The sequence below is a fragment of the Xiphophorus maculatus genome, chromosome 11, assembly GCF_002775205.1.
Source record: "Xiphophorus maculatus strain JP 163 A chromosome 11, X_maculatus-5.0-male, whole genome shotgun sequence".
Taxonomy (NCBI): domain Eukaryota; kingdom Metazoa; phylum Chordata; class Actinopteri; order Cyprinodontiformes; family Poeciliidae; genus Xiphophorus; species Xiphophorus maculatus.
Window position 1 is genome coordinate 14,858,179 of NC_036453.1, and position 105,655 is coordinate 14,963,833.

Sequence of the window (105,655 nt, forward strand, 5' to 3'; positions counted from 1 at the left end):
TCTCATGCGTGTTTCCATACCAGCTGCTGGGCTTTATCATAGGTGTTTCTGTAGGGATCAAGTTTTTCATCATTGACTTGATCTTTGAAAGGTGCTCGAAGCTGCAGCAACGGTTTGACGCCCCCTACAACTTCTGGACTAATTTACCCACTGACCTGCAGCTGAGGGAGCTCAGAAACACCTTCCTGAGCCAGACGAGAAGAAAGTGGCGGCTGATACCACAGCACAAAAAGAGGAGCTTTTCACGAGGCTTTCAACCTTCCGGAGAGTGAGCGGGTATGGAGAAGATAATTGGACTATTACTTTCCTGGGAAGAAGTCGGACATAGTTGTCTCTCAATTCCCTCAGGATGATGAGAGCGACTGGTTTTGGAAAGGTGTTTCAACTGATGGAGTGGCCCTCCTGGGGACTCTCTTGTTCTGCTGGGGGACTTCAACGCTCACGTGGGCAATGACAGTGAGACCTGGAGGGGCGTGGTTGAGAGGAACGCTCACCCCCGCCTCCCGATCTGAACTCGAGTGGTGTTCTGTTGTTGGACTTCTGTGCTCGTCACGGATTGTCCATAACGAACACCATGTTCAGCCTTAAGGGTGTCCATATGTGCACTTGGCACCAGGACGCCCTAGGCCCCAGTTTGATGATCGACTTTGTTGTCGTTTCATTGGACCTGCGGCCGTATGTCTTGGACACTCGGGTGAAGAGAGGTGCAGAGCTGTCCACTGACCACTACCTGGTGATAAGTCAGCTCCGGTGGTGGGGGAGGAAGCCGGACATTGAGTCTGAGTGGGCCATGTTCCATGCCTCCATTGTCAAGGCGGCTTATCGGAGCTTTGGCCACAAGGTTGTCAGTGCCTGTCGCGGTGGCAACCCTCTAACCCGTTGGTGGACACCTTCGGTGAGGGATGCTGTCAGGCTGAAGAAGAAGTCCTATCAAGCCTTTGTGGCCTGTGGGACTCCGGAAGCAGCTGATGGGTACCAGTGGGTGAAGTGGCATGCGGCTCAGGTGGTTACTGAGGCAAAAATCTGGGTGTGAGAGGACTTTGGAGAGGCCATGGAGAAAGACTTCCGCACAGCTTCGAGGCGATTCTGGTGCACCATCTGGCATCTAAGGAGGGGCAAGCAGTACAGCACCATCACTGTTTATAGTGGGGATGGTGTGCTGCTGACCTCAACTTGGGACGTTGTGGGCCGGTGTGCAGAATACGTCGAAGACCTCCTCAATCCCACCAACATGAAAAAATAAAATAAAAGAAATAACCCATTCTTTTCTATGTGTCTGTCAAATGTTCTTTCAATGATTGTTTGGTCTTTTCTATGTGTCTGTCAAATGTTCATTCAATGTCTCACGGCTAGTGACCAGTCGGGTCACCATCTACCAGTTCACTCGGTCCTCTGGGCTGGGGCTCGCCATCCAAGTTCTGGAGAGGATGATCTTGACCTGGAACAAGGCCAAAGTAAAGCATCTTAAAATACAGGATGCTAATATCAATAAAGCTTAAGCTACAATTCAAAGATATATTTAATCATTTCTCAAGTTTTTTCCATGTTGTACAACAATATTCAAGTTATTAGAGTTCAATATTACCAACACATCAGTAAAACTAAAGAAATTAGCTTATATGTGGTAATACACAGACACACACAGATATATATATATATATATACACACACACACATATATATATATATATATATGGGCCAATGAAGTGCATCTATAACACTATATTTAACATCAGAATGTGGATTAGAAGCTCACATTAGCTCTGACCTACTCAGAACCGAAAGTTCCCAAGCAATGCTAACAGAAAAGCACATTACAGCACCATGAACCATGAATTAGCACCGTTGAAATATTAGAACATGTGCTAATAGAAAAATAAGTGCAACTACATAGATAAAATACAACATACACAATAATAATAATAAAAAATATTACAATACAATTTTATTTTTATTACATTTGATCAGTTACTCGGTATTTTATCCAAATTTCAGCGAATTTACTGAGCCAACTGCCAAGCGCGTGCTTGGCAGTTGGCTCACCGATGCTACACGACGCTACAAGGGGATTTTTCCGGGCTTCAGCCGCTCACAAGGGAAGCTTTCTGAGATTTAATAAAAACGGATTTACTATTTTGAATGATATATTTTGCGAATCTATTTTAACGTTGTTTTTTCTTACCGATTTCCAAGAGTCTGTCAAATTTGACAAGATCTCCAGGCTATTAGCGGAAACAACCGTTAGCGCTGAGTTCTCAAGCGTGTCTGACGCAGTCTGAGCAAAATCTCAGCACATCAGTTAAAGAGGCGGGACAATCAACCTTATTGGCTGATGTGAAATCACACTGTGCCAGCTATTGGTTGTTTAATCCGTCACTAAAAGCAACCACTAAAAGCATTATGTCAAAGTTTTTAAAGATTTTTAGAACTTTTTATCTATATTTATGAACATATTTATTAACTTATTTTTTTAACTTTATTACTTTTTAACTCTTACTGTATAATAAGACATGAAATCTATTTATACTTTTTAATCTTGTAGAAGAAGACATTAAATCAACATCTATTAATTATTTACTTGTGTTTTTAACACTGGGTTACAGTTGGGATTCCCCCCTGGAGGAGTTGGAACAAGTGGCTGGGGAGAGGGAAGTCTGGGCCACCCTTTTTAAACTGCTACCCCCACGACCCAACCCTGGATAAAGTGGAAGAAAATGGATGGATGGAGTAAAAATATTGTAGCTATAGTAAAAATAAGTAGTAAATTCAAGTCTAGGATTCCTGTATAAACCCTGTTTTATGGCACATTTCAGCAACAAGGTAGTTCTTGGTGCAGGCCAAGGTAGAGCAGCCTGCGCCGCTCCACATTCCTCCTCTTCCTCACTCACACATGGATCAGATTTTCTCATTTAATCTGGTGATAAAATCATTTAAACCTATAATTTAAACTGTTCAGCTACCTGACGGGCCGCCGCGTCAGCGAGGCGTGCCAACTCGCCCAGAGGGAAGGTGAGAGGAGCGGACAGAACCTCGGGTTCTGATGGAGACCAGCAGAACCTGATAGTGAATTTAAACTGGAGCTATAAACAGTGTTTGGCAAATGAGTGTGTGTAACCATGGTGATGTGTGTGTTTAGGCGACCACCGCCTGGCCCTGCTGCTGTCACAGGCCTCCGGCTTGCGGTTCTGCCGCCAGCTGTTGGACGTGCAGCTGGCCGACTGGAGCCGGACACTACACTACACTACAAGGTGTATTTGACTGGTTCAGGTATCAAGATAACGGTAATATTCCTGAGAATACTCTAGAAGTCTAAAAATCAACACTTGTATTACTGAGAAAGAACAAATACATATGGCACACAGTGAAAAAATACTAAATAAAAGTAACAAATTCTTTCTATTTCTGCCTAAATATGGATGATGAAAGTTTTCAGTCTGGAGTTTTGGTCTCAACCAGATCTTTTTTTGAAGGATAATTTAGTTTATAGAGACTTAATAATCCTTTTTATTTGTTGTTTCTGTTGTTTTATTTATTTTGGTTATTTTAAAGGTCTTCCAGTTCCAGTGTTGAATCTTCATTAGAATTTAAAGTTTATTGACAAATGAGAATCTGTTCTTGCATTGTTATACCATTGCCATTGTACAACAATATTACCGTTTATCACAATAACTTCTGGGACAATTTATTGTCCTGTAACATTTGTTGTTGTGACCAGGGGCACAACTACATACTTTCTGAGGTGTATGCGAACATGTCATCGCATGTCATAATTTAATATATATTTGAGCCAAAGAGCCACTTCTGTTAGCCTGTGTCTAGAACCGCCTGTGGGCTGCAGGTCTGAGGCTTTTTGTTAGCATGTTTTCTATCATTCTTATAGCTTGATAGGAAGCCTGATCCAAACTGGCAACCCACATTAATAAAATGGTGAAATAATATTAACCACAAAACACTGTATTTATAAAAGATATCAAAAAATGTTCCTACACAATCCTAACAAACGTTTTTAATGTTGAAAAAAATAAACGGTTTCTCTTCACAATATTTATTTATTTACTATTAATCTATTTGTATGATTTGTTCTTTAAATCGCCATTTATATTATTTTTAGGTCTCAGGAAATGACTGAGGGATGAAGAGACTGATGTCTGGTTCTTTAGGTTCTGACGGGTCTGCGGTTCCTCTCCTGACCCATTCTGTCTGATATCAAACAACCCACTGTGCGCCACTGAATATCGCCGACACATTTTTTAATGCCCCTATTAAACTTCACTCTGGTTGTTTAGCCTGGAATGTGTGTCTTCCTACTACCGTCTGTGTTTTTGTCAGAGGTTTTGCTTCTAAGGACGGTGTTTTATCGGGTGGACATTTTAAAATGACGCGGGTTGGTAGCAGCTCACCGCGCCTGCGTAGCAACCGTCTCTAGGTAACCATGACAACAGCGTCAGTTCGTGGGGAGGCGAGGAGGAGGTTCGTATTTAGGTCCCGAAACGACAATTTAGCTGACCCTAATATTTCCTCTGTTTTGTTTTGGTCATTATTATTACACTTATTGTCGAGATGTGTGTGATAGGTGTGTCTATCAGACATTTATAGCAATACGGAATAAATCGCGTCCCGTATTGGACAACAACAACCGCCTGTCATTTTAGCCTAGCTTAAGCTAACCTGAATATTTACAACTCTCTTGTTGATACAAGGACATTACTTACCTTCTGTCTTTCAACCACTTTGAAAAGCTTTTCTTCGTCTCTCTAACATCTTTATTCCTCCCCCTCTTCCGTTTTCTGTTTTGTGCCCTGGTGTTTTTTCTGCCGCCCCATCTTTAGCTCCCTGTAGTCGAGCGCATTACTACAATTCAAATTTAAAAGAAAAAAAAAAAAACGCGCCTCAGCTCATTCTCCAAGGGCCGCTGCTCGAGCTACATGGGAGGGGAGAGCGGCTGGCAGGAGGGGAGGGCCGCCTGATCAGTGCTGTTCCTCTGTTATTGATCATTTCATACACAAACAGCTGTTAAGTACATAAAATGCTGACTAGAAAAAAAAAAATTCCCCACATTTGTGCGCCCCGTCTAGTGCAGCGCCCCCTATGCGTTGCACACACTGCATACCCGCTTTTGAGCCACTGGTTGTGACAGACCTATGCAATAGTAAACATTGAGACTTTTCTTTAACAACCAAGGTTTTTCTTCAGTGTTAACAGGGTCTTGCAGTGGACTGTTGGGATATTTTTGTTTTTTCCGTTGTGGTTGTGTCCGTACTCCAGATTTCACCGTAGGTCTTTTATTTTGTTGTGAAATAATAACGTCCAGTCTTTTTCTAACGAATGCCAGACTGACCTCGACATCCGTTGTCAGGCATGTATAAAACCAGCCCGTCCCTGGTGTTGGTGGACAGTGTCCTCTTGCGTTTGTCTGCTTTAGGTGTTTTAATCATTGATGTTCCAATCAGAAATGTCCTCCAGTGTGTTTTTAAAAAATCAGTAAATCTATCTACTCTATGGACCCTTGAAACCTCTTCATCAGCTGAGATACTTTCTGTAGACACAAGGCTTTCACTCCACATCCTGTTCAGTCTGCTGAATTCATCACAAGTGGCAGCAAAACAACTGAAGGATCATCAGGGAAATATTGACTGCCACAATGAATACTTTTACATTTTTATAAACTTACAAATGTGTCTACAATCATTTTTAGTTTCATCATTGTGAGCTATATGTGTAGACTTAAAAAAAAAACAACAAAAGTAACGAAGAGCAACCAAAACTGATTGTGTAAAACTGTGGGACTGTGGAAACTTTCTGGTGTAGATATGAAGCCGAACAAACGCAGACTGAACCAACAAGGAAACCTTGATGTCAGGCGACTGATGAGAAACACAGAAACAGAACATTTCCTCCTTAAGGCCACAGGAACAGGTCCTACTGTATCAGGTGAATTCAGCAGAGAAACCAAAACATGAAAACCAGTCAGTGCAGATTGAACATTTCCCTGTTTCACAGTCACAGAAAATACAGACTTGATCCACATTTACACTAATGTATCCAAAACTGAAGATATGTTCACTGACTTTTGTAAATCCCAATCCAACAGCATTACCCGCACAATCATTCATGACTTTTCAAGTTGAAATTGTAACAGATTATAAATTATTGGGAAGTGTTATTAATAAGCTGAACTTTGAAAGAAACAGGGATGCAGTGTGTAAAATGCTACAGCAGTGATACTTATTTTAAGGAAACAATCGTTTTAAAGTTTGTAATTTATTAATTTTATTGGATCTGTTCTTATTGTTTTGGTTTGGTGGTGTTGTTCATAAGAGAAGACGACTCTTATGTCTCTGTATTGTAATAAATATTAGTGTCTTTATAAAATAAAAATCAGGAGGGTTAGGGTGAGAACTGTCCATATAGCACCGTGGAAGAAATGTTTGAAGGCTTGTGCATAAATCAAGATGTATTTGAATCAGAATTTAAACGATTTAGTAGGAGTGGTGTTGAAAAGGCAAATTAAAGAAATCTGGATTAATCCATATAGTAGACCGCTGTTAAAAGCTTGGAATGCAAAAATTGATATCCAATATCGTGTTGATATATATGCATGTTGTGTTTATATTGTATCTTACATGTCAAAAATTTAACGTGAAATTGGTTTTCTTCTAGGAAATGGACAAAAAGAGAAGCAGCCAAAGAAGGAAATGTTTGTGCTAAAGAAGCTTTAAAGAGATTTGATAGAGTCTATTTGCATAACCGTGATGTTTGTGTTCAGGAAGCAGTGTATAGACTCACCAACATGCATTTAAAGGAGTTTTCTCGGAGCGTTATTTTTATTCCAACTGGTGATAATATTGTGAAAATGAGTTTTCCCATTTCTGTTTTGAGACAAAAGCTACATCACAGGGTCTTACCCCAAAAGACATGTGGATGACTGGTATAGTTGACCGCTATAAGAATAGGCCGAATGATAATGTGTTTAATAATATGTGCCTGGTTAAGTTGGCTTCAGATTATAGCGTTTTGACAAAAAATGAGAAATGTAGAAATGCAATAAAGTTGAATAATGACTTTGGGTTTATTGCAAAAAGAATTTGGACAAAACCAGCAGCTGTTCGATATGCGCGTTTCTCTGAAACAAAAGAGCCAGAAAAGTTTTACCAAAGCATAATGCAGTTATTTCTACCTTATCGCTTTGATAGTGAACTTAAGCCTTCAAGTTGTGCAACCTTTGGTGAGTTTTACAGAACTGGTTTGTTTGGATTTGTTGATGGAACAAAACATTCAGTAAAGTCTGTTGTAGATTTAAGTAGGAGTGAGTTTGAGTTGGAATCTGTGGACAATGTTACTGGTGATGTAATGCTGGAAGACGATGGGCTGAATGGTGTTCTGAGGTTGAACTGGAACGCTTGGAGTGTGTGGTATTACAAAAAGGAAGACAAATAGAAAACAGTGATCAGGAACAAATCCCTGATTTAAGTCTGCAGTGTAAAGACGTTTCATTATTTGAGAAAAATAAATTAGAAGAACTGAAAGCCTTGCATTGATTAGATCTGTGAATGAAAAACAGTTCTCTGTTTTTGTTTTTAATTAAATCAGGCAGTATTGTTTAGCCAAGCTTAATGGAATAAATCCTTAACCACTGCACATTTTTGTTACAGGTGGTGCTGGCACAGGAAAAAATCATTTAATCAGGGCAATTGAATATGAATCAAAACGTTTATTGTTGACTGTGAGTCGATAGTTGCTTATCAGAAGTGTTGTTATTGGGTAAAGGAGCACATGTTGTGTAAAAATGTGATGGCTGATGTCTGACATCCAGGAGATGAGTTATTGTCACTTCCTGTTTAGTAGTGAAAGATTAGCAAGAACTTCCTGTAGGGTTTGATAGACATGATGTGTTGTTATGAAGAGTTAGATGATCCCATTTGATCATACACACAGTGAAGAAGTAGGGATCAAACAATAATTTCAGTATTTTCTGAGAGACTTCATCATCATGTCATTTATGTCACTTATATGTGAATCAAAGTGTAAAAGTAAGAAATCCAGCAGAAAAAACAGGTGACTTCCTGTCGGAAGTGGGAGGGGCGCAGGTTATGTCATCAGGTAACCATGTGAATGTGATGAGGGCTGGTCTATAATGAGACATAGAAAGTCTGATGCAGCTCTGACTTTGTATGTGGAAGTTATTGCACCTTGATGTTTTATGGCAAATAGTCAGACTTTGACACTAAGCCACGCCCACATGAAAAATCCTGTGATAACTGTTTGACCTTCAGTGCCTCAAGGTTATGCTGAGTGATTCTGAAGTCCGTATCTCAAAAGCTGTAGGACGAGTTCGATCAGATGAGACGTCTATAAAAAAGAGGAAATGGGGGCTTTGATCCAAAATGATCGTCTTCCTGTTGAGTTTGGACCATGGCTCCAAGAGACGTTTTTGTAGGTCCTGACCAGATACACATGTGTACCAAGTTTCATATGTCTGGGTTGAAGCATGGCTTGGAGCTGATGTTTTAAAAACTTCTAGGGGGCGCTGTAGATAAATTAGGCCACGCCCACCAAGGATTCTTATGGATTCCTGTCTGGGGCTGGATAAGGATCCATCCCAGTAAGTTTGGTGCAGCTCAGTCGAAACATGTGGAATCTAGAGCCAAATATATGGCAATGGTGTTACAGGTCACTTCGCCACGCCGCCACACCCACCTACTCCATCGAAACCAGTCAGGGTTGGAATACACAACCACTTATACCACCGCAGGTACGGAAAACCACAAACGCAAAAATTCCAATTTGTAGAAATCTACTGTTAATCTCTTCATGTTAAATAAAAAATATTACTTAATATTTAAGTATTTAGTCATTATTTCAGCTTGACTCATTCAGAACTGCTCTGATCGTTTCCATAGCAACGATCAGAAGCAAGACCTTGCCCCAGAAGTCCAGTGAGCTCACTGATGAGGTCATAGATGACATCATGTACATCACAATAGATCAAAGAAGTTCTAAAGATTTAATGTGTTGCCTCCAACATTGAGCCCACAGAGTTTTCAGAGAGACCAGGAACTACGGCAGCCAAAATGAAGATCCACGATCGCCTTAGAGCGTTTAGAGAAAAACTTAGTTTCCACCCAAAGGCGATCGTGGAGAGGGAGGACCCACTAAGCCCCATAAAGATCACGAAGAACATGAGACGCCTTGAACGAGACTTCAGACCTGTGGCACACCTTTCTAAAAACCTGTCTGCTTTGTCCAGCTGGCACTCTGTGTACATGACAGCCTGTTTTTTCTGTCTGTACATGTGCACAGTGTGGTTTAGCTGGACATTTTCCTCCATCGTGCTCCTCGGGATTCTCCAACTTTCCATAAATTATTTAATTACCAAAGGCTGGAGGATCCCGGGGAGCATCATACCCGACATGTGTGAGCCAGGGGAACATCTGAAAGGCACAAATGTCTTACAGATGGTTCACTTGGCTTTCAATTCTGCTCAGAAAACCCAGGAGCTTTTTGGAAACATGGCCGACACGCTTGAGAAGATCAAAAATCTGTGCATTTGGGTCCGGCCAGAGCTCACAGTAAAGATCTACGTGGGTCTCTGGCTGGTTTTGATCTTCTCATGCGTGTTGCCATGCCAGCTGCTGGGTTTTATCCTAGGTGTTTCTGTAGGGATCAAGATTTTCATCATTGACTTTATCTTTGAAAGGTTCCCGAAGCTGCGGCAGCGGTTTAACACCCCCTACAACTTCTGGGCTAGTTTACCCACCGACCTGCAGCTGAGGGAGCCCAGAAACACCTGGTGGAGCAGATGGATTGCCACGGCAAGGGCCCGATGGAGCACGGCCCGAAGGAGCATTTCTAATGCTCTTCTCGGTGCCAGAGAGAGGCGTTTTCTCCCTCAACGCTGGAGGAAACCCTCTCGATTCATTGGGACCTTCCAAAAGTGGCGATGTCGGGTTAGGAGAAGGTAGCGGACAAAAGTGTGTCCCAGGTCTGTCTGGACGACGGCAGCAGCTAGTTTTGGAAAGGCGTTTCAACGGCAAGGAACAACCGGCGGATGTCTTTGGGAAAAGGTAAGAAATGAAATCACACCTGACGTTACAGTTTCTCCAGCCCCTCCTCTTCAACATGATCAAGGATCTTTTGGAGAGGAGCTAAAAATAACAAATTCGGAAGATAAAAAAAATCCCAGAACAAATCATAATTGACCATTTGAGGCTGGAGAAATCTGACTGGGACTGAACACTTATCCTGATGTGTTCAGTTAAATTAAATTATTAGATTGAAAGGTAAAAAGATTTGACAGGTTTCCTGTTTGCAGGTTTCTCTCCGGGTGCTCCGGCTTCCTGCCACAGTCTGAAATTGAGACTGTTTACTTAATTGGTTTCTAAATTTTGCTTAGGTGTGATTTCTTTTCTTTTCTTTTCTTTGAATAAGACATTTGCCTGGGTCTGAGTTCCTGCCTGGGTTCTTTTGTCTTTATGGGGTTTGCATTTTCCCCAAGTGCATTAGTGGGTTCTCTCCGGCTTCATCCCAGAGTCCAACAAAATGACTGTTGGTTGATTTGGCTTGTCTAGTTGACCTTTGCCCCCTCTCTTCAAAAAGTAGATTCCGGTTTGCAGGTTTCTCTCCGGGTACTCCGGCTTCCTGCCACAGTCTAAAATCACGACTTTAGTTAATTGGTCTCTATATTCTGCTAAGGTGTGATTAAAACATTTCTTTTGTTTTCTAAAATGTGGATTACCACAGCAAGATGGCTGCCCCTTGCTGTGGTAATCCATCTGCTCAGGATGGTGTTTCTGGGCTCCCTAAGCTGCAGGTCGGTGGGTAAATTAGCCCAGAAGGTATAGGGGGTGTCAAACCGCTGCCGCAGCTTCGGGAACCCAGCCTTGGCTCTTCTGTCTTCATGGGGATTGAATGTTCTCCAAGTGGGGCCAAAACTATCCATCCATCCAGCAAGGGGGCAACGTTGGTGGTGCAGGAGACGAATCCCTGAAGGCCGGTCCGGCGGACAATGTCGGCGCAGGGGCCGGACCACCTGGAGGCGACGAGGGAGCTCTGGGACCACCTGGAGTCGTCGAGGGAGCACTGGGACCACCTGGAGTCGTCGAGGGAGCCCTGGGACCACCTGGAGGCGACGAGGGAGCTCTGGGACCACCTGGAGTCGTCGAGGGAGCACTGGGACCACCTGGAGTCGTCGAGGGAGCCCTGGGACCACCTGGAGGCGTCGAGGGAGCCCTGGGACCACCTGGAGGCGACGAGGGAGCTCTGGGACCACCTGGAGGCGACGAGGGAGCCCTGGGACCACCTGGAGTCATCGAGGGAGCCCTGGGACCACCTGGAGGCGACGAGGGAGCCCTGGGACCACCTGGAGGCGTCGAGGGAGAATCGGAGGGAGCACCAGGAGGCGGAAAATCGGAGGGCCTTCCATTGAGGAAGCTGAGCCTGGGGACTCTGGGTTGGGCTCTTCAATCTCTGGGGATGAGGTCGCCGAGGTGCTTAAAAAGCTCCTCGGTGGCAGGGCCCCGGGGGTGGATGAGATTCGTCCGGAGTTCCTTAAGGCTCTGAATGTTGTAGGTTTGTGTTGGCTGACGCGACTCTGCAATATTGCATGGACATTGGGGGCAGGTCCCCTGGATTGGCAGATTGGGTGGTGGTCCCCCTGTTCAAAAAGGGGGACCGGAGGGTGTGCTCCAATTACAGGAGTGTCACACTCTTAAACCTCCCTGGCAAGGTCTATTCAGGGGTCTTGGAGAGGAGGTTCTATCGGATAGTTGAACCTCGGATTCAGGAAGAGCAATGTGGTTTTCGTCCTGGTCGTGCAACACTGGACCAGCCAAGGTGTTGAGGGGATCCTTTTTGGTCCATCCATCCATCCTTTTTGGATGGATGGATGGATGGATGGATGGATGGATGGATGGATGGATGGATGGATGGATGGATGGATGGATGGATGGATGGATGGATGGATGGATGGATGGATGGATGGATGGATGGAGTAAAAATATTGCAGTGATAGTAAACATAGGTAGTAAATTCAAGTCTAGGATTCCTGTATAAAGCCTGTTTTACGGCACATTTCAGCAACAGCAGTTCTTGTTGCTTTACATCACAAGTCATAGAAATAAATAACAAAGATATTTATCATTTTTAATCTGTTCTTCAGGTTCAAAATGTTTTTCTATCCTTTTATCTTCACAATTTCATGGAACGTCTGTAGAAATGTGATTATAAATGCTAACATTTGCATTAGCTGCTACATGTTTAGCATTGAGGCTATTTTAGGCTAGCATAGCTTTCTGACAGGCTAACTGCTTTTAGCACAACTTGAACACACTGGTCTCTCCCAGCATCCAATCAGATCGTGGCGCCGCAGGCCCAGGTAGAGCAGCCTGCGCCTTCCTCACTCCTCCTCTTCCTCACTCACACATTGATCAGATTTTCTCATTTAATTTGGTGATAAAATAATTTAAACCGGAAGAATCAAATTCACATTTTTTATCATTGATTATTATTATTATTGTTATTATTATTATTACTAGTATTGTTTGTTTTGATCGGAGCTTTTCTCCACCAGGTGGCTTCAGAATAATTAAGATGTAATAATTTAGATTTTTTTGCATTTTTTTTATCTGACATATTAATAAAAATCTGGATGTTTTCAGGTTTATTCCAGTCAGGTGATTTACCTGCTGGGTAAACAGAAACAAAATCCTGACCTGCCTGCTGGGACGAGTTTAATGTTCACTGCAGTCCAATGATGTTAGAATAAATGTTGTTATTAACCATAAATTTGTTGATTTATTACTCAATTGATTGATTGATTGTAAATCAGGATTTTCTGTCTGACTGATGGATGTTTCATCATTTTGGTGTTTCAATGTTGGTGGTTCTGTTGCTCCGGGTCTCAGCTGAACGATCTGGTTCTGGTTCTCGTCAGAACCAGAAGCTTTTTACTTTTTCTGATGCTCCTGGTTCTGATTCTGGTTAGAGGCCGGATGTGTGAGTTATTTTCCTGTTGGTTCTCAGATGAAGCTTTTAAAGTGAAATTAATGCGACTTTTTAACATGAATGTAATTTCTATTTTCTGTTTAATAAAGTATTAAAGATTCTTTTAGTTTCTCTCTTCGGTTTTTTATTTTAAGTCTGAAGTGAATCCGATCCTCTAATCGGGTCGATGTGAGGAAATGTTGCAGGTTTGATCCGGTTCCTCTCCTGGACTCTTGACCTCTGACCTCACCTGGTCTGTCCAGAGTTTCTCCGTCTGTCCTCCTGCTCTCTCTCTGTCTCCGTCAAACACCTGCAGGCGTACTGCAGCGAGTCATCTGAACAGTTTCACTCCTGTCCCCTAAATCATTGTTCGCCCTGTCACAAACTAAAAGACAAACCTCAGAGTTATGATCTCCTGCTGCAGTCGCTGGTCTCTTCTGTGTTGCTGTCAACTTGGTTTTCTGTTTTTATGCACGTCTGTTAAATCGGAGGAATCCGGACGTTCCTCGCAGGGAGCCGTGATAAAAGTTGCTAACAGGCTTTAATTCCTCATTCTTTGTCTCGTACAGGAAACGCTGGAATGTGGTCTGATTCCTTGACTTTTTCCGATTTTTGTTGGTACATTTTCACTGATCAGGATTTGTGTGAATAATAGGTTTTCTGGTCTGAGAATAGAAGGTTTATAGGTTTCTTTTTTAACCTCCGACCCCTGCAGCGCAGAAGACATTCATCTTATATCTGACCATGATGTTCAGAACCTCCACAGAATCAGTTTTACAGCAGCTCCACCAGCTGTTTGCTAATTGCTGCTGGCTAGTCTGAAGGAGCTGAGTGGGGGAGTCGCAGGCGGAGTGCTGCTCTGTGAGGCAGAAACTGGGAAGCTGCAGCTCTGAGGAGGAGCTGCGCCCTGTAGGCAGGGCTGGGTCCACTCAGGTGTTTTAACAGCTGAGTGGTTGCCATGGAGATTAAAGGATTTCTCAAACATGAAGGAATCAAAGCGACACTGCAGATTTGTTGACGGCGTGTTTTGAGTGTAAAGTTGGGGTGTTTTTGTTAATAAATTCTCAGACTTAGTTGGTTCTGGTCATTCCTTGTTATGGACTTTCTGTCATCCACCTCCATTCTTCTTACTCTCTCTTCCAAAAACGCTCCAACACGCCACATTAGTTCTGCTGCAGCTGGTGTAACACTTTCCATGCCCCAGTTTTTGTTACTCCAACTACAGAAGCCACAGTCCTTCTGGCTGCCAGGCCACTGTCAGCTGCTTTGGGGGTCCGCGAGGACATCCCACCCCGAAAGCCGACCTTCAGGCCACAGCTTCTGCAGTGGAGGTCCTGAATATGGGACATTCTGATTCCATGTCTCAACTTTCCTCGCAGCATTACAGAGATCATCCTGGAGTCAAACAGTTTCCTCCACCACTCATCCCCAGCTCCCTTCCACAACCTGTTCAGGTTTACCAGGTCAGTCAGCGCCACCAGGTGGTGATCAGTTGTCATCTCTGCCAACATGTAGTGCCACAGACTTGATGATGCAATTAAAAGATTGATCCTTGACCTTTAGCCCAAGATACGTGGCGCCAAGAACACTTGTGAGCCACTTTGTGCTTGAACGTGGTATTTATTGAACTTTTGTGTCTCGCAAATATGAATAACACCTACAGAATCCTCTCTTCGACTTAAGGAGATCATTTTTTAAAATCACCACCTTCAAATTAGCGTTTGCCATGGCAGGCCCCACTGGAGCCCTCAAGATCTTTTGTTACCGTCTACCATGTCACGGTGCTGATTAATAACTGGTATCAGCTGCAGAGAGCCAAAGGTTGGGGAGCTTGTTCAGGATTCCCCCAGAGTTTTATAAGCAAGGCAAGCCGCCAGTCTCTACTTGTCCCCATGGCTAAGCTAAGTGTTGTTTGCTTATTTTAAATAGTTTTTCTTTTAGACATAATTAAAAGTGACAGCAGAGATGGTTAGATGCATAGTCAATGCACCGTTGGTGCAGATTGCATGTTCCACCTTTCACTCTATTTGGAAGGAGTACTTGCAGAGCAGGTTCACCTGTACCACCATAAATGTGATCCCTCTATGAAGTCTTTTTGATCATGTATGGGTCAAGAATAAAAGCCTCACCAGCTGCTCGGCTCGCCTGCGCTCAACGCAAACCTCTAAACGCGTAACTAAAGCTCAGCCTATTGACTTTTATTGGTTTGCGTTGAGCGCAATGAGACGGATCTGATCACGCAGCCAATCACAGACGGGCGTCGTTCATCCTGACGTCATGTGGATAAAAAGCAACCAATCACAAACCAGCAAACTGAAACATTACTAAAGAAAATGGGAGAACTTTCAAAAACTATTAATACAATCAATAGTTAACATTTGTAACCTAACAATACTTAGTTCAATAATAAAATAAAAATTTTATTATTGCCTATTTTAGGTCATATATTTTTTTATTGACTTAAATGTGACCAGCATCACATGCTAGTTTTAAGATCCACTGGATGATTTAATTAGGATTTAACTTTAGCGCAAAAGCATCTAAATTATTTTTATTTGCTTTTTTTTTGTGCTTGTCTTTTTTAAGACTCAGTATTTGGTGTTTAAGTATTACCAATGTTACAATTACACATGATAGTCATATTTCCCGTCAACTTTAAACATTTTTTAACATACAGTTGGCGGCCTGAGAACAAAATGAATCCAGAAAGACAAATTCCCAAACTGCAGCATCAGTTTATTTCAGATTTTACCAATAAATCACAGAAAAGGGTCAAAGGTCAATAAGATCAAAGACGACAGTGTTGACTTGCATAGAAAATTGTGAAAATGATCCAAATGTAAGACGATGCAGCAGGAGGAAGTAAAGTAGCTCCAGGATGTTTGTTCCAGCAGATTTTTAGTTTAAAACTGAAGCCAAAGACAAATTTTCATAATCAAGATCAAATAAAGCAAAATCCCAGCTGAAAGCGTTTCTGTCCTGCCTCTAGATGGCAGCAACAGAGTCCAACAGAAGACATGTGGCTGTGAAGCAGAACCTGAGGAGGTTCAGGCTGCAGCTTTAAGCTGCTTGATCTTGTTTCCTTGTATTTGTGCTTCGGCTGGAAACGGGACTTTCTCCAGTAGTTTGTCTCTGAAGTCGTCCTCCAGGCGGAGACCGAGCCCTTCTGCCAGGAGGGGACAGGAAACCTCCAACGTCTTCACCTGGTCGTTTATCTGAACCTCCAGCTCAGCACTGATCAGGTCAACCTTACTGATCCCCAGGATCGTGATGTTTACACTCTGGACCAGAGCACTTTGGACCTGAGCAGGAACAGGACGGCACACAGAGTATTACTGATTTTCATAAACTACGAGACTTATGATAACAGGTCGAAGGTCATTAGATGGTAGGACAATCATGTGAGAGGATTTGCTAGAAACGTGAACAAACAGTGAGGATGACAGATCTCTGGAAGAGGAACAGGCGAGTCGAATGAACTGAACACACTGCAGCTGTGAGGATTAAAGCGAGCAAACGCGGCAGAAAAGAGAATCAAAATATACAAGCCAACGGAACCAAAACAAAAACAACTAAATAAAGTCAAAGCCCAAAGAAACAGAAAGTATCAGGATGTCAGCAGCATTTCAGCAGCATTAACATTTATCTATCAGTTATTACAATAACTCAGTTTTTAAGTTCACTAACTTACAGCCAGTTTGAACAAATTAAATACAAACAGAAAATATGAAATGTTCATTTCATACTGACTTGGTGATTCTGGTGGAGTTGGTGGAGTTTAAAGAAACTCTGTTGTTAAAGAGGTTTGTCTTTAAGTTGTTGACCAGAACCACGTCTCCATTTGATATCCCACTCAGGTGTTTGGTGTCTTCACCCCACAGGTCCACTGTGATGGACCCGGTACCGTCCTCCAGCTCAAAGGCCTGCTTGTCTCTCTTCATCTGCTTTGCTTTCATCTTGATGGGTTTAATGACTCCGATCTGTTCAAACCCAAAACACAAGATTCATTCGACTCTGGAAGCAAATGAACACTTTGCAAGTTTAACATTTTTATAATCAGGTGTTTTATTGTCCATCACTGGTCAGATCTACAGATACGCTGTAAGATGCATTTAGGTTCCCTGTAAAACACAACTCTGATGCAATACCTCTACGCCCCAGCAGGGGGAGCTACCAGGAAGTCTGACTTCCTGGTGCTTTTAAATGCTTTTAAACTACCATCATGGTTATTAATGGTTATTAACAGGAAACCGCAGGAGAGCGTCCTGCTCCAAGTGCATGATGGGAGATGATCGTCCTGGTGGCAGATCCAGTTGGTTTAAATGTTATAATTGTTGCTCTAAATGAGGATAAAATGAGTTTAAATTTAACATTTCTTTCCTGTTTCCATTTCCTGAACTCGACTGGTCTGCATTAATGAAATGTTCTCTTCTCTTTCCCATTTAGACGAATGTTTAAAAATGTCTGTGTTATTTCATAAGTAGAGGAAGCCATTAGTTACAATTTAAAAGCCTGATCCATTTTACAGTGTAAATTTAAAAGATAAATGTGAAATATTTACCAGGACTGTAGAGGGCGCTATAAATCATGTCATTTTCTGAAGGTTTGACGATTTGATCAGATATAACAAAAGTCTGAAATTCTCATTTAAGCTGCAGCTAAAAACTGGATGCTGATCATGAGAAGCAGACAGAAGAGCTCAGTAAACGACTCTCACCTCCTTCACGGTGCCTTCAACACTCACTTCCTTCTTGTCTCCCAGGCTCTGGATGTCTCTGATGCTGTAAACTGGACTGAAAATAAGTTTTCCAGCTTCCAGCTCCACATTTCTGGGAACTTCGAATGGGCCGGTCTCTGACATCTTGGTTCTTTCTGCAATTTTCAAAACTTTCTCCTTATGATCCATGACGGCATATCTGATGGTGTAGAAGTGGTCCTTCTTAATGTCTGGAAACCGCTCGCTTCTAAACACCACAACTTTGATGGCGTCCGTCTCATCAGCGACTCCCAGATGGAAATAAAACTTGGTTCTGGTTTGATTTTTGTATAGGTCGGATTTGTGCACAACCTTCACAGTCAGAACCTTCTGACCCAGATCTCCACCGGCCTTCAGATCCCTGATGGTTTTTGTCTGGACCAAGATGCCGAGAGAAAAGATGAAAACAGATCCGATCACAAATAACCTCACATATAGTTTTAGTTTAGAAATAAACCAAAACTATTCTGAGCTGTTAGTTTACTGAACATTCACAAGAATTTTACTCACCAGGCCAGGAGTTGATGTCTTCTGAAAAGAAAGAAATCAGTGTGTTAAATAAATAACTTTTTTAATTTAAAGACTGTGGAGGTTCCTCCATCTTTTCCCCAGTGTTAGTATTTATTTAAATGTTTTCACACAATATATTTATAATTTCACTCTTTTATGTTTATTGCATTAGGTTGTTTACTATTATGGGTGCACACATTTAGTAAACACCTTTTGTTTATTTGAATTATTAACTACTTTGTTTTGCGGAGTTTGAAGGACTGGCTGGGGGAGAGGACTGGTTGAAAGACAAACCAGGAAGTGGAACAGTCCATCAGGCTGCTGGAAGCAGGGGACTTGATGTTAAAGAATCTGCCTCTGTCTACTAATAGCATAACTGCTAAAACATTTTTGTTGTTAGGTTGTTTTGTTTTTACAGTTGTGTTGTAATCAAAATGTGTTGGTTTGAATTAGTTATTTATGTTTATGCATAGTTTGTCTTTGTCTTCTCTCCCACCCCTCCTCGTTTGTGTAGGCTAGCCTTTGTGTATAAATTCCCCTTTGTGTTCATTGTGTGAGGTCAGTTTTTGGTTTGTTATCCTGAGTTAGGCATGCCTTAGTTGATTTCTTTTGGGCCCATTTTGTTATATTTTTGAGATTTGATGTTGGAAGTCTTTTTGTGAAGAATTTTTGGAAAAATAAATAGAAAATATTTTTTTATATATGCCTTTGTCCTTGTGCCTTACTGGTCGGACCGTAACAAAGACATAATCTGGTTCCTGGAACCAGATTCTTGGAACTTGCTGTTGAAATAAAATGTACATTTCCTGTAGCAGCAGGCTGGTTGGTTAATCTTCGCAGACATGTGAACCTGTCCATTTTACATCAGGAGTGCTGCCTGCTTCTGCCAAGAGGGCAGCACATGGTATAAACATATGGAAGTTCTATGAAGAAGCAGGTCTGTTTTCTTGTTCCTTTTGTTCAATGTTTCTTGGGGCTGATTTTGAATGTTATATATGTTTGCAAAGGTATCAATATACTGTTGACGGGACGTAAAATAACTTGTTTTTACAAAACCATGACAACTTTGAAAATTGTGAGTTACAACATTAATGGAGTAAATCATGCTATTACAGTAATTGGAAAAAATCTTAACTCAAAAAAATTGAGTTGTACAATGGGGCTTCAACAGAAAACTCATTTAAATGAGGTAGAACATGCTATATTAAAAAGAGTGTGGGTAGGACAGGTTTTCAGTGCATCCTATGAAAACTGTAAAAAAAAAAAAGGGGGGGGGGGGGGGGGGGTGTAGCTATACTGTGCCATAAATCTCTAAGCTTTGCAGCAGAAAATGTACTCAGGATAAAGACAGCCGCTGGATAACTGTCATTGGTTTACCTAATTATTTTTTAGCTTTCCTATAACAGATTTTATGTCTTCTTCGGTAATTGTCCCCACTAAAGTTTTAGTCTCATTATCATTAAGTTTGGTGCAGGGCTTCTGCATGGTAGTAAAATGTATTGAGAGCCATTTCAGCCAAAATTAAATAAATGAGTAATTGACATCTTTATTCCTATTTACATTTATTCCTGAATTTATTCTTGACTGTTCTTTTTTCACTTCCTTATTTTCCTTATTCATTTATCCTTCTCCCATTTTCAATTTTCCATTTTCATTTATCCTTTTTCATTTTCATTTATTATTTTTCACTTATCCTTTTTTCAAGTTTCCTTTTTCTTCCAGGCTGAACTTATTTCACTCTTATGCACAGTGTTTAATTATGCTATAAGAGCCAAAGATCTACCAAAAACATGGGCTGAAGCAATCATTTCGGTCAGCCACAAAGAAGGTAAAGACTCCGCACAATGTGCCTCTTATAGACCAATAAGTTTATTGTGTAATGATACTAAGATTTTAAGCGCCATTTTGGCTAGAAGACTACAAAAGATTATTAATAAACTCATTAACCCAAATCAGATGAGATTTATACTCAAAAGATTCAGAATAAATTATATCAGACGTACCCTAAATGTAATGTCAATTGGCCAACAAGACCGAGACCCATCGATGCTTCGTCGGCCAGGATGCTGAGAAAGCATCGATGGGTGGATTGGATGTTCCTGAAACAGACCTCATCAAAAATGGGTTTTGGTGAAAATTTTATTAATTGTGTTCTGAAGGCCAGGTTGTAGTTCCTAGCTTCGTCACCAGGTGGCGCGGCCGTTTGTGAGTAGCAGTTCTTTTTTCATACCAAAACATTGTTTGAGAAGCCGTGCAGGTCAGCGGATGTGGTGTTTGAAGGTGGTTTTGTTATTTTGTTCGAGTGTGCGTCCATATGAATGGTAGGTTGCAGTGTATTTATGTGCAAGTGGCATTATATGTACATTTTAGTACTTAGAACATTTCCTGTTGTTAGATTTTCTTTAGAAGAAGCGAAGGCTAGGCTAAGCTAATTTCTGTGCTAAAATGGTAAGCTATATTATGTTTAGTTGCTTTCTTTTGCTTTAATATTAATGAAACAGACAAATAATATGATTAAAATATGTTTGTTAATGAGTATCTGCATTCATAGTGGATTGTAATTTGTATTTATTAATTTCTTTGTAGAACCACACACACAAATGTCTACAAACTTCAATCCACGCACATCCTGCCTGTAAACCAGTTGTCACCGGCTGATTAAAGAGTCAAACCATCACCTGGCTTCATTATTGGCTCGGGGTCATCTGGGCATCTGATCGGTGCACATTCTGCGATCACAATTTTCATTCCGAACCCCAGACGTATAACAGCGTTATAACAAATTGGTTTGAAGTACTGTATTCCAATCCAACTTCTAGAATAAGTGTTAATAGTTATTTGTCAGAAAGTTTTCCCGTAAAAAGAGGGAAACGCCAAGGATGCTGCCTATCACCGATCTTATTTGCTATCATTATAGAACCTGATAGCAAATAAGGTTCCACACCAGGGGTGTCAAACTCCAGTCCTGGAGGGCCACTGTCCTGCAACTTTTAGATGTGGCTCTGCTGCACCACATCTGAACAGAATAATTAGGTCATTAGCAAGGCTCTGGAGAACTGATCTACACAAGGAGGACCTGTGGTCTTGACTAACTCTGCTAAGCAAGTAAGGTTCAGTGTAGAACAGGGGTGTCAAACTCCAGTCCTTAAGGGCCGCAGTCCTGCAGTTTTTAGATGTGCCACAGGTACAAAACACTGGAATGAAATGGCTTAATTACCTCCTCCTTGTGTAGATCAGTTCTCCAGAGCCTTGCTAATGACCTAATTATTCAGGTGTGGTGCAGCAGAGGCACATCTAAAAACTGCAGGACACCGGCCCTTGAGGACTGGAGTTTGAGACCCCTGGTCAAGACAGACTCATCAATTTTAAGTACAATTATCCGAAACTGTTACCGTATTTTCCGCACTATAAGGTGCACCGCATTATAAGGCGTATAGAATAGACGCTATAGTAGAGGCTGGGGTTATGTTATGCATCCATTAGATGGAACTGCGCTAAAGGGAATGTCAACAAAATAGTCAGATAGGTCAGTCAAACTTTATTAATAGATTACAAACCAGCGTTCTGAAAACTCCGTTCATTCCCAAAATGAACAGCTGTTGCTTCCTCCACTTCCGCACCATTGATTCGTTCATGTTAAATTCTCTCGCTGCTGCTCTATTCCCGTGTTCTACTGCTTGACTGATCGCCTTGAGCTTAAACTCTGCGTCGTAAGCGCGTCTCTTAATAGGAGCCATTTTGGGGTCTTTACACAAAACCCAGCATGCACCGCTGGCTTCTTCTTCTACGGGGGAAAATGAAGTTGGCGGCTGCTTACCGTAGTTGCGAGACCTGTTGTGGCTCAATATTGGTCCATATATAAGGCGCACCGGATTGTAAGGCGCACTGTCGGCTTTTGAGAAAATTGAAAGTTTTTAGGTGCGCCTTATAGTGCGGAAAATACGGTAATTTAACTGTTTAAATTTAACTGTTTTAAATATTGAAACACCTAATGGGTTTCAATACTTGGGAATCAATGTTACTACAGATGCTTCTCAATTGTACAAAGCAAATTATGGGAAGCTATTGGATCAAATTCAAAAAGATTTAGAAAGATGGGAAATTTTACCGCTATCCTTTTTTGGAAGGATTGAAACAGTCGAAATTAATATTCTCCCCATATTGCTGTATTTGTTTATGTCCCTTCCTATTTGGATTCTAACAGCAAGTTCTAATAAAATGCAAAAAAAGATTTCTACCTTTATTTGGCAGAAAAGAAAGGCCAGAATAAAATTTACACAGCTGGCCGGTGGTAAGCCTTATGGAGGTCTTAAATTACCACATTTAAAACTGTACTATTGGGCACACTATTGTGTGGATGGTTAATACAGAATAAAGAAACAACATGGTTGACACTGGCACAAAGCTTATGTCCTAAATTTTCATTGCAGGCCCTTGCACTTTGTTCAATTGAAATCTGGAACAAGTACAAAATCACAAACATGTGGATGAAAAGTACACAAAAGATTTTAAGCATGATTAGAAAAAGTATCAAAGCTCCTCAATCTATATCCAGAGCCTTGAAAATTTTGAATCTAATAGATTTTTTACCAGGGCAACATGATTCAGGGTTTCGAGTCTGGCAAAATAAGAATAAAATTTTTATTGATGACTTGTTTGAAGGGGAGATCTTGAAATTATTTGGTCAAATTTAAGAGAAGTATGGGTTGACTTCATATGACTTTTACAGATTTTTGCAGTTGAGAGGTTACTTGATGTCCCATATGGAATGGTCTCTTCTTAAATCACAACCTACTGATTTAGAAATGTTCTTCATAAAGGTCACTAAAGAAAAGATTCTGTGATAAAACTGTGTCAAATCTATATAAATGTTTACAGTCATGTATGCTAGGGGGAGGGCTCCTGGAATAAAGGAAAAGTGGGAACTATAAATGAATGTTGTGACTGATGATCAAGAATGGGAGCTAATGTGTGAAAATGGACATAAACTGACTAACAGCCCAACAAAGAAAGAAATTTGTTGGAAAGTAACATTAGATATTATGTTAATACATGGTATTATTTCAAAATTTGTTAAGGCTTAAACAAATTTGTGCTGGAGACAATGTGGACTAGTTGGAGATCACACTCTTTCGGGATTGCTCAATGATTAAAACACTCTGGGAAGGAAGTAGAGAGGAAATTTCAAGTTGCTATGCTGCTGAGTTCTGCCTGAAGTGGAAACTTTAGGATTTGTTAGTTTTTCTCACCCGCAGAGCTGCAGAGGAACCAATTAGAGATGACTCCTTCTGCTTGGTCTTCTTTCTCTTGGCCTTCATTGAAGTGCCTGAATCCATCTGAAAAAAAAAAACTCTGCTTACCTCTTAACTAAACTTCTCAGACTAAAGCAGACATTATGTCCTATAACATGGAGAAGTCGAGCCTAGTAAAGTTAATGAACCCTACCTCAGGCTGGGGGTTCGGCTGCCTCTTCCGCTTCAAAGGTCTGCCAGGACTCTGCACGTTTTTTCCACCTGCTGCTCCAGCGGATCTCCGCTCTGAAATATGGAGAAAAAGGTTTTTTCATTCTTGTTGCCTTTTCATTTATTGTGAGATCTGTTAAACAAAAACCAAAGAACTAAGTTTCACTGATCAGATCGGATGTTATCTATATAAAACTGTAAAGTTTAGGAAGCCACAAATGCTGTACAGCATAAATCAAATTTCAGTTATCCATAGTATAAAAATAAAAAGCACAATAAAATCTTGACATGAAGGTCTGGGAGAAAATAAAACTGTTTTGAGGTCCACCAGGATGTCCTTAGCACCAAGAGCTAATATCAAGGTCTCTGTCTCATTTGGGTTTAAAACCGGAAAGCTGCTGGAAATCCAGTAACTGATCTGATACGAGATCAGACAGCCTATCCAGCTGTTAGGAGGTCACCTGCCGTCAGATCTCATCTGCACAGATGTGATTAGACAGAGACATCAGGAAAAGTCTAAGTAATGGCAGCCAAAGAAAGAATGTACAAATGAATTAAAGATGGTGCCAGGACTGAGCCTTGTGCAGAGTCCAAGAAGAATTTGTTTGTCTTGATGCAGAATATCTTATTGGATTGATAACCATTCCAATGCAGAGCCAGAAATATATAAATCAAATCTCATCCAAAAAATATACATATTCCACCATACAAGTTCCTATATTAAAATTAGAATCTGCTCTGGGAACTTTCACTTCTTGAGTCTTTCTGAAAGAAATTAGACACACACACAAAAAAAGATCACTGAATCCAGAGTGGATTCAGAAAATTGAGTCCTGATAATGACACTGAAATTAAATTAATTTCCACATAGCATCAACATGTTTGATTCCCTTATTTACATCTGCATCCTTATTGTCATTTATTGTCATGTGATTTATTGTCATGGCTTCTCCATGTCGGCCATTTTACTGCATCACCTGTTTGATGTTAATGTGATATTCAGTTGTAACCTGTTCACAATGTCTGGCTGCTTGGATAAACTTCCTTAATCCGGAGAAACAATTAACATTAATGAGATAGAAAAACTAACCAGAGGAGCAGAGCCTGCTGCTGGCAGAGCTCTGACTCTCTGAGGATCAATAAAGCTCCTCCTCTCTACTCCTAAAATTTTCTCACATTAGGAGCACCTTTAGGCCTGAGATGCTTTATGAGTAACATTCATCTTACCAGGAGCTACGTTTAGACTCAGGATTCTTTAAAAATATGAATTATGAGAAAAGTATTGGTCATCTGAAGTTAACAAAGCATATTGTGATAAAACACTGACAATAGCACTAAATAATACTATGGAATTATTTTTGTTCTTATGTATAATATTGTTGAAATACGATGACCAAGTATCATTATCTGCTTTTTTATATGAAGCCTAAAGTTTTAAAAATATTCTCCTTAAACAACCGGACCTGAGCTCTTCCAGACGCTCTGCTAGATTTATTTCACCATGCATCATACTGCTATGCTATAACCGATACAGGGTATACGGTTCTTATTTTTTACTTAGTGAGGTAAAATCCATGTTTTTCTGATTCTGGGTTTCCAGTGTAACAACTGAACATAGAGTAACCTCTTTACCAGAAAGTCCAGAGCAGAATAAGCTTTTTTTGAACTCACTGTTTTTTGTATGTTGTTGGTTTAGAGCTTCTAGTTTCTCAAGTATGGGCTGAATGAGGTCCTGGATCTTACGGTCCTTTCTAGGGATATCATCCATTGCCTTGCTGATTACATTGATTGACATGTCCAGTCCGTAGCGCTGGATGATGAATTCAGGCATTTTCGTTCTGAATTTTATATCCTTCTTTTTCCCTGGGATCTTATCCAAATGCAGAAAGAGTCTCTCAAAATCGTCTTCGGTTAGTTCATCCAGAATTGAGCTCAGATTCAATCTCCATTGGTTTTCAAGATCCTTCTTGGTCATCTAAACACAGACATCAGAAAACGACGACCAGTGACCAAAGGAAAATTAAGTGATTCCCCAGTTTGTACTCATCTATCAAGTCAATTCTGTTCTTTTATATATTGGCAATTTAGACCACGTTGTTTCAAAGCACATTACAAAAAAATAATATTTTAATCATAAAGACAGATTCCAAGCCAGTTCTGTACATTTCAGTTGATTGTTATCAGTGCATAACGTTTAGTTTTTTATTCAAATTATCTAAGCAGTTTCTATCTAAGGAAACTCAGCAGACTTATAGCATTCACAACAGTAGAGAGGAAAAACTCCCCTTAGACAGGAAGAAATTTTACTGCCAAAATCCAAGAGCACACATTTTCAATTTATATGGAGGACTTCATCTCTTTACTCTCAAAACATCTACTTTCTTCCAAATATTCTCTATTTTCCTTTTTTTGGCCAAAATTGGAATTGGCAGATCAGGCTTTTTAAAGATTCATAATCTTTAAAAAGATTATCCAATCTTTTGTGATTGGTCAAAACATTGCTATTGCTGCACCCCTATAATTATTTGAAAATGAATCGTATTTGCATACTGTGGAGCCAGAGTAACTGACTGAGCTGTAATTTTTTATGTTCTACATAAGAAATTACTACTAGTATTCATTAGTAATCTAGTTTAAATACTAGTAACATTTTCCCTGTTGTTGTCGACTTTACATGAAGAAATCTTTATCTCCAACATCCGTTTTCACACTGGAAAATAAGTAAGTAGACTTTATCATTCACACTATAAAACATAACTGAACAAAACTTAATTTTTCTATGCTCAGCATAAAGGACATAAAAAATAATGTAACTAGATGTAAAGCAGTCCATGAATAAGGATATTAAAAGGTAATAAAAGGTATTTACATCCTCTCATATTTTAAAATAAAAACTTATCAATAACTAGCTATGTCTGTCAGGATCTGTTCCTTATCTGTGTTTATTTTGAGTTTCTGTGTCTCTGAGTCTCCGTGTTGTCCTGTCTCCCCTTGATTGTTCCCAGGTGTTTCTTGTCTCCTTGATTGCCCTCTGTGTATTTAACCCTACCTGTGTTCTTTGTTCCTCGTCGTGTTTGTCTAGTCTGTGTGTGTCACCAGTTGTGAGTATTTGCCCTGCGCTCCTTTGTGCTGCCTGGTCTTTTGGACTTTGATTTTCATTAAACTACCTAATTCATCTCGACCTGGGTCTGTTGCCTCTGCCTCACCACCAAATCATGACAATATCACCTGATATGAAATGCTGTGATACATTTTTCAGTCGCATTGCACAGTTAACTTTATTAGCTAACTAATAAAGTTATTAGTTAACTAATAATGTTATTATTAACTTTATCGTATTATTAAAACAGACCACAAATTTTCTCATTTGCAATTCTGTTTTTTTAAATGAGAAAAGATTTAGTTCAGAGCAAGACAAGCATTTGTCAGAAACTGTAGAGTACTCACTATTTAGACCAATATTATACTTCTTAGATAATTTTTTGATTATTATGCAGAGAGACTCCTATTATTGCAACACAGAAAATGAATTAGAACAAACTTAGAATCCAAAAAAAAATTCTTCCAGAACAGGAACACTTAGTTTTTACTACTTAGAAACTGTGGAGTGCTCATTACTTTAACAAATTTAGAGCACACTTAGAAAGTCCAGAGGATACTTATTTATACTTATCTAGCAACCCTGAATAACAGTATCTAGTTTATTTACTTTGGATCAACATTATTGGCTTTTTCTTCTTTTGCTCTTTCCTTTGTTTGTATTTCATTTTAATTCATTTAAAGCACTTTGAATTGCCTTGTTGCTGAAAATGTGATATATAAATAAAATTACCGTACCTATTGATGGTTCCTCAGTTGTTGGCTGAATGTTTTTATGACTTATTTTTGTGTTTTTATTATGTAAAGCACTTTGAGCTACCTTGTTGCTGAAATGTGCTATGCAAATAACTTTAATGATTAACTGATAAAAACGTGTTGCAGTATCTGAGATCATAAAGAAATTGTTGGATAATGAGTCTAAAACAGACTAAATTACGCCGGTGTGTAGGACTGTTGGTTACTGTGATGGTTACCTTCTCAGACTGAGAACTTCCTGGATCGTCTGTAGAAGAAGAAGAAGAGTCAGGGAGTTTCTGCTCTGAAGAGCTGATCTTCAATATAATGAAGATACACAATATAATGTTTGTGTAATCTTTCATGTTTTCATCTCGTCAAGCAGTTTGAATTTCCTTGTTGCTGAAATGTTCAGTATAAATAAACTTGCCTAATAAACATTAAATTGCTCAGTGTGAGTAAAAACTCACCAGTTTTAACATCATCGTCATCATCATCACTCTCAGTCTTCTTCTTCTTCTTCTTTAACTCTGTTAAACACAGACATCAACATGAGTTAATCTGGTTCTGATCCGTAAACAGACCCAGAACTGAGATCAATCTAGCTGCAGGTTTTTCACCAGCAGCAAAGCACATTTTGAGAAATGAATCAGTGATTCAACTTCACTTTCTACCCAGCAGGGGGAGCTCTAAGATCAGCAGGAAATGTTCATTGTTCTTAAAGGAGCAATTTTAAACCCATTTAAAGGGACAGTTCAGGTTTTTCACCAACCGGATGGAGACTCCTGCTGCTCCTTTGACTCTGGTCCAGGTTTCCTCTTCTTTCCTGTAAAACAGTTTAAACAGTCAAAGCTGTTGAATTATAGTTTCATTCATAAACATCTTCATCACTGCTCTATGAACTCATGCTGTCATTATTTCTGGATCTTTGTCTTTATTATCAGCTCTGAACTTTGGTCTGAAACCAAAGCAGGGTCTGAATGCAGAACATCCTGAACCCAGAAGTTAGGAGGAACCTTGGTTTTAACTTTGGACTGATAGATTCATTAGGACGGTTCAGTGACGGATTAAATGTGCATTACAAACACCCAACCAACAGCAGACCACCAGAACAATCCTGACCCGCCTCCTCAGGGTCTGTTCTGGACCCTGCATGTTGAGCAGAACCTGAAACCGATCCAGCAGCATAAACTCACTTGGTTTCTCCACAAATGGACGCAGCAGGTTCTGAATTGGAGAATCGTTTCTCGGTATCTTATTCATGATCCTCCTGATTTCAGCGATGGACTTCTTCTCTCCATAATGCTCAATGATGGTCTGAGCCGTATGTTTTCTGGGTTTCCTATTCTTCGCATTTTTAGGGATTTTCTTCAGATATCGCAGCATCTCTTGGTACTGTGATCTGCTGAGAAGCTCTATGATCCTGCTCAGGGCGCTCTTCCATTCTCGGCTTTCACACATTTCTGAGACAAAGAGAGATTTACACCACTGTTAACACCAACAAATTCATCTGAATGATATTTTCATAATAGGTTTATCCTAAAATTCAGAACACTGATAAAGATCAAATACATAATTATGATCCAAATCCAAAACAAAGAGCTGATGGTTACATGTTAGACAACAGGAGGAGATCCACTGGATAAAACTGACGTATGAAACCAACACATGGCGTTTACATGAGCAGTGTGCCAGTACATCGGGTCTGGTTTATGTTTGCCTATACAGTCATGAAGACATGGAAAATAGTTCCGAATAAAATAATTATACCGAACTATTTTTGGTATAAATAGTTTATAGACCTAGAACTGCAGGTCTACTTACAAAGTGATGTCATCAGGTGACTCAGAACCATCCAATCACTGAATAGATAAATGTGTGGATAAGCCAAAACTTTCTCCAGCTGAATAGAAACTGAAATTTTAATTTGTGGACCTAAAGAGGAACAATTAGGCCTGTCGCATAAATGATAAATCAATTAATCGTACAATAAATTAAAACTATCGACGTCATTTTAATTATCGGCATTATTGTCTCTTCCAGCCTTTTTCTCTTTCTGTTAATGACACTGAATTAAAAAAAGGCTCAACTCCGGTGCTCTCCACTGATCCTCCCTTTCTCATTTCCTTAGTGTAAAGCCCAGCGCACAGGACACGATCTTAGAGCTGTCGGCCGATTGTCGGCCCATTTTCAAAACCTGACAGACCACACATTAGCCGACAGAAATCCTAGGTATAACGGTTCGATCGGGTTCGGTCCTGCCCTGTGGTGTCCAACAATGGGCACAAAATAATGGCTACAAGTCCAGTAAACTAATTTTAAAACCAGGCATTAATCAATGCTTTACTACCATCTACCTGCAATGCATGTGGCTAGTGTCAGCGTAAAGTCCTGACTGAATGAAAATCATTAGAACCTATTTACGCCACGTTAACGAAGAACAGCTGAAAAGTTACCGGGTTTATCAACTGCGGTAGCAATTTCGCTCCAACTCCTCCCCTTGTCATTTCTATATTCTTTGCATGTTGAATAAACATTAATGTTGTTTCCACATATCATCTCCCAGGTTGCTGTATCAGCTGTTTGGGATTCCCCTCTGTAATTTCCCCTCAGAAAGCATAGAGGAGAATCCCCACTTTCTGATTGGCTACCTGTCACATTCAACAGGTGTAGTTAACTCTCCCAGTCGGAAAACCCCTGAGTTGGATCAGTAACACACCACACAATCTTAGAAAGACCAACGTTCTAAGATTGTCGTAAGGGGAAAAATAGGAGCAAAAAATCAGGTAGTCGATGTGCCCATTTTCTCTATTTAAATCTAATTATTACTGAAGGGCAACATAATATACAGACTTCATAATCTGCCCTCTTTTGGTTGAATGCAGTATTTATTTCCACTTTGGCTTTATGTTTAGTTTTTTTTCCAGTACATTTTTTGTTAATGGAGACTGAGAATCCATTTTATTTTTGTTTTTGGTTGTTTTGTTTATCAGTTCAAGTGTTAAATATTCTTTTGAAAATAAAGTGTATCTATCTTTAGCAGGAAATCGCATGGATTATTACGTCATTTCCATTAAATCAGTGTAAAAAGGTCTTCAAACAATATTATCGTTTATCGCAATAATTTTTGAGACAATTAATCGTTCAGCAAAATTTGTTATCGTGACAGGCCTACGAACAATCTAGAGTTATAGATCTAGAGTTTGCTTCTGTTTTTCCAGCTGGAAACTAGAGATCAGGCTGACCTCTGAACTCTGACCTGACCCTTCAGAGCCACATAAAGACGGTTTCAAGGTGGGCCTTCTATCAGCTGAAAAACATTTGCAGGATCAGATGATTAATGTCTCAGCATCAGAGAAATGCCAGGCGTTTCTCTGCAGTGGCATTGATTACTGCAGCAGCGTCTTCACATCTGACTAACTAATCAATGGTCCAGCTGCAGCTGAACCAGAACTCTGCTGCTGGAGTTCTGACTAAAACCAGGAAGATAGAGCACATCACCCGGTTCTGCAGTCCTTCACTGAGAGAAGAGACTTTAAATAGAATAGAATAGAATTCAACTTTATTGTCATTGCACTGTCACAAGTACAAGCAACAAGATGTAGTTTGCATCTATCCAGAAGTGCTCTACGAGATATAAATATTTATTTACAGATGTACAAGACTATGTATGTATGGACTATAGGGGGTTATAGCAAAGAGATATAGATACTGTGTATAAATATAAATATCCTGCTGGTAGTTTAGAAATCATTGAACTGATTAAAGATGGATTAAAAATGCTGGATCAACCTGCAGGTTCTGGTTCTGCTCTGCATCCAGAAACAAAATGGAGAAGCAGCATTCAGCTTCTATGCACCACAAATCTGGAACAAACTTACGGAAAACAGAAAATCGGTTTTTATTACTTTATTGCTATATTTAGCAACATTCAGACCAAAATAATCGGTGTTGGCCAAAATCAGAATCAGCAGGTCACGGTTTTTAAAGATTGGTTATCAGTGATTGGTCAGAAAATTGCAACAGTGCAGCATCATGATTATTTGAAAATTAATTGTATTTTCATATTGTGGAGTGAGAGTAACTGACTGAGCTGCATTTCTTATATATTATATAACAGTCAGTAATCTAGTTTAAATATTCTTAAAATTTTCCCTGTTGTTGTTGATTTCTCCATGTTGGAAACCAAACATGGAATAATCTTTATCTCCTACATCCAGTTTCACACACTAGAAAACACATAAGCATTATTATTCACACTATAAAACTTGGCTGAACAAAATTTAATTTCTCTATGCTCAGCATAAAAGAAAATAAAATCATGTAAACTAGATGCAAAACAGTCCATGAATAAGGATATTAAAAGGTAACGAAAGGTATTTACATCCTCTCATATTTAAAATAAAAACTAATCAATAATTATCTATATCACTTGATATGAAATGCTTAAAGTTGTCATACATTTTCCAGTCACATTGCACAGACCCAACTTATTACAAATTTGAGAAATTATTAAAATAGATCACAAATTTTCTCATTTGCAATTCTCTTTTTTTTTAATGAGAAAAGGTTTAGTTCAGAGCAAGACATCAATCAATTACTAAAAACCAATGAACTACATGTGTTCACTGTCAGTTGAAAAAATGAACGACTAGAATAAATATTCGTGATGACAGATAAAAACTGGACCGGATGGATCCAGGAATGGATCAAATTATTTACCTGAAAGGTAAATAGAACCGACAGGAACCATATCCTCCTTCAGTTTAGTAAAAACTGTCTGTTATCCACCATAAAGATAAGCTAAATATGATTTTACATGACCTTTAACCTTAACTTGTTAAACTTGACTGTAAATAACCAATGGACCTTTAGCCATTAGCTAGCCAGCTGCAGCTAATACAGTTAGCTTCAACACAAACCAGAGTACTTAGCGGATCTATAGTTCTAGGTCTGCTGCTATACAATCAATTTTACAGCATTAATGTATTAAAACATGTAATGTTTTCAGAAATTAGCACAGAACAGCAGCTGCTACTCACCGAACCACCTTGTTGACCTGGCAGGTCGTTTCCTCCGGGGAAAGTTTGATGAGTTCTCTGTTTAAAAAAGGAAAACTGTTCTTGTTTGTTGGAAAGAACCTGATTTAAGCTTCAATATTCGCCCTGTATGCTGAAACTGTACATTTAAAACACCGCTAAAACGTCAAAGTTGTTAAAAAGATTGCTTTCGATTTCTCCTGCTTTCCTTTTTCACCGTATTTCATTGAGAGAAGAGGCTCGTTTGGCGCCACAAGTCACAGCCATCGATGATTTATGGCAAGCCATTTTAACATAAACTTGGTTTTGCCGTCATTACATTCCAGATGTAAAAACTGAACAATTTGTGTCATAAAACACTAATTGTTTTATGACTAGACGTTTTAGCGATTTAAGATATCTCTAATTACATTCTGACTAGTCAAAAATGACGTCAGATTTACCATTGAGTTGTATGGAGACTTCAATTCAAGGTATCTACAATGAATTAGTGACTCATTAGTGATTAATTACAATTATCTTGAATTGTAATTTTGACTATACTAAAACAACAGAATTTATAAATACAATGTTTGGTTTAGGTTTCTATCCGTTAATCCTAAGACTTACACGAATAACTAAAGACGGTGTGTCACTGATTGATCATATTTTTTTTATAAATAAGTTCAATGTGTAAACAAAAAGTGGATTGTTGGTCACTGATATAGTAGCTGCTCATTTGCCAGTGTTCACTATGTTGGATATTAGTAATCAGTTAAATATGTCAGACGAAACTGAATTTATGTTAAAACGGCTTGCCACATGTGAACCAGCCTCTTCTCGGGGTTTGCGTAAACGTCACCTCCGCCATATTGGAGAGGGAAGAGTTCTCGTGGCGGAACTATTATTACAAGTAAAAGTTAGCATTTTCAGAATCATAAGCAGTGTTGTATAAAGTACTGAAATCTCAGAGTCAAGTAAAAGTACAAGTACCTCTCCAAAATATGACTTTGGTAAAAGTCGAAGTCACTGACTGAAATGTTACTTGAGTTAAAGTCTTAAAGTATCTGAAACTTCTTGTACTTAAGTATGGAAATTGCTGTAAAAATGGATGTACTCAAGTAATGTAATGAAAAGTATAAGTAAAAAGTAAAACAAAGCAAATGCAGGTTGAATGACTTTTTTTTATATTTTGGTAAACTTGTCAAATACACTTAAAATAATGTACACAACCAAGTGCAGGCAAAATTAAACCTGCTAATAGATATACCTGCAGGCATCATTTAGTTAAGAAAATTAGGTGCTTTACCTATAGCACAAGGTTAACTTGACCTGCTTTACAACTGAACCAGCTTCTTAGTAAACCCTCCAGGACAGAAAATACAAAGTTTTTGTAAGCCTTAAGTTTTCCCTTCAAGTAAGGTCAGTGCTGAAAATGAGAAAAATAAATAGTACAGAAAATGCGGCCAACATGAAGAAAAAGAGCTGTTACGATTACTCTACTTCACAAATCAGTGAATCAGTCAATAGGTGGTGCACACAACTGGTCATTATGCAAAAAAAAAAAAAAAAACCCAGAAAACTTTGGAGCGGGTGGGGGGGGGGTGCTGCCCACTGACGCGGCTCAGGGATTACGTGACACGCAGCGCCGTGCGCAGTGCCCTACAATGCACTGTAAGCTATGTAATGTGTTTTGAGGCAATTGACCAAAATCCCGGACAATTTTTAAATTGCCCCCGGACATCTTTTTAGGTCTGAAAAGTAGGACATGTCCGGGAAAAAGAGGACGTCTGGTCACCCTATCACCAGCTGGTGGTTCCCCTGGAGCCGTGTCCGACGTAGTTGCAGTCGTTGTGGTCTCCGTCTCCTCCTCCTTGCGGCTGTTCCTGATTGCGAGACTTGCTTTGTGTTTAATGGGAGAAGCGAAACAGGTGTATCCTATTGGAGGTGATGAACACGCCCAGGCAAGCAGGATACGGACTTTGTTCGGTAGCCTACTTGCTGCTTGCTAATCAGTAGGTGGGATCAAAACACTTTGTTTCTCTCTCTCTCGCTTTTTTGTAACGAGTAACTAAACCACACATTGAAAATGTATCGGAGTAAAAGTACGCAATTAAGTTCGGAAATATAGTGAAGTAAAAGTGAAAGTCATCAAAAATTTTCATACTCCAGGAAAGTATGAAGTACTCCAAAATATACTTAAGTAAAGTAGTGAAGTATTTTTACTTCGTTACTATACAACACTGATCATAAGACAGAATCCTCCTATTTAAATCGTATTTATAGAAACAAAAGTGAACATGACTTGATTTGTATTGTATTAGTATGATAAATTGTCACTGTTCTTTTCAAAAGAAAAGTTTACATGCTCAGTATTTACATTTTTATTGGCAGATGATTGTAATAACATATCGATACAAAAAAAATTGGGAGAAAATCCCTATTAAATATATAACTGGGTGTAATTTCATTCTTCATTTATTCCAGATGGATATAAATAGTTCTAAAGGATTTAATTCGATGTGAATCAAACATTGACATGTCAAAAGGTGATTTATTCCTGATTTTTTCCCCAGGAAACAAATGGATTTGCAAATTGGACTGAATTTGCCTTTTACTGAATTACACTATGTAACAATTTACATCACACAGTAGCATTATAGTCTTACAGTAAACTGACGTGTAATGTTTTGAGTGTTCTTATTTATTTCAGATTTGTTTCTAATTGCTAAACACTGTTGGTATTCTAGTGACTGGACCAGGGATCATTTAGCCAGGCAGGAAGTGGAGGACGGAGGAAATAAGAGGAAGTGTGACGTTTGGGGATTGTTGGATTTTACTAACATGGCTGTTGAACATGATGTTTAGTTTCAGCCTGAAGATATTTGATCAGCCAGCCTGATCTCCACTGGTCCATGAGTAAATGGTTGAACTCAATTATTTTCATTATTGCTGCTAATTTTTTAGCTGTAAATTTGAATATTCTTGGACTTTATGTTCCAGCAATAACTTTTTTTTTTTTTTTTTACCAGAGTTGTTGTTGGGTAATATCTGTTTCTATTTAGTCAAAGGAACTTTGAGATGCTGAGTTTTTATAAATGTTCCTTTACACCACAAACATTACCTAGTGGAAAACCCAAAAATGCTGCCAAACAAATGTTTTAAGAGAAGTTGGAGAATCTTCTATTACAGCTACATCAGGAGAAGCCATGATGATCACACCTGGCTAGTGATCGCAATCTATCGGTCAGCCCAGCGAGAAATATTGTGACGTTCAAACATCGCGAGATCTCATACGACAAAACTGTATTCAAGCTTAGTTATGTTTAGTAATATTAAATACAAGTAAAACATATGGTGCCATAAAACTACTCCTGTGACATTAAAAAAAACAAAACATTACTTTAGTAAAAGTAATTAGTAAATACTCCTCTTCACACAGGTGTTCTCTAATTGTTGCAGACCATCTCTGAGTCTGGACCTGATTATTAGCACGACCTCTTCTGTCTTTAGTTTCCCTGTTAAAGTGTCTGACTCCAGAGGAATCCTCCAGACTTGTAGAACATCAGCAGGTTCTCAGGACGACAGATTTCCACCCCGATAGCTTGAACAGACGACCAGCAGTGCAGGTAAAACACCCGGTTCTGCTGCTGGTTCCCAGTCGGCTGGAATGTAACCTGACTTGTGTTTGAGCCTTCAGAGAGCTGAGCAGGAAGTAGAGAGGAGCCAAAATAAAAAAGCGACTCCAGCAGGTTTTAATGTCTCATAATTTTTATTCCAACCTGAGCATTTTAGTTTTGGGAACCACTGAGACTTCATAGTTCTCAGGAACAAATGCCACAGATTTATCAAACATGAACGTCTTCATAAGGACTCAACAGATTTAGGCTAAAACAGAGCACAAAGCAGATTATAACAAATTACGCTGCATGATTCTGAAGCATTTCATTCTTTAATAAATAAAAGCTTGTAAGTTAAAAGCTGTTTCTGGTAAATTTACATTTCTTTTGCAGCTTTCAGATCTTGGATCTGGTTTCCTTTTATTTCTGCTTCAGCTGAAAACGGGGTTTTCTGCAGAAGTCTTCCTTCCATGTTGCCATCTAGTTTGACACCAAAAGCTTTAGCCAGAAGACGGGAAGAAGCAATGAAGGTGCTCAGCTGGTCGTTGATCATCACGTCCAGCTTAAACTGCAACCCGTCATCTTTTCTGATCCCTATAATCTGCATGGAGACATTCTGGACAGCGGCAGCTTGGACCTGGACAGAAACGGGTAAACAGGACAGTTGGATCTTAATGAGGCCCATCAAAGAAATGTGAAACCTGTAAACCGACATTCAGCCAAACATCTGAATTATTTGAATGAAAATGTGTGAAAACATTCAGATTCGTGATGTGACTCAATTGAGACAACTATTTTTGGATATGCTGCTACATTATCGAAACGGTTATGTCTGTTTGTTTGAATGGATGCACATAATCCGAAAATATATACAAATTCACAAGTTAACAATCAAACTATGATTCCCTTGATATAGGCAGTGCTTTAAGAGGAAAACAGTGCCACTATTCTCTTTAATGTCATACAAATACGGGACAAAAATGAGGGTAATATTTTTATATAGATCTATAAATCTATGGATATGTAGTTTTATTGGACAGAAATTACAAAAATAAAAATAAGAACAAAGTGAGTGCTATATCAAATTCACATGAGTCGAATCCAAAGTGTCATGGAGCCACTTTCATTAGCTTCAAACCTCGTGGCGTTCCGACAAAACAAAGACGGAAACTAGAAGCTCATTGAAAACATGAAGAAGTGATGACAGACTACAGGGTTCAGTGAACACAATCTGTAAAATATATTTCTTGTAAGTATTAGGCCAGACCTCGTTGTGTTTTTGGCTTTTGGCTGGATAGAAATTCATCTAATGGCTTTCACTCAGTTATATTTAAAAGTAACTTTTTGGAAAACATATACTTTTAAGAGTAGTTTTACTGCATTGTACTTTTTAATTTTGCTTGAAAAATATTACTATGAACTACTGCTGCTCTTATTTGAGTAAACTTTCTGGGTACTCTACCCACGGTGAGTAACTTCATTAAATGAAGGAAGGTTGTTGCTTGTGCATGCAGAGCTGCAGGGCAGCATTTTGACGGGAAAACGTCCCTGTACTCTGAGGGGTAAAAAAAAAGAGCTTGGTACTTTGTTCTGGAGCGTACCGGCCTACTTAAAGAATGAACGTAGAAATCCTATATATGAAAAATGGCTCATGTTACCTCAGTCTCTGTTTTGCATTCTGCTAGACATTTCCAGTGGTCTGAATAACGGCAGCAAAACGAGATAATAACCGGTACCTTATAAATTCTGGTGAAGTCGGTGGAGTTCAGAGACACCGTCTCATAGTAACGGTTGGTCGTTAGGTTGGTCACTCTGACCGAATCTCCGACGGACGTTCCTCTCAGCTGCTCGGTGTCTTTGCGCCACAGTGTGATCCAGATGGAACCGGTTTCATCTTCAAGTTGGAACTTGCGTATATTTACTTTGGTCCTTTTTCTCTCCTGTTTGACCTGAGCTACTGAGCTGATCTGAGGACCACAGAGTGATTAAACCAGCATTGGAAATAATCCAACATTTTCAGAATAGTATATATAAAAACACAGACAGCCACAAATCTCTTGTGCTGAACATGTTTCAGCAGAAATCACTTACCCCAGTCACAGTCCCTTCAACACTCACTGCTGTTCTCTCCTTAAAGGACTGGATCTCCTCGATGGAGCAAACTGGTCTCTGGTTGTAAATCAACATCTGAGCCTCCAGCTCCAGAGTGTTGGGCACTTTAATCCCATTAGTCTTTGAGAATTGGTCAATTGTGAAAACCTTCATCACCATTTCATCATTGACTCTTTCCACCTTAACATTTTTGAAAAGGTAAAGTTGCCCCTCTTCAAATTTCTGAAATAGCTCTGTTCCATAAACCATGACTTTGATGCAGTCGGTCTCATCAGCAACTCCAAGGTAGAAGAAGCAATTCTTCTTCTTCTTCTTGTTTTCATACGTACGCAGAGCAGATTTCTGAACAACCTTTCCAAATACAGGTTTTCCATTGGTGTCTCCACTTTCCTTCAGCAGCTTGATGCTCTGTCTCTGGAAACAAGTTCAGAGAAATGATAGAAATTCACAAAGCAAATGTTTCAAAACAGGAGAAAAAATGTATGTTTGTAGTAATAACTAGAAGTTTCCAACTTACCCATGGAGGGATCTCTACTTTCTGGAAAATGAACAGAGTTAATAATTAATTGGTCATATATTATATATATACAGACTAAATTACGCCGGTGTGTAGGACTGTTGGTTACTGTGATGGTTACCTTCTCAGACTGAGGACTTCCTGGATCGTCTGTAGAAGAAGAAGAAGAGTCAGGGAGTTTCTGCTCTGATCTTTAGTTTTATAAACAGACTTTGTTTGACCTGATTCTGTCTGTATTTACTCTGTGAAGTTGGTTCATTAAACTCACCAGCTTGAGTTTCATCATCTGAAGAATCTGAATCGGACACAATGTTGTTCTTCTCAAACCCTGTTAAACATGAAGGGCAGCGGATCATCAGCAGGTCAGATTATAATTATTATTATTTTAGTGGTAGATCAGGTGAGATCTGAGCTCAGGAGGTGTTCTCAGACAGCAGCTAACTCCAGACCACACCCACTTCACCTGAGGAACTAAATAAACATTGACCCAGGGAAAGACAGGCGTCGTCACAATGAACTCTGTCCTGAACCTTCAGAAACACATAGAGACAGTTACAACGTCGGCCTTCTATCACCTGAACAATATTTCCAGGATTAAAGAGCTAATGTCCCAACAAGATCTAGAGAAACTCATCTTTGACCTGAATGTAGCTTAGGCCCCGCCCCCTATCTTATTTCTGCCCTGGGTCTTTACTGCCCCCTCGACTGGCTCCTCTCAGTAGGACGCACGCTCTACCGAGTTCCTCCTGGATCAAAATACTAAAATATGACGGTAATGTCCAACACTGCTTTCCTTTATTTTGTCACTACAATATAATGTTTGTGTAATCTTTCATGTTTTCATCTCGTCAAGCAGTTTGAATTTCCTTGTTGCTGAATTGTTCAGTATAAATAAACTTGCCTAATAAACATTAAATTGCTCAGTGTGAGTAAAAACTTACCAGTTTTAACATCATCATCATCACTCTCAGTCTTCTTCTTCTTTAACTCTGTTAAACACAGAGATCAACATGAGTTAATCTGGTTCTGATCCGTAAACAGACCCAGAACTGAGATCAATCTAGCTGCAGGTTTTTCACCAGCAGCAAAGCACATTTTGAGAAATGAATCAGTGATTCAGCTTCACTTTCTACCCAGCAGGGGGAGCTCTAAGATCAGCAGGAAATGTTCATTGTTCTTAAAGGAGCAATTTTAAACCCATTTAAAGGGACAGTTCAGGTTTTTCACCAACCGGATGGAGACTCCTGCTGCTCCTTTGACTCTGGTCCAGGTTTCCTCTTCTTTCCTGTAAAACAGTTTAAACAGTCAAAGCTGTTGAATTATAGTTTCATTCATAAACATCTTCATTATTTCTGGATCTTTGTCTTTATTATCAGCTCTGAACTTTGGTCTGAAACCAAAGCAGGGTCTGAATGCAGAACATCCTGAACCCAGAAGTTAGGAGGAACCTTGGTTTTAACTTTGGACTGATAGATTCATTAGGACGGTTCAGTGACGGATTAAAGGTGCATTACAAACACCCAACCAACAGCAGACCACCAGCAGACCATCAGAACAATCCTGACCCGCCTCCTCAGGGTCTGTTCTGGACCCTGCATGTTGAGCAGAACCTGAAACCGATCCAGCAGCATAAACTCACCTGGTTTCTCCACAAACGGACGCAGCAGCTTCTGAACTTTCTCATCTTTTCTCGGTATCTTATCCATGATCCTCCTGATTTCAGCGATGGACTTCTCCTCTCCATAATGCTCAAGGATGGTCTGAGCCATATGTTCTCTGTGTGTGTCATGCTTCACACTTTTAGGAATTTTCTCCAGTTTGTCCAGCATCCTTTGGTACTGCTGTTCGCTGAGCTCCTCTATGATCCTGCTCAGGGCGCTCTTCCAGTCTGAGCTTTCACACATTTCTGAGACAAAGAGAGATTTACTCCACTGTTAACACCAACAAATTCATCTGAATCATTTATCAGGATTTTTTTTCACAATGTTATCACGCAGATATTGACAAAAAAATAACGGAGAATGAACTAGTTGGCTGTTATGTTTCTAATGTAGGTGGTGCCCAGCTTGGTAATTTTGATATAAAATACCAATTTTATTATTAATAATTCTCCTTAATTATAATTAATAGCCAAAACCAGCATGTTTATTTATACTGCACCAATTGGCAACATGTCACCTTAAAGCATTTTACAAATCAATTCAATGCAACATACATCCATTCCTGTTTGATCGTAACTATCAAACAATACAGTCAAGTTCAGCTTATTATCCAAATTGGCTAAAACATTTTCAGTCATTGTGTTCTTCACTTACAGCATTTCATTTTTCTAGAGTGGATGCTGCACTTAAATAAAGCAAAGAGGTCTTATCTGGGTGATTTGGAAGCTGTTCTTGCAGAGCAGGCCAGCCTGTACCGGCACTTGTACGATCTCTCTGTGTGGGCTGATTTTTGGACAACACTGGCCCAATGCATATGCCACATCTCACATTTGAGCCAAATAGCGTCTTTAATGCTTCAGGTCCCAAGACGATCTCTTATGTATCATTGAAAAATAGAAGTGCCTGCGTACATTGTCATCAAACCAAAATGTAGTTTTTAAATGGTTGTGTATTTACAAGGTTAGAGAAGACATTTTGGACAATACACAATGTCACTTTTTGTTGGACAATGCACATTGTCCAACTCACTTTTTGTTGGACAATGCACATTGTCCAACTCACTTTTTGTTGGACAATGCACATTGTCCAACTCACTTTTTGTTGGACAATGCCAATATAGCTCAGTAATGCCTGACTAAAGTTTTTCACAAACACTGTAACTGAAATAAATGTGGATGTTCAGAGGAGACCCCAGGCTGGTTGCCATGTTTAAGGCACGGTAGTGGTTCAGTCATGAACCAGTACAGAAATCCTTCAACTCAACGGCTGAATGATAAAATGTGGTCCAGGTTGAGTGTTCAAACAAAACAAAGAACAAAGAGACCCAATCTAGCAGACTACTCAAGCTGCACTTTATGTAAAAAACCCATCTAACAGTTTCTCTTCCAGCTTTTTATTAAGAATGTTTCATATTTTTAATGTTGTTCTCTACGGGTGCTATTCTCTTCTTCAGTGTTTTTCGTGTGCATTCTGAGCCGGTGTCTCAATAAAAATGTTATGTTTTCATGATGATAATGATTCTTGATTTGTGAACAAATATCAACTTTCACCATGACAATAATAACAATACATTTTATTTACGTAGAGGTTATAAAGAATTGCTATTTTTAAAATTCAGAGCAGTTTTATGTTGCAGCTTTCGTCCTGAAAAAATAACAACTGGAGTAAATGATCCAATTCATGAACAGAGATAGAATCTGAAACTGGATGGATCCCAGAAATGGACCTAATTATTCACCTGAGAGGTAAACAGAACCTGCAGAAAACTGAACTTCTGCTAAATATTACTGTCTGTTATTCACCTTAAAAACACAGATACACAGATAATCTCTTTAAGGTTTAATTTAAACTTCACTGTAAATCCCTAACCAAGGGGTTGTTAGCAATTAGCTAACCACCAGCAGCTAATAAATACGAGTTAAAGTTTGAACACAATTTGAATTAGCGATTCAAATCTCCTTTTGTTTCCTTTTGACTCTGCGCTTGTTCAGGTACAGTAAATTATATTAACTAAATGTTGCAAAACATGCAATGGTTTCAGAAATTAGCCCAAAACTGAAGCTACTCACCGAACACCGTTTTCTCCAGTAGAAGCTGCCCAGCAGTAAAACTGAGTTCTGCTGTTAAAGGAGGAAAAATGTTCCTTTCTGTTAGAAAGAAGCTGATTTAAGCTTCAATGTTGGCCCAATGTTCTCACATAAATCACTACTCACACGGTGATTTAAAGCCTCGGTGAAATGCGCAGTGAAAGGAATTCCCGACGGAATATCCTGCTTTCTTTTTGTCCGCCTTTGAACGGGAAAGTCTTGCCGCCAAAGCCGAGAATTTCCCATGAGCTGTTGCGCTAGTACGTCACCGCCGCCATATTGCTGAGGGAGGAGCCCTTCAGAATCATAACAAAGTCGTTTTATGTAAATCCTATTAAAAATGAATGGATTACTGCTTGAATCCTAAGGTAAAACAAAGAAAACGTAAAGAAACAAACTGAAAATGAACCAAATGTCGGTTCTCATTTAAAAAAACAACTTTTATCCACTGTTTAATAAAGAAATATATTCATTAATAAATGTTTATTGTTGCATATTTTAACACATTGGCCCATCGACACTGTAAAAACAGGCCTAGTTATGTTTTTCCATCTATTCCAAGTGGATACAAATAATTAATGATAATTTTATTTGATTAGAGCCAAACAATGAAAGGTTTATTTCAAAAGGTGGTTTACTCCCCAGAGTTTCATCTCATAGAACACATGTATTTGCAAATAGGACAGAATTTGCCTTTTACTGAGTTACACTGACTGCGTAATAATTTACATCACAGTAGCAATAAAGTTTTACAGTAATTAGATTAACTTTTTCTTGTGTGTGTTCTTAGTTATTCCAGATTTGTTTTTTTATTGTTGTGCTTTGTTTACCCACAGTAGCTTCAGGACTATAAAAGTCCAGGTTTGTCCTGAAGCTATAATCGATTCAGCTCTGTTATAATTGTGTAGCTGCTGCCGGTAGCTTCAGGACCACCAGCAGCAGCCTGGGCAGCACATGGCAGCAGGAAGTGCAGTGGGTAAGAAAGAGGAAGTGTGATGGTTGGGGACCGTTGGGTTTTACTAACATGGATGTTACTTAGACATTCAGTTTCAGCCTGAAGATGTTTGATCAGCCAACCTGAGCTCCATTTGCTCACCAACATGTTGGTTTATTTTAGCTGAAGAACGAGAACAAAAGCCCGGATTTAATCACATTCACACTTTATTGTAAAGGAGCATCCAGCAGAACGGGTTGAACACATTTTCATCACCACCAGCTACACAGATGAGGAAGAGGAGGAGGAGGAGGAGGAAGAGGAGCAGGCCTCCTCCTCCTGGTTGGTCAGTGGGACAAATATCTGGGAATGGTTTGGAGGAACGACGCAACATTTCATCCAACAACAACAAACATCAACAGTAAACACGATTCAGAATAAATTATCCAGACTCCGCCCCCTCGCTTGATCCAGGACCAAATCAGACTGCAGGTCGGGTGGTGAACCATCACCAGGGGTCAGAGGTCAAGCCCTGCCGTGGCTCCCTTTATGTCACCATGTACTCCTGGCGCTTGTTGAGCCGCACCTGGCAGAGCGAGATGGCGCCCACCGCCACGTAGACGGCGGCGGCGATGAAGCAGTTGATGCCCACCTGGCGGTACAGAGCGTAGATCCTCTGAGGCGGCTGCGTACTGCGGGACAGAGCGCACAGCGGTTAGCCGGCGTTCTGGTTCTGGTCCCAGCCTGACTCGGCTGACCGACCCAAACCAGACACGACCTGAACCCAGGCCAGATGTTTGTAAAGTTACAGCCAAAAATGAACAGCCATAATTTGGGTTATTTAGCCTGTTTTCAGCCATATTTTCACCAAATTATTCATTAATTTAAGAATGCTACAGTTTCAAACTCAACATTTTTCTTCAAACTCAGTATTTAGTTTGATAATTACATGTTTAGTTTCAAACTAAAGGAATGAGATGAATGTTCTCTTATTTCAGAAAATATAAGAGAAAATTCATCTATTATACGAGTTATTATTGAGTTACATGCAATGATAACTCCGATTATTGCTGCTCATTGTTTAGATGCAACTTCAAACCTTCATGGTCTTTAGTTTAACTTTTTTTTCCAGCAGAACCAACAGAACTTTTTTTACCAGAGTTGCTGTTGGATCATATCTGTTTTCATTTAGTCAAAGGAACTTGGAGATGTTCACTTTTCATAAATATGATCCTTTGCACCACAAAGATTATTAAAATGATATATTTTTCTTATGGTTTTTAATTGTGGATAAAGCAGAAAACTTCATGCTGTTCTAGTTCTGATCCGATTTGATGTTCAGTCCAAGAACCAAAGAGCAGAAAAACTAATCCAGACGTTTAGTCACAACGAGCTTTGAGAGAGTTAAGTTTGAGATCCAGATCCATGTTTACCTTCCACTAAACCTTCTGCTTTACTCCAGAGTCTGTTTTAAACTGAACCTGAGGGGATTTCAGACGTTGGTTTTAACCCTCAGATCAGACCTGGCTTTATCTGGACAAGGCCTGTCACAATTAATCAATCAATTAATCAATAATCAATTCATGGCATGATAAACTTAAATGACCCCCATGATTTCCATCCTGATTAATATTCATTTGTTTACAGAGACTGTCATCTGTTTTCTTCATGGTTTCTGTTGTGAGTGGTTTTTATTTCAGTTTCATTTACCGTTTTTGGCGTCATTTTTGGTTTTGGATATTTAAAACGTCTCACAGTTCCAGTGACAAGAATTTGTTACAAAATTAAAGTTTATTGGTATCTAAGAGAGCAAACCTGAATTATTATACCATTATCATTAGATGACCTGAAAATGGTCTCCAAACAACAACATTATCGTTTATTGCAATAATTACTGGGATGGGTTGCCATGGTGACAGGCTGATTCAGGACTAAACATCCAAAACCGTCTTGCGTTTCATGGACTCACTCAGCCCGGATGTCGTCTTCGGTGAACGGGACGTCCTCGATCAGAACCGCCGAGTTGGCGCTGAAGAAAATCCCCAACATGGCCTGGAAGACGAGAGCAGAGGCTCAACATGAGGCGCGGGGGCGCAGCGGGGACGCTCAGACCAACACAGTGGGGCATAAAATCAGGTGGAAGGAGATGGGTTTACAGTTTACAGTTAAAACTGTTTTTATGACGTATTCATCCCTTTTAATACGAAACCCCCAAATAAAATCCAGAAAAATCTATGGCATTTAATGCTAGTAATAAGAACTTATCTGTGAAGATCTACATGGAAAATGTTGTGAGCAAATTCAATCTAACACTGACACATGGCAGTGGCAGCATCATGCCGTTGGAAGGTTCCGTTTCCAGGACGACCACCTGAATATCCAGCCACAGATATTACGGCATGATTTATATCAAAACAGATTTATGGGTCAGAAAGAATGGCCTGGTCAAATTCCAGAGTGGAGAAAAACCCCAGACCACCTGCAGCCAGTAGGAGCTTAGGCTCTGTGGAGGGGCTGAGTGCAGAGGCACACCGCACTATTCAGATTTCATTAGCAAAAAAACCACATTAAATATTTATCCTTCTTCAGAGTTAAACACCATTTTGTGTTGACTTGTGAGGTGTGAAATTGTGGCTAAAATCGGACTTCCTGCTATGGAGAATCACATGAGGGTCACGTGACTCTGCCATGGAGGAACCAGTCAGAACAGACCGGAGATCAGTGAACCAGTCCCGGTTAAAGACCATCATCCACCCCGGCCTAAACATCACCAGCACCGGGTGACCCCTCCGGTTAACCTCCCATCCCGTTAATTAGACGCAGACAGATCCGCAGCCACAGTACATTCAGTTCAACTGCCTGGGATCCGACTATCTGCTGACTCTCACACAGGAATTATCCTGAGCCATTATTTGATCTGTATATGGTTCCATAGCGTCTCAGAAATAAATCAAATCATAAAATATCAACCTTTCACATTTTGTGTCAAATGTAAATCAGAATGATCCATTTAACAGCATTCTATCCAGGAAGTAGTCGGCTCCCATTTGGCTTCTTACCAGCATGATGACCCCCCAGATGCTGATCACCATCCCGCAGGCGGCCATCTTCGGCCCGCAGAACAGAAGCGACGGCATGTCGGCGTTCACCAACCAATCAATCAATTAATCAAATCTTATTTTTCCGTTTGATTATCTGAACAGATCAGAAACGATCCATTGAAGGACAGAGCGCCGCAGTCAGCTGATCCTTAGCGCTCGGCTTTACTCGGAAGCACTCGGAGCTCCGCCTCTTCCTCTGAAACGGACCAATAGTATTGAAGTGGTAAAATCGCGCAGTGTTCGCCACATCCTGTCTGGTTGCCATTGTTGTTCTGGATCTTTATGTTTTTCCTAAATATGTATTTTTTGATGTAAATGCAGCAGCATCGATTCCTCCTATTGGCTGCGAGGCTGCGAAGCTCCGGGACTCCGCCGCCGTTTGAAATTAAACACAGTGAGGCTTAAATGGAGCCGACGGGCCGCTAGCAGCAGGCTAACTGAAGCTAACTGCGGCTAACTATTGTGTTAGCTTTGTTTTTGTTGTGATTTCGTTCAAACAAACACATACTTCCTAAAATGACGTCAGCCTCTGCTAAGGTAAGCTGTCTCCTGTTTTCACCTGTCCGAACCTTTAATATTCTCAGTGTCCGAACCTTTTAAAGAGCTAATCTCTCAGCTGCGCACCGAATCTCATTCAGATACTTGGCAATTATATATTTTTGGCTTTAACACTAAAAAAGATTGGAGAGGATAAATAGTTATTTTACGAAACAAATCATCAGAGTCTGTAGATGAAATCGGCTCACATTAACATTATGTATGAGTTAAATATTAAAGAAATAAATCCCCAGTGTTGTTGCTGCTTTTGCTCCATTCAATTCAGTTTTTATACCAAAGTAAACAAATAAGTCATGTTTCAGTGTTTTTTGTTTTTTTAATAACTAACATAAACTCCATTCCTAACCACACTTTCACTACCTAATAGTATAGGTAACACTATCAGTGTTAGTGGATTGTTTAGTTACTAGCAGTCATCAGGGAACTTCTGAAAGGGGCTGAATACTTCTACGAATACTTCAGTTTTTCAGTTTTTTTAGTTGTAAATTGTTTCGAATGGTGACTATATTTTCTTCTGCTTCACAGCAGTATAGCACTTTGTGTTCACATTAAACTCCAGTGAAACATATTTATGTTTGTGGTTGTAATGTGACCTTAATATAGAAAAGTTCAAGTGGTATACATACTTTTGCAAGCCACTGCACACGTGACAAATGTAACAACTGGATTGAGTGATTTAAAAAATGATGATGTTGATGACCGAGTATGATGATGAAGAGTTGGATGTTTTCTCTGCAGGTTGGGGAAATCTTTTCTGCAGCTGGAGCAGCTTTCACCAAGCTGGGCGAGCTGACCATGCAGCTCCACCCGGTGTCCGACTCCAGCCCTGCAGGGTGAGCCTCACCCTCACACCTTCACATCGTCACAGCTTAACCGACATGACGGCTCACGCTCAGCTCTGTCTGACATGAATCCGTCCTGCTGGCCTTTAAAACGAGTCAGATCTCTGAAATAATCAGGAAACTGTCCGTTCCTCTGTCTCTGTACACAATCACAGCAAACAGCAGCGATTTAAAGTAGTTATGGAAAGTAAATCTGTAGTTCTGCATCCTGCCATGTATCAGACCTGTTTCCATCAGCTTGTTTCAGTTCAGGCTTCATGGTGGTTTTTAAATCAGTTTGAAGTGGAGCTGAAGTGTAACGAGGAGCGATCCCTGTGGAACTCCAGAGAGGCCTCTAACTTCCGGTCTGAGTCCAACAGCTGACGTAGTCTGATCCGGTTCTGGAGGCAGCTCCTCCACAGCGCCGCGGGTCGGTTCTGTACCGGCAGGACAAACTGAAGTGACGCTGTGTTCGTCCTCAGAGCCAAATGGACGGAGACGGAGATCGAGATGCTGCGCCTGGCCGTGCGTCGCTTCGGAGACGACCTCAACAACATCAGCACCGTGATCAAAGAGCGCACTGTGTAAGTGTTAAAGGAGCCACAGCAGGTTCCCCTGGGCGTCCAGCAGGGGGCGCATGCACCGTCGTCATGGTGACCTCTCAACCGTGACAGCAGCAGCTTTATAAATGCTACACCAACATGATATTTAGCTAAAGCTAGCGCTACACCAGCAAAGTATTTAGTTGAAGCTAATGCTATATGAAGATGACATTAAGCAGGAGCTAATTGTAAAGCACTAACATGGCAACTTTAGCCATGTCGGTGCCCACCACGTGTCAGTGATGCGTTACATCAAAGCTCTACAGTTGTTGAGTTTTGCTAATTCTGTTGTTGATTTTGTCTTATTAACCAAAACCATCAAGAACATCAGTAGGTTTTAAACTGTTTACTGTGCAGCAATGCATTCTGGGTAAAGAGTAAACATTGGCTGCACCACATCACATGTGAAGATGGTGAGGAGAGGAAATGGGAAAGCTGTGTCTTCAAAATAAGAGCATGAATATTAACGCCTGACTGTATTGAACTGAAAGTTTCCGAAACAGCCAATTAAATCAGCGCTTTAGAATTTGTCCAGACAACTTGATTTAGGGGAAGCTAACTGCGCTAAGCGTTTTCAAAGTTAGCAAAAATGCTAAGCGAAAGATTAGCTTTGCTATTAGCATTAGCTGCTTTCCCACTGCTGCTGAAGCCTCTTTGAGCTGCTGGTCAGGTCCCAGCTGACGTGTACAGAGACAGACCAGAACCAGAACCTGAACCGACAGGTCCAGAACAGATCCCTGCTGTATAGGACGATGTCATCATTAGGTTGATGTCGTCACGTGTCTGAAGGCCTTCAGTCTTCCTCTTTTCTTGATGTCATGTTTTTTTCTTCTTCGTGGAGTCCTGATGACCTCTTGACCTCTGTGTCCCATCTCCAGCTTGTCTCTGTGAGGTAGAAGCTGATTGGCTGATCTTCTTCTTCTTCTTCTGCAGCGCTCAGATAAAGAGCACAGTGAAGAGGAAGCTGTACGAGGACAGCAGAGTCCCCATCGCCACCGAATCACCCAAGAAAACCGTGAAGAAGGCTGCGGTTGCCATGGCGCCAGCCCCCGTCCCTGCGGCCCCCGCCATGATCACCGTGCCGACTTCGCAGGTTGTCGTGGCGACGGGGATGCAGAACAGCCCGTCGTTAGTCCCGCCCATTAAAAAGCAGAAGACAGCAGGTGAGAGAGGAGCGAGGCTGAACGTTCTTCATCATCCCCCTCCTCTTCCTCATCACCCTCCTCTTCCTCCTGCAGACGTCACGCTCAGCGCTCTGAATGACTCGGACGTGAACAGCGACCTGGTGGACATCGAAGGTCTCGGCGACGGCTCGTCCAACAAAAAGCTGAACTTTGACCAGGGTGGGTAGACATTGCTGTTTGGTTCTGACCCATTTAACCAGAACCAGGAGGGTCTGTAGCTGCAGCCGGTCTAACAGTTCTCTCCTGTTCCCCCCCAGAGAGCCTGAACCTGGACTCCAGCCTCATCATGAACTCCAGTGACCTTCCTCTGCTGTCACGCTGACCTCTGTGCTGAAGCTCCGCCCCCTCCTCTCCCTACAGGCCTTTATTTTGAAAGGACAGTGGATTCAGTTTTACTGTAGAGGAGGCTGCAGGTTATTTAATCCCTGACCAGAACCAGACTGACCCATTGGATTCTGGGTCTGATCATCTGATGTTAATAAACAGCTGTTGGTTCTGGGTCAAACATCTGTCGTCTTCTTCTCCTTCTCCTAACATGGAGGACCATCCAGAACATCTGGACATCTTCCAGATGTTTCACATTCTGGGGGCTTTGGTTGTTTTATTTGGAAATATGTAAATAATAAAAGCTTCATTAATGCAGGAGAAAATAATTTTATATGTACTGTTGAGACCAGAAGTTTACATATACCCAACCTTTTTTTCTAACCAAACTCAAATCAAAGTTCAAATCTCTCACATATTCTCTCTCCAGCTCATGAAAAACAATCTGAAAAGTTCTGTTGATTCTGACCCAAAACATAAGAAGTGTGGTTCTGGTTTAACTTCAGACAGGTATATGTAAACGTCTGGCCAGTGGTGACACTGCTAACTGAAAGTTAGCTGTGCTAACCCTAAAGCAGTAATCAGAAATGCTAGTTACGCTAGCGCTAATCCAACACGGTATTTAGCAGAAGCTACACACAGAGATTTTATTCAACGGATAGTTTACAAACAGCCAATAAATTAACGTTAAGAATTAATTTAGGGGAAGCTAACTGTGCTAAATGTTTTCAAAGTTAGCAATACCATTAAGCTAACAACTAGCTTCAGAAGAAATCATGAGTAGAGAGCGTTGTTCTGTTTGATGGAACAGACTTTATTTCACTGGCAGCTTTTATAAACAATATATATCATGATATTTATCGGGTCGGTTCTCCACGGCGGAACCGGGCCGGGAATGGATCAGAAAAATACGTCGTCTCCTTTGAGCTCAAAGAAAAGCAGAAATATTTACAGTGAAATCAGGACTGATGTGCTTTTAGTTCCCTTTATCTCCCCGCTTCAAACCCAGACCGAACCAGAACCAGAACTCACTTCTACAATTCAAACTGGTTCAAGAAAAGTCAGCCGGGATTCCTCCAGGTTCTCCACGGTTCTGATCCGGAACATCAGAACCAGCTGAATTAAACAGGATCTGATGAACCCGGTCTGGTTCTGATCGCGGAACATCTGAACATTTGGTCTCCCAGAGTCAAACTTAATACTGAATCGGGTTCTTCTGTCTTTGCTACAGCGGTTCTGATCCAACTGAAACCAGAACCTGAAATCGGGTCAGGACTTTCCAGAATCCCACTTCGATTATTTTTGGCTTAGAAAGCTTCTGCAAAGCAGAAGTTCTGGTCCGGTTCTCCTGCGTTACACTTGGAGCCAGTTAGAGAACCGGTTCTTCTTAATGGGTCCATCAGAACCAGTCCTTCATGGGTCTATCAGAACCAGGATGGAGGGGAAATGTGCAAATAAGAGAAAACCACAGAAAGTCCAGTTAAAGCTACGGGTCGGTTCTGTTTCACTCCAGAACCCGCCCAGCTAATCAGAACCATGTTCTCTGATTGGAGATTGGACTCTGAAACGGAAACAGAACCAGAAATAAATCAGAACCAGAATCAAGCAGCAAAAACAGAATCAAAACGGTTCTGCTGCTCCGGCTCGGTTCTGATCTTCACAGGAAAATAAAGACATGAGAGAAACGGAGGTCCAGTCCGCAGAACCGGACCGGGTCAGGCACAGCGATGGATGAAGTAGAAAACTGTACAACTGTCAAAGTGCAGAAGCTGGAAGCAGAAGAAGAACCGGACCTGGTTCTGGACAGACAGAACCTGGTCGGGTCAGGTAAGCAGCGGCGCCACCTGCTGGCCGCTGCGGCTCATAAATCATCAGGATGACGGTGATGACGATGATGATGATGATGTGCAAATATCGCATGGTGTCGGGTGTTCTGGGAGATCAGAACCGGTTCTGGTTCAGAGCGGCGAGGTTCCACCAGACGTCCCCGTTGTCATGGGAACAGGAAGTCCAGCTCCAGCAGCCTGGGTGGGGTCAAAGGTCACATGGAGTCCAGAGTGGCAGACGTCTGAGCAGGTCCAGTCCGATGTCAAAGGTCAGAGCGGACAGAACAGAACCCTGCGAAGTTCGGTGGTGTGATCATGGTTTGGCACCGGACCGGGTCACCAACAGAACCAGGACCCAGACAGAACGGCCTAGTCAATGTCTGGTTCGTCAGAGGACTGAGCAGAACTGTCTGGGTTGGACCAGAACTCCTGGAAACGGAACTGAGCAGAACGTCGTCATGGAAACGGGATTAATGCAGCAGAACCAGAACCACTTTTTAATACAAGATGTTTGATTAACACAGAGACCGGTTCTGTCCCGGTTGTGACCCAGAATGGCTCTGGAGCTGAGACGGAGTTGTGTCTATCAGAACCTGTGAGTTCTGGTCTGGTGCCTCCAGTGCCTGGGTCATTCTGGGTCAAAGGTCAGGAGCAGACCTGTTCCGGGTCGGTCCGGGCCCTGACAGCGCCGTGGGGACGTGTTTCCTCCTGGGGACACATCCAGCGTGACCCCTGACCCCATTCCTCCGTCCCCAGCCAGGAGGTGGAGTGGCCAGCAGGGGGAGCCGCTGAGCACGTCTGCAGGAAGTGGCTTACAGTGATGCTGGCAGCTGATTGGACAGAAACCAGGTGGTGGTGATGCGCTGGGGGTGGGGCTCTAGGGGTGCTGGTGAGGGGAGAAGGTAGGGGGTGGGGACAGGGTCAGTGGGCGGGGCTGGGGGCCGACACCCCCTACAGGCGGAGCGTCCACCGTTGCCTGGGAGACGCTGCGGAGGACGGAGAGGACGATGAGTTCAGGACTGATTGATCTCATCTGAGCGTCTGCGCTGAGCCTCACCTGACGGTGTAGCTGCTGCCACGGTGGGCAGGGTCTGTTACCCCGGCAACAAACAGCTTCTTCGGTGGCCCGTCCGAATCAACACCACCTGTAAAACAGAAGCCAGTTAGCGAGCCGGTCCAGATTCTGGTCCTGGAGGCATCTGGACTGGAACGGTGCTACCTTTCCTCTTCAGGGGCGTCAGCAGCGGCCATCTTACGGCACCGGCGGGTCTGATGGAGCCGGCGGGTCTGTGGGTCAAACACACACAAAAAAGAAATCAGAGTAGCGCCTCACACTGGAGATCCAGACAAAACCAGATCAGAACCTGAATCTCCGGGTCGGGCTGGGCGACGAGTTGGGTGTGACGCCGCTGTCCTGAGACGGAAACCACTGCAGGACACACAATGGATCAGAGTGTAATCTGGATTATCAGACTCTGTTTAAACACTTTAACCCCTCAATATTCATGAATCCTGATCATCTAAACCACATATGAATCCTAATCTAAATTAATCTGATATAGTCTAATCTAGATTAAATCCAGGTAGGTTCAATCATGTAATTTGATCCAGATTAACCTAGATCATAATCCCAGATTAAAACCTTGAATCGGTTTGAGTTTCTCTGAACAGAATCGATCTTCTCTAACCCGAAACCAGTTTACCTGATCAGTGAAACAGAGAGAGTAAATCTGGATCAAGATTGGGACTCAGTGTAAACCCTGGAGCTTCTTTGGGTAAAATGAGCAAACCACCTGACAGGAAACGGCTTCTTCCTTCAAAATAAGAGCGGAGGAACTCACCGTGGAGGCGTGGTCCTCCCACAGGCTGCCTGGAGGCGCTGGAACAAGACTGGAAGCACTGGGAGGCAGAAGCAGAGCAGCGGTGAGTCCCTGAAAGGTCAGAGATCACAGCTTGCAGGTCAAAGGTCACGGCCGGCAGGCTGAGCGATACCTGAGTCTGTGGACGTTCCCTCGGAGCATGGTCTCCATGTTCTCCTCCTGTTTCAAACACAAAGTCCACTCAGTCAGTCCCTCAGAGAGGATCATGGGAAACCCGGTGAACTTTGACCCCGACCCTGACTCACCGGCCTCTTGTGGTCCAGTCTGTCCCCACTCAGGGAGAACGGAGACAAGGGGACGACCTGAGGGCATGTGACACAGAGGACATTAGACTGGGAAATGTTCACTGCACCAAAGGGAAAATTGACTGGATTTAACCTCCTCTGGTTCAGCCTGCTGCCACCTAGTGGCCGCGTAACGTAGTTGTTCCAGACCAGAGGTGGGCCGGCGTCCTGCAACCTTTACATGAGTCTCTACTTCAACACACCCGAGTCAAATAATGAGGTCATCAGCAGGACTCTGGAGAACCTGACTGCTCTTAGGAGGTGATTCAACAATTTGATTGAAGCGTGTTGAACCTGAGACACATCTAGGAGTTGCAGGACACCAGCCCACGAGGACCTGGATTGCCCACCCCTACTCCAGACTCTCAGGTCCGGTTGAGGTCCAGGCTTTCTGGCCTGACTGTTCAGAGGTGTTACCGTCGTAACCCACCTGCGAGGGGTTGATGGACACGCTGCTGCGCCGGTACCGAGCCGAGGACACGGGGCTGAAGACGGTCATCCCGTCACTGAGAGACACAGGAAACAAAACTGGAGACTCACTGGTCAACTCCAAACATTGGATACATCCGACATGAATAATAAACTAATATTTATATTGATTTATATGTTGAAGGGTGGAAAGGGAAAAACGGATCCATTATCGAACGATCCCCCACAGCCAATAGTTTGACCAAATATGGTCCAGTTTGACCCAAATGAGTATAAATTTGTTCTTGAAGCTGGAAAACAACATTTGTTCCCACTGCTGCTAAAACAAAAGTCATAATAATATTTTTAACATTTATTTTAATATGCAGAAAGGAAAGAAAATCTGATTAATTTTAATTAATTGGACAGAATAATCTGAAGTTTTTGCCGTTCTGGTCTTTTGTTTAAATCTGTTTTTATAAAGGCTAAAGATACAATATGAGGACTGATGGAGCAAATATCTAGACAAAATGTTCTTCATGTTCTCAACTTTTTCATTTTTACTTATATAGTGCCAATTCACATCTTGAGCGACCTTACATTCAATCAGACAAACTGATACTAGTTATTAAACAGTACAGTAAAATCAGTTAATTATTATTTGAAGTAAAAGTTTCTAATAAAACCCAATAGATTGACTCAAGTTGTCGACTTGAAGCATTCACTCCTGAACGATAACGTAAAATGAAATTTCTTTTTTGTTTTCAGGAGCATGTTTTTAATTTTAATACATTTATGGAGTTAAAATAATCACAGATAATCTTATTTTATCCATCATAAAATATGACAACCAAAATCTGCTTTCCCAAAAGACAAACATAAAACAGTAACTTTAAAATTAAAACATTTTATACCAAATTAGAGATTGAAGATTTTAAAATTTTACGGGATTTGCTGCTTCCGGTGTGGCTGCAGTACCACTCACCTGACGTTGGTAATCATGGGGGCGCTGTTTGATCTACGTAGTGCCCCGCCTCCTGCGCCTGCGCATTGGTCCACTTCCATCCGTTCCATCCCTCGACGCGCAGGCCCAGAGGTGGCGGCGTGGTAAGCCGCCCTCCGACGCTCCTACGGCGGGTGAGGGCTATACTGTAGCCCGGTGGAAGCCCGACCTGCAGGCCTCGGAGGCAGCAGAGTCAGAGCCGCCGCGTCAGCGGACACAACGCCGGAGCTTCGCCCGCTTTACCGCATTTTCCACCGCAAAAACCGTCCGGATCTGAACGGGGATACGGACTGGAGCGACATTTATCCCCTCAAAACCGATCCAGCTGCTCCTCAGTAGAAACGGAAAAACACCGAACCGAAGTAAAATATTTAAACACGAAAGATTAGTTTCGGTCCCCGGATAAAGTTCACCTCCGACGGCCCGTTTGCTCCCCGCAGGGACTCTTTAAACCCGCCCGGGACTTTCAGGATTAGCTGTTCAGCTAACTTGTTTTTGCAGTAAAACCTCCAACCACAGACCCAAATTCTGTTAAACAGCTGTCCAAACCTGCCGAACCGGAACTGGTTCTCCAGAACACGGAGAGAAGGGTCTTCAGATTTGCCTCAGACACGGAGTGGACCCCCCCCGAAGAGCCCAAAAAACAGAAAAATAACAGTTTGGAAGATTTTTTACAACATATAGTCCTTCACCAAATACAGGTAGTTGTGGAAGTGGAGAAACAGCGCCGCTCTGTGGCTGCTGGCGGAACTGCAGCTGCGATAAGCATCAGGAGCTGCTGGTTTAGTTTTATGGCAAACAGTTTCTGTCCAAGTCCAGCTCTCTGTCAGGATAATGATAATTAAAAAACGAAATGATTAATAAAAATCTAGAGAAACTAAGTGACTCAAGAGTGAATTTATTCACAGGTTATATTTAAACTAAATCATTTTTATCACTTCTTCAGATCACATTTCCTGTAAATCTCCATAAATCAGGCAGAAGTTGTTAAAGAATAGAAAAGTGTGTATTGCTTTATCCAGCATCTGCTGGATCCGCGTCAGAACAATCTCCATGACAACGTGTATTTATATAATAAACCTGAAGTTGATTGTGGAGAGATTTTTATCAGAACCAAACGTCAACAAACAAGCAGTGAGCTGGTGACAGAAATGCTGCTGCAGCTGAGCCTGCATGAGGTTCGGAACCGGAGCCGGGAGTTTCAGGCTCGGCCCAGCAGTGAGATTCTGCTGAAGCAGGAACGTCTCCGGGTCCCTGAACGCATCACCGTCCATCTGCGCCCAGCCGTCAGTGAATCTGTGAAACTCGACACGGGGTCCGGTAACGCTTCGCCGCCTGGGCGGAACCAGAACCCGGATCCAGTAAACCCTCCCAGCGATCCTCCAGGTTCTGCTGCGTTCTGTTGGGCTCGGTACCGGGTCTAGTCCAGTCAGCCTCTGGACAGAAAATAAAACAGTTTATTTTCTGTTGAGTTCTGGAATAGTTCTGGACCTGTTCTGCGACCCGTTTCCTCCAAACCAGATGAATTTAATTTAATTAAGTTTAATTTAATTTAATTTAATTTAATTTAATTTAATTTAATCAGTAATATTCCTGTAAATGCGTCACAATCAGAAAACATTCTCAATTAGTGCCGCTAAAAACAAAGAGGGTTAAATTCATAAATTGTGTCAATAAATGCAAAAAGATGAATCAATACAAAACAATAATAAACATAAGATAAAGAAGCTACAACACAATTATCATAAGAAGTAACTAAAACTAAATTAATTCATTTAGATGGTGAAACAAGTAATTATTTCATTATTCAAAATGTTGACAGATCCGATTTGTTTTTTAAATAGATTAGAAAAAAAATAGAGGTGCTCCAGTTTAAAAAAAATAAATAAATTTGTTATTAAAAATCAAAGTTAATCTTATTAATTTTATGAAGTTGTCATGTTAAACAAACGTAAATAAATACAGTTTAATCCGGTTCTAGCGCTGTGCTGCTCAGCAGTCATTAACATGGAGGAACAGCCCTCATCACGATGCTGCCACTCCCCACCAGCTGCTGAGTGGGAATAATAACTGATTATTTCCTGTGTTTTCCTCTGAAGCTGCAGTCAGGTCTCTCTCTCTGCGCCTCTTCCTCCTCCTGCAGGATGTCTGTGGGCGGAGGCCTGAGGAAGAGGAGGAGGAAGAGGAGGCTCCAGCCTTCCTCCAGGCCCGCTCCCACAACTCTTCAAGCAAACTTTCCTCCAATGTTTCCGTGAGACAAAAACTGCGACGCTTCGCGTGGCGCGGGAGCAAAGACACGCAGCGGGTCCCCGCGGGGCTGCGGGGCCCGCGGAGGGACGGCGGCATGTGGAGGAGATCCGCAGCCGCCTGGATGTGACTCCGAGGTGGGTCAGAGCTCCGGAGCTTCCCCCGCTGCTGGTAAACAACATGCGGCCGAGGAGAGGCGACCGGAGGCGGGGGGAGAGGAGCGACACACCCCGCTGGATCTGGAGGGTTCAACCCGATAGATTACTACAGCTTAGATTAGATTAGATTAGATTAGATTTGAATAGATTTGAATAGATTAGATAGGTAGATATTTTAAAAGTTTAGTTCATAATAATGTAATTAAATCTGTTGGTTGAGCTTCTGATTGGTTGGTTTCCAGGAGGATGGAGGGAGGAACAGAGCCAGCAGAGGAGGAGAAGGAGAAGGATCCTAATCACATCCCAGTGGAACACCAGGAGTTTCCCATCATGCACTGGGAGGAGCTGAGCCAGCGGATCGCTGAGCTGGAGAAGCAGGAGCAGGAGAGGAGGGAGAAGGTAAGGAAGGTCACATCATCATCATCATCATCATCATCATCATCATCATCATCATCATCATCATCATCATCATCAGGAGTCTGTTTGCTGAGGACTACATTTCCCATGATGCCCAGCAGTTAGAGCAGGGACATGGTAATCTTATTTCGGTTCTGTTCGGTTCTTGTTGGTCCGGTTTCAGGAGGTTCTGCACCTCCTAGCAGAACTTTTCCTGGTCCATCATTTCAGAACCAGCCATCAGAACCGAAGAGTGTGTTTCTGGAGTTTGGGTCGGACTGAAGGTTCTGGTTCTGTGTCTCCAGAGGAGGACGGGTCTGAGGACGGAGAACGTCTGGGAGGAAGAGGAGGAAGACGGCAGGAGGGGACGAGTCGCCGTCTCCACGTCACGGTAAAAATAATAACAGAACTTTTCTCCTGAAAAGTTCTTTTAGATTCTGTTTAATCTTCATCTGAGTGATGAAGATTAAACAGAACCAGACAGAACCTCTGGTCCTTTTCCCTGTCCCTGAATCCATCGCTTTCTAGCCCCGTCCCTCACTGTCCCGGCCAATCAGATCCTCTGTATTCAGTGACTCTGCGGGTCGATGACCTCCTGACGGATCTAAGCAGCAGAAAGCTGGACTTCCTCTCTGTTGACCTCTGACCTCTGACCTGTGTTCCAGGCTGAACCACCGGAACCTGCAGCTCTGCTTCATTAACAACAGCGACAGCGAGGATGATGATGAGGAGGAAGGAGCTGAGAGGAAGGTTCATTATCATCATCATCATGATTAATCTGACCTTTGACCTGTGCCACATCTCCAGAATACCAAAGTTATGTTTGCTTTGCAGTTTGCTGACCTCTGACCTTCCGGGCCCCTCAGGTTCCCATGGGAGCAGGACACAATGGTTGCCATGGCAGCGGGTTGAAACAGGAAGTGGCAGCAGCTCTGAGAGCGCTGAGAGACGATCTGCTGGCTGAGCAGAGGCAGCAGGAGGTAACAACCGGTCCGGAACCAACCGGGTCAGAACCAGAGGCACAGCTGCTCACCGTGTGTGTGTGTGTGTGTGTGTGTATGTGTGTGTATGTGTGTGTGTGTCAGAGCCAGGCCAGCTGCAGTGGTGTCGCCCAGCGGAAACATCTGGAGCACAGAGAGCTGCAGGATCTGAGCGAGACGCAGCTGATCGGCCTGCGGGGGGCGCTGCAGCAGGAGGTCCACGGTGAGAACCCGGTCAGAGCTGGAGGAAAACCGGGTCAGGACCAGGTCAGAAAAAGTTCTGATCCGGTTCCCTCATCTGGTGTAAATCTCAAGATAACCTCTCAGTTCCAGCAGGAAGTTAAATTGATAAAAATATATTTTCTTACAGATTTATTGATCCGCCTCCATGTTTGTTTTGAGATAATCAGACATCCTCCTCCCTGACCTGCTGAAATGAACCAAAAACAACCAATCAGAGCTGGGAGGCGGGGCTTAGCGCTGTCCAGTACTGATGGTGGAGAACTTACTGTTTATGCACCATTAGCAATGGCTATGCTAGCTGCAGGTAGCAGAGAGAGATAGTGACTGAGAGCGCTAACAGATTTCAGCTCCAGTTGGTTACCATGACGACACCTGTTGTCTCTAAGCTAGGCATGTGGCATTCAATGAACCAGTAGAAAAACAGAAATCACAGCTCTGATGTTTCCCTTCCAGCGCTGAGCGCAGAGCTGGTGGCCCAACTGCTGGTCCGGGACCAGCTGAGGACCAAGCAGGACGCCATGCTGCTGGACGTCCAGGACCTGACCTGACTCCAGAACCAGAACCGGGCCGAGCTGCTGTCGGGTCAGGACGCTGCTCTCCGTCCCGGGGAAAACCAACGGACCAAGGTCCAAAAGAACCACCTGGAAGGGCTGGACGGAACCAGAACCTGGTCATAACGGATCTCCGGTTGTGCTCAGCGGGTTCTGGAGAACCGCTGATCGACCCAGACCGGAACTCAATCAGTTTGATTAGAAATGAATCAATAAGTTTATTTAACTCAGTGTTTATTTCTGATCAGATTCAGGTTAAAGTTTAATATTAAACTATATTCATGTTTCTATTTTATGTTCATGAAATCTGACAAACATGAAAAACTGAGGAAAGTTTCACTGTGACTTTATTAAATATAATGAATAAATAATAACAAACTGTTTAAAGCTGTATTAAATATATTTGGAGGAAAATGAGATTCTGACCCGGTTCTGCTCATTTCATCTGGAGGTTCTAACACCGACCCGCGTCTCAGGTTCTGTCTGGTTCTGATTGTCTCTGAACCAAGTACAATGGAAACCCGATCAGAACCAGCAGGACCGGGTTCACTTCAGATCGGATAACAGATGGACAGTCTGAACAGTTCTGGATTCAGTCAGAAGAAACGAGTAAAATGATGCTATTCCGGGCCAGAAGAACCAAGCAGAACCAGACAGAACCTATGATTCTGAACGGATCAGATCATTTTAATGGTATCTTGGTTCTGTTCGGTTCTTGTTGGTCCAGTTTCAGGAGGTTCTGGACCTCCTAGTAGAACTTTGTTGGTCCGTCGTTTCAGAACCAGCCATTGGAACCGAGGCCCGGTTTGTGCTGCAACTGCTGCTCTGATAACAATCACCAGGAGGCGTTCAGGGAGGCTGGGATCATTCAGCGCCGCCGGATCACAGCTGATGATGATGATGATGGAGGGGCGGGAGGAGGCGGGGCCTGAGGAAGAGGAGGAGCTGCTGCTGCTGTGGTGATGAAGGTGAGGAGAAGCAGAGAGGCGAAGGCAGCGAAGGTGAGCTGAGTTTCCTTCTTTCTAACGGAAAGTTCTGGTTCTGATTTACGGATCAGAACCAGAACCATAAATCATGTCTGTGTTGATCACAGTGATGAAGATTAAAGTTGTTCCAGAAGATCTTCATCAGGAACATCACAGAATAATCTGAGGAGGAGGATGATGATGATGGTGACCTGAAACTTCAAAGATAAAACATGATCAGGACTACAGCTACTCTTCCTCATCTTCCTTCTCCTCTTCCTCCTCCTCTTCGTCTTCTTCCTCCTCCTCTTCCTCTTCTTCCTCCTCCTCTTCCTCTGCAGTCTGTGGATTTGGTTTCGTTCTGGCTCATTAATAATTTAGACATGATGAAGGTGATGAAGGTCAGACCCAAATCTGAGGAGGAGGAGCGAGGCTGAGAAAATCTGAAGCTGAATTTAAACAAAGTTTGATCAGCAATAATATTAATAATCATCAGCCAAACGGAACGTGGGGCGTTCAGGAACCGTCGTTAGTCGTCACATGCAGTGAGCTGCTCTTTATATTGTCGCCAAGCAGAAATAAATTATTAAAACGTTAAATATTGAAAGAGCTGGTCGGTCGGGCGCTACATGAAATGACAAAGCAAGCCGCTAGAAGGAAAAACAGACACAAAAAGACAACCTTTACATTAACCAAATCATATGAAATTATACAAAAAAATCTGTTAAAAGATCAACTTGTTGATTCATCAGGGCCACACAAAATCACTCCAGGGGCCACAGAAGGCCCCCGGACCACTCTTCTGACACCCTGGTCTAGAGTAATGCGCCCCCTGGTGGAATTGTCCTGAACTGTGAGGATCATCATCAGAGCTGCTGAAGTTACAGGTTTCCTAAAACGTCATAAATCACCTGAAAAATCAGTTGCTCTCTCAAATTCCTTAATTCATCTCATTCATCTCTAAGTGAATATCTGTCAGAATGAGCTGCTCCCGTTCGCTGGGTTCAAACTGCTGAGCCATGCTGTCAGGGTAACAGAGACTCTGTAGGAATCTGAAGTATTTAAAAATAATAATTGTTTCAATGGAAAGATTCACATTTACACGTTTACTGTGATATGGTGACAGACTGGGTGATTGTGATAAAGAAAGAAAACTGCAAAAAAAGAGAAACTAAAGTAGAAACGGGAACAGAAGACAGGAGAACATGCAGCTCTACAGGAATTACAGTTTTCCTAAACGTCCTGACGTTCTCGCAGCTGGGAATCAAACTGTGATCCAGTTTGATTTGGATCACATCATCCACATCATTGCATATCCATCATCCAGCTGCTGTGATGTCATCACACACTATATCCATGGCAACCTGAAGGCTCACCATTTGTCGACTTAAAGCTTCACCTTTGGTTGGAGAAAGTCCGGACTCACCAGTTCAGGAAAATATATAAATATGGTTGTTATGGCAACTTGTTCAAGCAGTTTGGACGTTCAGTCTTCTGCTCAATTGATGTTCAGGATGAGTGAGCAGAAGCCCGTACAGTACACTGTGATGACATGAGCAGAGAATCAGTTCCACGGCGACTCAAAGGAATTTGAGATTTGTTCACAGAAATGAGAAACTGCCTGGTTGATACAATTATTGGCAGACTGAACAGGAAGTCTAGAGAATTTCAACCTGATCTGAGAAATGCACCAAAGCTGTGAGGGCTTTCTGCCCGTCAGCGTTTAACCTGATTCTGGACTGGTTCTGGATGTAACCCTGACCCAGACGCTCCAGCAGCTGGAACCGACCTGCTGAACGGGGAGGAGAAGCTTCCGGAAAACTGCGTTAATCATTCAGGAGCTAATGGAGCGAGACGCAGCCTTCATCAGCAGAACACGGCGGCAGGACGCACAACAAGCTGCAACCACTAATGAGGCTGTTTCTGTGTCCAACAGGTCTGGATCGGTCCGCCACCAGGTACCGACAGATAGACAGATAGATAGGCAGACAGACAGACAGACAGACAGACAGACAGACAGATAGATGTGTGCTACAATGCCAGTGGATTCAGATCTGGTTGACCTTTAACCCTCAGAGGTTCGTGATGGGTCTGGACCGGGTCTCCAGCACCACTCCACGCATCAACTACCTGGCTGCGGCGAGCCTCAACACTTCCACCCTCTCTGCCTCCTCCACCTCCTCCACCCTGCCTCCGTCTTCTTGCAGCATCGATGAATCCTACAAGTACGTCTTCCTGCCCGTTTGCTACTCCCTGACCTTCCTGTTCAGCCTGGTGCTGAACTCGGTGGTTCTGGTGCGGTCGTGCCGGCCCCATGGTGGCGGCGGCGGCGGCGGTGGGCGGCGTTGGAACACCTCCCTGATCTACATGGTGAACCTGGCCACCACAGACCTGATGTACGGCCTGTCGCTGCCCTTCCTGGTGGCGAGCTACGTGCTGAGGGACCACTGGGTGTTCGGGGACTTCATGTGCCGCCTCGTACGATTCCTTTTCTACTTCAACCTCTACTGCTCCATCTTCTTCCTCACCTGCATCTCTGTGCACAGGTAAGATGCTCTACCTCATGAAGCTGTGGGTTCCAGTCAGGGGCGAAACCGTTTTCTGATGTGAATGCAGACACATTTCAGCCCCCATGTGCCTCTGCTACTGATCTTATCATTAAACATGCACAAACAAATGTGAAGTACAGAAATGTCGACTAGAAGTAATTTTTCAACCACGACTGTGGCGCCCTTCTAGTGCAGCGCCCCTAAGCATAGCATATTTAGCATTCCCACTTTTTGCACCACTGGTTCCAGTCAATAAAACCAAAATTCAGGAGAACCTTTTAATTGGAAACATTGAAAATTTAATTGGAAACATTGAAAGTTCCTTTAATGCCTTGAAGTATTTCTGTTTCTCTCTGAATTATTCCTACTCATTCAGGTGATTTAACAAGCTCCGCCCCTTCCTCCCAGGAAGGTACACCTGCCCATGTTCTTGGACAGTTTGTGTAAATTCTTGGTATTGTTAATTTTTGATGATTTTTACCTTTGAACTGTAAGTCACTAGTGGACAGTAGCTGTGAAACGTCTGAGGGTGTATGGCCCTCTGAGCCAATCAGAGGCCTTGAAGACAAGGAACCTCTGAGCCAATCAGAAGCCTTGAAGACACGGGAACCTCTGAGCCAATCAGAGGCCTTGAAGACAAGGAACCTCTGAGCCAATCAGAGGCCTTGAAGACAAGGAACCTCTGAGCCAATCAGAAGCCTTGAAGACACGGGAACCTCTGAGCCAATCAGAAGCCTTGAAGACAGGGGAACCTTTGAGCCAATCAGAAGCCTTGAAGACAGGGGAACCTCTGAGCCAATCAGAAGCCTTGAAGACAGGGGAACCTTAGCCCATTTTACCAGCTGAGTTTAGTATTAAAGTGGAAAAACTGCTGAACAACCTGAACTCATTTCCTGAAGGATTCTAGAAAGCTGCGTGAAAAATACTCTGGATGTGTTTTCTTTTCTTTTTTGAAAATCTTCCGACTTGAGGAACCCTTTGTTATTTGTTGGGTTCTGGTCTTCTGGGTCAGTTCAGTCAACAGCGTGTTGCTGGTCAGCCACTGACTCCCTGTGGATTTCCTTTCACTGTGATTTTCCAAAGAGTTTTCCTCCGTTGGAAGCTTAATGACGGTTTAGTCACACGCCGTTAACTCTGACAGTGTGTGACCCCGTTGGACGGACCATTGGGTCAATGAGCCCAGGTCTGTCAGTAGAACTGCTGCCAGTCAGTTTTAATGAAAGAAGCTGGAAATCTTGCTGAAAATCTAGAAAATGTTTGTTCTGCAGTATTTGTTTGGTTTCCATCCATATTAATTATCATCCATCCATTACGAAGAAGTTAGACAACAGAAAACATAAAACTCTGCAGTAAACTGGAAGGTATTAAAAGTATAACCTTAGGTTGTATTGCCTGTTAGTTTATTTTTACAGTACTGATCACTTCCTGAAGTTCTGAAGAGTCCAACTGTCTCTGGTTGGACTCTTCAGAACGTCTGCCTCGTCCTCGTCCTGTTTATGAGGTTCGTGGACAGATTATAAGGCGTAGTTATGGAGTCGTTTGCTTTTATTCACATGATGAGGTCCTGCCTGTAGTTATGGTGGTTACAATGTTTAGATCTGGTCCCATAACTGGTAAGAGGTGGAATACTGTGGACCTTCACCTAGTCACAGATTGTTGAGGTACCAATTGGCTGCAGCCAAAGTGCTTCTGCAGCAGTACCAGACAGTTTTTGTTGTTTGGATTAATGCATATTAAGGTATACCTGGTGTTTAAACTGTTAAAATAGGCAGTTGCAAGCATTTTTAGAGACGGTTTGGAGCATTCATGGATTTCAGATGTTTACAGGAAGTTATGGTCCTTATTTCCCACAAACACCAGATTGCACTTCTTTCCCTACAGGCCATGTTGAGTCTCTGCAAACAGCTGAGGAGTTCCAGTATCCTGGTGTTTTTTACTTGTAGAGAAGCAGGACAGAGCGAGAGATGAATAAACACATCGACATTTAAGACCTTGATGATTTCTGATAGTGTGTGGTGTGGACAGATTATAAGGTGTAGTTATGGAGTGTCTGTTGGGCTTTACAGGCAGGTACTGGAGCACCTGAAGGTCAGCAGACATGAAAAATATCTCATAGAAACATCAGAAACCACTTATTGGAGTTTAATGGGGTCACATTGATGGGCCTAAGTAGAGTTGGGGGGTTCTGTCTTGGTTTGGTATAAACAGACGTTGCAGTGGTCCATTGCTGAAACTGTTCATTACTTGAGAGCAGATTAAAGAGTATTCGTCTGTCATCATCAGTAAGTCCCTGATGGAGTTAGAATGAGGTTATGTAAGCCAATATTGATGTGTCTACAGGTACCTGGGGATCTGCCATCCAATGAGGACCATCACTCTGGAAAGCAAGCGGGTGGTGAAGGCGACCTGCGCCTCGGTGTGGGTGGTGGTCTTCGTTCTCACCTGTCCTATCTTCAGGTTTGCCCAGACAGGAGACGTTACTAGAAGAGGTTCTGGAGCAGTTGGACCTGAGGGGACGAGGTTTGGAGACAACAGGACTGAGGAGAAGTATGTGAACTGTTGGGATGATGCAGTCGATAAGGACTTTCCTGAATATGTCCCATACGGCATTGTCCTTCACCTGCTGGGCTTCTTTGTCCCCTTCGTCATCATCGCTTGGTGCTACTCTCAGGTGGTCCGGACAATATTTCAGAGCCTGCGGTCTCCACCCAGTTCAATAGAGGGCGGCGATGACACAGCAGCTGGGGACGGAGCAGTTGAAGGAGGTCGAGATCGGGACAGAACTTCAGTCTCCATCTCTGGATCACAGTACTCCCACTACATCCGGAGGCGGCGCAAATCCATTAAAACCATCGTAACCATCACGCTGCTGTTTGCGCTCTGCTTCCTGCCCTTCCATGTGACCCGGACGTTGTTCCTGCTCCTGCGGCGGGGGCAGCTCGGCGGCTGCAATGCAATGAAGGCCGTCTCCATCTGCTACAAGGTCACCAGGCCTCTGGCCTCCTGCAACGCCTGGCTCAACGCCCTACTCTACTTCCTGACAGGAGACAAAGGAGCCCCCTGCTGCTGGCCAGCGGAACGAACAGTGCACCAGGACAGAAGAAATGGCTCCCTCTGGTGGCCATTAACAATACTTAGGAAGGAAGGAGGCGGAGAGGACGAGCAGGAGGCGGCCGAGAAGGTAGCAAGGGAGCTGCAGATGGAGAATGAATCCAAGTCTTCACGGATCATCTTCTAGGACCTTTTCATCTTCAAAGACGATCCGTGCTCATCTTCATCGTCGTTGAAGATGAGCAACTTTTTGCTCAACCCGTTGACACGTTGCCCTGAACCTCCTCAGTGACTCCTGAGTGTTGATCCGATACAACTTTATCAACAGACTAAGTTTCAGCCGTCTGGTGATGAAGATTTACAGCCATGTTTCTCTCCAGAGCCGTTTCTTCTGGTCCAAAAACACCAGAATCAAAGGGCTGGGTTTTACTGGCAGAGGAGTACTGCAGAGTCCTGTTGGTGACCCAGTTCTTTGGTTCTGGTGTGATGAAGCAGAGACAGGATCTGGAAACGGGTCCCGGGGTCTTCCTCTACAGAAATGAAGAGGAGCTGTTGTGTTTAACAGCTTCCATTGATCATAAGTTACCTGAACATGTCCCATGAAGCATTACTCCAGGCAGGAAGCTGGTGAGATCATGGATTGGACTTTCATTGCTCTAGAAGATGCATCTGATAGACCTGTCAACTTCCACAAGTTTGTCTTCACCAATGTCAGATTAGGATTGGGAGACTGGGATTAAAGGTGGATTACAAACATTTTAACCCAACCTTGCTTCAGAAGCTGTGAGTGAGCCACTCTCAGTCGGACAGTCTGTAGTTCTGGTCGGACCAGTGGTGGTTCTAGTGTTCCTGCTTTTAAAATGTTTTTTAATCTCAGGTCGTTTCTCCTTCCGGACCTCATTAGTTTGGATGTTTTGATGTTTTTGTGTCAGAATTAAAGTGTTTGTGACTCCAGCTGTTGTCCATCCTTCATGGTACCAAGAAGATCCGTTTTCTCACACGGCTCAACACCAAACCTCCTTTAAGAACTTTAGATGTGTTTTCACTGAAACCTGAACCACATGGTAACAAACAGCCAATCATGGACGTTCTCCAGGTTTCTGGAGAACATCTTGCTGGCAGGAAGAGTTTAGCTGTTATTAGTTTATTCATTTATTATCAATCTGCCATTAATCATTATTCAATATTAGTAAATGAACATTAATTCACTTTGAATTAATGTTCATTTATTGTGAGTTAAAAGTTGCAATTTGAAGCTGATAGTGAAATAAAAATAAAACAATCATTAGATAACATATAAAATAAACTCATCTGCACGACCAATTTTACAGAATAAACTTTATTTATGCCATCAATACAGATTAATGGAAATCATTTTATATAGTGATGATAATGATGTAAAACTGAGATAATTATGAAGATAATCAGTGTTCAAAGTGCAACATGAGTGAGAGTGTTTTTCACAGTGGAGGCTGCGGCCCCATGTTGGGCCACCGGGAGGCGCTAGTTGGCCTCAGAAATATAGATCCAAGATTGAATCTTAAACATAAGAAACTTTTAATTATAATTTTTTAGATGATAAAAAATTATGATCTAATCTGTTTTAAAATCATAATTCTAAAAGTTCTTAAAACATTATTAAAATTGTATTTGTCATGCTCATCTCACTGATTCGTTAAGGTGCTTTGCTGCTTAAGCTAGCATAGCAGCAAAATGGAAAAGTTTCTAACCAGAAACAAACTGAAGGAACGGTCCAGCAGCTGGTTCCTTCAGGAAACTCCTGCAGAGAAACCCTAATAACCTAATAATTTATGATACATTAATGTAGTAATTATTGAATAGTGAGTAAAAGTGAGAAAAACATTCTGCAGGTTGATGTTTCTCGACATGTTTTGGGTTTCTGTTTGGGGGGCCATGGTATGGTAAGGTCTGGGAACTCCAGAGCTAAAGAACCACAGGGGTAGTTCCAGGTCATGACCAGCAGATGACGCCAGAATTGCAGACAAGCTAGAGAGGTTCTCCGGGTCTCAGTAGAATCTGCTGGACCTCTTGATCAGCTGATCTGCTCCCACCGGGTGGCGCTCACCAGCCTGTAGTTGAACTCCCGGTAGTTTTCTGGGTGAACCTGTCTCTGCCTCCAGACCTCCTCATAGAGGCTGCGAACTGCCGGCTGGAGAGGCGGGAAGCCGGCGGAACCGGCCAGAGTGTCGCAGTATTCCCATTGGTCCTGGTCCAACTTCAGCAAGTGGTGGTGCTGGACCCCGGCCTCCAGTTTCCTCTGGTGCTCCCTCCGCACCACTTCCTCCATCTGCTCCTGAGGCGGCACGGTGACCGACCCATCCAGCACCGCCAGGGCAAACTGGACCTGAGGAGACCAGAACCATCTGAGACCGCTCCCCAAGGTTCTTCACCGGCGGATGCTGCAGCTCACCTGGCAGTCGAAGTTGGGGAAGGGGCAGATGATTTTACAGATGCCAATGAAGATCAGTGAAGGGAAGGCGGGAGGCATCATGTAGCGGTACAGAGGGGATACCACATGGTTCTGGATCTCTAGACCCAGCCGGGCCGGGTCCAGGAACGGGTAGCTGAAGTTGTACCCAGTGCAGAAAATCAGAACGTCGGCCTGACATACGGAGCCGTCCTGAGGGAAACATTTGAACCACTCAGAGGGAGGTTTCACCTCAACATGAAACATTCTGAGGTTCTGGAACCAGAACCGGAACCAAAGTGGTTGGTTCTGCAGGATGGGCTCACTTGGAGGCGGATGGTTCCGTCGTCCTGGACCGCCACCACGCAGCTCGCCTGCTGGATCCCGGGAGGAAGAGGAACGGTCAGCGGAGGGTTCCGGTGACTCAGAGTCACCTGCAGAGAAAACACTTTCTCATTCATTGATTTGGGCTCTGATGTCATCGGAGGACATGGTTAGTTCTGGAGAAGCCCCGAGTTAAAAATGGTTCATAGTTTTAATTAACTCTGATGGTACCTTGGCTCCAGCCTTGACCAGCTCAATGGAAATGTCCAGTCCGGAAGCTTTAGCTCCCAGAACCACCACCGTCTGACCCGAGAATGGCTCGGCGAAGCGGTACGAGTGACTGTGGAGAACCGTTCCTGAAGACACACAGCGTTTATCAAAAGTCTTTACTCTGTGTGACCTGCTGCCATCCCTGACTCAGAGAAACACGGTACCTTTAAAGTTCTGTATCCCCGGGATGTTTGGGATGTGAGGGTCCGAGTAATGCCTGAGGACACAGACATTAAACCTTTGAGGCATAAGATTGGAGCAACAGTGACCCCCGGTGGCAGGAGGCAGAATAACATTCTGTTTTTAAGCCGTACAAGGAATTACAGGAACCATCAGGTCTCCCTGAAATTTTGTGGTTAGAAAATGATAAGTTGAAGCTTTCCACCAACACAACATTTAGCGGAAGCTAATGCTAAATTATTAAACCAACACAGTATTTAGCAAAGGCTAATGCTAAGTGATAAATTCGATTGTGTTGATACCCACAATGTGTCATTAGGAGGAGAGTAGAAACCGAAGCGATCGTCAATGTCAGTGACCCTTATCAGGTGCAGAATCAAGGATCGTGTTAGAGACTCATGTCATGTTGATGGCCTCTATGGCGACCTCTATTGCCCAGCGCCTCCTTCGCATGATGGCTTGAGGCAAATTCACGACGACAGTCCAAAGAGCTCAACGTTACACTGGATCAGCCAGAGAGACCCAGCAGAAGCAACAGAGGTGAGCCAATACTCTGACTGGGTTTGTTGAAGCTAACAGAGTTTATAGCCAATATGAAAACATGCTTCATCTTTTTACTTCATTATCATGCCATATGATACCATGGTAGCAACCCGCTACGCACCCTGAACAGATGAACACTGCATCAAATGTCTCCGTTTTCTGATGACCCGTTGAGTCTAATGATGTCACTTCCCATGTGATCTTGCTCTCCCCGTTCTCTGCTGTCGTGGAAACAGGCGTAACGTTTTCCACGGCTGTGTCAAACTGGTGATGGAGGATAAATCGGTTATCTTGACTGGGACGGTTACTGGACTCCGGGATCAGTGGGAAGACTCACCCGGATGTGAGGCCGGATCCGGAAGTTCTCACAGTACCTCTCCAGGTACCGCTGGACCTCCTGGTGGGACAGGAAGCTGCTCAGCTCAGGATCAAAGGGGTAGTCAGGGAACATCATCACCTCTTTGGGCAGGTTGGTTCTGTTTGAAAACCAGAACTGGGTCACAACTCATGAGGAGTCAGCTGCTGGCAGACAGGTGACCTTACCTGAGGTCCCTGTACATACTGCTGAGCACTGGTCTCCCGTTGGGGTATGTCCCGATTCGCTCCTCGTAGCACCAGGTCCCGCCCACATTCCCACTGACCTCAAACACCACTGGGGGGGCAAAGCTGGCGGGGCGGGTCAGGATGTGGCGAGCCGCACAGAGTCCGGCTGCTCCCGCTCCAACCACCGCTACCCGCTGCAGCATCCTCTGGTTCCGGTCCAGAGGTCCTACCTGGACAGAAACATTCCCACATTAAAGATCCGGGACGGGTCCACAACACCTCCGTCGCCATGGAGACTTATTCTGGGATGTTATCCTGCTTCAGGATTGTCTTTGATCCTCACAGGTTCAAATATGTACATACAGCCCCGCTGATTATTGCTTATATCCAGTGGTGGGCACTGCTAACCAAAATGCTAGCTGTGCTAGCTCTAAAGCACTAATCACAAACATTAGTTCTGCTAATGCTAAATGGCTTAACCAGCATATTTAGCATAAGCTAATGCGCCAAATCAGCATATTTAGTATAAGCTAATACTAGAGCATTAAGTCAGCATGATGTTTTGTGTAAGCTAACGCTAACATGCTATACCAGCATGATAATTCGTCTAAGCTAATGCTAAGACACTACGACAACATAATGTTTAGTGTAAGCTAAGGCTAATACTAAACCGCTATACCAACATGATATTTAGCGGAAGCTAACACATCAGGGGTGGAGAGTGAAGTTTTTCTTTTGGATTGTTGTTGTACAAGAATGTTTATTTAAAAAATATAATAAATAAGGTTATTTTATTTGGAATGGAAAAATGTGACATTATTGATACAGAACTTTTATTTGTTAACTTTTTTATTACTCAACAGGACATCGGTTGGTTTCATAACCGCACTCAACTGACTGGACCCAGTTTGGACTTTGTCCTCGGGAAGACAAGACCGATGACACCACAGGGTCACTGATTCACAGAACCGATCAACTTTAATGCACAGAACACGAATCAGCAGAAAAACAGAACCAGAACATCTAAAAACAGAATCAAAGCTGCGCCAAAATCTGCCCAAAGACAACAGGAGGATAATGCCAACTTCGCACCCCATAAGCGAACCCTCCAAACTTTGTAACTAGCCTGTAGCCATCCTGTAGCTAGCCTGATAACAGTGATGCGCTAAGCGCTTTAAAGTATCTATAGTCGGTGATCAGAATCATGTTGATCAGTAATGATCGATAAAATCATCCGGTACCGAGTTTAATGTCTGGCTTGGTTCCGCTGCTGCTCTACTTACCTGAAGACGGAAGGCGCGTTTCTACAGGGACGCGATTCACTTCACAACACCGGAAGGTAGATAACGGAAGCTGGAGTGTTACAGAGAGAATGGTTCCCCGCGTTCAAGAAGTAACAGAGAAACTTCCGGTCTGAACCCTTCACAATAAAGGTCCAATAAAACACATTTACTGTTATTGATCATATTTCAAAAAGACATTTTACTTTATTGTTTTTCACATTTTAAATTATGTTTTGAATGTTAAGGGATATAATAAATTCTTTCCTTTTATGTGGGCCAAAATGAAGTCATAAACGTATGTTTGTTCCTTTTGTAATAACTCATTCAGCTTCACTCTGAAGATATTTGGATGATCTGAGTTATGAAAATACTTTATTTCTGTTCGGGATGATAAAGTCTTAAACTGAATCTCTGTTCTCATCAGACAGAGCTGAGCGTTGGTCTGACCGCGTTTCCAGCGCTGCAGCATCTCCAGGAAACAAACCGAACCCAAACATTTTATTAGAAAAGAAGAAGAAAGGCCACAGAAACATGAAGTAAACACAAACTGCTGCAGCAGGCCAGGAAACCTTCAGCTTGCTGCAGCTCTGTCCCAGTCAAGTCTCCAGCCGGTTCTGACCCGGTCAGCGTCCGTCCACAGACGATGTCCGTCATTTGGCGGAGGCGTTGCCGTGCTGCGGCGGCTGCTGCGGCGCCTGCTGCTGCTCGGCCAGCGCCTGCTGCAGCCGCGTGCGTTTCCTGGAGTAATGCTGCCAGTGCAGCAGCTGCTGCTCATCGATGAACTTGGCGCACTGAGCGTTGACCAGCTCCTTCCTGAAGTGTTCGTACTGCAGCAGCTCCAGCATGTGGAGGCAGTGAGGGTACCTGCAGGGGGAGGGGGAAGTGAACACCTGGACCATCCACTGAGAGAAGAAGAAAAACTACAGAAACTAGAAGAACTACACCAACTAAGTGAAGAACTAGAAGAATCACTAGATAAAGAACACAAATAGAACAATACCTAGATGTTGAAGATCTAGAGGAGGAAGAATTAAGTAAAGTAGAACTAGAGGAAGAAGACTTGTATGAATCCATCAGAGTCCATAAACCTCTATCAGGGTCGGACGGGGTTCAGGTTTAGGTTCTACCCTCTGACCCAAACCGGGTCATCCAGAACCTCTCTGGATGATTCCTTCACTAGAATCCGGATCCGGCCTAATTCTGGTTCTCCAGAACCAACATTTAAACTCAGAATCTGAACTGTTTCAGTAGAACTGCTGATTGAATTGGATCTAAAACCTGAACAGGTCTGAAGAACCTTCCTAGAGTTCTGACCCGGTTTGGATCGGAGGTCATGGTTCCACTGTGAAGCGAGTTCTGATGAATCAACCGGACCCAGGTCAGAGGTTCTGGTGGGGGGCTTACTTGAGGAACTTGGCATATTCGGGTTCCTTCCAGTACAGGAGATACTTGAGGTAGTTGATGAAGGGTCGGTCTCTCAGGAACCCTCTCTGGGCCAGAACTGCAACACAAACACAAGAACCCGGTCAGCCGCAGACGGACGGGTTCTAAAGCAGAACCGGCTCCACAAACCCCCACGCTCTCTGTGTTATGTGGCTCCAGTTAGTTCTGAACAGAACCCACCCGGTTCTGACTTAGAAAGGATCCAGCACTGACTAAAGGTTACTACAGGTCAGTCTGGTGAAACCCAAACGGTTCTGACTGGGATTCTGCAGGAACTGGAACTCATCCAGATCATATAAAAAGTTTTTGATTCTCTTCCAGATGAACCAGTTTGGGTTTGGTTCAGGTTCTGCTCAGAATAAACCAGTATTTTGGTTAAACAGGTGAAATGTTCCTTTATTGTTCCACTTGTGGACTGAAACCGGGTCACTTACAGTTCAGGTAGTTCGGGTTGGCCAGACACTGGACGAACTCCAGTTCGGACTGGAACCGGTTCTTAGCCTGGTCGTCTGGAGGACAGAACAGAACAGAACCTGACCCAGCAGCAACAACCAGTAAATTATCTATTTAACCGTCAGATCCAGCTCTCTCCACCAGACTCCGTTTAAAAAAAATCATTTTAAGGCTTTTTTATTTTTATTCCACATAAAACTCTTCTAGCTAACTAAAAACACTGAATAATAAAACTTTACAGGATTCCTTAACCACCGGCGCAACATATTTTACCCTTTCATTGTTTTTAATAATGATGAAATGATCTAAACAATTAGCTTCTTAGCCTGCTCTCACAACGGAAGATAACAACAACGTCCACTAACCAGTTTCCATGGCAACACGGATTCTCTGACCAGGTTACGGAAATAAAAAATGTAGTCTGACCAAAAAGCTGGCAAATAGAGACTTTGATACTCAGAGTTGATCTTTGTTGGGGTTAGCTGTCCGCCATCAAACATTCATCGATATAACCGTCGTGTCTCCACGACTTTTTATTTCAGTTTACGGCTGGTGTTGTTCGGTGTCTGGGCACCAGATGGAGACATTTAACAGCCACAGAGAGCCGAACTGGGATGAGGTCAAATTGACCCGTTTTAAAGTTTAAACAATTTTTAAAAATAGTTGGAAGTATTTTGTTTTCATGATTTTTTTTTCTAATTGTCTTAATAGGTGCAAAAATGTTTTGGAGGAAATTTTTGGTTTCCGACACTACTGCATGATTAAACACTCCCCGACCCACGAACATTATTGCTGTACCTCAGAAACGAACATGACAGGAGGGTTAAAGAACTTTCAGAACAATCATTTAATAACATAAATGCTATTACTGACTGTTGTCTCAGTCAGTAATTTTTTATGAAAAGTAATAAAATATTATGGCCACCTACCTAATGATGTGTTTGTCCCACTTTTCCTGCCCCGACCCATCGAGAAATTGATTCCTTCAGACCCCTGAAGGTGTTCTGTGGTATCAGGTATTAAGATGTTTGGAGCACATCCTTGAAAAGTTTAAAATCAACTTGTGAAAGTATAAGAATTATAGAAAACAACATGTCTAACTACCAAACTGAAATAGTTTTCAGCCAATGATACATGCTGTGTCATCGGCTGAATAACCTAGAAGACATTCAGTCTTAACCAATGCTGAGCAGAGATTAGCAGCTGTATGATTTTTTATATTCTTCAACTAGATTATTATAAAACGCGGTCTGTGGATGTTCTGAACGCTGTTTGGATGAAACAACAACATGACAAACAAAGAGTGAATTTTATCACGTTTATTTACAGATGAATTTTTTTCACATATAAAACTGTTGGCAACATGACGATAGAAAACTCTGCAAATTACATACATGTACAGTATGTACATAATAAAGTATCTATAAATATTTATATGTACTAACACAGAGCAGCTCCAGTGCAGAGTTCATCAACTGCATTAAATCTGAGTTTCTTCTGTTTACTGACTGAAAATTAAAAAATAGAAAACCCCCAAAACAAAGAAACACTTAAACCCAATTAAACCTCTTCCTCACACTTGTCATTGTTACCATGGTAACATCTGGTTTGGTTTGCTTCTGCAGTGAAAAACTTGCACTAACACCCACCAAGATGTTGGTGGGAAACATGATGCTTTGTGGGGCTTTTAGGAAATCTACCAGGAAGTGACAAAGGTTTGTGATTTAATGAAGGAGGAACTCATGTCCTGTTTGGACGTTAATCAGAACCATTTGAGCTAACAGAACCCGATTCTGTTAGCTCTGTTCTGCTAGTCCTTTTATTGGGTCTTTTCATGTTTTTTTCATCTTTCTTCAGTTAACAACTCCAAATGAAATTTAAATTCCTGGTTGAACTGGTTTGATTCTCTATTTCCGTATGTAAACTGGATCTGTGTGTACAAACATTCAGCCATGCTGATGAAAGTCTGTGTAATCCCTGTATAATCCAGTGTAATCTGGCACGTTTGGACCTTCCCATCAGGAAGAGACTAATTTCCCTGCTGACTGCAGTTCCACCTCACAACTGTTGACCAATGAGATCTGCTCCATTTGCTCCATGACCCTAAATGTCCAAACTACCTCAGACTGAGAGCCTTCATCAGATGGTGATGATGGTGAGAAAACAAATGATCTGAGCCTCCATGTAGCTTCATGAAACTCCATGCTGTAGAGACAAATCTGAAACCATTTTTCACCCAGCGGGGACTACTTCCTTATATCAGGAGGCTTTATCCATTCAGAAACTAGCTACTGATCTGATTAATGATAGGCTGGCAGCGGTATCTGAGCAACCAACACTGGTTAATGAAAAGGAGACTGCTAGCGTTAGCTTTTTAGAAGCTGGTGACTAGCATGTTTAGGCTGGTCATCTAGCCTACTACTTCCTCTGCTGTCTATTAGCACAGTTTGGCTAGAATTAGCTTTGGAGAAGCTAGCATTAGCCTTAAATAGGCAAACAGCTAGCATACAAAGACTGGTCAACCCTTTCTTACATTTTTATATATTTTATCTAGAAAACTGTTGGCATATAATATCCAACCTATTGAATGCTAATGCTAGGCTATTCAATTCTAACACCAGCCTATCCGTACCAATGGACAGCAAAGACAGAAATCAATCTAACTGGTGACCAATCCCTCCAAAGCTAACACTAGTGAGTAGCTTCCTTCTTATTTGCCAGTGCTGGTTGCTCAGTTGCTGGACCTGGTTGCTTGGTGCCAGCCTGTCATTATTCAGCAGTTGGATTCAGATCGGATGCAGCCTCCTGCGATAAGGAAGCTTTCACCGCACAGTATTCTGAACCCCTCCACTCTGCCGTACTTAAACAACCATTAGACAAGGAAAAGTCCTGAATTCCCTCTGAACCGTGTAGATGAAGTAAAGCTGGGAGCGGTTTTCAGAGAACTCTGTGTTTAGAGGCTCAGGACTGGAGGATCCCGGCTGGCAGGAGGTTGTGGGTTCTACACCGGGGAAGTGATGTTGGCCCACAAGGGGTAAGAGTCCAGGGAAAACAGGACGCGCCCCCAGCTGTTGATGGCCAGAGTGATGCAGCCGATCCCGATGATGTTCATCACCACGCCGGTTTTAGCCTGTGCAGCACAACAGCAGGTTATCATTGTGGATCTTCCTTTTCTTTCACAGACATGGGGTGGGGGGTGGGGGCGCACTCACCATGTCAGACACTTTGAGGAAGCCGGAGGAGAAGACGATGGCGTTGGGGGGCGTGGCCACGGGCAGCATGAAGGCGAAGGAGGCGCTGAGTGTGCAGGGTATCATGACGTACAGCGGGTTCAGGCTGATGGACTGGGACTGGACCAGAACACAAAACAAAACCTGCTTTTACTCTGCGCCGACCACAACCAGCTGTTGGCATCATGCTTAGACCTGCAACTGTTACCATGGAGGCAAGGATGGGCAGGAAGAGCGTTGCCGTGGCAACATTGCTAGCACACTCCGTGAAGGTGGCGATGAGGAGGCAGAGGATGATGGCGATGGCCCACGGCGGGATGGAGTGCAGCGGCGTCATCTGAGCACCGAGCCAGCGGGAAAGACCGGACACCTGTAAACACGGAAACAGACTTGATTCCTCCCAGAAGCCTCGCTGTTCTGGAAAGTGATTAGACTACAAAATGATGAGGTCATGACTCAGGAATTTAAACTGCAGTGTATCTCTGCCTGGTCACTGAATTTCCTCTGGAATGTAACTCCAAATCTTTTGTGGAAAAGTCAAGTTCACCTCGCTGCCTTTAGCCAGAGCGAAGCCGCCCCCCAGCAGGAGGACGATGTTCCAGGGCATCTTGTCATGGGTCACCTGCCAGGTGAGCAGCGGCGAGGCGGGGCCTCGGGACAGCTGGCTCTCTGATTGGAGGAGAAACAGCTCTAACTGCGTGTGAATCCCAGGAAGTGTATGCTGAGCGAGTTTTACCGGAGTTGGAGCGCCGCCAGAAGCAGAGGCAGCGCGGCGGCTCGGAGGGAAGGACGAACAACAAGATGGCGACGAACAACGAGACGGTGGCGTCGGTGACGAACCTGCGGAGACGCACAGAACCGGACTGAACTCACAGAACCCTACAGAACCAGACTGAACCAAGCAAACACACACAGCTTGTAGTCAATCTGCTGCAGATTTTGACACACACAGAACCCAGCAGAACCGGGCTTTTGTCAATGTGGGAAATGTCTCTGATCTCCTGATCAGCTGCAGTCTGAACTTCATGGACCCAACATGCTGGGTTTGTGAATGGCCCAACTGTTTGCACACACTCAGCGACCCGGTCCATACCGGGACATGTCCACACCGTCTCCACGTGGCAGCGTCTCTCCATTTGACCCCTGACCTCTACAAGGCTTCCATTCTTTCTTTTTTTTACCCCTCCAGGGGGTCTTTTGTGGGCTCTAGTGTCCCTTATATGACAGTGGGCTGACAGGAAATGGGGAAGAAGAGGGGGGAAGAGATGCGGCAAATATCGTCGGGTCCGGGAGTTGAACCCGCGACGGCCGTGTCGAGGACTCAAGGCCTCCAAATACGGGTCGCGCTAACCGCTACGCCACCAGGGCACGCCCAGGCTTCCATTCTTGAATAAAAGGTCTCAGTTCAGCTCATTGACATGACTGGAATCCGGAGCCGCCCTGGTTCTGGTCGGGTTTTACTAGATATAAAACACTAGATATCAGTGTTGGTGAGGTAGGAACAATATTAGCAGAACATCAGGATCCAGAACTTGTAAAATATATCACTGCATAGTTCTCATGTGATGTCACACTGCAAGGAACTTTGTGGCTGCCATCTTGGTTATGCTAATTACCAAGCTAGTTACGGTTTCCGTAACTAGCTGTCATGGTAGTTGCTGTGGAGTTGCTATGGAAACAATGAACGAGCCACAAGCTTAGAACTAGCTCTCGCCTTTTTCCTATCCTATTTATGAACAATGTAAGTAATTACAACTATTACTCAACGACAGTTTTTGAGTTCTCTACTTTCTCTTAGTCTCAAACCCATGGTCCATCTGCTCTTTGCGCTGCACTTGCCTACCTAGATGGCGGTTCAGTGGTTCGGATCACTTCCGGTTCAAACTTGTGTGACTTCTGCATTACTGCACTCCAAATGCTCCTTTCGCATGTGAATATTTTGCACACTAATGTTGAGATGATGATACAGTCATGAGAAATGGAAACTGGATCAGGGGTTGTTCAGATTCAGATTCTTTCCAGATTCAGATTTTCCTGTGACCTAATGTTTGACCTTTAACCCCAGAACCACTGAGCAGTTGGAATGAATTTGATGTTATTGTGGTTCCGCAGCAGGTTGGGGTGATACCAGACATCTGGACTCACGGCTGGCGGATAACCTGGTTAGTGATCTGAGCTCTGAACATCTGAACCAATCAGACGACTCCTTGTCTCTGAGCAGAACGATGTCAGGAGTGGACATGCAGGACCCTGCTGCTGTTTCCTCAGCTGAAGGTCACAGCAGGTCCAGCAGAGGGGGAATCTGACCCGTCTGTTTGTACGACCTGCAGCTGAACGGTTCTGATCCGACGGACCCTGCTGGGTCCCACTGCTGGGTCCCACCGCTGGGCATCGGCTCCGACTTACAGGAATTTCCCCAATATCTTCCAGTTCTGCTCAGAGTTGCTCAACAAACCTTCCCACCAGGTAGACCAATAAGATGCTGGCCCCTGAGCGTGTCATACAATCTGTGCAGTTAAATGAGACAAAAGTTGGAAAAGTTCCCGGGTGTGAAGACTTTTGTTCTACATCAAACAGTGAGATTTAAAGACTTCACACTGCAGGTTTTCAGAGTTCTGGAGTTTAGACCCTGGACCTGTCCGGGTTTAGCACTTTCTGTCCTCTGTAATGTTATTCTTCTCCAAAGCTTCTTTTAGATGTTTTTTAAAAATTTTTATCAGGGTCTTTGCTGTGTCCTCTGATGTTGTTGGACAATTTGGACAGTTTGTGGACTTTGTCCTCTGACAGTTTGTTTGCATCATGTCCTGCTGCCTCACGTTTGACCCTGACCTGGGGAGACATTGTGAGCTTTAAAGCTGTAGGATGTCCTCCTCTCATCGGCCTTCATTTTCTGGTATTTGGCCTTTTTGCTTCTGATATTTGGCTGAACTGAAGGAATCTTAGATCTGGCAGCTGAAACTAGAACAACTTATTTTTAAATTCAACAGTCCAAGTCCAGTGTCTCCTAGTTGTCTCCTGGTTGTCTCTAAGGTCCTGGTGGTCCATCCTTTCACTGAGGAATATTTCTTTTACAGTAATGCTCAGTTTAATGTTTCATGTCGGACTTTGTGTCCTACTGAAGTGCATAAAATTGGCCTTTGATCTGCAGTCAGCCGAGCCGTGCAGGTGATCTAAGCCAGTCCAGCGTCACGGGTCAAAGTCGGTGGTTGAAACCTCGGACACGTTTCCCGTGTTTGTTCTGCACCTCTGGTTCCTGTTTGTTCAGGACGCTTTTGGCCTGAGGCGAGATCAGTTTGGATTCATTCATTCCACTGACCTTTATTCATGTTTTACACTTTATGGACCCTAGAGAACACTAGTGGACCCTAGTGGGCACTAGCTTAGCCCAGTGAACACCGACCTGTAGAGCTTTGCCTCAATGGACTGTAGACTAGGAGGTGTGAAGAAGACCTTATGGAGACGGTTTACTAATCAGATGTAAGCTAAAGGATCATGCTAGGCTCGGTTCTGTTTGCAGGACTCATGCATCTAGAACTCCGTCCACGTTGCTTTAGAAATGAGCCATGCATTTCCACTTTGAACAGGATCCAGACTGAAAGATCTTTGGGATTTCAACCCAGGACCAGTTTGATACAAAGCCCTAAGTTTAGCTAATGCTCCACTATAAACCATCTTCACTTGACTCAACTCCACAACTACTCACTCTGCTTTGGCGTTGAAGACGTGGGTGGCCCAGCCGTCCATGAAGCGAGGGTCCCTTGTGAACCACAGCACCACCATGAGGACGAAGAGTGCCAGGACGCTGATCTCGCCGTAACTCATGGGTCCCAGCCGCCTGTGCTCCTCCCTGAGTGCGTCGTACGCGGCCTTCTCCTTGTGGGACTGGGCCGAGCCGCAGCCCCAGGTCTTCTTCAGGCTGCAGAGGAAACAACAGAACGAGTTCAGGGGTCTGCGGCCAAGACGAGCCTTCTGTCTCTGCTGTGGAGGAGAGACTAACTTCCAGCCGATGAAGAGGAACTGCAACCAGAACCAGGCGAGCGTCAGCATCATCAACATGGTGGGGAAGGCAAACACGAACCATGACGCAAAGTTGATCACATCGCCGTTCTGAGGAAACAGTCTGCAAAGAAGACAGAAATCAGACAATCAGCTGCTGGGAAAATTAAACTGCCTTAATGTGGAGATCCCAGTGGAGTCCGTTCCCTGAAAGAACTTTGACTGATCCTCCATCTGTGGCTTTTGGGTCAGCAGGTTCTGCTTCAGCTTATTAAAGCTACCGAATGACTAGTGATGGAAAACTGGAGCTAGTTGTGTATCTAACTAGCAGCTGGTCAATACAGCTGCAACACCTGGACTAAAACCTCTGGTTCTGGTCAGGTCTGAGGTTGGGTTTAGTGTCGGTTCTTACTGGCTCATCTGTCCGATCAGAACCAGGTTGGGCCCGGTTCCTGTCAGGGTGGCGATGCCTCCGATGCTGGCAGCGTAGCATACAGAAAGAAGAAGACCTTTGCTCATCCTCTTCTTCTCCTCATCTTCATCACTCAGCTCCTCCAGCTCCAGCTGATGTGCAGCGTGGCTGGTCTCCACCGTCAGAACCACTGAGCACAAAGAGTCCGACATTATAAACGTTTCTCATGGCTCCTTGTTTTACCTGCTACAGCAACATGATCACCAAAAGAATCGGCTCCTTTATGTGTAAGTCCTCTGATATAGAAAGTATTCACTGGTTGGTCTGTTTCAAAGGCTTTAAAACCGGCAGAGGTCACGACCTTCTGCTCTGGATAAACTCCCATTGATGACAAAGATTACTTTCTCCATTTAACTCATCTTGTGAGAATGTAAGGAGACTTTGTTTAAAACCTTATTGTTGGGATTCAGTCTATCTTTAGTGGTGGTGCTCCTCAAGCTTTGAGGTTTTTGGAAAAAATACGAGAAAACACCTGATATTTAAAAGTGGGACAATAGTTGCTACTCAAGGGTGTGATATTTTCAGGGTAATGACATGTATGAAGACGATGAACCTCTCTCACACAGCAGATAGTCATGGAGTGCCACAGGGCTCTGTATCTGCACCACGTCTATCCATACGCTGATGGTACTCTGTTTGATTTACCGTTAAATCCTGATGAATCCAGACAGTTAGGAGTTAATTTTCTCCTTTTAAAACAGACAAGGCAGAATTTGTTACTTTTGGGCAGAAGCATTTACAACCCAGCCGCAGGGAATTAACCTGACCTTCAGCATTAACGTGAAGAGCCTTGGTGTCACTTTGACCAGTTCAGTAATGATCTGTTTCAGTCTTTCCTCTTTATAAAGTACCTCAACTTTGAATCTGTGCTAAGAGATGAAATGACTTGATTTGAAATGAATTTGATCACTTTGTTTATAGAGAACCTTTCAGTGCAGCAGCCGGTGAAGGGAACCATCCTGGCCCTGGTACCCATGCACTCATAACTGTTCAAACTCACCTGGACTGCTGGTGTCTGATGGAGTCTTGTCCTGGGGTGTTGGTTTGATAACCTCCTGATTGGCTATCGGATGCCCAGATATCACCTCCTGCTTAGGTGCCTTGGTGTCTTCTGGGCTGATGACTTCCTCTGATGGACTATGATTAGTTGATAGGTTGAGATCTAGAAATGAATTGATCACATCAGTTGAAATATGAACTGACTGGAAAATCCAGGAGGCCGGGACAGGCTGCGATGCCAGAATCAGTCGGATGGACTGTGCTGTACCTTTGTTTGGGATGTTTGGGTCAGCCATTTCCTCGATGCTGATGGTCTTCTGCTGATACTCCTGCTGCACAGACACAGTCCTGCTCTGGATCTTCACCATCTCCACGGCAGCGCCAACATTTTTCCTATTGCCAAGGAGCTGATCGAGGACGGCCTGTACGATGGGGACCATCATGGCGGTTGTGGCTGTGTTGCTGATCCACATCGACAGGAAGGCCGTCACCCCCATGAACCCCAGCATCAATCTGAAGAAATGGAGGAAAATGGGTTTTACCCATACAGAAACATTAATTGCTAATGTTGCTAGCGTTAATATTAAACAGGTGATCTTTGACCCAAAAGCCCCCCTCAGACACCCTTGAACCTCGAGACTCACAGGGCAGGCCGGACTCCGACCAGCAGCAGAACTCTGAGTGCGATCCGTTTGTGGAGGTTCCAGTGCTCCACAGCCACGGCCACCATCAGCCCCCCCACAAACAGCATGTTGGTGTCCTTCAGGTACTGCATGCACACCTAAGTTCACATCGTACAGGTGAGACGACAACAACACGGACACTGCAGAGCTTCAGGGGTGTGGAGTGTGTCCACTCTTACGTCTCTGGACTCCATGATGCCAAGCGCTGGGAACAGGATGGTGGGCAGCAGTGCCGTCACTGCCAGCGGTAGAACCTCCGTGCACCAATACACCGCCATGAGGGCGATGACATACGCACAGGCTGCTTCCTGCACACAGAGACAGCTGGGACTTCAGTATTCCAGTGTTCATCAGAGGCTGGGACAAACAGAACCAGCTGATGTACAGAAATAGAAACTCCATTCAATCCAAACATACAGACAGATTCAACATCAATTGCATCCCAGATTCTGGTTATCAAAATGCTTCTCTACTAGAGAGCCTTTAACTGGTTCTGACCCAGTCTGCCCCGGCCCGATTCGTCTCCGTTAGCAGATCTTGCGCCGTTCTTTCCCGGTTTGTGGAATCACCTCAGGGAGGTACGAGCTGGACCTGGTGAGGTGTGGCGCACAGGTGATTAGACTGACAGAAGACGGCATTCATTGACTGGCCTGTGCATTTACGTCAACAACATCTGAATCACTGTTTACGCAATGAGGCCATAGCAGCTGGTGAAATGGAGAGCTGCAAACAAATGATTCCAACCTGGTCCAACCTTGAGGTCCAAATGTTTAATCAACTGTGGCAGAAGATCTCAGAAAGCGTCAACTAGACAGAGCAACTAGCAAGGAACAACTCTACCTGGAGATTTTGGAGAAACTGTTTCCTGGTGGTAGACAAACTAGATGACATCATTGATCGTTGACCACAGCTCCTACGTGGCCCGCAACGTTTTCACGCCCACATAGTGAGGAACACACTGCCAATGGACACGGATCCAACCTGGGAGAACCGGACCAGACGTCAACCAGCCAGTGGGAATCTATGGAGAACAGTTTGATGGTGATGGTGTTGTCAAGTCCAGCAGAGTGGATTGAGTTGTTGCCTTGCAGCAATCCCTCCTCCTGAGCCTCATTCAGTTCATTCATCTAGTTTTGTGTTTGCTTTAAACTTGACTTCAGTATTTTTTTAGTCTCTGTGGTGTTGATTTGTTCATCCTCAATGATTTCACATCAGTTCCCAAGTTTGTGCTCAGGTTAATTCCCAAACAAAATCCCTGAAGAGAGCAGTAAGGTTTTCTCTGTCGGGATGAATTTTGGATGAATTTTGTTTTGTGACATTAAGTCTGAATCATGTTGGGATTTTTTCCGTTTTGTGCGGAAATGCACGGCTGCAGTCGGAAACTTGAGGGAAAGACATGCATGACGATGAGGTGAAATGAGGTGTGAAGCTTTGGAGTTGCAGACTCAGTCCAAACACACCTTCACTGCTTTCATTAACCTTTACTCACACAGAGGACCAGCATGGAACCGTTCAGAACCAGCTGGCCTGGAGCTGCACAGACAAACAGGCAGCTGAAATAAAGCAGAGATGGATTCAAATGTTCCTTAAATTAATCTGAGTCATCACCCAGTAATCTGTAGGTTATGTTCCTGATAGAAAAACGTTTCTTGTCTCTATTCTGACCTAAACTCCGCTTTTTTCTCATCAGTGGTGCTCCACCTAAGACAGAGTGTGCCCCAGTTACTGCCACCTAGTGGCTATGCTGGGTATCTGTGGTTGTTCTTACTTCTCTCCTGAGTATAGATGTCATTCTCGGTTATTTTATGATGTCGGAAGTATGATCCCCCATTTCCCAGAAGATGTGGTGATCCAGCCTTGTCTCTGCCCATTGAACTTCTGTCTGGTCCAACACTCATAATGTGGTCCTCCTCCTTCTCTAACAGATCATAATCTGACTAAACTTATCTGAAATGTTTGAGATCTCTGTGATTAGGATGGACAGCAGATGATTTCCAACAGCACCATGAAGTTTTTCTTGTCAGGTTCATCCTGTTGCTCTCAGCCGTCACGAGGTTTCTGGTCTTCAGGACAACGGATGTTTTTCTCACCTCATCATTTTTTCATTTTTGGATTTTTGTTTCTGTTTTTTTTTTTCTTCCAGGAATCTCCTGACCTGATTAACAGATTTCTCTACGTTCGTCAATCAGTGACAAGAAGTTGTGAACAAAAGTTGCTGTTCAAACAAGCAGGAGCGGCACATCAACACAGGTAACTGATAACGAGACGCCTCCTGCAGAAACGGGCAGTCACAGAGCGATACGATCATTGTCGCCATTGTTGTCATTTTCACCATAATAACAACCACCACAATCATCATCATCATCATCATCATCATCATCATCATCATCATCATCATCATCATCATCATCATCATCATCATCATCATCATCATCATCATCATCATCATCATCATCATCATCGTCGTCGTCAGATGAAGCTGCTCCTGCATCATGGCCTACTCTAAGGACTCCAACCAGCCAGAAGTTCTGGGTTCTGCTCCGACTCGTCCATGTTTTTCAAACTGACCAGTTAAACCAGTCAGAACCATCAGACACAACAACAAACTAAACTGGTGACTTAGACTAGTTCTGTTGTTAATCTACACTCAGCTGTTTTAGGTTTTTAATGAACATCTAATGACTGGTTGAACTGACCAACATTAACCAGTAGTTTAAACCAGTTAGTAAAGGTTTTACTGTGTGTTCTGGCTGAACCATTTATTCATACTGGTTAGTGTATTGATTAACTAAGCTGGTGAAATTAGTGGTTGCACCACTATATGTCCTGGTAATTAAATTAGTTTGCTTACACTGAGCAGTTTGAGATCCTGGTTTAATTATTCTGGTTAGTGTAATGATAGATTAAGGTCTCCACTGGTTGGTTAGTTAGGCTGGTTAGTTTGTCTCACCGTGGTGCTGAACGCCAGCGGCAGCAGCAGAAACGGGCTGCAGACCAGAACCACGACTCCCTTCAGCCTCCAGACCTGCTGGAGCATTCTGACCCCCCGAGGAAGAACCGACATGGAGGAAGACGATGAGGAGGAAGATGATGATGAAGATGAAGATGAAGATGAGTGAATCTAAGCGATCCGGTCAGAAGGCAGAAGCAGCAGAACGTCTCCTCTCTCTCTGCTCCCTCCAACACTTTGTGATCCATTTCACAGCCGACACTAAATATTAACTTTATGTGTGTAAGAGCACACACACATACACCCCCCCGCCCCACACACACACACACACACACACCCCTACCCCTCACACACACACACACCCCCCCCCCCCCCCCCCCCACACACACACACACACTCACACACACACGCACACACACACACACACACACACACACACACACACACACACACACACACACACACACACACACACACACACACACACACACCTTGTCCCTGCAGACTTTATCTACAGGCTCACCAGAACAAACACACAAGTGGAAATGGGATCTGTTTGCGTCACGTTGGTTCTTCCTGATGTTCTTCACCTTTAATAAAAATAAACAGTAAAAATCCTCAAAGTCCAGCAGATCCACAGGTTTAATCAGTTTCAGGTAGGTACAAAGTACTGGGTCTGTTCAATAATCTGCAAAATATAAAATATTTAATCATTAAATAAGTGTTAACCGCTAACTCTGGATCAGATTCAAAACTGTGAAAAAAAACAAAAAACTAATTGTCTAAAAGTTTAAACCGGGACAAGAAACGGATAAATTATAATAAGCTGAAGACTAATAACACCAGAGCAGAAACAACTAAAACGTGTTGGGATGAAATAATCCCATTTAATCCAGGAATCAAAAAGATTTAACCAGGGTCTGCTGGGTTTATCTGACAAAGTGAAATCCTACAGATCCAGCATAACTCTTAGCTTATTGTTATTATTATCATCAGTGAAATGAATCCCAGTCAGCTGTACGCTGACTGTATTCAGATGGTTCTTTGTTAAATTAATCAACTCTTATGATGGTTTCAGTTAAACTATCTTTATTTCTTATGTTTGGTAACAACCCAAACGTTTCTTAATAAATCTATTTTAAACTTTCCCCTCTTTCTTTCCGTTTGGCTTGAAGTTGCTCTCTGCTCAGCCCCAGTTTCTCCCAGCGTTGGTTCTGTCTTCCCGCTGGGCTTCAGCCGGACCAGAACCGGCTGGTTCTGATCCCTGAGCTGCAGACTGAAGAGAAAACATCAGAACCAGCTGGACCTGGACTGCGAAGGGTCCACCAGTTGGGTCGAATGTCAGCAGACAATCAGAGCTAAAGATGCTTTCAGAAGTTACAGGGATTAAATTAAAAATGACAAACGCTGCTTCGTCCTGTGATGGACTCATGATTTATCCAGCTGCCGTTTCCCCCCTAAACAATGATACAGGTATAATATTCAACCTGCATGGATTAAAGTTCTTCCAGAGGTTTATTATTTTCCCCTTACTCTAATAATTTGATGCTTTTCAGCCGTAGATTACAATATCTGCCATCGTCACACTGATTAGGCTCCAGTTTGTCCTGTGCTGCCACCCAGTGGACACCATCTGGTAGTGACATTGCTCTACTGATTTTAATTTTCAATTAATAACATTTTCTAGAACAAATATAAACAGCAAAAATGAAAGTACATGAAATACAGAGTGACCACTTCAGGCAGAAGCAGAAGTTTATCACAGCGATATTTTAATAGTAGCACAAATTTCTTTATCAGAACCAAAATATGTTGCAATATCAGAACTGGATGGATGTTTGATACGTTGGTGTCTAAAATTCTTGTATTTTGGTTCTTTTTATTGTTAAAATAATTTGATTCTATCATTTAGTATGTCTTTCAATGGATTACATTCTTTGAAAAAGTCTCAAAGTACGAATATTATATGTTTTACAGCTTTAATAATATCCAAACTGTTACTTGGTTTTTACTGATAAATTCGTGGCAAGACTAGATGTTTCACTTGCACACACAATTGCAGGATCAGTAATTGATTAATCACATTTTTGACTAAATCAGCAACAATTTCAATTCAAAAACCATTTTTGCTGCTAAATTATTGACTTATTAACAGTCGCCAGAGCTGAACATCAAACATATTTTAATCTGTTTTTTTTTTAAAATATTTTACATATTTCTACATATCATATTTTTACAGTTTTTAATCTTCAAGTTTTTGGAGCAAAGAGTCTTTCTATCCGTTCATGTTTCCAGAATTCTTTCATGGACTGTGGAAGCTAACATTAGCGTTAGCTGCTACATGTTAGCATTGAGATGTTATTTCAGGCTAGCATAGGTTCACTGATAGGCTAACTCCCTCTAGCACAACTTGAACCCAACGGCAGAAGCAGAAATGAACCCCAGTGGGACCGGAGGAGAGTCTGTTAGCGGACGACGCTGTGGGTCAGATTTACTGCTGTACCAGAAACACCCAAATACAAAGGTTCTGGACCTAGTCGCCAGAGATGAAGGTCTTCATCTCTGAACATATTTACAAACTTTATTCTGTCTTTTTAAGGAGTAATGGCTTCTTCTTCTCTGATTGGCCTTTCAGCCCAGAAAGGGACAGAACTGGTTTCCCAGTGGAGAACGACTTTCTACCTGTTTCAGCAGCTTCTTCATAAGATCTTTAGCTTTTGTTTTGGGGTCAATTCACATATTTCCCAGCAGAACCTGTCTCCTTTCAGAACCCGGTGCTGACTGGACATTCCCCTCATGTCTATGCATAGATGTAGTAGTTTGATCAGATGAACCTTCTGCCACCTGCAGATTGGACTGGAGGATGACAGTAAACAGCTTCTGAATGCGGTTCTGCTTTATAACTCTTCCTCTGGGTAAGTGGCAGTGATTTCCAGATGTTTCTGCAGCTGACTGGTGTTAAGGTCTCTTGCTGACATGTTTTCAGTGTCTGCTTTTTATTTGAACATATTTCTACGCTGTGATTTCCCCCCAAAAGACGAGTGGTCCTGTTCAAGTCGGCTCCAGCTGCTGAGCAAACAGTTCTAGTTTTCCACTGTTCTTCAGATGTCCTGCTCCTCTGCGCTGCGTTGGTGTGACGTTCCTCAGCACATCGGGGTTTCCAAGATGGCCGAGGCGACGCTGTTTGTCACAGAGCTGCGATGTGGGGGCGTTAGGCTGGAACATGGCGGTCAGAACAAGACAAACATCCGCCCACTCTCTCTGCTCTGGATGTATGTGGAAAGCACAATGAGGCACAACAGAGTGTAGGATAGGGCTTACCCTCCTCCTGCTGGGTTCAGTCGTCTTTACAAGTGGAAAATTTTAAGAAGGCTCCTACGTTACGTAAACGACTTTAACCTGAAACCGTCCTTTACTTTCTTTTTGCTGTGTCTATAAAGATAATCTGAAGACCCTTTAGATTATCTGATTCCTTTTAGTTTCACTGTCAGACTTTAATCTAGGTTTGCAGGAAGCATTCTAACCTTTAAAAAATGTAGCCTATTCATAAAAACGCAAACTTTACTTTTAGAATAGTGAAAAGGTGTTTGTTAAATGAAATTAATTGCTATTTTGAAACTTTTTTGAGGTCATTTTTGGCTCGGAAACAAATTTACCGCTTAAACTCTGATGTAGAAAACGATCCCATCCTCTGGTGGGCCTCTGCCTTACCAGAGGCACAAAATTCTGGAACGTTTTCAGACCTCCAGGTGAAGACTCTCCATTTTTCGGTGACGTGTGCTTCATGCTAGTTAGCAACCTTTACTTCCTGTTTATTAATCATGAAATCACGCTTTCATGATGCACTCCAAACCATGATATGGAAACGAGGCTAAATCACGTTTTGTTAGTTTTTCTTTTTGGCAACATTTTAAATGTTTGCTCAGACACATGACAGTTAGATGCAAACATTGTTCTCATTGTTAATTTCAATCATATTTTGTAGGTTTCGGTTGCTTAGCATTGTTGTTTTTAATCAAACTAATCTGTTGTCTATATTGTCTCTTTGCTAAAGCTAGCTGTATTAGCTCATTCTCTTAACATCATGAAGCCTAAAATTTAGAAAAATTTCATCTGCCAAACGCAACTCTAGATTTTAAATTATTTGATCTACTTACTGTTAGTATAGCTAAGTTTTCTAAAAATGCTTAGTCTTTTAAAATTTAGATGTTTCACATTGTTTAGCTCAGCTAGCTAGCTATTTGTTTTAGCTTAGCCTGTTGTTAGAGCTGAAAAGTGATATGTTTTTATGGAAGACCTGGGCTTTTCTAAAAAAAAAAAAAAACAACAAAAAACCCCCACACCCTTTAAAGCTGAATTTCCAGCTTTTAATCTAAACATACTGAGACTAAAACTTATTCAGTTTGTCATTAAATCAGTCACTTTCTGTGCTGTTAACTCTTTAGTGAGTAAAAATACTAAATTTTATTGTTTGAAAACAAAAGTATGTAGAATCACAGCCTTATCAGCCTGTTTGCTAACCTCAGTCTTACACTAGTTTTCTTGTAACTGGATCCTAATCGCTCAGTTTTACTTATTGTTTTATCATTTAGCATTAAGTTGTAATACGTTTTGTGTTAGATTTTCTTTTGTTATGATTTTGGTTCATGTTTTTAAAAAAACCCAACCTTTTCTCAACATTTATGTTTAACTTTTCTTGGCTAATACATTTTGCTCTCTGTGGTGATCTGTTATTAATGGTCAGTTTATAATAAAGACTAAATTCAGATAAAGTTATCAAACTAAATAATTTAGAGCCGTCAATCAACTGTATTCTGACTGAATGCTCCATAAATAATCTGACACAGCAAAGATTAATTAGTGAATTTAGTTCGATTTAATTTCTCCCTGTGGATCATTTGGATCCTGGTAAACAAGCATTTTAACTTTAACATCATTTGATTGGAACGTATAGTAGTGACCACAGCCTCCACAACAATCCGGTCAGGGTTGATAATTAACCCGCTAACATGGGGGTGGCAGTTGTTGGGTCCACTACGCTGAACAGCCTGAGGAAGGTTGATCACATCTGGATTTTCTTTTATTATTCTCCGTTTTTCATCTGCTCTTCTCAAGCAAAGTCCAGGTGAGTTTGGGTCAGTTTGGGCATTTCATCAGAACTTTGTCTGAATGGCTGTTTGGGGAGAAATCAGTTACATTAATAAAGTCTGTTTTGTAAAGATTAACAATGAGTGTAATAAATGTATCCAGATCATCCACTGATCTCTGAATTATGATTGTTGCGGAGAACCTGAGCTGTTGGAAAGTGTTTGTGTTTTCATGCTCAGTTCAGTGTTTTCTGCTTTGTGTTTATTCAGCGTACTGCCGTTCAGCCAAAAACGGTTCTGAAACACTAACCTTTAGTCTCCTGGTAAACACAGCCGCCACATCTGAACCATCCACTGGTTCCGACCCGGACCGACCCGTCTGGGCTCTGCACTGACTGGATATTTACGTAATCGCTGGTTCTGAAAGCCGTTGGTCAGTTTGGTGTAAAACAGGATGTTAGGAAATCTGATTGTTCTAAAATCTAATGGATCACATGACAGAGTGGAGAAATGGAGGTGGATCCAAACCTTTAACCTGGAGGGTCTCATAGTTACATCAGCACAATAACAAGAGTTTGGTTCTGCTAATTTTGATGATCATAGTTTACAAAGGATGAAAACCCAAAATACATGTTACACACGCCGGGACCTCAATGATCAAGCCGTACATCACATCATTTCCTGCCATTAGCACATGCTGGACAGGTCTAGTTAAAGTCTGCCAAGGCTGAACAGAACATTCCCTTTTGCATGCCTGAATTTAAGAATCGATGTTCAGAACCAAAGACGAACACTGCTGACCAAAAAGTTAGTTCTTCTAATGCTAAAGCACTAGACAAACACAGTATTTAGTTGAAACAAAAGCTAATCCTTATGGTTCAATATGAACAATATGAATTGAACCATATGGATACCCAACATGTTGATGACACAACATGCACTACAAAACAGTACATAGGAGAAGCTAAGCGCACTAGATGAGATAATAAAGTGCCAAATGAAAAACTATTTCTTAGCGCATAAGAGGATTAGCGAAAGTGTGCTGACCACTGTGCAGAGCTGGTGTTCAGTCATGTCTCTGTCTGTATTTCCAGGCTGGCCCTCTGGAAATGAAGCTGCGTCTTCTTCTGCTGCTGCTGTGCCTCAGTCGCCAGGGACTGACCGTAAGAAGAACCGACTCGTGGCGTTTCTCTCGTTAGCATTCGCGTCTGAACTCTGTTGATGTCTGTTCAGGAAGAGCCCGCCACAGCAGCTCCTGAAGTCTCTCCAGTCACAGATGAGGAAGAGGAGAAAAATGTCAGTAACTGTGGCAGAAAATTCACCCATGAGGAACACCGGGCGATAGGGGGCGCTATAGAGCAGTTGGGGTTGAAGATCCTTGAGAAGCTTGCCATCAGCCCACAGCAGCCCAACGTCATCCTCTCCCCTCTCAGCCTGATGTTCGCCCTCGCTCACCTCACCTTAGGTTCGCCAGCTTCATTTTCCAGATTGAATCTGAATTATACTGAATTATAATGTTGCAGATTAATGTTAACACACTAACAAGTTTCATTTATCTTTCCTAAGGTTCCCGCAATGAAACCGAGAAGCTTCTCCTACAACGTCTTCAGGCCCACAACCGGCCATGCTTCCATCATGCCCTGGGAAGCCTTGTGCCTCATCTAACCCACAGGTCACTGGAGATGGCGGCACGCATGTACCTGAGGCCAGGTGGGACATCAGCGGTGGTGGTTCCTCACATCAGCACACATTAGTAACTCTCGTTCTTTCCTCTTCCTCACCTCAGGATTTGAAGTGAAGCTGTCGTTTGTTGAGGAATCTCTGGCCAGGTATCGGTTATATTTGGGAACCAAACCCTTACAAAGATAACAGAAGGGGGAACTGGACTACAGTGTATTTAGACAAATTGGATCAATCTTTCATCAAAAATAATTTTCCACACCAGACTTTTGAAAGATCGGGTTTGATCCATTGAGAAGTTTGTAATTATTTAAACAGCCATCTTTGGTGTGGTCTGGTCTATGCCAGATCTGTTTTCAAACCGTTTTACTGTTCAGGTACCGGTCCCAGCCCTTCCCTCTGGTCTCTGTGGATGAGGTCAACCAATGGGTGGAGAACGTCACCAATGGAAACATCCCCAACTTCTTGGAAAACATTCCACATGACGTGGTGCTAATGCTCATTAACGGTGTTTACTTCAAAGGTGAATCCTTCTATCAATCCCTCACCAATTAAAAGTGTATTGTAGGGTGTTGGAAGAGGATGACCTCACCTACACGTTCCCCTGAGTTTGAACTGAAACCATAGGAGTCATATTTAACTAAAGAAGTCTGCATGTTGACCTTGATTAAAAGTTGTCTATGCTGTATCTGTTTGTCAGGTGAATGGAAGACCCAGTTTGACCCTCAGGTGACCTCAAAGGGAGTGTTTTATCTTGACAGCCAGAACTCAGTCTCAGTGGACATGATGAAGTCTGCCCAGTATCCTCTACGCCTGATGGATGACCCTCAGCTGCAGGCACAGGTATCACAACCCCATACATCATGGAAATCTGATGCTGGGGTTAGTTTCTAGTGAACATCCAAACAAAATGAGTCTTTGTCCCTTGCAGGTTGCCAGCTTCCCCTTCAAAGGAAACACCAGCTTCCTAGTCATCCTTCCCATAGGAAACGTCTCATTGGTGCTTCCCAAGCTAAATATTTCTGACCTCTACAGTCGTCTACCTCAAGAAAAATCAATGCAGGTCAACGTACCAAAGATGAAGCTCCAATATCGACAGGAGCTTGAAGAGGCACTGACCAGCATGGGTGAGGGTAGAAAGCCTTGTGGCACCTCATTGGTTAGTTGTACAGGTAGACTGATGCCTGTTAAAGTGTTTCAGGACTAACTGTGGTTCTATTGGTCAGCAGTGACACAGAATGGAAGCCTCATAGTATGGTAGTATGCAATGCAGATACGTCATGATGCGTCCAGTCACCCCTTCTTGTTGAAGGAACTTCTGCATCACTGCATCAGGAAGTAGAATAGACTTGACTGAATCACCATGGATCAATCCAAACCATTAATCTGATGATGTAAACATCTTTTTCCTCCAACACCGTGTTTCCATACTTCAAGGGTCAGTATTTAGTACCAAGACACTGATCATCTTATAGCACCAACAGGGTGATGTCCAGCTCTGGTCCAAATGGCCCACTGCAGGTTTTAGATGTCACTCTGCATATGCACCAATTCAAAGGTCATTAGCAGGGTCCAGTAGAACCAGCTGACAGAGCCAGGACACATGTACATGTGCCAATCAGGCATAAGATTATGATCCCCAACAGGTGATAACATTTTCATTAAGCCACCTGTCAAAAGTGGGACGTATCAGGCATCAAGTGAGCATTTTGTTCTCAGAATTGATGTCTTAGAAGGAGGAAAAATTGGGAGCGAAGGATTTCAGCAAGTTTGACCAGGGCCAAGCTGCCTGAATCAGAGCTCTAAAGCTGCATTTCCTGTGATGAGTTTCTGGTCCACCATGATCAAGTTTAAGGAAGGAACAGTGGTGAACCAAGAACATAGTCATGGCTGGCCAAGGTTTAGTTAGGAGGAATGATTGTTGGCCCATGTGGGCCGTCAAATTAGTTGTTTTGGTTCTGACAGGAGGATGTCTGAGCACCCAGTGCAGTAAGATATTAGTTGCCCATGACTTCCCCTGAAAGAGGCAACAACGAGCAGGTGAACACCAGAACTAGACCATGGAGCAAAGAAGGAAGGTGTCTGTTCTGATCCGTGTTTTGGTTTCATCACATGGATGTTGTGTTTCCTGAGGAAATCACATCACCAGAAGAAGAAGGCAAGCAGGAGGCGGTGTGATGGTTTGGACATTGTTTTTTCTGGGAGAACCAGCCTTTAGTGTAGGTGTCAATCCAAAAATATTATTCATCACCAAGCTAAGCAACAGGTTATACACCGTTTGATAGGCACAGCATTCCCTGCAGGCTGTGACCTCCTTCAGCAGAATGATGCATCCTCACACAACAAAGAATGGTTCCAGGATCACAAGAGCCTGTTTGAAGTGTTGGCCTTACCCCCAAATTTAAGAATCAGCAACCTGTTGGAAATACTGGACAGAAAAGTTTGACCCGTGAAGACCCAACTTGGGAACTTCCAGAACTTAAAGGATACCAGATGACACTGCAGAGGCCCAGTGGAAAGAACTGATGGTGTCAGTGGAGTTCCTGCGTCCGCAGGTCAGGCCGTCACATTATTAGGCAGGTGGTAATAATGTTATGCCTTATAGGTGTAGAATGTGTGAAGAAGGGACAAGTATTGATCTGTCCTCTGAAAATAGCCAATCTGCTGGTGGTCGTGTGGTTTCCTGCTCTGAGGGTCTGGTCCAGTGCTCCTGGAGCACCATAGACACCCTGGAGGACATTGTATATTTACATCTCTGTTGAGTTTTTTTCTCCTGTTGTGCTTGTCTGTCAGGACTTGGCTCCCTGTTTTCGGGTCCGGACCTCTCTGGGATTTCTGAGCAGCCCCTCAGGGTGTCGAGCGTCCGTCACGCCACCACCATGGAGCTCAGCGAAGAAGGTGTCGAAGCGTCCGCCACCACCGTGGTGACCGCGATGCGCTCCATCTCCCTGTTCTCTGTCAACTCCCCTTTCCTGTTTGCCCTTGTTGATGACTTCTCTCTGGCCCCTCTGTTCATGGGCATCGTCACAAACCCCGCCCCCGACAACGACCCCATGCCTAACGACGACCCCAACGGGAACAACACCATGAACGACCAGCCTGGAACCGAGGCGGCCAGGGAAACAGATCTGAACGTCGAGCTCAACAGGTTGCCAGCAGAGGGCAGCACTCTTCAGTCCTGCAGCGCCCCTGGTGGGGGGAAGGAGCAGCTGCAGCAGGTCGATGAACAAGATGGCAGCAGCAGTAAGACTGAAGGAGGCCAGCCCTGCTCCAAACCAGAAATCTTAGTCCCAGTGTGAAAAAAATCATAATAAAGAAATTATGCAACATCTCTTCAGATAAATAGAAACTCCGACGTCTCCCTTTCAGGTCAATACAACCAATAACTTACAGTGACTAGATAACAGACTGGATGGCTTCTGTAAACCCTCTGAAAGCTAAGTTAGCTTGTTTCATGTCTCACTGTTAGAAGACAGACGCATCACGTGATCGTAGTTTAGCTAAAACCACAATATTCTGCCCTGACACAGGTCTGTGACTAATGTTTTTATGATTTACATGTTCTGTTTTTACACAACGTCTGTTCTTTATTAAATTTCAAAAATATCTCCCAGCGAGTAAAAACAGCCTCTGATAGGAAATATTGTTGGTTTTTTAAAACTGCTACCAGGTTCATCAGTAACTGTGAAATAAAATACCTTATTGTTGTAAAGAGGTTTGGATACATTCATCTGATTCTACATAGAAACATAGAAACATTCACGAAGTGCAAACCCTCATAAAAACAAACAATAATGAAATGATCTGGCAGCTGATTGGTTGGCATTTGGACCCTTCATTTAAATAAACTTTACGTTTTTATTGAATAAGGTTTGTTCTTTTTTTGTTTTTTTTTGTCTGATGGACCTTCTGGACCGGAACCGACAAAGATGGACGGTTCCATGTTGCCACAGGCAACAACAGACAGGAAGAAGCTATGGCTTATCTTCTTTTTTTGCTTCTTTTTTTCCAGTTTGTGTTTGATTCTAATTTTTTTTTTTAATCTATTTTGAACTTTTCTGGCTAAATCAGTGAGAAACATTAAAACAGAGGAAACTAAGTTTATCTGCTTCCAAAGCAAATGAAAGGAAATTTGTGGATTAAATGATAAATGTTGTGAAAAGGTTTTATTTAACCTTAACTAAAGCTGAATGCATGCAGCTTCGTAAAAGCTCCGGCGCCCCGTGTGCGCGCCGCCTGTGCGCGCCCCCGCGGGTCCACCAGTCTCCGCAGCAGACAGACAGACAGACAGACAGACAGACAGACAGTAGCAGCAGCGACGTGGACCGTCCGGACCGGAGAGGTGAGTGAACTGCTGCTCCTCTCTTTTGCGTTTTTCCCGAAACTGAAATTATCCGCTGATGGTCAAAAAGGTGCAAACTGGACCCAGGCTCCAGTTTGCAGTTTTGGGTCCAGTGACTCAGAACTGTCAGAAAGACACTTGGTGCTTATTTGGACCGCTTTGATTGAATTTTTACATTTAAATCCGAAGCGAATCCTTCCAGTTTTTATGCTCGTTTTTTTTTTTTTCTGAGAGTTGTGCTGAAAAACGAAGTCTTCCTTCTGCGCCGCGGAGCTAAAAACTGCAAACAGCTGCGGCGTTTTTCCACTCCGAGGTTTATATAATGTGAAACAGCAGCAGCTCTGGTCCAACTTCAACCATCAGAACCACGAGAACCTCGGAAGAACTCTCATATTTATTCCTGTATGCCTTCAACTGTTTTCATATTTCATGATCTAATTCTGATTCCACACCAAGTAAAATATTTGACATAAAATGTTTTACCAGTTAAAAGCCGAAGTAGGAGGGAATTTCTCTGGGAAAACTTTCCAGTCCAGGTTTGGGCTTCATGTATGTTGGAAACAATTAGTGATTGTTGGTTAAGGAGACCAAACAAACAAGCATGGTGGTGGAGGAGTGATGATGTGGACTCGTTCTGCACACACTGTGAGACGATGATTCTGGTAATAAACCATAAGATCAGGACGGACCTGGCGGACAGAAGGAGGCGCTGGGCGAGTTTAGTTTGTTTCTGAGTTCAGTTTGTTTCTGTTGAGCTTCATGTCAGGAAACGTTGAATCACTTTCTCCGCTCCACGGCTCTTGTTTTCGTTTCGAGTCTTAGAGGGAAAAAAGCTGCTTTCCGGCTCCATCTGGGTTTCCCGTCATTCCTGTGTGGTCTGAGGTTTGGTGTGAAGAAGGTCCAGATGTGAGCAGAATGCAGCCATTGTGCAGCGGAGGCTGTAATCACAGCGTCTGCTGTCTGTGTCAGCTCAACAGAAACGCCCTCTGTCTCCTCCTGCTGAAAACAGGTTTCTGACCCGTGAGGAGAAACGTCTCCTCAGCAGATGTGGACTCAGTTCATTTCTTTGCTCCAGTTCACAACAAAAGCCTGGAGATGATTTACAGAAGAACTCATTTCAGACTTTCAGCATTCTCTCCTCCTGACCAGCAGGGGGCGACAGTAGACAACCACCTGTGTTGTGTTGTGTCGTTGCCTTTACAGCAATCCCTCACACTGAGCATGCATGTAGCGACAGTCGAGAGGAAAACCTCCAGCAGAACCAGGTCCAGGGCTCAGATCCAGAACCGGGCTCAGTACCAGCGACAGACTGGCTCTGAGAGAAGACACAACAAGAACCAGGAGAACTTTATATGTTAAAGTAAAAAGTTCAGAGCAGGAAAGGAGAGTGATCAGGTGATGGCACCGTCATGCAAACTGATGCTCTGCCTCCAGGAAGGAACCAACCAATCAGAAGCCAGAGCAGGTGTAAGTTTTATAGAGAGAAAATAACTGAACATAAGGTTAACAGTTGAAATAACAGCAAGTACAGCAGAGTGGAGAGTAGTAGGAGAAGAAAACAGGAGGAGTGGTGAGTTTGTCCTGCAGAACAATAGAGACGCATCAGGACAACCTCAGGCCTTAGAGAGAGGCAGAACAGGAAGTCATGTGATTCTTCATGGCGTTCATCTGTTTGTTTTTCAGGATGATGCGAACAACGTTCCTGCTGGCGTTGGCAGCCGTCCTGAGCTTCTGCTGGGCTCAGGTAACCACAGAACGTCTCCTCGTGTTTCAGGGTCTTCAGCTTCCTGCAGCTTTTACTCTGTTTAATTCGTGGAGTGAAAACGTTCAGTTCGTGGTTTCTGTTGCTGCGTTTCAGTAAAAACCTCCTGCTGGGTTCAGATCCCAGTCTGGGTCTTTTTGCATGTTCTCCCTGAGCATGTGAGGGTTTTCTCTGGGATCCAGGTCCTGTAGAGTTGGAAAGTGTGTGTGTGTGCATTGGTGGTGTGTGTGTGCCGGTCGTCCCCTGTGAGTATAATCAAGGTTAAAAACTGTATTATCCTGCTATCCTGGCTGATAATGTAACATATTAAATATATGTATTGATAGCAGACGGTTACAGCTATGATCATCTTTGGGCCATCGGAAGATTTTTGTGTTGAAAAGGGAAACTATGACAGAGAGATAATTCAGATTTGATGTTGGGATAAACTGAAAACAAACAGACGAAACCAATACCAACAACTTTTACAATCTGCAGACAAGTTTGGTTCATTTATGATGAAGTGTGTTTAGAGTTTTTAGCTTGTTTAGCTTGTTTAGCAGGTCAGGTTGTTTGAATGTAATCATTTAAATGAAAGTTGGTAAATGTGAAACTGTTGTGCACATGGCTCATTTTCCTGGTGAGAAAACTAAACCAGTTTAGAAGGAGAAGTTCCAGTAGCACATCTCCAGTACAGACATTTGTCACCTCCAGGATTTAGTTCTGGTTCTGCTCAGTAAACCCAGCTGTGAAGCCAGAGCTGGGTGTGGCGCCGGTCCGTTCTGATGGTTCTGTCCTGGTTCTGTGCAGTCGGACACCGGCAGTGAGGAGGCGGCTGTGGAGGAGGAACATGTGGAGCTTTTCACCACGCCCGCCACCAAGATGGGCGCCGCCACCTCGGACTTCGGCTACAACCTGTTCCGGGCTTTGACGAGCCGCGAAACTTCGGCCAACCTGTTTCTGTCTCCGATCAGCGTGTCTTCGGTTCTGACCCAGCTGTCCATGGGTGAGTGTACTGGCTCTAACTGGGCCTGAACCAGTTTGCTTTGATTGTTCCCCTCAGTCAGGAACCTTCAGGCACTGAAGCATCGTCATAACCAGCGACTCTGCACTTCCCCTCCTGTCCTGCAGGGGGCTCAGAGAACGCCCAGAGGCAGCTGTACCGGGCGCTCCGGTACCACAGCCTGCAGGACCCCCAGCTCCAGAATACCCTGAAGGACCTGCTGGCCACGGTGAACTCCTCAGGCAAAGGCCTGAGCTCGGCCGCTCGGCTCTACATGACGCGTCGTGAGTCCATGTTTATGACCCAAACAATTTAAAAGGTTCTGGTGTCTCTGACTTACTGAAAGAGTTCAGATCTTCTAGAAAAACCCAAAGCCATGCCGACCCATCGCTCCTTTGGTTTTCAGGACTCCGCCTGAAGCAGGACTTCTTCAAGCTGGTGGAGCAGCAGTATGGCGTCCGCCCCAAAGCTCTGCTGGGTGGAGCCAAAGACACGAAGGAGATCAATGATTGGGTGTCTCAGCAGACGGGAAGGAAGGTCCAACAGGTCCTGACCAAGGGTCTCCCTCGAACCGCCGGCGTCAATGCCATCAGCGCCGCCTACTTCAAAGGTATCGACCGTTCATGAAGAAGAGGAAAAACCTGGTTTGGTGTTTAAACGTGACAGACGGAGGAGTTTCCTAAAGATCACACCGGACTCACATCCTGGTGACAAGAAGTTTAGAACCAGTTAGACAGGCAGGAGAAATGTTCAGGGATAAAGTGTTAATTGTACAACAATAACTGGGCCTGAACCAGTGATAATAATACAATAATAAAGTTGTGGTATTACCAGAATAAAGTCATAGTAATATGACAATAAAGTCGTCATAGTAACAGCTATTTTTTTTCACAGAATGACTTTTTGTTTTTTTCTGGTAATATCTTGAGTATTCTTGCAGTTAATATTTTCAGTCTTAGTCTGACTCTGATACTTCATCGTAGATCATTGATAGGAAAGTAAAAAATTAGATCTTCAATGAGCTGGAGTGGCCACCAGGGGGCAGGAATGGTGGGTTAGGAGGTGAATCATCAGAGTTATCAATGAGTCGGACCGGCAGACGGAGAATATTTCACATCAGCAGCAGCAGTATTAATGCTTCCTGACGTTTGGCGGTCAGACCCTGCAGGGTTGTCGGTTCCAATGCCGGACCCTGAGAGAGCCACCGGCTGTTACAGCAGCCAGAACCGGACTGACATCTGGGTTTTCTTCCAACAGGGGGATGGGTGACCCGCTTCAGTCAGGGCGGAGTTCAGCAGGACTTCCAGGTGGAAAATGGGGCTCCGGTCCGTGTTCCCATGATGCAACAGGATAACTACCCGGTGAAGATGGGCGTGGACTCGGACCTGAGCTGCACTGTGAGTGTTGTGAGCAGCAGAGCCGAGGAGCTGTTGGCAGAGATCTCAGGAATGTTGTGGTTCCTCCTGCAGATCGCTCAGATCCAGATGCAGAACGACGTCAGCATGTTTGTCTTTCTACCCGACGACGTGACGACCAACACCACACTGCTGGAGGAGAGTCTGACAGCCGAGTTCGTTCAGGACCTCTCCATGGCGCTGCAGCCGGCTCTGGTGTCCCTGACGCTGCCTGTCCTGAGGCTTAGTTACTCCACCGACCTGCTGCCACTGCTTGGCGACCTCGGTGAGTCACCCAGAGGAGCAAAGACCTTCCATTTCACTCAGTCCATGACTGAGGACACAGGACAGACAGTCCTGAGGGAAAGTTAATGGACTAGTCAGTGAAACTGGGGAACCTGGCAGAACATTCAGCCACACAGCTGAATGACTCCCAGCATTTAAAAGCAGAGGTGTCTGGTTTGTGCGAGGCAGTGGTTACCCAGTGGGACACCATGGAGCATCAGTCGATCCTCACTCTCCTCATTCCTTCCTGCAGGCCTCAATGACTGGTTGGACAACCAAGAACTGGAGAAGATCTCAGTCCAGTCAGCCAAACTCACCAGCATCAATCATAAGGTTGTCATGGAAACGGCGCCCGAAGGAGTCCAGTACCCCAGCGCCGTCTTGGTGCCCTCCCACCTGACGTACCGAGTGGACCGGCCCTTCGTCTACCTGATCCGAGACGAACCGTCAGGAGCACTGCTGTTCATCGGGAAGGTGGTCAACCCCAAAGTCCTGACAATTTAACACACACACAGACACGCCCGCACACACAAATATACACACACACATACACCCCCACACATACGCACACGCACGCACACCCACACACGTTTGCTTGACTATCTTTGTGGGGACTTTCCATTGACTTCCATTCATTTCTACAGCCTAATCCTTGCCCTTATCCTAACCCTATCATACCTAATCCTAACCCTAACCAAAACTCAATTCACACCTTAGTCCTAAATCTAACCCCTGACCCAAAAACAGTGTTTTCCCTTGTGGGGACCAGGCTTCGGTCCCCACAAGGAGCACTCCCCACAAGGTATTACAAGCAAACGTGCGCGCACACACGCACACACACACCCACACACACTCTTAGCAGGTCCTAGGAGGGGTTCCAACTGTTTGTGGTGGCAGATGGTTCGAGAATATTTGATCTTATTTTTCATGTTGAAACACAGTTGGATCATGCTAATCTGAGAATACTCCTGAAATAATCCACATTAAGAAATGTTTTTTAAGAAATCAGATATCGCCATTTGTTTTAATAACAATAAACATGACAATAAACTCCAGCACATGTTTTGTGGTGTTTTCTGATGTTGCACATGAGCCGGTCAGGATCTCGTTTCGGTTGGAAGTGAGTATGAAGTTATTAGCAGGAACTAAGCCAGGTTTTTAAGTATTGGTGTGATGTCTACAGGTTTTGAATTGTCAGGAACAGAACCAGATATGAGGGAACGAGAGGCCAGAGTGACGGGATATGAGACTTAGGGTTAAAGTTTGACCAACTTTATGCAGACGGTCAAATTTAGTGGAGGACTCAGATTCATGAACAACTGAAGATGTTTCAGCAGGTTCTCCGAGGAAAACAGCAGATTTAAATAAATCCCAGCCGCAATCACCTTTAGTCATGACTGCAGTACTCAGCATGTGATGCGCCTCTGTCTCCACCAGAGGGAGACAAACAGCCTGTAAACCCAGAAATCAGAACAGAAGAAATCTGATTTCTGTAATGTTTTCTTATCTTTTCATGTCTTTTTCTTCTTCTGAACCTCGGTCTCTTTTCTGCTGATAAAATAATAAAAATGATTGAAAATCTAAGAGAAAATCTTTGTAACTGTTTGAGTTACATAAACAAAACTGCCTTCTGCCGAAAGATAAAACAGAGGAAGGAAAGCTTCCAGCCTGATGGACTAAAATCCAGTTTAAGCTTTATTTATGTCTTTAGAAATCTTCAGATTTTATATCAACACAGGGAAAATGAAACTCCGGACTGTCCTGCACCATACCGTCCAGTAGGGGGCAGTTTAACTCTTCTGGCCTCCTGGACATTTTGTTCTGGGTCTGGTTTAAATTTGATCAGCTCAGAATCTCAAGTATATTCGTGTAAAAAGAGAAAATTTATCCCGGTTGTTTATTTTTGGGTTAAATTTTTATTTTTGTTCCTCTTTTTGTCTTTTAAACTAAATCTGGCTGATTTGTTTGCTGACTTCCAGGACATTTTTATGCGTTTGCATTACAATTAGATTTTCATATTTTTCAATCCTCTGCCTTTAAGATGTAATTTATTTTAATTTATTTTAGCAGGTAAATAGAGACAGTTTTCTTCTATGGAAAAATTTAACTTTTAAACAACATTTCACTACGATACGATGCTTAAGGGTTTAGTTTGTTTTAATGAATATGTGGAGTCTGAACTGAGTCCATGGGGGTCAAATCTACCAGAACCAGAACCGGCCCGGACCGTTCTGCTGGTTTCATCCGGCCGGTGTAGCGGCCGTCTCTCAGAGAGAGAAGCTGACTTCCTGTTGGGCTGACCACCCGGTGTGATGAAACAACCTTTAGACTAGAACGCTGCTTCCTGTTTGGGCGACACTCTGCTGACCTCAGTCTGATTGAGGAAACTTCATCAGACTCTGGAGGAAACCAGAAACACTCGGTCTCATCCCAGCTGTGGAGCACGGTGGTGGTGGAGTCATGCTGTGGGCCTCCTTCTGTCCCTGGTCACTTTCATGCAGATGATCCCCAGTTGTTCGCCTGGTTTCACCCAAATGGAAATAATTTCTTTGCTGCAGAGCGAAGTCTGGACTGAAGGAGAAACCTGGACGTCCTCAGTACCTTGGCTTAACCTTTGACTTCTGGTCCTGACTCATGTTGCTGAACTAATTTCCAGTTTTACGTAAACAAATACTCATGACTGGATTACTGCAGCGCTGCACACACAGCTCAGCCGAACCTTCTTATAAACGGATGCAGGTTTTCTCAGTCTGGAGCCGGGTCGTCACGGACCGGTACCAGCACTTCCTGTTTCCTGTCCTCATCCAGAATCAGAATGTCACTCAGCCTGCTGGGAAAATATCAAAACAACCTCAACAAGTCTAAGCATTTCTGATCAATCCTATCAGTAATTAATGATAATCGTTCAGCTGAAGGCAGAAAAACTGCAATAAAAGTATCTACACTGAAAAAACCCAACATTTAAATATTAAATCTTAAATAAATATTTTATGATATCTTAATTATTAATTAAATGAAAGAGTTTTGTTTTCATCTTCCACATACTTCTGGTCTTTTCCATCAGGTTCTGTGTAAACGGATCACCTACAGTGAAAGTGTGTGAATGACTGTTTAAATATCTGGGGTATGAACGGTACCGGTTCCAGGCCCGCGGGTCTGGACCTGCACTGTGTTCCTGTAAGCCGCTCTGTGTCTGAACCCGTCCGCCTGGCAGGAATGCTCTGACTGAGGTGAACCAATCGTCTACCTGCCAGCAGGAAGATCTTCCTTCAGAACCTCAGACTCTGGTCTGGTTCTGATCCGAACTGTCAGAACCAGATCAGAACCAGCGGTGGAGGAGAATAGTTCAAGTTTCATCTCCAGGAAGAGAATCAGTGAATTTCAGGAAGTAAAATGAGTAAAAACTGAACCATGAATCAGATAAACCAGAATTAGCTGCTGATCTGCTGACATGGTGAAGATTGAAATGTTTCCACAGAAGAAAATCATCTAAAGATGGAGGAGGTGGAGCGGCATGATGACGGCATCGGTGCCGTCATCATGCATTGGAACATGACGACCCATAAAACAGCCACCACATCCTGCCTGAATCACAGAATTTGACACAACAAACACTCAGAAAAAGTTCAACCAGAACTTCCTGAATCGCCTCAGCTGAGGCTGAACTGAAAGAAACGGGAAGTGAGAGATCAGGAGGATCAGG

General features: G+C 43.1%; 12 protein-coding genes across 16 annotated transcripts; 5 read left to right on the forward strand and 7 right to left on the reverse strand.

The window, feature by feature from the left end:
* Positions 1-15,701: 15,701 nt before the first annotated feature.
* LOC111609995 lies at positions 15,702-28,017 on the reverse strand. The gene is made up of 9 exons (XM_023341822.1): positions 28,014-28,017; positions 27,783-27,811; positions 25,381-25,684; positions 23,693-23,784; positions 23,497-23,583; positions 18,248-18,268; positions 17,699-18,112; positions 16,732-16,961; positions 15,702-16,283 (listed from the first exon to the last, which is right to left on the reverse strand). Exons 3-9 carry the CDS (start codon positions 25,682-25,684, stop codon positions 16,256-16,258), a joined length of 1,176 nt encoding a protein of 391 aa, XP_023197590.1. The 5' UTR covers positions 27,783-27,811; positions 28,014-28,017; the 3' UTR covers positions 15,702-16,255.
* Positions 28,018-36,327: 8,310 nt separating this feature from the next.
* Positions 36,328-42,777, reverse strand: LOC111610009. Its single transcript, XM_023341881.1, has 11 exons — positions 42,685-42,777; positions 42,541-42,591; positions 40,450-40,716; positions 40,042-40,095; positions 39,752-39,799; positions 39,079-39,138; positions 38,932-38,960; positions 38,811-38,831; positions 38,273-38,707; positions 37,918-38,148; positions 36,328-36,818 (listed from the first exon to the last, which is right to left on the reverse strand). The coding sequence occupies exons 3-11, from the start codon at positions 40,712-40,714 to the stop codon at positions 36,558-36,560; spliced, it is 1,404 nt and encodes a 467-aa protein (XP_023197649.1). The 5' UTR covers positions 40,715-40,716; positions 42,541-42,591; positions 42,685-42,777; the 3' UTR covers positions 36,328-36,557.
* Positions 42,778-43,701: 924 nt separating this feature from the next.
* rnasek (ribonuclease K) lies at positions 43,702-46,773 on the reverse strand. The gene is made up of 3 exons (XM_005815784.2): positions 46,552-46,773; positions 45,462-45,544; positions 43,702-44,184 (listed from the first exon to the last, which is right to left on the reverse strand). The coding sequence occupies exons 1-3, from the start codon at positions 46,627-46,629 to the stop codon at positions 44,040-44,042; spliced, it is 306 nt and encodes a 101-aa protein (XP_005815841.1). The 5' UTR covers positions 46,630-46,773; the 3' UTR covers positions 43,702-44,039.
* Positions 46,774-46,800: 27 nt separating this feature from the next.
* c11h17orf49 (chromosome 11 C17orf49 homolog) lies at positions 46,801-50,263 on the forward strand. Of its 2 annotated transcripts, XM_023342912.1 has the most exons (6): positions 46,801-47,130; positions 47,890-47,984; positions 48,455-48,556; positions 49,508-49,737; positions 49,813-49,917; positions 50,016-50,263. In XM_023342912.1, the coding sequence occupies exons 1-6, from the start codon at positions 47,110-47,112 to the stop codon at positions 50,078-50,080; spliced, it is 618 nt and encodes a 205-aa protein (XP_023198680.1). In that variant the 5' UTR covers positions 46,801-47,109; the 3' UTR covers positions 50,081-50,263. The 2 variants fall into 2 exon arrangements, with proteins under 2 accessions (XP_023198680.1, XP_023198681.1); XM_023342913.1 differs by lacking the exon at positions 48,455-48,556.
* Positions 50,264-50,875: 612 nt separating this feature from the next.
* On the reverse strand, positions 50,876-57,114 carry LOC102236756 (protein FAM122A-like). Its single transcript, XM_014470440.2, has 9 exons — positions 55,466-57,114; positions 54,503-54,578; positions 54,034-54,090; positions 53,901-53,947; positions 53,750-53,807; positions 53,273-53,337; positions 53,128-53,195; positions 52,966-53,053; positions 50,876-52,894 (listed from the first exon to the last, which is right to left on the reverse strand). The coding sequence occupies exons 1-9, from the start codon at positions 55,552-55,554 to the stop codon at positions 52,786-52,788; spliced, it is 657 nt and encodes a 218-aa protein (XP_014325926.1). The 5' UTR covers positions 55,555-57,114; the 3' UTR covers positions 50,876-52,785.
* Positions 57,115-57,623: 509 nt separating this feature from the next.
* Positions 57,624-60,162, forward strand: LOC102236499 (schwannomin-interacting protein 1-like). Of its 2 annotated transcripts, none has more exons than XM_023341652.1 (7): positions 57,624-57,867; positions 58,131-58,287; positions 58,590-58,675; positions 58,950-59,034; positions 59,151-59,264; positions 59,370-59,531; positions 59,961-60,046. In XM_023341652.1, exons 2-7 carry the CDS (start codon positions 58,135-58,137, stop codon positions 59,964-59,966), a joined length of 606 nt encoding a protein of 201 aa, XP_023197420.1. In that variant the 5' UTR covers positions 57,624-57,867; positions 58,131-58,134; the 3' UTR covers positions 59,967-60,046. The 2 variants fall into 2 exon arrangements, with proteins under 2 accessions (XP_023197420.1, XP_023197419.1); XM_023341651.1 differs by having other exon boundaries at positions 57,628-57,867; positions 59,370-59,487; positions 59,961-60,162.
* Positions 60,163-60,411: 249 nt separating this feature from the next.
* LOC102236248 (P2Y purinoceptor 3-like) lies at positions 60,412-67,562 on the forward strand. Its single transcript, XM_005803593.2, has 3 exons — positions 60,412-61,059; positions 61,152-63,569; positions 65,913-67,562. The coding sequence occupies exons 2-3, from the start codon at positions 63,109-63,111 to the stop codon at positions 66,808-66,810; spliced, it is 1,359 nt and encodes a 452-aa protein (XP_005803650.1). The 5' UTR covers positions 60,412-61,059; positions 61,152-63,108; the 3' UTR covers positions 66,811-67,562.
* A 390-nt stretch (positions 67,563-67,952) lies between these two features.
* On the reverse strand, positions 67,953-72,268 carry LOC102235991 (flavin-containing monooxygenase FMO GS-OX5-like). 2 transcript variants are annotated; one of them, XM_014470430.2, is made up of 9 exons: positions 72,195-72,268; positions 70,912-71,141; positions 70,706-70,844; positions 70,490-70,632; positions 69,810-69,862; positions 69,607-69,731; positions 69,378-69,485; positions 69,055-69,264; positions 67,953-68,988 (listed from the first exon to the last, which is right to left on the reverse strand). In XM_014470430.2, exons 2-9 carry the CDS (start codon positions 71,112-71,114, stop codon positions 68,677-68,679), a joined length of 1,293 nt encoding a protein of 430 aa, XP_014325916.1. In that variant the 5' UTR covers positions 71,115-71,141; positions 72,195-72,268; the 3' UTR covers positions 67,953-68,676. The 2 variants fall into 2 exon arrangements, with proteins under 2 accessions (XP_014325916.1, XP_023198549.1); XM_023342781.1 differs by lacking the exon at positions 72,195-72,268 and adding an exon at positions 72,153-72,177.
* Positions 72,202-74,626, reverse strand: med31 (mediator complex subunit 31). Its single transcript, XM_005803555.2, has 4 exons — positions 74,456-74,626; positions 74,072-74,146; positions 73,599-73,695; positions 72,202-73,058 (listed from the first exon to the last, which is right to left on the reverse strand). The coding sequence occupies exons 1-4, from the start codon at positions 74,463-74,465 to the stop codon at positions 72,845-72,847; spliced, it is 396 nt and encodes a 131-aa protein (XP_005803612.1). The 5' UTR covers positions 74,466-74,626; the 3' UTR covers positions 72,202-72,844.
* Positions 74,627-75,394: 768 nt separating this feature from the next.
* On the reverse strand, positions 75,395-86,665 carry LOC102235736 (solute carrier family 13 member 5-like). The gene is made up of 13 exons (XM_023342792.1): positions 86,421-86,665; positions 83,650-83,778; positions 83,432-83,568; positions 83,056-83,300; positions 82,789-82,950; positions 81,729-81,918; positions 81,318-81,440; positions 81,024-81,236; positions 78,057-78,160; positions 77,868-77,989; positions 77,529-77,690; positions 77,303-77,440; positions 75,395-77,220 (listed from the first exon to the last, which is right to left on the reverse strand). The coding sequence occupies exons 1-13, from the start codon at positions 86,532-86,534 to the stop codon at positions 77,092-77,094; spliced, it is 1,968 nt and encodes a 655-aa protein (XP_023198560.1). The 5' UTR covers positions 86,535-86,665; the 3' UTR covers positions 75,395-77,091.
* Positions 86,666-91,433: 4,768 nt separating this feature from the next.
* Positions 91,434-96,902, forward strand: LOC102235486 (alpha-2-antiplasmin-like). Its single transcript, XM_005803591.2, has 9 exons — positions 91,434-91,545; positions 92,602-92,670; positions 92,741-92,972; positions 93,074-93,217; positions 93,294-93,336; positions 93,565-93,710; positions 93,888-94,030; positions 94,119-94,314; positions 95,981-96,902. Exons 2-9 carry the CDS (start codon positions 92,617-92,619, stop codon positions 96,484-96,486), a joined length of 1,464 nt encoding a protein of 487 aa, XP_005803648.1. The 5' UTR covers positions 91,434-91,545; positions 92,602-92,616; the 3' UTR covers positions 96,487-96,902.
* A 529-nt stretch (positions 96,903-97,431) lies between these two features.
* On the forward strand, positions 97,432-102,527 carry serpinf1 (serpin family F member 1). Of its 2 annotated transcripts, XM_023341804.1 has the most exons (8): positions 97,432-97,529; positions 99,213-99,273; positions 100,081-100,276; positions 100,402-100,557; positions 100,680-100,883; positions 101,531-101,670; positions 101,743-101,953; positions 102,206-102,456. In XM_023341804.1, the coding sequence occupies exons 2-8, from the start codon at positions 99,214-99,216 to the stop codon at positions 102,454-102,456; spliced, it is 1,218 nt and encodes a 405-aa protein (XP_023197572.1). In that variant the 5' UTR covers positions 97,432-97,529; position 99,213. The 2 variants fall into 2 exon arrangements, with proteins under 2 accessions (XP_023197572.1, XP_005803647.1); XM_005803590.2 differs by lacking the exon at positions 97,432-97,529 and having other exon boundaries at positions 99,214-99,273; positions 102,206-102,527.
* The last annotated feature ends 3,128 nt before the right edge of the window (positions 102,528-105,655 follow it).

What these genes read in the sequence shown, in the direction of transcription:
- LOC111609995 (XM_023341822.1), bottom strand. Translation starts at nt 25,684, where the DNA reads ATGACCAAGAAGGATCTTGAAAACCAATGGAGATTGAATCTGAGCTCA. An exon ending in AGCCGAACCCCCAGCCTGAG is followed by an intron (nt 23,584 to 23,692) that starts GTAGGGTTCATT and finishes TTTTTTTTTCAG; the next exon opens with ATGGATTCAGGCACTTCAAT. An exon ending in AGACATCAACTCCTGGCCTG is followed by an intron (nt 18,113 to 18,247) that starts GTGAGTAAAATT and finishes ATCTTGGTCCAG; the next exon opens with ACAAAAACCATCAGGGATCT.
- LOC111610009 (XM_023341881.1), bottom strand. Translation starts at nt 40,714, where the DNA reads ATGTGTGAAAGCTCAGACTGGAAGAGCGCCCTGAGCAGGATCATAGAG. An exon ending in GCAGCAGGAGTCTCCATCCG is followed by an intron (nt 39,800 to 40,041) that starts GTTGGTGAAAAA and finishes TGTGTTTAACAG; the next exon opens with AGTTAAAGAAGAAGAAGACT. An exon ending in AGATGATGAAACTCAAGCTG is followed by an intron (nt 38,961 to 39,078) that starts GTGAGTTTAATG and finishes CTTCTTCTACAG; the next exon opens with ACGATCCAGGAAGTCCTCAG.
- rnasek (XM_005815784.2), bottom strand. Translation starts at nt 46,629, where the DNA reads ATGCCGTCGCTTCTGTTCTGCGGGCCGAAGATGGCCGCCTGCGGGATG. An exon ending in TCTGGGGGGTCATCATGCTG is followed by an intron (nt 45,545 to 46,551) that starts GTAAGAAGCCAA and finishes CTCGTCTTCCAG; the next exon opens with GCCATGTTGGGGATTTTCTT. An exon ending in GAAGACGACATCCGGGCTGA is followed by an intron (nt 44,185 to 45,461) that starts GTGAGTCCATGA and finishes TCTGTCCCGCAG; the next exon opens with TACGCAGCCGCCTCAGAGGA.
- c11h17orf49 (XM_023342912.1), top strand. Translation starts at nt 47,110, where the DNA reads ATGACGTCAGCCTCTGCTAAG. An exon ending in TCCGACTCCAGCCCTGCAGG is followed by an intron (nt 47,985 to 48,454) that starts GTGAGCCTCACC and finishes GTTCGTCCTCAG; the next exon opens with AGCCAAATGGACGGAGACGG. An exon ending in GTGATCAAAGAGCGCACTGT is followed by an intron (nt 48,557 to 49,507) that starts GTAAGTGTTAAA and finishes CTTCTTCTGCAG; the next exon opens with CGCTCAGATAAAGAGCACAG.
- LOC102236756 (XM_014470440.2), bottom strand. Translation starts at nt 55,554, where the DNA reads ATGGAACGGATGGAAGTGGACCAATGCGCAGGCGCAGGAGGCGGGGCA. An exon ending in CCCATGATTACCAACGTCAG is followed by an intron (nt 54,579 to 55,465) that starts GTGAGTGGTACT and finishes TGTGTCTCTCAG; the next exon opens with TGACGGGATGACCGTCTTCA. An exon ending in GGGAACGTCCACAGACTCAG is followed by an intron (nt 53,808 to 53,900) that starts GTATCGCTCAGC and finishes TCTGCCTCCCAG; the next exon opens with TGCTTCCAGTCTTGTTCCAG.
- LOC102236499 (XM_023341651.1), top strand. Translation starts at nt 58,135, where the DNA reads ATGGAGGGAGGAACAGAGCCAGCAGAGGAGGAGAAGGAGAAGGATCCT. An exon ending in GTCGCCGTCTCCACGTCACG is followed by an intron (nt 58,676 to 58,949) that starts GTAAAAATAATA and finishes CCTGTGTTCCAG; the next exon opens with GCTGAACCACCGGAACCTGC. An exon ending in CTGAGCAGAGGCAGCAGGAG is followed by an intron (nt 59,265 to 59,369) that starts GTAACAACCGGT and finishes TGTGTGTGTCAG; the next exon opens with AGCCAGGCCAGCTGCAGTGG.
- LOC102236248 (XM_005803593.2), top strand. Translation starts at nt 63,109, where the DNA reads ATGGGTCTGGACCGGGTCTCCAGCACCACTCCACGCATCAACTACCTG. An exon ending in ACCTGCATCTCTGTGCACAG is followed by an intron (nt 63,570 to 65,912) that starts GTAAGATGCTCT and finishes ATGTGTCTACAG; the next exon opens with GTACCTGGGGATCTGCCATC.
- LOC102235991 (XM_014470430.2), bottom strand. Translation starts at nt 71,114, where the DNA reads ATGCTGCAGCGGGTAGCGGTGGTTGGAGCGGGAGCAGCCGGACTCTGT. An exon ending in AGTATGTACAGGGACCTCAG is followed by an intron (nt 70,845 to 70,911) that starts GTAAGGTCACCT and finishes GTTTTCAAACAG; the next exon opens with AACCAACCTGCCCAAAGAGG. An exon ending in GCAGTGTTCATCTGTTCAGG is followed by an intron (nt 69,863 to 70,489) that starts GTGCGTAGCGGG and finishes CTGTGTCCTCAG; the next exon opens with GCATTACTCGGACCCTCACA.
- med31 (XM_005803555.2), bottom strand. An exon ending in CAACCCGAACTACCTGAACT is followed by an intron (nt 73,696 to 74,071) that starts GTAAGTGACCCG and finishes TTTGTGTTGCAG; the next exon opens with TTCTGGCCCAGAGAGGGTTC. An exon ending in GAATATGCCAAGTTCCTCAA is followed by an intron (nt 73,059 to 73,598) that starts GTAAGCCCCCCA and finishes CTCCCCCTGCAG; the next exon opens with GTACCCTCACTGCCTCCACA.
- LOC102235736 (XM_023342792.1), bottom strand. Translation starts at nt 86,534, where the DNA reads ATGTCGGTTCTTCCTCGGGGGGTCAGAATGCTCCAGCAGGTCTGGAGG. An exon ending in CTGATCGGACAGATGAGCCA is followed by an intron (nt 81,441 to 81,728) that starts GTAAGAACCGAC and finishes TCTTCTTTGCAG; the next exon opens with ACTGTTTCCTCAGAACGGCG. An exon ending in CTGGCGGCGCTCCAACTCCG is followed by an intron (nt 77,990 to 78,056) that starts GTAAAACTCGCT and finishes TCCTCCAATCAG; the next exon opens with AGAGCCAGCTGTCCCGAGGC.
- LOC102235486 (XM_005803591.2), top strand. Translation starts at nt 92,617, where the DNA reads ATGAAGCTGCGTCTTCTTCTGCTGCTGCTGTGCCTCAGTCGCCAGGGA. An exon ending in ACGCATGTACCTGAGGCCAG is followed by an intron (nt 93,218 to 93,293) that starts GTGGGACATCAG and finishes TCCTCACCTCAG; the next exon opens with GATTTGAAGTGAAGCTGTCG. An exon ending in GTTGAGGAATCTCTGGCCAG is followed by an intron (nt 93,337 to 93,564) that starts GTATCGGTTATA and finishes TTTACTGTTCAG; the next exon opens with GTACCGGTCCCAGCCCTTCC.
- serpinf1 (XM_023341804.1), top strand. Translation starts at nt 99,214, where the DNA reads ATGATGCGAACAACGTTCCTGCTGGCGTTGGCAGCCGTCCTGAGCTTC. An exon ending in CAGCGCCGCCTACTTCAAAG is followed by an intron (nt 100,884 to 101,530) that starts GTATCGACCGTT and finishes TTCTTCCAACAG; the next exon opens with GGGGATGGGTGACCCGCTTC. An exon ending in GCCACTGCTTGGCGACCTCG is followed by an intron (nt 101,954 to 102,205) that starts GTGAGTCACCCA and finishes TCCTTCCTGCAG; the next exon opens with GCCTCAATGACTGGTTGGAC.